Source organism: Somniosus microcephalus, chromosome 7 (assembly GCF_052327205.1).
Source record: "Somniosus microcephalus isolate GS21.2 chromosome 7, FLI_Smic_1.0, whole genome shotgun sequence".
Taxonomy (NCBI): domain Eukaryota; kingdom Metazoa; phylum Chordata; class Chondrichthyes; order Squaliformes; family Somniosidae; genus Somniosus; species Somniosus microcephalus.
Window position 1 is genome coordinate 67,625,892 of NC_140993.1, and position 144,179 is coordinate 67,770,070.

General features: G+C 47.6%; 2 protein-coding genes across 4 annotated transcripts; one reads left to right on the top strand and one right to left on the bottom strand.

The window, feature by feature from the left end:
• The first annotated feature begins 23,340 nt into the window (after nt 1–23,340).
• On the top strand, nt 23,341–44,972 carry arf1 (ADP-ribosylation factor 1). Of its 3 annotated transcripts, none has more exons than XM_085992527.1 (5): nt 23,341–23,453; nt 39,218–39,408; nt 40,084–40,194; nt 42,577–42,701; nt 43,180–44,972. In XM_085992527.1, the coding sequence occupies exons 2-5, from the start codon at nt 39,261–39,263 to the stop codon at nt 43,339–43,341; spliced, it is 546 nt and encodes a 181-aa protein (XP_085848653.1). In that variant the 5' UTR covers nt 23,341–23,453; nt 39,218–39,260; the 3' UTR covers nt 43,342–44,972. The 3 variants fall into 3 exon arrangements, with proteins under 3 accessions (XP_085848653.1, XP_085848654.1, XP_085848655.1); XM_085992528.1 differs by having other exon boundaries at nt 23,342–23,415; XM_085992529.1 differs by lacking the exon at nt 23,341–23,453 and adding an exon at nt 23,622–23,642.
• Nucleotides 44,973–45,438: 466 nt separating this feature from the next.
• c7h1orf35 (chromosome 7 C1orf35 homolog) lies at nt 45,439–87,040 on the bottom strand. Its single transcript, XM_085992526.1, has 8 exons — nt 86,831–87,040; nt 85,117–85,267; nt 82,195–82,240; nt 81,801–81,883; nt 63,056–63,128; nt 61,343–61,425; nt 55,522–55,653; nt 45,439–46,108 (listed from the first exon to the last, which is right to left on the bottom strand). The coding sequence occupies exons 1-8, from the start codon at nt 86,922–86,924 to the stop codon at nt 45,883–45,885; spliced, it is 888 nt and encodes a 295-aa protein (XP_085848652.1). The 5' UTR covers nt 86,925–87,040; the 3' UTR covers nt 45,439–45,882.
• Nucleotides 87,041–144,179: the final 57,139 nt, after the last annotated feature.

Below are 144,179 nucleotides of genomic sequence, written 5' to 3' on the forward strand. Positions count from 1 at the left end.
AAGATGCGTACAGCATTGTAATGGTCATGGTACTGGAATGGTCCAGCAAGCAGAGGTTGTGAGTTGAAATCCCATCGCAGCAAATTGTGAAATTGAATAAAATAAATTTGGTCACCTGAAAAAAATAATGATGAAAGCCGCTGGATGGTGGGAGCACCTTCACCGGAAGGACTGGAGCGATACCAGGAGAAGGCCCACCACCAACTCCTCAGAGCAACGCGGTACATGCAATAAATGACGGTCTTGCCAGTATCACCCACATCCTGAGAAATTAAATTGACATCCACTAAGGTGATCGTTCTCTCAGCTCTGGACTCCAAACTTTCTATCACTACCTTTCCTGTCTCTATTTTGTCAATATTACTATGGCATTGCTTCTCTTTGGTTTTTTTTAATTTCTGCTAAGCAGCTATTCTTCCATCACCTTCACTCTGTTGAAATCATATCCTATTGCATTGGCTTCTCATTCTTTCTCAAGATCGCAATCCTAATCTCTCTCAATTCTCTCAATCCCATATAATCTATATGCTTTTAGAAACCCAAGCTTGGCTGATTCCAGCCAATACTTATTGATTTACCTCATCTTCTCTCCCTTCAACCTCAGTGCGGTCCGGATCTTGATCCTTTCTCAGTAAAATGTTCTCAATAAAAAGATTATTTCATTCATTATGATTCTTGTACACTCACACCTCTGTGCCTGTCTCTGTTACCCTGTTTCAGAACTTCTGGGGGAAAAATGTGGTTGCTTTGCGCCTCCCTAAGAAGGCGCTAATGGGGCACAAAGCAATTAGCGCCCGGGCACAACGATGTTTGTGCTGCTTGCGAAATTGACCAGACATTTTGCGGCTGTGTTAATCACTACCGCCACGATCTCCTGCGCCCACAGATCGTGACATCAGTCGAGCGTGCAACGCCCCGGTAGCGCCCCGGACCAGATATTGAGTGGCGTCCCCTGCCTTTCCGCCTGCCACTAGCAACGACAGGTTGAGGGGAGCGTTTTGCAGTTGGGAAGGGACTAGGGGAGCGCTATTTAAAGGCGACCGCTTCCTGCCTTTTTTTGTCAGTGACATTTTTGCACCACGTATTCTGAGAGAGAGAGAGCGAGACTTCTGGAGAGATTCAATGCTGTGTGAAGGAGTTTTGGGTACTGAGCAGCACTTTGCAGGTTCATTTTGATTTAACCTTCCTTGCATCGATTTAGAAGAGAATGTGGGGGCTGCACTCTGAGCTCTTTCCCTGGACCTCTCCATTGTTCTTTCCAGCAGATTTGATGTACAGGTCACTCCAGGCCGAGATTCAAGGCTGCAATAAGCAGGGTGTGGATGGAGAGCAAGGTCGACCCTCCCCTTTAAGAACTGGCCGGCGCCATTGTGTCTGTGTTCCATTGCTGACTGACATCACATGAGCTTTGCATTAGCGTCTTAAGAGTAGAGCCTGATTTAGCGCTCCAATCACCTTCAGGGGTGATAGAAGCCAAGTTGGCAGACGGAGATGATAATTAGCACCAGGCACTAAACTTTGCGCCCGGCCGATAAGTGCGCCCCAAACGGGGCAATACCGAATTTCTCCCCCTCTGATTATAGACAGCCTTGAAGTAGACATCATGGGGACATAGTAACAGATTTGGGGTCATTTTAACCTTGTGAGCCATGGGGAAACCGGGCTGGCAGGCAGTTAGAACAGGCGGGAGACTTACCTGCTGTGTCCCGCTCCATTTCTGCTATTTTCTATTTAACCTTCTCTTCTGAGCAGATGGCAAGGACGCCCACCTGAAGCCGGCAGGGTCCTTCTTTAAATATGTAGATACGATCATGTCATTGGGCCCAGACTGCAATTTTAACTGGTGGCCTGAGATGGGGAAGCCACTGTGGCTTTCCTGCTAGGTGAAGATAGCGGGAAGAGGATCCAAGGCCAGAAGAGGCCCAAACAAGTAAGTATTTTTAAACTTTTTTTAATTTTCCTTCTGAAACTAGGAGTAAAAAGAAAGACTTGCATTTATATAGCGCCTTTCACAACCACTGGACGTCTCAAAGCGCTTTACAGGCAATGAAGTACTTTTGAAGTGGAGTCACTGCTGCAATGTGGGAAACGCGGCAGCCAATTTGCGCACAGCAAGGTCCCACAAACAGCAATGTGATAATGACCAGATAATCTGTTTTTTTTTGTTATGTTGGTTGAGGGAAAATATTGGCCAGGACACTGGGGATAACTCCCCTACTCTTCTTCGAAATAGTGCCATGGGATCTTTTACATCCACCTGAGAGGGCAGACGGGGCCTCAGTTTAACATCTCATCTGAAAGACGGCACCTCCAACAGTGCAGCACTCCCTCAGCACTGAACTGGAGGAGAGGGTTTCAGGTGGGCAACTGACCGGGTGCGGGGGGGCATGTAGATGAAAATCTTACAGCTCTCATGTTGCCAAGGTCAATGGGGTGGTTGGGGGGTGGTGGTGATGGGCGGTTGGCACTCGCCTCAGCCCCCCGCCCATCCGATTCCCTCTCCAAGTTAAAATCGAGGCTATCATAACATTTTCAGGCAGGAAATCTTTGGTCTATCTAGCCCATCAAATAACCCTGAAATGCACCAACTGTGGATAGGTGGGTTAGATGGACTGTGGATTCTGGGTAGCAACCTCATTCATGATGTAATTGGTGATGTCACACAAGGAGGAACTCAGCACAAACCATTAGGTCACAAGATATGATCAGGTGATGAAGACCCTTCAGCCCATTTGATCTCACTCTACCAGAAATACCAATTCCACTGTCTTCTCATTGCAGCTTCAACTGCTTTGTAAATTAAGCTGGTGTCTGGGCCTCAATCTCTGTTCCAGCTGGTGAAGACCCTCTGTTTGAAGAAGTACTTTCTGATGTCTGTTCTGCTGCCTTGGTGTACCTGACGGTATTGTTCCCTGTTTATCTTCTCTATATACTGTTAAGTGTCTTCTGAGCGTCTGTTAGGTAACAAGGAATGACTGGGAGACATCAGTGAATATACAAATATCTACCATTACGTCTTTAAGATTGGGGAAGAATTCAATAGACTGCACTTCCCGTTTTAAGGAAGGATCACAGGGATCCGCAGTTTCACCCCTTAAATGTTTGACTTTTTTACTTACTTCTTTAAGAACTTGCATTTATATAGTGCTTTTCACGTCTTTTCTGATCAATATTTATCCCTCAATCAACATCGCTAAAAAAGATTTATCTGGTCATTATCACATTGCTCTTTGTGGGAGCTTGCTGTGCGCAAATTTGCTGCCACGTTTCCTACATTACAACTGTGACTACACTCCAAAAGTACCTCATTGGCTGTAAAACGCTTTGAAATTGTTTCTTTTTCTTTTCCGCAGGACAACCCAAAGCATTTTACAGCGAATGAATTACTTTTGAAGTATAATTAGTGTTATGTAGCAGTGTTATGTTGCAGTTAGCAAGGTCGCACAAACAGCAAATAAATGAATGACATGTTAATCTAATTTTGGTGGTGTTGATTGAGGGATGGATGTTGGCCAGGATATGGGCGAACTCCCCTAACTTTCTTTGAAGAAGTGTGATAGGACTTTTTACATTCACCTGAGAAGGCAGACAGGGTCTCAGTTTAACATCTCATCCAAAAGACGGAACCTCCAACAGTGCAGCACTGAAATATAAGGTTAGATTATATGCTTAAATCCTGAAGTGGGGTTTGAAGTGACAACCTTCTGAAACAAAAGTAAAATACAGTGAATGCTGAAAATCTGAAATAAAAACAGAAAACAGACAAAAGGGATGATGGTGTAAGGCAAATCCCAACACCACCTCCTTTTGCTATGCACCATTTGCTATCACCCCTTTTGTCTCTTAATCTCTCCTGCCTTCCAGCCTATCACAGACCTTCCCTTTGTTCTTTCCTCCCCTCCCCCTTTCCCTGCCCCTACACTTGCTTAAAACCTGTTACATCTCCAACTTTTTCCAGTTCTGACGAAAGGTCTGATGACCTGAAGCGTTAACTCTGTTTCTCTCTCCACAGATGCTGCCTGACCCGCTGGGTGTTTCCAGCATTTTCTGTTTTTATTTCAACCTTCTGAAAGAAGCTGACAATGAATCATAAATGTTATGGAGTAAACGTGGTGCAGCCATGTTAGCTATGGGGAGGTAAATCAAAACAAGAACATCAGAATGTAGAAGCAAGCTCTTCAAATGGCCCAGTTCGTAACTGCACTCTCATTGTGGAACTGAGACACACAGTCCCAGAGGTCCTAAGTTCAATCCCAGGTCTCTGCCTGGTTAGTTGGTCTCAACCAAAGTGGCATGAGAGCCTCAGTGTCACTCCAAATCATTCTGTGATGATTTCTGCTGGGAAATGCATGTGCATGGACGCAGGATCAGATTTGGTCCAGAGTCGAACAGCTTGCAAACAATCATGGTTGAGGCTCACATTTGAAGAATAACTAGTTGAGTGAGGTACTGGGTCAATGGCTTCCAGAATACAGCCTCGCATGTGACGAATGTGGAGCTAGGCCTCTGTTTCAACCAGTTACTGGCCCAGACGGTAGTGTAGTAGTTATGTTATTGGACTTGTAATCCGGAGAACAGGAGTTTAAATCTCATCATGGAAGTTTGATTGTTTCCATTCAGTTAAAAAATCTGGTTCACAATTGTCCTTTAAGGAAAGAAACCTCTCGTCCTTACCCGATCTGGCCTATATGACTCCAGTCCCGATGTGGCTGATTCTTTGAAATGGCCTAGCAAACCACTCCCTGCATCAAACAGGGCAACTAGGGATGGGCAATAAATCCTAACCTTGCCAGTGATGGCCATATCTCAGGAATTAATTTTTTTAAAAGGCAGGGCTCCCATGGGTGCGGATGCTATGAAGAACATAAAATGCCCTCCCGTCTCAATCAATGGAAATTTCCATAAGCATGTCCCTCATTTAGGAGTATTGTAGAGTGCAACAATGACAATGGAACCAACTTGTATTTATACAGTGCCTCTCAAATAAAATGCCTCAGAGCACTTTGTGGGGTGGGGATGTGGAAGAGGAGATGGGAAGCAATTAAGAGTGAGAAGGACTGATAGGATGGTCAAAATAGATAAGTTCAAATGAGGCTTTTCAAGAAAGAAGATCTATTAATGGAAAGCAGTTTTGGAAGAGAATTCCAAAGAGCAGGGACTTGGTGACTGAAAGAAAAAACTTTCATTTATATACATCCTCAGGACGTTCCCAAGTGCCTCACTGTTACTGAAATACCTTTTGAAGTCTAGTCACTATTATAACCTAGGCAAGCACAACAGGTAGTTTCACACATAGCAAAGTCCCACAAGCAGCAGTGAGATGAATGATCAGATAATAACTGAAATAAAAACAGAAAATGCTGGAAATACTCAGCAGGTCAGGCAGCATCTGTGAAGAGAGAAACAGAGTTAACGTTTCAGGTCGATGACCTTTCGTCAGAACCGTTACGAAAGGTCATTGACCTGAAACGTTAACTCTGTTTCTCTCTTCACAGATGCTGCCTGACCGGCTGAGTTTCTCCAGCATTTTCTGTTTTTATTTCAGATTTCCAGCATCTGCAGTATTTTCTTTTTCTATTGAGATAATAACTGATGTTGTTTGAGGGATAAATATTGGCTAAGACACCGGGGGGAAAATTCCCCTACTCTTCGTCAAATAGTGCCAGGGGATCTTTCACACCACTTGACAGGGCAGATGGGGCCTCGGTTTAACGTCTCATACAAAATGCAGCACCTCCGACTCTCCCTCAGCCCTGTACTGAAGCGTCAGCCTAGATTAGATGCTCAAATCACTGGATTGGGGCGTGAATCCACAACCTTCTGACTCAGAGGTAAGAGTGATACCAATGAGTCCAGGCTGACACTACACCAATTTGATGGAGGAATCCTAGGTTTCTATGGAAGGATGAGCTCGATGGGCCGAACGGCTTCCCTCGTCTCGATGTGTTTTGGTGAAGAGAGTGTGGAGGAGCAGAGGGTATGGACTATAGCATAGAGTTGGACAAGTTTGCTGGCATTGGCTGAAGAGAGACTATTGCAGGACTTGAAAACATGGTCCGGTCCAGGGCCTTGAAATCAATACCCTGGTGGGAACCAGTGGCACTAGGCAAGGACATGGGTGATGGGCAAGTGGCACATTGTGTGTGAGAGGACTCGGTGATGGAGTTCTGGGTGGTTCGAGAACCCCAGCTACCTTTGATGCTGTTTGGGATGTCCAGGCATAGGGTAAGCAGGGAATACACTTGGACACATGTGTCAACTTCCTGCTGATTGGATGTGGGTGCAGGTGATCTACAAATTCATTCCTTCACCTTGGTCATTCCTTTGTGGTGGTCTACGCTATTCTCCTCCATTTTATTTCAGTGTCTCCAAATCATTCATAAAAATTCCTCGTCGGTTATGACCAGTTGCCATGTTGAATCATTGCTGTTGGCTTCCTTCCTAACCTCCAATTTTTCTCTCTATGTTTCCCAAAAGCCCTGCATCATTCTGAGGTGCGGATCCCTGGGCATCATCCAGTACCAGTAGGCTATTCAACTGTGTCGGGCATCGTTGAAGAGGTTAATGCTGTCCACACGTGCACACTTGCAAGTCCTACTGGATAGATAGCAGTGAGAAGCCGAAGGAATCAAAGGTACACTGGGCCCGAGGCCTGAGCAGGGCCGAAGACAGGCGATAAATAATTGGGCCACATATCTGGGTCACAGGCACAGCCAGGTGAGGAGTGAGTAAAAGAGCAGCGCAACCACAGAGGTGAATGGGAGTTGGGCACATCCATCGAAATACGGTTTTATTTTATTAAATTAAATGATTTATTTAAAACTAACATGCACTTTGAATGCTCCCAGCCTGAAGCACAGGATTAGAAGCCTTCAGGTAGCTGTGCTTGGGAAGGGGAAGGTTCCACAGCTCCCCTTGGTGGTAGGGCTCTGCTTGATGGTGATGGTGGAGGGCAAGGTCCAACAGCGCCACCTGGTGGTTCAATGTGACTTAATGGTGTTGGTGGTGCTGAGGGATGAGGAGGCCCTACAGCGCCACCTGGTGGTTCAATGTGACTTAATGGTGTTGGTGGTGCTGAGGGATGAGGAGGCCCTACAGCTCCACCTGGTGGTGCATCTCTACCTCATGGCTGCGAAATATTCAAATGTAATCAAGTTCCTCCAAATGTAGTCTAAAACTAAAGGGTAAGGTTTACGATTTCATACACCCAGTGAGGAGCTTTTCCACAGGAAAATCATGTATTCCCCACTGACCTCTGGGCGGACTTCCCAATATGTGCTCCTGATGGAGAAACTCTCGTCAGTAGTGTGAGTTTTTTTAATTTACCCTCAGGTGCCAGCTTGGCTCAGTTGATAGCATCTGAGTCAAAAGGTTGTGGGTTCAAAAAGAAGTATGGAAATAAAAAGCTAGAATCAGTAAAAGTGACCATGAAGCTGTCGGATTGTTTTAAAAACCCAACTGGTTCACAAATGTCCTTTAGGGAAGGAAACATGACGTCCTTACCCTATAAGTGCCATACTGATGTGGTTGACTCTTAGCTGCCCTATAAAGTGGCCTACTCAGTTCCATCAGTAACAATGGGCAATAAATGCCAGCCTTGCCAACGATGCCCACATCCTGAGAATGAAGTTTTAAAAAGTCCCGCTCCAGCTGTTAAGCCTGGACTGACATTCCAGTGCAGTACTGAGGGAGTGCTGTATTGTCAGAGGTGCCTTCTTTCAAATGAGACATTAAACTGACATGCCATCTGCCTGCTCAGGTGGATGTCAAAGACCCCATGGCAAAATGATCAATAGATATTTGTTGGGTAAGGTTATCAAGGGACATGGAGCAAAGGCACTGCATCAACTCGCCAAGGCTTCTTCGACAGCACCTCCCAAATCTGTGACCTCTACCACCTAGAAGGACGAGGGCAGCAGACGCATGGGAACACCAGTGGGGTGACTAGTGGGGTGGATGAGGGAAATGCTGTGGATGTGGTTTACATGGACTTCAGTAAAGCTTTTGACAAAGTCCCGCATAGGAGACTGGTCAAGAAGGTAAGAGCCCATGGGATCCAGGGTGCCTTGGCGGGTTGGATCCTAAACTGGCTGAGTGGCAGGAGGCAGAGGGTGATGGTCGAAGGTTGCTTTTGTGACTGGAAGCCTGTGTCCAGTGGGGTACCTCAGGGATCGGTGCTGGGTCCCTTATTGTTTGTGATCTACATAAATGATTTGGATGAGAATGTAAAAGGTATGATCAGTAAGTTCGCAGATGACACGAAAATTGGTGGGGTGGTAAATTGCGAGGAGGAAAGCCTCCGGCTACAGGACGATATAAATGGGTTGGTCAGATGGGCGGAAAAGTGGCAAATGGAATTTAACCCTGAAAAGTGCGAGGTGATGCATTTTGGACGGACAAATAAGGCAAGGGAATACACAATGAGTGGTAGGACCCTAGGAAGTACAGAGGGTCAGAGGGACCTTGGTGTACATGTACATAGATCCCTGAAGGCAGCGGAGCAGGTAGATAAGGTGGTTAAAAAGGCATATGGGATACTTGCCTTCATTAGCCGAGGCATAGAATATAAGAGCAGGGAGGTTATGATGGAGCTGTACAAAACGCTGGTGAGGCCACAGCTGGAGTACTGTGTGCAGTTCTGGTCGCCTCACTATAGGAAGGATGTGATTGCTTTGGAGAGGGTGCAGAGAAGATTCACCAGGATGTTACCTGGGATGGAGCGCCTCAGCTATGAAGAGAGGCTGGACAGGCTGGAGTTGTTTTCCTTGGAGCAGAGAAGGCTGAGGGGGGACCTGATTGAGGTGTACAAAATAATGAGGGGCATAGATAGGGTAGATAAAGAGGAACTTTTCCCCTTAGTGGGGGGGTCAATAACAAGGGGGCATAGATTCAGGGTAAGGGGCAGGAGATTTAGAGGGGATTTGAGGAGGAACTTTTTCACCCAGAGGGTGGTTGGAATGTGGAACTCAATGCCTGAAAGGGTGGTGGAGGCAGGAACCCTCACAACATTCAAGAAGCATTTGGATGAGCACTTGAAATGCCATTGCATACAAGGCTATGGACCAAATGCTGGAAAATGGGATTAGACTGGACAGGGATGGATGGGCGGCGAAGACACGATGGGCCGAAGGGCCTCTTTCTGTGCTGTAAAACTCTATGACTCTATGACCACCACCTCCAAGTGCCCCCCCAAGTCCCTTGGAAGTATATCGCCGTTCCTTCATCGTCGCTGGGTCAAAATCTTGGAACTCCCTCCTGTAATGATCAGTAACATGCCATTCTAGAATGGTACACTAGGTGGAGCTGTATGTTTAGTAAGGGGCTACCCACAAGGCAGTAGATGCCTGTACACTAGTCCACATGGCTGAATAAATGACTAGCTCAAGCTAGCTGTTCATAATGAAAATGTCTATTTATTTATGAACATAACATGGTACCAGGATTGGTAATATCTGCTGAATATTGTGAAACGCGACATGGAGAATTTGAAGCCACCGGAGGGTTTGAAACTCACGGGGAATGTCAACTGCAATTGGCGGACTTTCAAACAACAATTCGAACTCTACATTGCCACCATCGGGTTCGGTACGATGCCAGACGCAAGGAAAATAGCGTTACTGCTCACGGTTGCAGGCCCACAGGCAATAGAGGTATTTAATACGTTTGTATTTGATCAAGAGGAGGACAGAGAAAGATGGACGATGTGCTAAAGAAGTTTGATACACATTGTTCTCCCAAAAAGAACGAGACCTATGAGAGATACGTGTTCCGTTCATGGACACAACAGCAAAATGAGACTTTTGATAGCTTTGTGACTGATCTGAAACTGAAAGCACAGACATGTAATTTCTCTGAGCTAAAATCATCCATGATTCGTGACCAGATTGTGTTTGGTATTCATGATAAAAAAGTCAGGGAACGTTTGTTGAGAGAAACCAAACTAACATTGGAGGATACTGTGAAAATATGCCATGCCAGTGGGCTAGCTCGGCAGCACGCAAAGACTTTCAGTGAAATTAATAATGATGCGACTGTAATGAGTGACTGTGCTGCTGTTGGTGCTGTGTCCTACAAGGGGAAGAAACAGGGGCAGAACAGAAATGCAAAGCAATCGGAGGATGGAATTTTTAATTGTAAACGCTACGGTTACCAGCACCAGTCAAGACAATGCCCTGCGTTTGGGAAAATGTGCACAAAATGTAATGGAAAGAATCACTTTGCCAAACAATGCTTTTCAAAAGTAAAAACAAAGAAAGGGCAACAAGCCAATGTGATTGAGGACACTGATTTAAGTGAGACATTTTTTGTAGGAATGGTGTCATGTGACAATATCGAAAAGGATACAGAAAATGTGCAGCCCTCAGGAATGGACAATGCTGAACATAAAGTTAATGCAGTAAAAGAGGACAAATGGATAATGCCACTGCAGGTAAATGGAGCATTAGTTACATTGAAACTAGACACTGGGGCAAAAGCAAACTTAATCAGTATGAGTGACATTAAAAATATGAAAGAAAAGCTCAAAATACAGAAAAAGGTAGTACTACTGAAGAACTATAATGGACAGAAAATAGATAACTTAGGTGTATGCACACTCAAAGTGACAGTCAAAGACAAAGTGCATCATCTCATGTTTTCTGTTGTGGCTGAAGGACTTGATTCACTACTAGGTGCAAAGCTTGTGAGGACTTAGAACTGGTCAAGAGAGTCCACCATATAAATTGTGCCATAAGCAAACCAGATGACTCAGTGGATTCTGTAGTGAGTAATTTCCAGGGTGTGTTCAAAGGATTTGGAGTTCTACCATTCACTTACAAGATCCAGCTGAAGCAGGATGCTCAGCCAGTGGTACATGCTCCACGGAGATTTCCAGCACCCCTGCGTGACTGGCTCAAGAAAGAACTGGACAGAATGACCACACTAGGAGTCATCAGGAAAGTCGAAGAGCCAACAGACTGGGTTAACTCCATGGTATGTGTAAAGAAAAAGAACAATGATCTAAGAATATGCATGGATCCAAAGGACTTAAATGCAAACATAAAACGTGAACACTACCAGATTCCCAAGCGAGAAGAAATCACCAGTGAAATGTCAGGTGCCAGATACTTCACAAAGCTCGATGCCTCACAAGGATTTTGGCAACTAAAACTGGATGAAGAGAGCACCAAATACTGTACCTTCAACACACCAGTTGGCAGGTATTGTTTCCTCAGAATGCCTTTCGGGATAATATCTGCATCTGAAATCTTTCATACAGCGATGGAACACATAATTGAAGGCCTGGAAGGAGTTCGGGTCTATGTTGATGACATCATCATCTGGGGCTCCACACTGAAAGAACACAATGAGAGACTGACTAAAGTGCTACAGAGCATACGCCGGAATGGACTGAAGCTCAACAAAGCCAAGTGTCAGTTTGGCATCCAGGAAGTCACTTTCCCAGGAGATAATCTATCTGGTAAAGGAATAGAGCCAGATATGGAAAAAATAAACGTCATACTCAAAATGCCCCGACCCACTGACAAAAAAGGAGTGCTACGCAACGTGGGGATGATAAACTTCATTGGAAAGTTCATTCCTAACTTGTCAGCCAAGACAGCCTGTCTGCGAGACCTGCTACATAAAACAAATGAGTTCGCATGGACAGAAAGACATGAACAAGAGTGGATAAACCTCAAAACAGTGCTGACAACCACACCTGTACTCACCTTCTTTGACTCAACAAAGAGAATCAAAGTGTCAACGGATGCATCAAAAGATGGCCTAGGCGCGGTCTTGCTACAAGCAGAGGGTGAAGATTGGAAGCCTGTTGCCTATGCTTCCAGGTCTATGACTGACTCTGAGTGTCAATACGCCCAGATTGAAAAGGAATGTCTAGGCTTGGTAGTTGGTCTAGAAAAGTTCCATGGCTACATATATGGACTTCCCACCTTCACAGTTGAGACAGACCACTGCCCACTAGTTGCCATCATAAAAAAAAATCTGAATGAGATGCCTCCAAGGATTCAACAACTCATGATGAAGCTGCAAAGATATGACTTTGAACTGATATACACACCAGGCAAACACATAGTGTTAGCAGATGCACTATCCCGAGCACCCACAATGAGTCATGTGAGCTCTACTGAAGAAGACGTGGATGTTCATGTGAGTATGGTCACTGCTGCGCTGCCCATGTCAGACACAAAATCAAAGCAAATAGCAGAAGAAACAGTAAAAGATACAGTGTTACAAACAGTAATAGAGAACATTCATCATGGTTGGCCAAAAGGTTCCTGTCCAAAGTACTATCACATCAGGTCAGAGTTAAGTGTCGCAAGTGGACTATTACTAAAACAGAACAGAATAGTCATTCCACAGGCTCTACATCAAGACATGCTCAAAAGGATTCATGAGGGACACCTCGGAATTGAAAAATGCAAAAGGAGAGCAAGAGACACTGTTTATTGACCTGGCATAAATAAGGACATTGAGAACATAATAGGCATATGTGAGATATGTCAGAAACACCAAAACAAACAAGCAAAGGAACCAATGATAGTAGCTGACTTACCAACAGCACCATGGCAAAAGGTTGGTATGGACCTCTTCCATTTGAATGGTAAAGACTATCTAATAGTGATTGACTACTATTCTAACTATCCTGAGATGGCGCTGCTCTCAAGCACATCAGCAAGCAGTGTCATAATGCATGTGAAATCCATCTTCGCCAGACATAGAAACATAGAAACATAGAAGATAGGAGCAGGAGTAGGTCATTCGGCCCTTCGAGCCTGCTCTGCCATTCAATGAGATCATGCCTGATCATCCAAATTCAGTACCCGGTCCCTGCCTTCTCCCCATATCCCTTGATCCCTTTAGCCTCAAGAAATATATCCAACTCTTTCTTGAATATATTTAATGAACTTGCCTCCACCACCCTCTGTGGCAGAGAATTCCACAGGTTCACCACTCTCTGGGTGAAGAAATTCCTCCTCATTTCAGTCCTAAATGGCTTACCCCTTATCCTTAGACTGTGACCCCTGGTTCTGGACTCCCCGGCCATCAGAAACATCCTTCCTGCATCTAGTCTGTCCAGACCTGACAGAATTTTATAGGTTTCGATGAGATCCCCTCTCAGTCTTCTAAACTCCAGTGAGTATAAGCCCAATCGACACAATCTCTCCTCATACGTCATTCCTGCCATCCCAGGTATCAGCCTGGTGAATCTTCGCTGCACTCCCTCCATGGCAAGAACGTCCTTCCTCAGGTAAGGTGACCAAAACTGCACACAATACTCAAGGTGTGGTCTCACCAAGGCCCTGTACAACTGTAGCAAGACATCCTTGTTTCTGTACTCGAACCCTCTTGCTACGAAGGCCAACATACCATTTGCCTTCTTAACCGCCTGCTGCACCTGCATGCTTACCTTCAGCGACTGGTGCACAAGGACACCCAGGTCTCTTTGCACTTCCCCTTCTCCCAATCTATTGCCATTCAAATAATAATCTGCCTTCCTGTTTTTGCCACCAAAGTGGATAACCTCACATTTATCCACATTATAGTGCATTTGCCATGTTTCTGCCCAATCACCCAACCTGTCCAAATCGTACTGGAGTTTCACGACATCCTCCTCACAGCTTACCCTCCCACCCAGCTTTGTGTCGTCTGCAAATTTGGAGATATTACATCCAATTCCCTCGTCCAGATCATGAATATATATTGTGAACAGCTGGGGTCCTAGGACCGATCCTTGCAGTACCCCACTAGTCACTGCCTGCCACTCGGAAAATGACCCATTTATTCCAACTCTTTGCTTTCTGTCCGCCAACCAGTTCTCTATCCAAGTCAATACCTTGCCCCCAATCCCATGTGCCTTAATTTTGCACGCTAATCTCTTATGTGGGACCTTATCGAAAGCCTTCTGAAAGTCCAAATACACCACATCCACTGGTTCTCCCTTATCTATTTTACCAGTTACATCCTCAAAAAATTCCAGTAGATTAGTCAAGCATGATTTACCTTTTGTAAATCCATGTTGACTTTGTCCAATCCTGTCACTGCTTTCCAAGTGCTCTGCTATTACATCTTTTACAATAGACTCTAGCATTTTCCCCACTACCGATGTCAGGCTTACCGGTCTATAATTCCCCGCTTTTTCTCTACCACCTTTTCTGAATAGTGGGGTAACATTAGCTACCCTCCAATCCATGGGTACCGTTCCAGAGTCTATCGAGTTCTGGAAGATGACCAGGATTGCCGTTAGCGACAATGGTCCGTGCTTCAACTGTAAGGAGTGGCAACAGTTTGCAGCACATTATGACATTGAACACATCACATCCAGTCCTCTGTATGCTCAGTCGAATGGTAAGGCAGAGAAAGGTGTTCAAGTTCTCAAACAGCTACTGAAGAAAGCAACAGAAAGCAAGTCTGATCCTTATCTCGCCCTGCTGAGCTACCGAGCCTCCCCTTTAGACTGTGGTTCTTCACCTGCTGAACTCCTAATGGGTCGCAAGTTGCGCACCACGCTACCCTCCTGTGCAAAAGTAAAGCAGAGTAAGGAACTGAGACAGAGACTTCAACTGTTAAAGCTGAAACAGAAATCACACTATGACAAGTCATCCAAAACTCTGAAACCATTGACAAGGGATGATGTTGTCAGGATTGAGGATCCAGATGCATGGAACAGGAAAGCTACAGTTCTTGAGGAAGTAGGACCAAGGTCATACACCGTTAGAACCGAGGAAGGACAGATTCTCAGGAGGAACCGCCGTTCCCTCCTGAAAACACAAGAAACTATCCAAGAGCAAATCAATGAAAATGCCGCAACTGAATCTTGTCACTCACCACCAGAACAATCTAACACAAACACACATACAGGCTCTCATGAAAACAAATCAGACTTACCTGTGCTGAGAAGATCCACACGTGAAGTAAAAAAGCCTGATAGACTTAATCTTTGAGCACAAAGAAAACTATAATAAAAGAGTGAAAAGCTTAGAGTTCATAAAGTAAAGCTTTGAAAATGTGTTGACTGTTGTGAAGATGTTTATGTCGTTATGATTGATTGATATTGATTTTGTTTAACCTCTAAGGAAGGGGGATGTAATGATCAGTAACATGTCATTCTAGAATGGTACACTAGGTGGAGCTGTATGTTTAGTAAGGGGCTACCCACAAGGCAGTAGTCAAGATGGATGCCTGTACACTAGTCCACATGGCTGAATAAATGACTAGCTCAAGCTAGCTGTTCATAATGAAAACGTCTATTTATTTATGAACATAACACCTCCCTAACAGCTCTGTGGGAGTACCTTCACCACACGGACTGCAGCGGTTCAAGAAGATGGCTCACCACCACTTTCTCAAAGGCAATTAGGGATGGGCAATAAATGCTGGCCTTGTCAGTGACGCCCACATCCTATGAATGAATAATAAAAGGCAGGTAAATGGTGTTGAAGTTCAGATAAGCCATGATGTAATAGAATGGTGGAACAGGCTCGAGTGGCTGAATTGCACAAGATTGATTCCCAGTTTAAAACACCTTTGTTACCCAGATAGATTCAAAGAGCTGAGTCTGTATACTTTAGAAAAGTGCTGACTCATGATATGATTGAGTTTTATAAAATAATGAAGGTGTTGATTGTGTCTATGTGTACCAATTATTTCAATTGGATAGGTTAGGGAGGCCTTTATATTTATTTTATGGTCTTGGAGAGCGGGGGCAGGGGATGGCCTCACTAATTGCTGTTTATCTTGGCATGGCCACAATGCTTGCCCATTTCCCCCAAACCTCGTTACAACAACTTGCATTTATATAGCACCCTTAACATAGTATAACGTCCCAAGGCGCTTCACAGGAGCGATTATCAAACAAAATTGGACACATAAGGGGAGATATTAGGACAGATGGCCAAAAGCTTGGTTAAAGAGGAATGTCTTAAAGGAGGAGAGGTAGCGAGGCGGAGAGGTTTAGGGAGGGAATTCCAGAGCTTAGGGCCAAGGCAGCTGAAAGCACGGCCACCAAGAACGGAGTGATTAAAATCAGGGTGTGCAAGAGGCCAGAAGTAGAGGAGCGCAGAGATCTCGAATATTTGAAGGGCTGGAGGAGGCTACAGAGATAAAGAGGTGCGAGGCCATGGAGGGATTTGGAAACTTTAAAATTGAGGTATTGCCAGACTGGGAGCCAATCTAGGTCACCAAACACAGGAGTGATGGGTGAATGGGACTTGGTGCGAATTAGGATACGGGCAGCAGCGTTTTGGAGGAGCTTAAGTTTATGGAGGGTGGAAGACGGGAGGCCAGTCAGGAGTGCATTGGAATAGTCAAGTCTAGAGGTAACAAAGGCATGGATGAGGGTTTCAGCAATAGATGAGCTGAGGCAGGGGTGGAGTCAGGCGATGTTACGGAGGTGGAAGTTGCCAGTCTTGGTGATGGCACAGATATGTGGTTGGAAGCTCACCTTGGGGTCAAATACGAGACCAAGATTGCACGCGGTCTGGTTCGGCCTCAGGCAGTTGCCAGGGAGAGGGATGGAGTCGGTAGCCAGGGAACGGAGTTTGTGGCGGGGACCGAAGACAATGGCTTCAGTCTTTCTACTCTTTATAGTTGGAGGAAATTGCTGCTCATCCAATACTGGATGTCGGACAAGCAGTCTGACAAGTCAGAGGCAGCGGACGGGTGGAGAGAGGTGGTGGTGAGGTAGAGCTGGGTGTCATCAGCATACAAGTGGAACCTGATGCTGTGTTAGTGACGTCAGGCTGCAAGGCCCTCCTCATAACCCACCAATCTTCCTCTCCTCTTTGTAATAGACAGTGCCATCAATTGCCCATCAATTTAACAAAAGTGTCCCCTCATTTTAAAAAGGGACAACAACAATAATCCAAATTATGATTCAATCAAACGAAAAACTTATCAAATGAAATCAGGATGTTGTTCTCTGTGTCGGCTGCACACTGGTGGCGGAAGGCCTCGAGCAGACCTGAGCAGCAGCAAGAGGAGGAGCGGTGGTGTTAATACAGCGGGAGAGAAGACTCGGGGAGAGTGGACCTGAGCAGCAGCAAGAGGAGGAGCGGCAGCGTTAATACAGTGGGAGAGAAGACTCGGGGAGAGTGGACTGAGCAGCAGCAAGAGGAGGAGCGGTGGTGTTAATACAGCGGGAGAGAAGACTTGGGGAGAGTGGACCTGAGCAGCAGCAAGAGGAGGAGCGGCAGCGTTAATACAGTGGGAGAGAAGACTCGGGGAGAGTGGACTGAGCGGCAGCAAGAGGAGGAGCGGCGGCGTTAATACAGCAGGAGAGAAGGACTCGGGGAGAGTGGACTGAGCGGCAGCAAGAGGAGGAGCGGCGGTGTTAATACAGTGGGAGAGAAGACTCGGGGAGAGTGGACTGAGCAGCAGCAAGAGGAGGAGCGGCGGCGTTAATACAGCGGGAGTGAAGGACTCGGGCAGAGTGGACTGAGCAGCAAGAGGAGGAGCGGCGGTGTTGACACAGTGGGAGAGAAGGCCTCGGGCAGAGCGGACTGAGCAGCAGCAAGAGGAGGAGCGGCGGTGTTAATACAGTGGGAGAGAAGACTCGGGGAGAGTGGACTGAGCGGCAGCAAGAGGAGGAGCGGCGGTGTTAATACAGTGGGAGAGAAGACTCGGGGAGAGTGGACTGAGCAGCAGCAAGAGGAGGAGCGGCGGCGTTAATACAGCGGGAGTGAAGGACTCGGGCAGAGTGGACTGAGCAGCAAGAGGAGGAGCGGCGGTGTTGACACAGTGGGAGAGAAGGCCTCGGGCAGAGCGGACTGAGCAGCAGCAAGAGGAGGAGCGGCGGTGTTAATACAGTGGGAGAGAAGACTCGGGGAGAGTGGACTGAGCGGCAGCAAGAGGAGGAGCAGCAGCGTTAATACAGCGGGAGTGAAGGACTCGGGCAGAGTGGACTGAGCAGCAGCAAGAGGAGGAGCGGCGGTGTTGACACAGTGGGAGAGAAGACTCGGGGAGAGTGGACTGAGCAGCAGCAAGAGGAGGAGCAGCAGCGTTAATACAGCGGGAGAGAAGGCCTCGGGCAGAGCGGACTGAGCAGCAGCAAGAGGAGGAGCGGCGGTGTTAATACAGTGGGAGAGAAGACTCGGGGAGAGTGGACTGAGCAGCAGCAAGAGGAGGAGCAGCAGCGTTAATACAGCGGGAGTGAAGGACTCGGGCAGAGTGGACTGAGCAGCAAGAGGAGGAGCGGCGGTGTTGACACAGTGGGAGAGAAGGCCTCGGGCAGAGTGGACTGAGCAGCAAGAGGAGGAGCGGCGGTGTTGACACAGTGGGAGAGAAGGCCTCGGGCAGAGCGGACTGAGCAGCAAGAGGAGGAGCGGCGGCAGATTTGAATTCAAAAACAACAACAAAAATCAAGGAGTGATGTCACAGGACAGCAGGTAGGTGATTGGTTAGTGAGTATTACCATTGTCTTTTTCTCTCTATGTTAGGTCAGTGGGTTAGCTAAGAAGTTTAGTTAGTAGTATTGTAAATAAAGGCATGGCAGGGCATCTCAGTCCCGTGGAATGCACATACAGTGCCATGTGGGAACTCCAGGACGCTACTTGTGCCCTGGACAACCACATGTGCAGGAAGTGTCGTCAGCTGGAGCAGCTCAAATTCCAAAACCCAGAGCTTGAGCAGCAGCTAGCATCACTGCGGTGCATCCACGAGGCTGACAGCTACGTGAATAGCTTTGTGGATAGCACGCTTCAGGAGGTGGCCACCCCGTAGCTTAAGAGTATGCGGGCAGAGAGGGAATAGGCAACCACCAGACAGAAAAGAAGGACCAGGCAGGTAGTGCAGGAGTCCCCTGAGTGCATCTCGCTCTCTAACTGGTGAGGGCGATAGTTCCTCTGGGGAGTACAGCCAGAGCCAAGTCCACGGCACCATGGGTGGCTCAGCTATACGGGGTGGGTGGGGTGGGGGGGGCAGGAGTAAGATTGGGAAAGCAATAGTGATAGGAGACTCGATAGCTAGGGGAACTGACAAGCGTTTCTGCTGTCACAGACGTGACTCCAGGATGGTATGTTGCCTCCCTGGTGCCAGGGTCAAGGATGTTACTGAGCGGCTGCAGGACATTCTGAGGGGGGAGGGTGAACAGCCAGAGGTCGTGGTCCATATCAGTATCAACGACATACGTAGAAAGAGGAATAAGGTCCTGCAAGTAGATTTTAGGGAGCTAGGAAAGAGATTAAAAAGCAGGACATCAAAGGTCGTTTTTTTTTTATTTGTTCACAGGATGTAGGCGTCACTGACAAGGCCCATCCCTAATTCGCGTTGAGAAGGCGGTGGTGAGCTGCTGCAGTCCATGTTCTGTGCAGTATTCTTTGGTATGACTGAGTGACTTGTTAGACCATTTTGAGGGCAGTTAAGAATCAACCACGATGCTGTGGGTCTGGAGTCTCGTGTAGGCCAGACCAGATAAGGACAGCAGATTTCTTTCCCTGAAGGACATTAGTAAACCAGATGGGTTTTTACAACAATCCAGTAGTTTCCTGGTCACCATTACTGATTTATTTAATTAACTGAATTTAAATTCCCCAGCTGCTGTGGTGGGATTTGAACTCACGTCTCCAGATCATTAGTCCAGGCCTCTGGATTACTAGTCCAGTAACGTTACCACTGTGCGACCGTACCCGGTAATCTCCAGATTACTCCCGGTGCCATGATCTCGTGAGTATAGAAATAGGAGGATAGAGCAGATGAATGCATGGCTGGAGAGATGGTACAGGAGGAAGGGCTTTAGATGCCTGGGACATTGTGACTGGTTCTAGGGGAGGTGGGACCTGTACAGGCCGGACAGGTTGCACCTCAACAGAGCCGGATCAATATCCTCGCGGCAGGTTTGCTAGTGCTGTTTGGGAGGGTTTAAACTAATTTGGCTGGGGGATGGGCACAAGGATGTAGCATTAGAAAGGATTGGGAGAGACAGATAGCACTAGAGTAAGAGAGAATACAAGAAGGTCTAAGATAGGCTTACAGTGCATGTGTGTGAATGTGCGAAGTGTGGTAAATAAGGTTGGTGAGCTGCAGGTGCAAATAGCCACATAGGAATATGATGTTGTAGTGATAATGGAGACCTGGCTCAAAAAAGGGCAGGATTGGGTACTAAATATTCCTGGATATAAGGTGTTCAGGAAAGATAGGGAAGGAAAAAAAGGAGGTGGGGTGGCAGTATTGATTAAGGAGAATATTACTGGAGAGAGAGGATGTCCTGGAGGGGTCAAGGACAGAATAAATTTGGTTAGAGTTAAGAAACAATAGAGGTGCCATTACACCACTAGTGGGAAGGTTATGGAGGAGCAAATTTGCATGGAAATTACAGAGAGGTGCAAGAACTATAGAGTTGTAATAATGGGGGACTTTAACTGTCCTAATATAGACTGGGATAGTAACAGTGTAAAAGGCAGGGAGGGGGAAGAATTTCTGAAGTGTGTGCGGGAGAACTTTCTTGATCAGTACATTTCCGGCCCAAGGAAGGAGGCATTGCTGGATCTGGTTCTGGGGAATGAGGTGGGTCAAGTGGAACAAGCGTCAGTAGGGGAACATTTAGGCAACAGTGATCATAATAGCATAAGGTTTAGATTAGCTATGGAAAAGGACAGGGAGCAATATAGAGTAAAAATACTTAATTGGAGGAAGGTCAATTTCAGTGGGTTGAGAATGGATCTGGCCCTGGTAAATTGGAATGAAAACTGTAATCGAACAATGTGCTGCTTTTAAAGAGGAGATGGTTCAGGTAGAGTCGAGGTACATTCCCACAAGGGGGAAAGGTAGGGCAACCAAAGCCAGAGCTCCCTGGATGACGAAAGGGATAGAGAGTAAGGTGAAGCAGAAAAAGCTTCAGGAGAACTTCAGGGGCGTAAGACAGATGTCAGGTTGAGAATACAAGTGAAAACCAGGCTGAATATAGAAAGTTCAGAGGGAAAGTGAAAAAGGAAATAAGAGGGGCAAAGAGAGAGTATGAGCTAACATAAAAGGAAATCCAAAAGTCTTCTATAGGCATATAAATAATAAATGGGTAGTAAGAGGAGGGGTGGGACCAATTAGGGACCAAAATCGAGACCTACACATGGAGGCAGAGGGAATGGCTGAGGTACTTTGTATCTGCCTTTACCAAGGAAGAAGCTGCCAAGTTCATAGTGAAAGAGGAGGTAGTTGAGATGCTGGATGGGATAAAAATTTATAAAGAGGAGATACTAGAAAGGCTGGCTGTACTTAAAGTAGGTAAGTCACCAGGACTGGATGGGATGCATCCTAGGATACTGAGGGAAGTAAAAATGGAAATTGCGGAGGTACTGGCCATAATATTCCAATCCTCCTTACATACGGGGATGGTGCCAGAGGACTGGAGAATTGCAAATATTACACCCTTGTTCAAAAAAGGGTGTAAGGATAAACCCAGCAACTACAGGCCAGTCAGTTTAACCTCGGCAGTGGGGAAGCTTTTAGAAACGATAATCAGGTACAAAATTAACAGTCACTTGGACAAGTGTGGATTAATTCAGGAAAGCCAGCATGGATTTGTTAAAGGCATATCATGTTTAACTAACTTGATTGAGTTTTTTGATGAGGTAACAGAGGGTTGATGAGGGCAGTGCGGTTGATGTGGTGTACATGGACTTCCAAAAGGCATTTGATAAAGTGCCACATAATAGGCTTGCCAACATAGTTGAAGCCCATGGAATAAAAGGGACAGTGGCAGCATGGATACGAAATTGACTAAGTGACAGGAAACAGAGAGTAGTGGTGAACGGTTGTTTTTAGGACTGGAGGAAGGTATACAGTGGTGTTCCCCAGGGGTTGGTACTAGAACCACTGATTTTCTTGATATATATATTAATGACTTGGACTTGGGTGTACACGGCACAATTTCAAAATTTGCAGATGATACAAAACCTGGATACAAAACAGTGAGGATAGTGATAGACTTCAAGAGGACATAGACAGGCTGGTTGAATGGGCAGACACTTGGCAGATGAAGTTTAACACAGAAAAGTGCAAAATGATACATTTTGGTAGGAAGAACGAGGAGAGGCAATATAAACTAAAGGATACAATTCCAGAGCGGGTGCACGAATAGAGAGACCTGGGGGTATATGTGCACAAATTGTTGAAGATGGCAGGGCAGGTTGAGAAAGCGGTTAAAAAAGCATACGGGATACTGGGCTTCATAAATAGAGGCATTGAGTACAAAAGCAAGGAAGTTATGGTGAACCTTTATAAAACACTGGTTCAGCTTCAACTGGAGTATTGTGTTCAATTCTGGGCACCGCACTTTAGGAAGGTTGTGAAGGCCTTAGAGAGGGTGCAGAAAAGATTTACAAGAATGGTATCTGGCATGCGTGACTTCAGTTACGTGGATAGACTGGAGAAGCTGGGGTTGTTCTCCTCAGAGCAGAGAACGTTGAGAGGAGATTTGATGGAGGTGTTCGAAATCATGAGTAGTCTAGACCGAGTAGCTAGAGAGAAACTGTTCCCATTGGCAGAAGTGTCGAGAACCAGATTTAAGGTGATTGGCAGAACAACCAAAGCGACATGAGGAAGCTTTTTTACATTGAAACTTATAAAATTCTGACAGGACTGGACAGACTAGATGCAGGAAGGATGTTCCCGATGGTCGGGGAGTCCAGAACCAGGGGTCACAGTCTAAGGATAAGGGGTAAGCCATTTAGGAGAGATGAGGAGGAATTTCTTCACCCAGAGAGTGGTGAACCTGTGGAATTCTCTACCACAGAAGGCAGTAGAGGCCAATTCATTAAATATATTCAAGGAGTTGGATATATTTCTTAAGGCTAAAGGGATCAAGGGATATGGGGAGAAAGCAGGGACAGGGTACTGAATTTGGATGATCAGCCATGATCGCATTGAATGGTGGAGCAGGCTCGAGGGGCAGAATGGCCTACTCCTGCTCCTATCTTCTATGTTTACATAGCAAGTGGTTAGGATCTGGAATGCACTGCCTGAAAGGGTGGTGGAGGCAGATTCAATCGTGGCTTTCAAAAGGAAATTGGATAAGTGCCTGAAGGAATCAAATTTGCAGGGCTGCCCTGGAGTGGGACGAGCTGCTCTTGCAGAGAGCCGCACGGGTTGGACGGGCCAAACGGCCTTCTTCTGTGCTGCAACCATTCTATGCTACGTGCCGCGCGCCCCCTCTCCAGCCAATCGGCCTCTCTCTACGGAGACTGTTTGAGTGACATTGGCCGTCCTTGGGTTGCTCTGGTAACGGAGTTCCAGTGCGGATCGGCTGGCATGTGAGACTATGAGGGGAGGGGCGGAGCGAGAGGGGGCGGAGCGAGAGGGGGCGGGTCTGTGCTCACTTATTGGTTGACGTCAGCTCGTCATCCCTCACCCTCCCTCCCCTTGACGTGGCGCAAAGAGAGAAAGAGAGAAAGCTGGAGCGAGCTGTGGCGGCCATTTTGAGCCGAGGTGAGGAAATTAAATGACCGGAGCGGCTTGTGGCTAAGGTAAGGAGCGGGCGGCCCTTCCAAACTCCTGAGTAGCGGTCCTCCTCGTAGTAAAGAAGGAGTAACGGTCTCCCTCGTAATAAAGGAGGAGAGCGGGTGGAACTAACGGGAGCGCAGGCATAGCCCGTTCGGCAAAAAGAGAGCCGCTATTCGTGCTAGCGACTCGGGCGGGGCTGCGGCCTGTGGAAGGTTAGTATGGAGACGGCTGCCATTATCTAATGAGGGGGCCCGGAGTATCGACCGCCGACTCGAAGCTTTCCCAAATATCCAGTCACTACCGCCCCTTCGATTTCTCTTCATGTTCTCGGTAACGGAGTCGATTTTTTGCGATCTCGGCCGAGGCATGGTGGTTTGAGTGCTGCCATCTTGTGTTGGAGAGGGGGGGATGGGCAGTAAAATGTACCGCTAATGCATCAATTCATCATATTTAATTATTTAAAGATTTTTCCCTTTTCTTGTCACGGATATATCTCGATTATAATCGCATTGAGCGGAGGCGGAGAGATGTTTCCTTATGGTTAATTTTAAGTATATATTAGTTTGTATCTTATAACGCTAGGTTATAGTGAAAACGGTGAGGACTGACTAAACGATTCACTTCAAAGAATTATGGAATTTTACAATACAGGCGACAGCCAGTCATATCTATATTAATGACCTAGATGAAGGGACCGAGTGTAATATATCCAAGTTTGCTGACGATACAAAGCTAGGTGGGACAGTAAGCTGTGAGGAGAACACAAAGAGTCTGCAAAGCGATATAGATAGACTGAGTGGGCAGTAAGGTGGCAGTTGGAGTATAATGTAGGGAAAAGTGAGGTTATTCACTTTTTGGTAGGAAGAATAGAGAAATAGAATATGTTTTAAATGGTGAGAAACTTTTAAATTTTGGTGTTGAGAGATTTGGGTGTCCTCATGCAAGAAACACAAAGCTAGCATGCAGGTACAGCAAGCAATAAGGAAGGCAAATGGCATCTTGGCCTTTATTGCAAGGGGGTTGGAGTATAAAAGTAAGGAAGTCTTACTACAATTGTACAGGGCCTTGGTGAGACCACACCTGGAGTACTGTGCACAGTTTTGGTCTCCTTATCTAAGGAAGGATATGCTTGCCTTGGAGGTGGTGCAACAAAGGTTCACTAGATTGATTCCTGGGATGAGAGGGCTGTCCTATGATGAGAGATTGTGTAGAATGGGCCTATACTCTGAAGTTTAGAAGAATGAGAGGTGATCTCATTGAAACATACAAGATTCTGAAGGGGATTGACAGGGTAGATGCTGAGAGGTTGTTTCCTCTGGTTGGAGTGTAGAACTAGGGGGCATAGACTCAGGATAAGGGGTAGGCCATTTAAGTCCGAGATGAGGAGGAATTTCTTCACTGAGGGTTGTGAATCTTTGGAATTCTCTGCCCCAGAGGGCTGTGGATGCTGAGTCTTTGAGTATATTCAAGGCTGAGATCAATAGATTTTTGTACTCCAGGGGAATCAAGGGATATGGAGAGCGGGTGGGAAAGTGGAGTTGAGGTCGATCAGCCATGATCTTGCTGAATGGCGGAGCAGGCTTGCGGGGCCGTATGACCTACTCCTGCTCTTATTTCTTATGTTATTTTTTTTTAAAGCCGTCCACTTACTCCCAATCCCCTGCCCTTTCCCTGACTATCACCATATTCAGAATCTTCTGCCTGTGTGCTCTTCCTGACAACTTCTTTCACTATGAATGTCTGTCTACATTTGCAATGAAAACTGCCTATGTAAACTTGTCATTGCTGTAATTACAACCCCATGTCAGTGGAGGAGCTGCAGCACCCCCCACTGGAGGGAGGGTGTAATTAAAGCCGAAGTTTACTCGGACAGTCTCCATTTATTTATTATTATTAAATTAATTTAAATGTATATAAAAAGAACCAAGCGGGGAGACGAGGCAAAAGAAAATTTGTGCAGCGAGTGATGATCTGGAATACACTGCTTGGCCAGCAAGGATGGTGGAAGCAGATTCAATAATAACTTTCAGAACGGAATTGGATCCATGCTTACAGGAAAAATTTGCAGGGCCATGGGGAAACAATTGGGGGAGTGGGACTAATTGGATAGCCGACACAGGCACGATGGGCTGAATGGTGGCCTTCTGTGCTGTAACCTATGAATAAGGACAGAAGCTATGACTAAAGTGGGGGCTGAATTTTTTTCTGCTACCCCAGTCCAACTATTCCCCAGCCTTCACCTCTAGACTACCTTTGCTCTGCATGTGCATTGTCATGGGAGATCAATTTAAATAAAGAGAGAGCTTAAATTTATATAGTGCCTTTCATTACCTCAGGATGGCCCATAGTGCTACACAGCCAATGAAGTATTTTAAGTGTAGTCACTGTTGTGTGGGGCATTGTAGCAGCCAATTTGCACACAGCAAGGTCCCACAAACAACAATGAGATCGTGACCTAATCTGTTTGTGATATTGGTTGAGGGATAAATAGAAAGAAAGACTTGCATTTATATAGCACCTTTCAGGACCACCGAACGTCCCAAAGTGCTTTATAGCCAATGAAGTACTTTTGAAGTGTAGTCACTGTTGTAATGTAGGAAACATGGCAGCTAAATTGTGCACAGCAAGCTCTCTCAAACAGCGGTGTGATCATGACCAGATAATCTGTTTTGTTCTGTTGATTGAGGGATAAATATTGGCCAGGACACTGGGGATAACCTCCCTGCTGTTCAAATAGTGTCACGGGATCTTTTTAGCATCTCAATTTTTCTTTTTCACATTTACTAATTTCCATTTTAAAAGCTTTTCTAGATTTTGCTTCAATCACTTTCTGTTGAGTATTCCATGTCTTCATCTTCTGCCCAAGAATACAATTTCCCCAAGCTCCCCCTTAATTCTTTTGCTGCTCTTAAATTTACATCCTCTAGTTACAGACTCACCAACCTATGAATTATTAACGTGATATTGAAAGCCTGGTATTAAGATCCGAAGTAACACTGGTAGATATATCAACTGAAGGGTCGAATTGTCTCTGAACTCTGGCTTACCTAATGAATAGGGCAAATGTTTGTCATGGTGCTACAGTCCATTGCCAAAACTTGCAAATATCTGCTTAATATGTTGCACATGATCAGAGATGCGGTGAGAGATTATATGCTTCTACATTGATTTATATATTGAAAGTGTGCATCTTTAATAAGGTAACAGCATTCGGCTGAAATTTGCTGTTTGTGAAGTTGGATGTAGTTCCTTGATTGTAGCGCTGAATTATTTTTTCACTTATCGGTGTTTGTGCAGGGTGTGTTTTCTATATCTGATCATGGGAATTTAAAGACCGCTTGCCAAGATACAGTTCTGTTCTAACATCTCGTTGAGCTTCCAGTGAAACAGCGATGCGCTCTCATTTGCTTTGTTAGCGAACCTGTAACAGTCCCATTCACTTCACTTTGTCTCAAATTTGTGAGCAGAATCTGTGGGCAAGCTGCCATAATAAGCAGTTCCATTGGTTTGTTGGTAATTTTGAGTTTCACAAAACTTTAGTTGGAGTATTCAAAAGAATCGATGGTTTGGCTATCTGCCTATCTTGGGTGTCCCGGTGGATCTGATGTCCTAATTACACAATACAAGTGGATACTTGAACATAGGTTTTCAGAATGACCAAAAATAGATAAAATAGAAAAGATTTTGGTTTTTGAACATGTGTTCTTCCGCTGAAGCGGTAGTTTTCAAACTAAGATTAAATTACAGCTGCCAATCTCTCGCTGCTTCCATTTTAAAAAAATGATTGAGAACTGGTTCTGAATCTTCAGGATAATTGTGATGCACTGGCTATTAAACTAGGTCTCTCCATGAGCCGAGTTCAGAGTTCTGCCATGTTGGCTGCCTTTCTATCCCCTCCTATGTCTGTCCTCCATGTCACAAGTGCTTTTTTTTTTGAAAGAGAAGGTGATGCAATCAGCATGTTGCCTCTTCACCTGGGGGGGGGAGGAGAGAGTGGGTGGGGGGTGGGGATTAGGATCGGGAGGGAGGAGGGGAGAGGAAGAGCAGGGAGTGGGGGTAGAGGATTGAGGGGGGGAGAGAAGGTAAGGAACTCAGAGTGGGTCAGGGATAAACAGCATGGTGGGGGTGGTGGGATGATCAAGAACTTGTGGGGGGAGCTCGGGAAAGTGGGCGGGGAGCTTGGGAACGTTGGGGTGGGGGGAAGAAAGGTCAGGAACCTGGGGCGGGGGGGGGGTGAGGTCGGGAACCTGGGGCGGTGGGGGGGGTGAGGTCGGGAACCTGGGGCCGGGGGGGGTGAGGTCGGGAACCTTGGGGGGGGGGGGGTGAGGTCGGGAACTTGGGGGGGGGGGGGGGGGGGTGAGGTCGGGAACTTGGGGCGGGGGCGGGGGGGGGGGGGTGAGGTCGGGAACTTGGGGCGGGGGCGGGGGGGGGGGGTGAGGTCGGGAACTTGGGGCGGGGGCGGGGGGGGGGGGGTGAGGTCGGGAACCTGGGGCGGGGGGGGGGGGGGTGAGGTCGGGAACCTGGGGCGGGGGGGTGAGGTCGGGAACCTGGGGCGGGGGCGGGGGGGGGCGGTGGTGGTGTGTGAGGTCGGGAACCTGGGGTGGGGGGGGGGTGTGAGGTCGGGAACCTGGGGCGGGGGGGTGAGGTCGGGAACCTGGGGCGGGGGGGGGGTGGTGAGGTCAGGAACCTGGGGCGGGGAGGAGAGGTTTGGGGCGGGGGGGAGGAGAGGTCAGGGACGTTGGGGCGGGGGGGAGGAGAGGTCAGGGACGTTGGGGCGGGGGGGGAGGAGAGGTCAGGGACGTTGGGGCGGGGGGGGAGGAGAGGTCAGGGACGTTGGGGCGGGGGGGAGGAGAGGTCAGGGACGTTGGGGCGGGGGGGGAGGAGAGGTCAGGGACGTTGGGGCGGGGGGAGGAGAGGTCAGGGACGTTGGGGCGGGGGGGGAGGAGAGGTCAGGGACGTTGGGGCGGGGGGGGAGAGGTCAGGGACGTTGGGGCGGGGGGGAGAGGTCAGGGACGTTGGGGCGGGGCGGGGAGAGGGGTCAGGGACGTTGGGGCGGGGGGGGAGAGGGGTCAGGAACATTGGGGCGGGGCGGGGGGGGGGGGGAGAGGGGTCAGGAACATTGGGGCGGGGGAGTAAGGTCAGGAACCTGGGGCGGGGGAGTAAGGTCAGGAACCTGGGGCGGGGGGAGAAAGGTCAGGAACTTGTTGGGAGAAGGTCTTAACCCACGAGGGGAGCCCTGTCTGTTCTATGTGAGCTCTGTTTTGTCTGGAGATTGGCAGTCAGAATAGCTCGAATTACACTTTACAAAGTACTTGATTACTTAGGTTGGCAGGATCTAATTACATATTCCAGATAAACTGCTGGGTGTGTCCTGTCGTCCAAGGTGACTAATCAGAAATCTGGTGTTGGAAATAAACGTGACCTTGAAATTTACAGCACAGAAGCAGGCCATTTGGCTTGGCTTATGTCCATGCTGGCTTTTCGCTAGAGCAATCCAAAACTAATTCCACTGCCCCAATCTCTCCACATAGCCCTGTGTCTTCCTTTGCTTAAAATATTGGCATAACCAATTTTATTCTTGTTCTTGAGTGCTGTTGTTTTATTTATTGCTTTATTTACCTGCATTCACGCTTTCAGGGAATTAATGTATTTAAACCCCTAGGTGTGTTTGTCCAAAAGTTTTAAAAACTTATATTAAATCTTAGCTTGAAACTGTCCCAGTACTTCAAATCTCTCCTTTATATAACTATAGTTTTCCATCCCTGGCGTTAACCTGATGAATATATGCTGTACACACGCTGGCTTTAATGGGCTGCTTAAAACTGTACAGAGTACTCTTACCTGTGGCCAAACCAATATTTTGTACAAACATATAACTTTTTTACTCTTGTACTAATATATCCCTATTCATAAACTCAATCTACTTGCACTTTTAGGGGAATTATGTTTTTGCACCCCCTGGTCATCCACGTCCCTAAGTGTATTTGCATGAATGTATACTCCCATTCCTTTTTTTCCCCTCACAGAATCTTCTACCTTGCACTTAGCCACATTAAAATGCACCTGCCACATGTCTACCCATTCAATTAACCTGTCTTTTTTACCATCCTCTTCACTGTTTGCCAACCCCCCCACTTTTTTGCATTTAGCAAATTTCAAAATTGTGGCCGCTATGCCCAAGTCGTCTACACATACCAAGAATAAAAATGGACCCAGCACTGACCGTTTGGATACACCACTTCCAATACAATACAAATCGCTTTATTGGCATGATAAGGTACATCTTATGTTGCCAAAGCATCAAAATACATTTATGGTTGAACACATAAACGCGGTTCCATTCATAGTGTATAAACAGGTATATCCCTGAGTTTATAAATATATTTTCGCCTTGTTTATATATACTCTTGTCTTAGTTTACTGGTTGTCCCTCTGTTCATGGCAAGCTGTAACATAGTGTGCCGCCAGTGTTACACAGCTTCTCTCCTCCCCCAGTAGGAATGGGAGTTTTTGGTTGTCAGTCAGATTTCTTCCAACCCTTCTCCAATCTGAGCAACACCCATTTACCCCAACTCTGTTTCCTGTCCATCATCCAACATTCTGTCCATGCTGCTACATTCCATCTTGTACCATATTCTACATATCCAATTAATCACCTTTTTAAAAAAAACACACATTGGCCTGAGTTACTGCTAGGAGCACAATTAGCAAAATGCACCTGACGCTCCAAGTTTTGCAGAGGTGAAGGTACGCCCAAGTTTCTGAGGAAACCCATGAGCATAAGCCTGAATGCAGAATCTCCCATGAATCGGCGTAATCAATTTGTGGCTGGAACAGGGCCAATGGGGCCTCGCAGTGGTGGGATAGGGTAGTAGAAAAGGTAAGGCGAAGAACATTTCCCTTAGAGTGAGACTGGAGACCACAAGGTAAGCAGCACTTTTCTCTGTTTAATCTAATTGATGATTTCTGCATCAGCAGGGCAGACCTGTGGCTTCAGTTGACTGCTGGTCAGGTGATTAACACTGGATTAATATGACCATGGATGTCTCTGCACCTGCAAATCTTGGTGCAATGTGATGAACCCACCCCGAACGAGTGCATTCAACAGAAATTTGTCTTTCTGACCTGGGAGCATGGCCAGATTTGTGGATGGGGACTGGTTTGTGTGATGATGTGTGACTGTTGAACTCGCACTTGGGTGCAACTCACTTGCGCTTAAAATTCTGAAATATTTTCCGCTATTTGATTCCACCTCAATTGAGCTGTTATCTAGACTGAAATCATGCGGAGAACCCAGGTTTTTAAGTTTGTTAAATCCGACTTGCTTTTAACAATTCCATGCTGGATGTTCTTGATGAACTCGCGCATTTCTAAATGCCCTCAAATGATGGATTCTAAGACTTTGCCCACAACTGATGTTAAGAGTAGCTGGTCTTTTGTTACCTAGCTTATCCAGCTCGCCCGCTCAACAAAGTTGTTACTGTACACTGACGGCTCTCCAGTCCTATGGCACGATTGACATATTTAGAGAGCGTTTAGTGACAGTCTAATCACTGACAATTGGTCCATATCCTCTGCTAGTACACCTACTTTAAACATTTTTGCATTGGCTTTTACAAATTATGGAAAGTCTCCACAGTTAGACTCCCTCCTTCATCCACGAGCATGCCTGCTCTCCCAACTATGCAATTTATATGTTCATAAAAGCCTGTACCATTTTAGGAACAGGAGTAGGCCATTCAGCCCCTTGAACCTGTTCCACCATTCAGAGATCACGGCTGATCCTGCCTTTGCCTCATATCCCATAATAAATTTGGTTAACAGCTATCAATCTCAGATTTAAAATTTAACAATTGACCCAGCTTCACCTGCCACTTGTGAAGAGTTCCAAACTTCTACCACCCTTTGCGTGTAGAAGTATTACTTCACTTCTGAAAGGCCTGGCTCTAATTTTTAGGCAATGTCCCCATGTCCTAGATTCCCCAACCAGCATAAATAGTTTATCTCTATCTCCCTATCAGTTCCCCTTAATATCTTGAAAACTTCTTAATTCAAGAGAATACAACCCTAGTTTGTGTAATCTTGCCTCGTAGTTTAACCCTTGGAGTCGAGGTATCATTCAAGGCTGCACTCCCTCCAAGGCCAATATATCCTCCCTAAGGTGTGGTGCCCAGAACTGCTCTCAGTACTCCAGGTCTGGTCTAACCAAGGCTTTGTATAGCTGCAGCATTTCTACCCCCTTGTATTCTAGTCCTCTAGATATAAAGGGCAGCATACCAACATACGAATTAGGAGCAGGAATAGGCCACTCGGCCCTTCGAGCCTGCTCCGCCATTTAGTAAGATCATGGCTGATCTAATTGCTCCACATTCCCGCCTACCCCAATAACTTTTCACCCCCTTGCTTACCAAGAATCTATCTACCTCTGCCTTAAAAATATTCAAAGACTCTGCTTCCACTGCCCTCTGAGGAAGAGTTCCGAAGACTCATGACCCTCTGAGGGAAAAAAATTCTCCTCATCTCTGTCTTAAATGGGCGACCCCTTATTCTTAAACAGTGACCCCTAGTTCTAGATTCTCCCACAAGAGGAAACATCTTCTCCACATCCACCCTGTCCAGACCCCTCAGGATCTTATATATTTCAATCAAGTCACCTCTTATTCTTCTAAACTCCAGCGGATACAAGCCTAGCCTGTCCAACCTTTCCTGGTCATAAGACAACCCGCCCATTCCAGGTATTAGTCTAGTAAACCTTCCATTAGCCTTTTGATGATTTTTTGTACCTGTCCATGACATTTTAATGATCCATGTACATGGACCCCCAAGTCTCTTTGGACCTCCACTGCTCCTAGCTTTTCACCATTAGAAAGTACTCTGATCTATCCTTTTTAGGCCCAAAGTGGATGACCTCACGCTTGCCTATATTCACTTAATCTATTAATATCTCTTTGTAATTTTATGCTTTCATCTACACTGCTTACAAAGCCCGCCTGTCTCTGCGTCATTGCCAAACTTGGATTTGTGGCTCTCCAACCCGTCATCTAAGTTAATAAATACTATGAATAGTTGAGGCCCCAACACAGATCCCTGTGGGACACTACTAGTCACATCCTGCCAATTAGAGTACCTGCCCAACAATCTCCTCACCAGGTCAATAATTTGCCCTCTATTCCATGAGCCTCAACTTTAGCTAACAGTCACTTATGAGAAACTTTATCTGGAAGTCCATATAAATAACATCTGTAGACATTCCCCTGTCCACTACTTTAGTCACCTCTTCAAAAAATTCAATCAGCTTCGTCAGGCATGATCTACCCTTTACAAATCCATGCTGGCTCTCTGATCAGCTAAACATTTTCAAGGTGTTCAGTCACTCCATGTTTAATTATAAACGCTAGTAGTTTCCCGACAATAGATGTTAGGCTAACCGTTCTATAAATTTACTGATTGCCCTTGCTCACCTTTCATAAATAGTGGAGTTAATGTTACCACCTAACTTTTTTTGGTGCGCGGTCCCTTTAACAGACTGTGCAGCCCATTCAAAATTTTACGCATGCACGGAATCTCCCAGTGAGAAGCTGGTAAGCAGCCTGCGCTGGACCTCCAGACAGCTGCATGGCTGTGCAGCTTAGCGGGAACATTGAGTGGAGTGACATATGCAATTGTAACTATAATTTTATTTTACATAGTCTCCACACAATCCTGACTCCAGTTTTTGGACCATTCTTTTTCTTGCTTTAATTTTTTAATATTCCTTGCCCCTTCTACAACAGTGTTTTGGTCTCTCAATCTCTTTCCCTTTCTGAAATTTTGGTCAGCTAAGTCTTCTGCTATTCCAACATGTGTATCAAACTTGCTTACCCTTTCTAGTCTCAAGCCTAGACTTTCCCAGCCCCCACTACATTAGTTAAAATCGTCCCACGCTCGATTTACCCTCACCACAAGTTCATTGATGCTGTCTCCACTTAAGTGAAAGCCTTCCCTTTGGTTTAGCTTTTCTATGTTCTATACGCGCTCCAAGAATGTAAATTCTTCCCTCCTGCACCAGCTCCGCAGCCACGTGTTGACCTTCCTAATCTTTCTCTCCTTAACCTCTCCAGTACTGCGACACAAGAAGGAAGTTAACACCCTTGAGGTTTTGTCTTTCAATTCCTGAAACTCCTTCTGCAAGACCTAAAATGTACCTCCTATCTGTGTTGATTCTAACATAGATAGTGACTTTTGGCTACTCTTCCTCCCTTTCCAGAAGAATTTCCACTTGTGTGATGCCTCTTAACCATAAAACTAGGGAGGCAGCATACCATTTGAGATTCCTGGCCACGACTGGCAAATGTAACCCCACTATTTTAAGAAAGGAGGGAGAGAGAAAATGGGGAACTACAGACCAGTTAGCCTGACATCAGTAGTAGGGAAAATACTAGAACCTATTATTAAGGAGGTGGTAACAGGCACTTAGAAAATAATAATAGGATTGGGCAGAGTCAACACGGATTTATGAAAGGGAAAATAGTGTTTGACATCTGAGTTTTTTGAGGTTGTAACTAGCAGAATAGATAAGGGGGAACCAGTGGATGTGATGTATTTGGATTTTCAGAAGGCATTCGATAAGGTGCCACAAAAGGTTATTAAACAAAATTAGGGTTCATGGGATCAGGGGTAATATACTAGCATGGATTGAGGATTGGTTAACGGACAGAAAACAGAGTAGGGATGAACGAGTCATTTTCAGGTTGGCAGGCTGTAACTAGTTGGGTACTGCAAGGATCAGAGCTTGGGCCTCAGCTATTCACAATCTATATCAATGATTTGGATGAAGGGACCAAATGTAATATATCTAAATTTGCTGATGATACAAAGCTGGGTGGGAATGTAAGTTGTGAGGAGGATGCAAGGAGGCTTCAAGGGGCTATAGACAGGCTAAATGAGTGGGCAAGAACATGGCAAATGGAATATAATGTAGAGAAATGTGAAGTTATCCACTTTGATAGGAAAAATAGAAAAGCAGTGTATTTTTTAAATGGTGAGAGATTGGGAAATGTTGGTGTTCACTGAAAGTTAACATGCAGGCACAGCAAGCAATTAGGAAAGCAAATGGTATGTTGGCCTTTATTACAAGAGGATTTGAGTATAAGAGTAAAGACGTCTTACTGCAATTATATAGGGCCCTGGTGAGACCACACCTGGAGTATTGTGTACAGTTTTGGTCACCTTACCTAGGGAAGGATATATTTGCCATAGAGCGAGTGCAACGAAGGTTCACCAGACTGGTTCCTGGGATGGAGGGATTGGCCCATGAGGAGAGATTGAGTAGACTAGGCCTATATTCTCTTCTCGAGCTTAGAAGAATGAGAGGTGATCTCATTGAAACATACAAAATACTTGCAGGGCTCGACGGAGATGCTGGGAGGATGTTTCCCCTGGCTGGGGAGCCTAGAACCAGGGGTCACAGTCTCAGAATAAGGGGTCGGCCCTTTAGGACTGATGAGATTTCTTCACGCAGAGGGTGGTGAATCTTTGGAATTCACTTCCCCAGAGGTCTGTGGAAGCTCAGTCGTTGAGTATATTCAAGATAGAGATCGATAGATTTTTGAATATTAAGGGAATCAAGGGATATGGGGATAGTGCGGGGAAAGTGGAGATGAGGTAGAAGATCAGCCATGATCTTATTGAATGGCGGAGCAGGCTCGAAGGGCCAAATGGCTTATTCCTGCTTCTATTTCTTATGTTAAGACTGCCACAAAAAAAAAAAATGTTGTCTTGGAATTTGCCACTTTTATAATGAATTGGCTCGGTGGCATAGTGGTTAGCACTGTTGCCTCACAGCGCCAGGGACCCAGGTTCGAATCCGGCCTCGGGTGACTGTCTGTGTGGAGTTTGCACATTCTCCCCGTGTTTGCGTGGGTTTCCTCCCACAATCCAAAGATGTGCGGGTTAGGTTGATTGGCTATGATAAATTGACCCTTAGTGTTAGGGGGATTAAATACGTGGGGTTACGGGGATAGGGTGGGATATGTGTAGGGGTTACGGGGATCGGGTGGGATATGTGTCGGTGCAGGCTCGATGGGCCGAAATGGCCTCTATCTGCACTGTGGGGTATCTGTGATCTGAATATTGCACCTAAGTTTGGGTAGAAGGGAAAGAGAAATTTGCATTAAAAACAATTTCCTGCGGAGCTTCCTCGATTGGTAAAGGCACTGTGTAATTGTGGTGTCCTCCACAGTTAAATAGCCTACTTAAAGAAAAAAGTGTTTGTGTACACTTCACTTACATTGTTTTGTTTTTTTACACAGAGGGTTATTACTTTCCAGCACATGAACTGGCTCTACAGTCCTTAAGCACCAGCCTTAAGGCATTGTATTTAGTTTGGCTTCTGCTCCATTGCTCTGTCTGGAATACATTCCAAGTGCTGATCATTCTTTGTGTGAAGAACTTCCTGATATCAGTCCTAAACTTTCATTTTATTGGTTTAAAGCTGTGTCTTGTCCTGATCTCACAATTTACTTCCTCTACTGTTTACTACCTTGTATGCTCCTAAAAGATCAGCTCTTAGACATCTCCTTTCCAAACTAAAGCCCAAGCTTCTGCAATCTTTCATCAGTCAGATCTTTGGCAGTAGGGATCAGCCTTCTGGCTCATCTCTGCACTGCTTTCAGAATCTTACAGCGCAGAAGGAGTCCATTTGGCCCTTCGTGCCTGTACTGGCTCTTCAACTAACTATCCAGTTAGTCTCACTCCCTGCTCTTTCCCTATGTCCCTGCAGATTTTTCACTCTACCTCAGAACTATGATATTCCACATGTGGATTGAGCAGATAACCAAGAATGATTAGAGACATTGGGGAGATTAAAATGTGAAATCTTTTTAATCCAGTTATACTATCTAATTTAGTAGCCTTCCCTGATTACTTGCTACATACGTTCATACCCTATGTATAAAGCCGTCGCAATTCACTATGTACTCGAATTGTTTTTTTAACTGTGTCCTGTAGCTTTGAGTTCCTCATCATTATGAACAATTTGTCTGGTTCAGCTTTACCAATTCCTTCATCAAAATTTTGAAACCACCAGTTAAGTTGCCTCATTCTCCTTCAAGGAGAATAAATCTGTTAGGGGGAGAATGTATGTGCGTTATTGTAAACTCACCAAGCAACAAAGGCCTATTGAGCATTTGCACTGCCTTCAGCTATACTGGAACCAAACCACAAAGGAGTATAAAACCCACCCTTGTACCTCTTCACCAAAATGTTTACCTAATATTTTATGGTATCAATGAATACTTTATGAAGACCCATAGGACTGAATATTTATTCCACCGATGACTTGGTAAATAATATCCCATGGGCTGTTGTATTGAAGCACTGTGTTGTCACTAGAATGTCAGTGAAGCATGCGATATTCAGTGTGTGAACTATAAAAGAACATCCAGCAATGTAACTACTGATTTGCCCTTTTAGAAGTATGCTGTGTCTTGAGAACTTGTAACTCTAGAATGAAATAGTGGTGGCCACACGTCTGTTATTAATGGCACTAATGCTGGGAGCAAATTAAGTTGATGAATTAAAACAAAAATAACTTTCATTTGTCCAACACCTTTAGCATAGATGAATGTCCCAAAGTGCTTCACAGAGGCCTAATGACAAAATGAACACTGAACTAAAGGATATATTAGGAAGGGTGACCGAACGCTTGGTGTGTTTTAAGGAGGTGGAGGAGTTTGTGGTTTAGGGAAGGAGGAAAATCGTGAGCATGGAGCCAAGGCAACTGAAGGCACGACTGCCAGTGGTGGGACAAGGGAAAGGGGGATGTACAAAGGGCATTTGTCCAGAGTTGGGAACAAAGTGTTCTGAGGGGGTGGGGGGTGGTTATAGGGCTGAAGGAGATTAGAGGTTGAGAGTTGAGGCCATGAAGGATATAAAGACGAGGAAGGGAATTTTAAATTTGAGGTGTTGAACTGGGAGCCAGTATAAATCAGTGAGGACAGGGGTTATGAGTGAGCGAGGCATGGTACAGTAGTTTGCAAATAGGGGGGAATCGCTGAATTGTTTCAAGGGAGAGGGACTGTATCTGAGAACACCATTTCCAACATCGGCTAGCATCGGGGCCAGGAAGGGAAGTTGGGTGGTCAGCAGTTTAGTGTGTATGAAATCAAAGGAGCAGTCGGACTTGGACTTGAGTTCAACCCCATTCAGTGTTGGAATAGACATAGTCCAGCAAAGAATGTTGTTTCAGTCGAAAGTGGTGATGACGGTAGAGGTCACAGCAAAGCTCAGAAGCCAGTGAAGAAATGAGAGTTGGCCCAAGAGCAAGCAGCTTTCTACCCAGTTCAATAAGGTCCTGAGTTCGAGCAGGCCACAGCAGCACTGTAGGCTGGAAGAGGTTACCTTAAACTTGAGATTGAGCAGCAGGGCAGAGTCACGGCAGCCGAGTCACAGACTGACAAAGCAGCGTAGTCATGATGGCAGAGAAATCCAGGAAATCAAATGTGAACAGAGTCGCAACCGTTAATAAGAGCACAGGTTAAAAAACGCAAAACAAGGTGATAGCTTTAACTTGTAGATTGAGCTAAAATATACCCACTAGTAGGAGACGGGGGTATTTTAAACCGTGGAGGGGAGGAGACTGGATGGGAGGGACGGTGTTGGATGGAGTTATAAAGGAGAGGAGCGGCCAGCCTGGGAGCCAGCTTCCTTCACTTTCAATCACACAAGAAGCACGTAACCATAACATTGTATTTTTTTCAGCCAAAGGCTGATGTGTTCCCTTCCCTCCGATATGCTCTACCCCTCCCACGTGCTGGCTTCTTCCCATCTCTTTCTCTCGTGTGCTGGCTTGGTCTATTCTCTCTCATCTAATAACTCTTGATCTTCCTGATTACCTGGTTGCATTTCTGCTGGATTTTCCCACTTGAATTTCACCAGCTTGGCAGGTTGGCAAGGCCTGTTTAGTGATGTGTGTTCTTGGGTGGATCCAGGAATTATCGCACTAGTGAGGGAGCGGTAAGGCCTTTCCAAACCACCAGGCCTGTGAAATTCAAGTAAGAGAAACTAGCAGCAAATAGAAAATGTCACCAGGGCTCCTGGCCATGATATGAACACTGCTGCTGTGATATCCTTTCACACTTTTGAAACCGTATTCCTTGACACTGCTCTTATTTCCACTGTTAAGCTGAACTCTGTATCGGAGTTTAAACCTGCCTCCCACCAAGTCCCTAGATAGTATAACCTATTAGTTTATACTAGTTAGGTCTAGTGGTGTCCTCTGTGCATTTATTGGTATTGCTGTGGTGAATTATGTTCAAGCTATTCTCAACCTAGGTGCTTCCATTTTTTAGCTACATTCATTTTACAGCGATTTATAGTTGTGCTGGAGTCCTTACTGAAAAGCAGATCTCCGGAGACCCATGATCTGCAAAATCTACTTTGTTATCTTGGATGTCCCAGACCTACTTTCTGCAGGAGGTATAATGAAAAGCTGTCATTTCTGTTCTTGGCATGCACAGTTGGATAAGATGGCAGATGAGATTATTGATGCCCAAGTGTTAAAAAGAACTAAAACCTGTGATGCATCTGCTCAGTATCGCCCCACAGGGCTCTGTCTGAGAACTCTGTCGCCTGGGGAATTGAACCTGCACCCCGCAGCATGTGATAACTGGTGGGGGTTTACCAGTTTGCAATAGAAGTTGAAAAACGCACAAGTGCTGTTGTAACATACGTTTTGTGATATGCCAATTATTGTGTTCCTCTCCTGTATTTGGTGCCTGACACTTTTTTTTATCTTTTTCCTTTTTAGATTAATATTAAAGCCTTGTTGAGTTTAACCAGACGCTTCAGCCATGGGGGCAACATTCACCTCACTCATGAAATCCTTGTTTGGCAAAAAGGAAATGCGTATTCTCATGGTGGGTCTAGATGCAGCTGGCAAGACCACCATTTTATACAAACTTAAATTGGGTGAAATTGTAACCACTATTCCCACTATAGGTAAGTGAGATGCACAAGTTTTGAATATGCCACTTCGTGACATGTGAACTGTTAACGGACAGTTGTATTAATTGAGGTTGTTATATTGTGTGCGAGCATGTGAGATAGTGACAGAAAAATCTCCCCAAGCTACAACCATAGCAACAGAAGCAACTAGGGATAGAAAACCGCAGAGAATGATTTTTTTAACAGCTGTGTTTACAGTTTTTTTTTAAACTGTTTAAATAATAGCATCTTATCAGAAACTTTACAAAGCCCTTCATGTAATGCATTGCTCTGAAGTGCAGTGCCTCTAACAGCACTTGGATTTTTCATTCATGTTGGCCATAAGTTGCCTATATTTTCCATAACTTCCTTGTACCGCTAGTTGCAATCTTGATTCGATGGCTTCAGAATGGACTGTTCAGGGCATCTTTGTTTTAAAAAAAAAAAAAAAATGGTGCTCCTTTTACCAGCTGATATTCTGCTGTTGGAGGAGTCACTCTGGGGCTAGTGTGCTCTACGCACCATCTTGAACAATAGGCTAACCTGTGGGATACAGTGGGGAGGGGTTGCTCCCAAGGATATTGAGGCTTTGCACGGATCAAGAGTGGATCTTAGAGGCACTGATTGGAAGATACAAGGGCCAGTTGTACATTGCATAGATTTGTTGAGTAATGTTCTCTCTTTTCCTAGGCTTCAATGTAGAAACTGTGGAATATAAGAACATTAGTTTTACAGTGTGGGACGTGGGCGGACAGGACAAAATCCGCCCACTTTGGCGCCACTACTTTCAGAACACACAAGGTGAGTGCAGTTCAACATTACTTCGATTCTATGATGTACTCATCGTCTTTGGAAAATCCTAAATATTGAGCGTTCAGTAATATTTTCACAATTTTGTTGTTGTTAAATCCCCTCAAATGTTGAGAGTTAGCCTATGAGTGGCAGAGCCACACAGTCTTGAGTAGGAGGACGTGGGCTTTGCGCTCGTGGTTACACAGTCCGTGTCACCCACGGAGAGAAGCCAGACCCCCACTATTTGCAACTGCGGTAGGGAAAATTGGCAGGAAGCTAGTCCGTTGTCGAGAATAGAGTGCTTGATGAGTCACAAACAGCTCTGTCAAATGACTGGCGGTGGCCAGGTTTCACCTGCTATTGAAAGCTTCAGGTGGCCTGCAGCACCAGACTAAAGCCCACCATTTTTTTGTTCACAAGAAATAGGAGCAGGAGTAGGCCATTTGGCCCTTCGAGCCTGCTCTGTCATTTAATAAGATCATGGCTGATCTTCCACCTTATCTCTGCTTTCCTGCACCATCCCCATATCCCTTGATTCCCTTAATATTCAAAAATCTGTCAATCTCTATCTTGAATATACTCAACAACTGAGCCTCCACAGCCCTCTGGGGAAGTGAATTCCAAAGATTCACCACCCTCTACGTGAAGAAATTTCTCCTCATCTCAGTCCTAAATGGCCGACCCCTTATTCTGAGACTGTGACCCCTGGTTTTAGACTCCCCAGCCAGAGGAAACATCCTCTCTGCATCTACCCTGTCGAGCCCTGTAAGAATTTTCTATGTTTCAATGAGATCACCCCTCATTCTTTTAAACTCGAGAATATAGGCCTAGTCTACTCAATCTCTCCTCATAGGACAATCTCTTTCCCCCCCCCCCCCCCCCCCCCAAATCCCAGGAACCAGTCTGGTGAACCTTTGTTGCACTCCCTCGATGGCAAGTATATCCTTCCTTAAGTAAGGAGACCAAAACTGTACACAATACTCCAGGTGTGGTCTCACCAGGGCCCTATATAATCACAGTAAGACATCTTTACTCTTATACTCAAATCCTCTTGTAATAAATGCTAACATACCATTTGCTTTCCTAATTGCTTGCTGTACCTGCATGTTAACTTTGTGATTCGTGTACAAGAACTCCCAGGTCCCTCTGAACACCAACATTTCCCAATCTCTCACCATTTTAAAAATACTCTTTTTCCTACCAAAGTGAATAACTTCACATTTCTCTACATTTATATTCCATTTGCCATGTTCTTGTCCATACACTTAGCCTGTCTGTATCCCCTTGAAGCCTCCTTGCATCCTCCTCACAACTTGCATTCCCACCTAGCTTTGTATCGGCAGCAAAGTTGGATACATTACATTTGGCTCCCTCGTCCAAATCATTGATGTAGATTGTGAATAGCTGAGGCCCAAGCACTGATCCTTGCAGTACCCCACTAGTTACAGCCTGCCAATCTGAAAATGACCCGTTTATTCCTACTCTTTTCTGTCCATTAACCAATCCTCAATCCATGCTAGTATATTACCCCCAATCCCATGAGCCCTAATTTTGTTTAATTGTGTGGCACCTTATTGAATGCCTTCTGAAAATCCAAATACAACATATCCACTGAATCCCCTTATCTATTCTACTAGTTACAACTTCAAAAAACTCTAACCGATTTGTCAAAACACAATTTCCCTTTCATAAATCTGTGACTCTGCCCAATCCTATTATTTTTCTAAGTGCCTGTTACCACGTCCTTAATAGATTCTAGCATTTTTGGTTGTGAACTAAAACTGAACAATTGACACCTCCCAGAAAGACATGAGCAGATGGAGGGTTCGCAGCTTACTCCCTCCTGCTTTTTAACAATATATTTTTGGTGAATCTTTCTGCTCGTTTATAATGGGTGCTTTATATAGATGCTCTGGAATGGCGTCTCCTCCACTTCAATAATCCAGGATATTGAGCATTAGACTCGACACACCCAGATCAGTTATAATGTGGGTTGGGTCCAGGGAGTGACTCCCCTCTACACTCTCAACCCAATATGCCTTAACCCCAATCATTAGAGGCCTCTCAATAGAGATGTGCAGCCAAAGGCAGACACAAGCATCTCCATAGCATAACCCACTCACAATTTGGTGATCTGGTATGGTTGACCCATGAAGCGGCCACTGCTTTCAGCAACATGCAGGGATATAGTCCCACTCCTTTTCAGTTAGGATTTCCTCATTACTCAGCAGAGTCCAGGGCACCAACAGTAGCTGTGTCCTGACGTTAAGCAGTCACTCAGGCAAGGGAGAGTCGATGCCATGGGAGAGGAGGAGAGAAAATTGGGAGGAGAGGGATAGGGGTGAGAAACTGCCTTCCCTGTTGTCACGTCTTCTCGTTACTGTGTTCCAGGTTTGATTTTTGTGGTTGACAGTAACGACAGGGAGCGAGTGAATGAAGCTAAAGAAGAGTTGATGAGAATGCTTGCTGAAGATGAGCTCAGAGATGCTGTGTTGTTACTTTTCGCAAATAAACAGGTGAGCGCGTAGACTCTGGGATAGGACAGCACCCTCGAACGGGGACCCGACAGACATGCATCGAGTCGGCTGTAGTTGAAATGCACATCCCCCAGACCTTATGCTGGCACCCTTGGTCGCCTTGTAAATGTACCACTCCTAGCCGCCAGCTGCACAAGAGTGCTCTGGCATTGGGTGGATTTTCGTGGTGTTTCATTCATGTGTGTCGTACTCGGGTCACTGTGCCCGTCATAGGTATCGGTTGATTTTGGTCTGGTTGCTGCTGGCATGAAAGTTGTCTCCATTTTAGCCGCTTAAATGCAGTAAGTGGGTCACTTTCCTCTGAGCTGGTTTAGCTGCGGGTGCACTCCCACTTTTGGTGCCTTTGGTCAAACTGTGTGCTCCCCTCCCTAGGAGCTCGCTGCGCAACTCCAAGGGGCGGGGCTGAATTTTCATCTGTCGCATCTGTTTCCAATTCTGCATTTCTTCTCTTCCCCAGGATCTGCCTAATGCAATGAATGCCGCAGAGATCACAGATAAGCTGGGTCTGCATTCACTCCGCCAGAGGACCTGGTTCATCCAGGCAACCTGTGCAACCAGCGGTGACGGCCTATATGAAGGACTGGACTGGCTGTCCAACCAGCTCAAAAACAACAAATAACTCCTCCTTTCTTCCTCCCTCTTCCCCCTCCTGCCCGTCCCTTCTCCTTCCTGCTTTATTATGTAGTGTGGCAAACTGCTACGTTGTGGTATTGGGTGCCAGGAACCTGCTTCATTACATCCGATCACTAGAACTATAAATAACACCATGATGTATGGGTGAGAAGTACAGACTTGAAAGCAAATATGCGGTTTCTTATTTAAAATGTGTATATATCGTCCCTTTTTGTAACGAGGCAGTTTCCTGCTACTCCTATGCAATATTTACCCCATGGTTGTTCTTTGTTTTCCCTTCTTTTGAAGGTTTAAACTGACTTGTAAGTATTTAGTGTAGGAAAGGGATACACAAACCGAGCTTAGAAATGGGAGCTGTTTATGCACACGCCCAGCAGTATGACGCACTGTGAAGTCTCGTAGCCAATTTGGCTTGCTAGCTCTGGAACGAGGCTTTTCTGTGATGTGGGGCATGGCTTTTTGATGGAGGGAACCTTGCATCTGACCTTTTTTGTTTTTTCAACTTGTTTTTCTCGTTGCCCAAAGCTGGGATTTCAGGAGTGAAGGACTGCTTGTTTTTATTTTAAACTTCTAACACACTCTTCGAAGTGATCTCTGGGTTCAGATTCTCTTGCACTGTCTTGCGAGTCAGTCTCGGTTAAAGCTTGCTCAAGTATCCCTTTCCTAGACCTATGCAGGCTGGATTTGAAGTTCAACAGAATAAAATATATTCTAACCCACTTTTTTTCTGCCTTCTGAATAATTTAAAGTCCAACTCTTAAATGGCTTCTTAATTTAAAATCTGATCTGATGGTGGTTAAATTATTTTAGCGAAGAGCTGGAGGTTTGTGTTTTTGTGAACTAGGGGCCACTGTTGAACTTAGCTTTACAATATCATGAATTGCGTCGGGGAAGAGCAAGGGAGAAAGAAGGGAAGAGAAAGTTAGTGACCATAGCAGCAAATCTTGAACTGTTAACTGAAGCGAAAAGATGCGAGTATCCAGGACTGCCAGCTTTACCTAATTTATACCGCCTGTTCAAATCTAGAGTCTTGTGCTGACTCTTCCTTTCTCCCTCACGGCTCACCCCATACCAACACAGTAAGCTGACCACAGCATGCAGGCACTGTTGGGTCAGATGGAAAAGGAGCTTTTTTTTGGCTTTTGTTAGCTCGTCCCTTGGCTAATGTATGGCAGGTAGCAATGTCCGATAAATGCACCTAACCCCCCCCCCCCCTCTCTTTGTTTTTCCCCCAATGTGTTGAAACTACATGTATGAGTCATTCCATTCTTGGTGTTGCGCAGGACATCATATTTCCATCAATTCCTATTCCCTTTCCCTCCCCCAAACGTGTGGAAATCAAAGCAAGACCCATTCATCTGATACATGAATATTGCAAGGACCTGGTTTGCCAGCCGAAAGCTGTTTTTTTTTTCTTTACCTTGGTTGAGGCTGAGAAACTACTTGGACAGTAAATACCTGGGTCTGATTAGGATGGGTTATTGGTGTGAAGTTAATCCTTTCATTACACACACTACTAATCAAATGTTTTGTATACTTGTTTCAATTTTCATTTTGACAAACAAGCACTGTAATTAAAGCTGTTAGAATAAAATCTCTTAAGATTCCTGAACTCGACTTTTGGTTCCTGCCCTTGCCTCAGCTTGATTTTTTTTAATGGTCAGTTGCTTGATCTTAAATTATTTTCCACTTCAGTTAGGTGCTACACATACATGATCAATAAAGGTGTGACGTGGCAAATCTCAATTTCTCACACTAAAGATTCCCGTACTGCCATTTAAGTAAAGGCTAAAGGAAGCATAGCTATGCTGGTATGAGCAATAATAAATCACCACCCCTCCCCTCCCCCTCCCTATCTGACCAGGATATTAAGTCAACCTGTCTTTAAAGAGGAAACGTGCTTGGAAAATAGGTCCCACAATCTTGTCACTGGGCTGCTGCTTAGAAGCAACAGCCAAGAAATGTGATTTATATAAAGTGAAAATGGTGAACATGGACACCTTGCACCACTACCTCCACTTTTTCTTGGCGATCAGTTCTCCAGTGTGTGTGTTGGGGGGGGGGGGTAGGAAAAAAAACTGGCCATCGAAGAAACTGTTTATTTAAACATTCAGTAAAACAAAAAGTAAAAATTAGATTAGACTCTGCATCTGTACACTCATTGGACTGACTAATGTTGCAGTTAATTGATAGGCTGGCAGCTCAACACTAAAGGAGGAACTGCCAGCATCTCTGGATGCAAACACCTTCTATCCCACCAACAGCTGCAGCCTGTGATGCTGGTCGCCCCCCTGTGGCCTCGAACACTGAGCAGCACCGACTAATCTAGATTTGTGCTGCTGAGGTTGTTAAAACACTGCAAGTGGATATTGTACAAAAAATTCACACCTCACCGGTTAATTTTTTGGGGGGAAATTCAAGCAGATTCTAACTTTTCAATATGCAATGGCTGGGATGGTAAGTCTACTATTCCCTCTACCCTCCTTCCCCTTCCCACCCACACTGGTTAATTACTGTGTGCCAGAGTTTAACCATTCAAGTCACTATCGTGCAACTGCCGTGAGCCACGTGCCGATTTTGAGCTGGTTCTCTGCCAGTTGCCTGCTGAACGTTGCCCCTCGCAGCTGTGTCTCCTAGCCTCTGGCTGCGACGACTGGTGAGGGGAGGTTCTGCTGCCCACTGAAGAATCCGTGTCATGCCGTTGTCTACTGTGCTGCTCAGTCATCTCACGCTCAGCTGATGAATGGTGCCTTCTGGGAGAGGAGGGAGGTAAAGAGAAGTGTTAGAGACACTAAACCATGACCCCATCAAACACTTAGATACAGATTAAAGCTCTTTCTACACTGAACAATGTGCCTCAGACATGAGCTCTGTTCCTCGAACATTTTTCCATTTCCCAAACCAGCCCACTGGCCTCTGACATTGCCAATTTAATGCAGAATTAAGGGTGTTTAAGTGGGGTGGATCCATGTCCTTTGCAGACTCTTAACATTGAACCCTTATGGCTGGGTTGGAATGGAAACTATATCCACTGTCCTACAATGACACTGCAAAACAGTAGGGTAGAGCTTCTGTATCTGGCATTTCCAGTTTAATTCAGGCAAACCAGCGCAAAAGTTATATCCAGTGCAAATCGAGTTTCTGCAATTTTTGCACTGGTTTAAAAAACCTTGCACTTGAGCTGGCCACGCCCCCCAGATCGAATGAATCACCATGGCAAGTTCCCACTAATTGTGCCCGTTTGCAGGCCCTAAACTTTTTTTTGGCACTACTTGTATTTTATATAGTGCTTTTAATTTAGTAAAATATCCCAAGGTGCTTCACAGGAGCGTTATCAAACAAAATTTGACACCAAGCCACATATTAGGGTAGTCAAAGTAGTAAGTTTTAAGGAGTGTCTTAAAAGGAAAGAGGCGGAGAGGTTTAGGGAGGGAATTCTGGAGCTTGGGGCCTCGGCAGCTGAAGACATAGCCACCATTGGTGGCTGCGATCAAAATTGGAGGTGCCCAAGAGGCCAGAATTGAAGTGTAGGGCTGGAGGAGGTGACGGATAGGGGGAGGGTTGAGGCCTTGGAGGGATTTGAACACTAATGAAAATTTTAAAATTTAGGTATTGCTCAAATGGGAGCCAATGTAGATCAGCGATAGATTTTTGGATATTAAGGGAATAGTGGAATTGAGGTAGATCAGCCATGATCTTATTGAATGGCGGAGCAGACTCGAGGGGCCAAATGGCCTACTCCCGCTCCTATTTATGTTATTACGAGTTAGGATACGGGCATTAGAGTTTTAGATGAGCTTAAGTTTAAAGTGCACCCTCTTTTATACAGCTATTTTTCACTTGATAACCAGCCATTTGTCCATATTTTTGCCAGTGACGCTCACATCCCATGAACTAAAGTGTGCTGCTCAACCAATGTCTGTGTCCTGGGCTGGCCAAAACCTGGCTTTACCTTCCACCATGTTCCCTCTGAAAACCATCACAGTGACAGTATGGCACTTATCTCCAGCTCCCATCCCACCCTCCCTTTACTCCTTGCACCCCCCATCTTCAAGATTGTCCTCGTCTACCTGCCTCTGGTACCTCCTCACAAATTTTGCAACCTCAAGCTCCTTGTTCAGTCCCGAGCGGAGCTTTCAAAACCATATGCTCCCCATCACACTGTCCGCTTACTTCCACCGTGTCTCCATGGCTCCTCACCTCCAGATTTGATTATTCCTGGCCGACCTCCCATTCTCCACCCTCCATAAACTCCAACTTGTACAAAACTCGTGCACGAATCCTGTTCCACACCAAGTCCTACTTGCCCATCACCCCAGTCCTTGCAGATTCTGCCAAGGAATCCAACTTAAATCCTTACTGTTGTATACAAATATCCCCCCATGACCTCTTCCTCCACCATTACCTCTACAATGTCCTACATCCTCCCTGACCTTTTGTCTATCTTCCCCCCTTCACCCCACTATTGGCCTTGGCAGTCTCTCTCCAAACCTCCCCTTTTAAAAATGCACACGGTATCCTGGAGCCGTGCATGTGCACCTGATCCCCATCTCCGCATGCACGCTGTTACCGAGGCCGCACATGCACATTACCCAACAGTTGGGGCCTGTGTCGGCCACGCTTTCTTCAACTCCATGGGAAAACTGGATCTGTTGGTGGTGGGGAGCGAGAAGAGGGGGCGGAGAGGGGAATCGGAGGGGAGATGTGTTCAGGAACTTGGTGGTGGGTAAAAGCATAGGGGAAGAATGTGATCCAGGTCTAAAGAGGGGGGCAGATGAGATTGAGAATGTGATCCAGATTGAACAGGCCATAAACTGAGTGCGACCTTTTAGTCAGTGAGCAAATTTTACAACAAGAACCACTTACAACAACTTCTTTTACAAGCTAGAATCATAGAATGGTTACAGCACGGAAGGCAGCCATTCAGCCTGTCGAGCCCATGCTGGCTCTCTACAACTCCCCCGTAGCCCTGCAAATTTCTTTCCTTCAGATACTTATCCAACTCCCTTTTGAAAGCTATGATTGAATCTGCCTCCACCACCCTTTAACACAATGCATTCCAGATCTTAACCACTCGCTGCGTAAAAAAGTTTCTTACGTCGCCTTTGGTTCTTTTACCAATCACCTTAAATCTGTGTCCTCTGGTTTTTGACCCTTCTGCCAATGGAAACAGTTTCTCTGTCTGGACCCTTCATGATTTTGAACATCTCAATCAAATCTCCTCTCAACCTTCTCTGCTCCAAGGAGAACAACCCCAGCTTCTCTAGTCTACCCACGTAACTGAAGTCCCTCATTTCTGGAATCATTCTCGTAAATCTTTTCTGCACCCTCTAAGGCCTTCACATCCTTCCTAAAGTGTGGTGCCCAGAATTGGCCACAGTACTGCAGTTGGGACCGAACCAGTGTTCTATACAGGTTCATCATAATTTCCACACTTGTACTCTATACCTCTATTTATGAAGCCCAGGATCCCGTAAGCCTTTAACTGCTTTCTCAACCTACCCTGCCACCTTCAATGATTTGTGCACACATGCCCCCAGGTCTCTGTTCATGCACCCCCTTCAGGATTGTAGCATTTAGTTTATATGTCCTCACATTTTGGTAGAAAAAATATCACTTCCCACTTTTCTGCGTTAAATTTCATCTGTCTGCCCATTTCACCTGTCTGTCTTCCTGAAGTCTATCACTATCCTTCCAAGTTTTGTGTCATCTGCAAATTTTGAAATTGTGCCCTGTACACCCACATCCAAGTCATTAATATATATCAAGAAAAGCAGTGGCCCTAGAACCGACCCCTGGGGAACACCACTGTATACATTCCTCCCGTCTGAAAAAGAACTGTTCACCACTACTGTTTCCTGTCACTTAGCCAATTCCATATCCATGCTGCCACTGTCTCTTTTGTTCCATGGGCTTTTGCTTTGCTGGCAAGCCTATTATGTGACACTTTGTCAAATGCCTTTTGGAAATCCATGTTCACTATGTCAACTGCATTACCCTCATCAAAGAACTCAATTAAGTTAATCACAATTTGCCTTAACAAATCCGTGCTGGCTTTCCTTAATTAATCCACACTTGACTTAATTTTGTCCCTGATTATGGTTTCTAAAAGCTTCCCCACTACCAAGGTCAAACTGACTGGCCTGTAGTTGCTGGGTTTATCTTTACACCTGTTTTTTGAACAAGGGTGTAACATTTGCAATTCTCCAGTCCTCTGGCACCACCCCTGTATCTAAGGAGGCTTGGAATATTATGGCCAGTACCTCTGCGATTTCCTCCCTCAATTCCCTCAGCATCCTAGGATGCATCCCATCTGCTCCTGGTGATTTATCTACTTTATAAGTACAGCCAGCCTTTCTAATACCTAATTTTTATCCCATCAAGTATCTCCACTACCTCCTCCTTTACTATGTATGGCAGCATCCTCTTCCTTGGTGAAGACAGATGCAAAGTACTTGTTTAATACCTCAGCCATACCCTCTGCCTCCATGCAGATGTCTCCTTTTTGGTCCCTAATTGGCTCCACCCCTCTTACTACCCTTTTACTATTTCTATGCCTATAGAAGACTTTTGGATTACCTTTTATGTTGGCTGCCATTCTATTCTCATACCCTTTCTTTGCCCTTATTTTCTTTTTCACTTTTCTGATATATCCTGATTCTCAGTTGTATTTGCAACCTGACATCTGTCATACGTGCCCTTTTTCTGCTTCTTCATTTTCTCTCTCGCTTGTCATCCAGGGAGCCCTGACTTTCCCCCTAGTGGGAATGTACCCCAACTGTACCTGAACTATTTCCTCTTTAAAGACAGCCCATTGTTCCATTACAGTTTTGCCTGCCAATCTTTAATTCCAATTTACCCGGGCCAGATATGTTCTCATCCCACTAAAATTGGCCTTCCCCCCCAGTTAAACATTTTTACTCTAGATTGCTCCCTGTCCTTTTTCATAGCTAACCTAAACCTTATGATACTATGATCACTGTTCCCTAAATGTTCACCGACTGGCACTTGCTCCACTTGACCTACCTCATTCCCCAGAACCAGATCCAGCAATGTCTCCTCCCTCGTCGGGCTGGAAACATATTGATCAAGAAAGTTCTCCTGAACACACTTCAGAAATTCTTCCCCTTCCCTGCCCTTAAACAGTATTACGATCTCAGTCTAGATTAGGATAGTTGAAGTCCCCCATTATTACTACTCTGCAGTTCTTGCACCTCTCTGTAATTTCTCTGCAAATTTGCTCCTCCATATCTTTCCCACTATTTGGTGGTCTATAGAATACACCTAGTAGTGTAATGGCACCTCTATTATTTCTTAACTCTAGCCATATAGATTCTGTCCTTGACCCCTCCAGGACATCCTCCCTCTCCAGCACTGTAACATTCTCCTTGACCAATATTGCCAAACCACCTCCTATCTTTCCTGAACACTTTATAATCAGGAATATTTAATACTCAATCCTGTCTTTTTTTGAGCCAGGTCTCAGTTATTGCCACATCATCATATTCCCACGTGGCTATTTCTGCCTGCAGCTCACTTGCCTTGTTTACTACGCTTCGTGTGTTCACATACATACACTGTAAGCCCATCTTAGACCATCCTGTATTCTCTCTTAGTTTGACCCTCCTAATACCTTACCATTTCTTACTTTAGTGCTCTCTGCCTCTCCCAATCCTTTGAGCACTTTATTTCCCCTTTCTAATGTTACATCCTGGTGCCTGCCCCTCTGCCAAATTAGTTTAAACCCTCCCCAACAGAACTAGCAAACCTCCCTGCGAGGATATTGGTTCCGGCCCCGTTGAGGTGAAACCCATCCGGCCTGTACAGGTCCCCCCTCCCCCAGAACTGGTGCCAATGCCTCAGGGATCTAAAGCCCACCTCCTCCTGCACCATCTCTCCAGCCACACATTAATGTGTGCTATCTTATTTCTATACTCACTAGCACGTGGCACTGCGTGTAATCCGGAGATTACTACCTTTGTGGTCCTGCTTTTTAATCTCATTCCTAGCTCCCTGAAATCTGCCTACAGGACCTCATCCCTCTTTCTACCTATGTCGTTGGTATCGATATGGAACACGACCTCTGGCTGTTCACCCTCCTGCCTCCAAACCGTCGATGATTTCCCCCCAAAAAAAGAATGACGTCACAGGACAGCAAGTAGGTGATTGTTTGGTGAGTATTAAGGTTTTTTTCCTCTCTAACCTAGGACAGTGGTTTAAACTAGGACCGAGAATCTATAACGTACTGTATTAAATTTATAGCTTAAATAGTTAAACTATTTAATATAACTATAAATAATCATTGAATAAAGACTACCTAATCAAATAAATAAAATAAGGCTAGTCTAAGATATGGCAGGGCAGGTTGTGTGTCTGGCCTGCAATATGTGGGAGTTTGTGGATGGCGAGACTGTCCCGAGCATACACATCTGCAGGAGATGTCTCCATCTCGAATCTCACTGGCTCAGAGTCACTGAGCTGGAGTGCGAGTTGGAGACACTCTGACACTTAAGGGAGGGGGAGGAATTTCTGGACAGTTTTATCCAGAATACAGTCACACCCCAGAGGAAAGCACAGGTTCAGGAATGGGAGGGTGTGACTGTTAGGGAGTCGGGTAGCAGGGATTTACGAGAGGTTGAGAAGGAGGTCCTGCAGACACTGGTCCTGTCCAACAGGTATGATGTACTCGCTATCTGAGGACAAGTAGAAAGACTGCGGGGAGGACAGCCACAATGCAGAGCAAGGCACCGTGGCTCAGAAGGCTGTCCAAGGGAGGGAGGGGGAGGGTGGGGGGAGCAGAATAGAAATGGGGTAGTAATAGGGGACTCTATAATTAAGGGGATAGATAGCGTCCTCTGCAGCCAAGAACAAGAATCTCGCAGGGTGTGTTGCCTTCTCGGTGCCAGGGTAAGGGATATCTCATGGCGGCTGGAGAGGAACTTGCAAAGGGAGGGAGTAAATCAAGTTGTCATGGTCCATGTTGGAACAAACGACATAGGTAGGAACAGGGAAGAGGACCTACTGAAGGAGTTTCAGGAGTTAGGCTCGAAATTAAAAAGCAGGGTAATAATCTCTGAATTATTGCCCAAGCCACGTGCAAATTGGCATAGAGGCAGACAGATCAGGAGAATTAACACGTGGCTAAAGGGCTGGTGTGGGAAAATGGGGTTCCTTTTCATGGGACATTGGCACAAGAAGGAGCTGTACCAATGGGACAGGCTCCACCTGAACCAGGATGGGAACCTAGTGGAAAGGGTAAAGAGGGAGGTGGCAAAGGCTTTAAACTAGTAAGGGGGGAGGGGGAGGGATCTACAAGAAACGTAAGTAGCCTAAATATAAACAAACCAGGAAAAGTGAGCATAGGAAAGAATAAAACGGAGGATATTGATGGCAATTGAGCAAACAGTGTTATAGAACAGGAGTTTAAAAAGATGGTTAAACATAAAGGCCTAGAAATTCAGTGGGCTGCGCCACCAGTTAGCGCCCAAAGAGGGCACTCAGTGGCTTTAGCGCCACTGGCCACGCCTCCCGCGATATTTAGCGGGGCGCTAATGGCGGCGTTAGCTTGTAGCGCTGCGCCGCCACCGATGACGTCATTGGTGTGCGCAGCGCCCCGCTCCCGCCCCAATCGCGATATTTGGTCGCGCCCACCTCTAACGCCGGTCGCAAATCGCGACCGGTTCACAGGGCCTACCTGTGGCGGTAGTGGCGCAAATTAAGGTGGAGGTGCGGGGCGGCCATTTTTTCCGGTGGCCGCCTGCCAGCACCTCCTCGCGCTGCCCTCCCCGGCCTCCTGATCCACCCCCCCGGGCAGTGCCGGCTGTGTCCCAAAAGCCCGGCACTTCTCCTCGCTGTCGGGCTCTTTTGCTGGCACTCGCGATCGGTGATTGCGCTGGTGCAGGCCCCTCCCCCTTAAGGAGGGGAGGAAGGCCTGCAGTACAGCAGCGCGCCGTGCCACAGCATGTGGCGCTGTGGCGATATTCAGTTTGAGTGCCCCAAGCGGGACGCGGGGAGCCTCGAGCAGCGCCCAGAGTCCCTCTTGGGGCGCTCCCACTGAATATCGGGAGGGCGCAAGCGGCTCTGGCCGGAGCGCAAATTCCGGCGAGCTTGGCGCCCCAAACGCGGCGCCACCGAATTTCTAGGCCAAAGTGAGAAGAAATCCTATTAAAAATGAGTTAAACTGTATGTTCAGCAATGCACAGTGTCCGTAATAAAACAGGAGTGCTGGAGGCAATCATACATTGCGAGGAACCAGACGTAGTAGGGATTACTGAGACACGGCTACAGAAAAATCAGGACTGGGAATTAAACACGGCAGGGTATAACATATTTAGAAAAGATAGAGGGAAAAAGGGAAGGTGGAGTAGCTGTACTTATAGATAACATAATAGCTGCATCATTTATTTCTACTGCCATCAGCAAGACAAAAATAGAATCCATATGGATAGAGATAAAAGATATTAAAGGATCAATCACACTAATAGGCATAGTCGACAGACCACCTAATAGTGGAAGGGAGGTGGAGGAAGAAATATACAGACAAATTAGAGAAATTAGTAAAAAAACATAGAATCATCATCATGGGGGATTTCAACTACCCGATATTAATTGAACAAAAGAAGTAGGTAAAGGGGATAAGGGAATGGAGTTCCTACAATATCTACAGGACTCCTTTCTAACCCAATATGTAAAGAGCCCAACAAGGGAGGATTCGCTATTGGATCTAGTAATGGGGAATGAGCCAGAGCAGAAAATAAAAGTAAAAGTAGGGGAACATATTGGCAATAGTGACCATAATAGAATACACTTAATGATAATAGAGAAGAACATAAGTATGACAAAAAACAAGTTAACAGAGTGGAGAAAAGTACATAGACAGCAGAGGAGTGCATAAGAGAGAATACAAAGGGATTAGGAGAAGTCAAAAAAAACAATTCGGAAGGCAAAGAGGAACTATGAAATTAAATTATCAAGGAACATAAATAGTAAAACATTTTACAGGCACATCAATAAAAAAGGTTGGGATGGTAATAGGGCCATTAAGGGATAGACAGGGTACCACACATCTCTCACTCTCTCCCTCCCCCCACACGTCTCTCGCTCTCTGTCTGTCTCATTTCCATCTTCGCTCTCCCTCCCACTCCAACGGATCTTGTTGCAAAGCGTGGCCTGTACTGTTGGCCGCAACGGTGGGGTACTGCGCATGCGTGGCTCCGGCAAAAGGGCGCATGCGCAGAAGGGGATCGGGTGTGCATGCGCGGCTCCGCAATACTGCGCCTACGCAGATGGCCGCAAAGTCGGTGTTTTTAAAATCGGGCCACTCCCCCGCTCCAGCTGCTGTCCGGCTCTGCGTGGCAATTCAATTCAACTGTGCTGCAGCTCAAGGATTAGTGCGCGGGCGCGCAGTCACACACCTTAGAGGGAACAGTGCTTCCAACCCCAGCCCCTTTACACCCACACCACATTCTCCCGCTAGACCTGGTTGATTTCTCTGAAAGCTCGGTGTATGTGGGGCAAGTGACATAATTGGACTGGACAAAATCTGGAAGTCATGACACGGTCACCATTCACTTCATACCCAATAAACCTGTTAACAATCAGTGACCCACACAGCACAATTTGGCAGAAAGAAAGTCAGGAACTTGGGCGGTGAGGGCAGGAACTTGTTTGGGGGATGGGAGAAGGTCTTAACTCACGACGGTGAGCCGTGTCTGTTCCAACTGAGCTCGTCTGTCTAGAGTAGGCAGTCAGAATGGTTTGAATTACATTTTGCAAAGTCATTGATTACATAAGCAGGGAGGATCTGATTACACATTCCAGAGAAACTGCTGAGTGGGTCTTGTCCTTCAAGGGGACCAATCAGAACTATGGTGTTGCAAATAGACATGACTTTTTAAAAGCCCATCTCGTCAACCAAGCTTTCGGTTCCCCTCCTAGCCCCTCTCATCTCGCTTGGCATCCTTGTTCTGTGGTGTTGTAAAGTTGTTTGCATTAAAGGCCATGTTGATGCAATTTATTGTTTCTTTTGAAGCTCCTTTTCCAGTGACCGTTTGTAAAAAGAAAAGCACCTTCGTCAAAGGCAATCACGTTCACTCCCGATTATGACAAGATGCACAGGATCACTCCTTCCCCAACCCCTCATCCAACAGCTTCCCCTGCCATCTACCTGTCTCGATGGCTTGACTTGGACGGTGACGATTTTGTCCGGTTCTTGTGCTGCTTGTTCTTCTTTTCCTTCTTTTTCTTCTTTTCCTTTTTGCTCTTTTTCTCTTTCTTGTGTCGCTTTCGGCCTTCAAGCCTAGAGTGTGGGATCGACAGACTGTACTGAGAAACTGAGACAGTCACAAGCTTTCATCCAAACCCCATCTGTTCATCCGGAATCCAATCAGACACTGGCCCAGAAAACATCGCCACCCAACCACAACCTCCAAGGTAACTGCCCGACCAACCATACTTTCGAATGCCTTCTCAGACGCACCCTATCACAGTGTGTTATGCTTTCAGTGGTGCTGCATGAAAGGAAGAACTTCTATGACCTGGAGACATGGTTGAGGGAAGGGCAAGACTGGCAGCTCAATATTCCGGGGTACAGAATCTTCAGGCGAGACAGAGGGGGAGGTATAAGAGGGGGTGTCGCAATATTAATTAAGGAGTCAATTACTGCAGTAAGGAGGGATGATATATTAGCAGGGTCCTCTAATGAGGCCATATGGGTGGAGCTTAAAAACAAAAAGGGGGCAAGCACTTTGCTGGGAGTGTACTATAGGCCTCCAAACAGTCAGGGGGAGATAGAGGAACAGATATGTAGGCAAATCTCAGAGAAATGTGCAAATAATAGGGTAATAATAATGGGGGATTTCAACTTCCCCAATATTAACTGGGATAGTCAGAGTGTGAAAGGCTCAGAGGGTGTAGAATTCTTAAAGTGCATCCAGGAGAGCTTTTTGAGCCAGCATGTAGAAAGTCCTACAAGAGAGGGGGCGGTACTGGACCTAATTCTAGGGAATGTGGCCGGCCAAGTGGAAAAAGTGCTAGTAGGTGAGCACTTTGGTGATAGTGACCATAATATGGTAAGATTTAAGGTGGTCATGGAAAAGGACAGGGATGGGCCGGAAATAAAGGTTCTAAATTGGGGGAAGGCCGATTTTAATAGGATAAGGCAGGATCTGGCCAAAATGGACTGGGATCAGCTACTTGTAGGAAAATCCGCATCGGAGCAATGGGAGGCTTTCAGAAGGGAGATTGAGATCATACAATGGCAACATGTTCCCGTAAAGGTCAAGGGTGGTTCCAAAAACCACAGGGAACCTTGGATGTCAGGGGATATACGAGAATGGATTAGGAAAAAAAGGAGGGCTTTTGGTAGATACAAAAGGCTAAAGACGGAGGAAGCCCTAGAGGAGTACAAAAAGTGCAGGGGGATACTTAAAAAAGAAATTAGGAGATCAAGGAGGGGCCATGAAATAACACTGGCAAGCAAAATAAAGGAAAATCCTAAGATGTTTTATAAGTATATTAAGGGTAAGAGGATAACTAGGGAAAAAATAGGGCCCATTAGGGACAAAAGTGGCAATCTGTGTGTGGAGCCGGAAGATGTAGGAGGGGTTCTAAATGAATTTTTTGCATCTGTTTTCACTATGGAGAAGGACGATGTAGACATAGAAATAGGGCGGGGGGACTGTGATATGCTCGAACATATTAACATCGAGAGGGAGGAGGTATTGGCGGTTTTAGCTGGCCTAAAAATGGATAAATCCCCAGGCCCGGATGAAATGTATCCCAGGCTGCTGTGTGAGGCAAAGGAGGAGATTGCGGGGGCTCTAACACATATATTCAGGACCTCTCTGGCCACAGGGGATGTGCCAGAGGACTGGAGAACCGCTAATGTAGTACCATTATTCAAGAAGGGTAGTAGGGAAAAACCGGGGAACTACAGGCCAGTGAGCCTAACATCAGTGGTAGGAAAATTATTGGAAAAAATCCTGAGGGACAAAATTTGTCTCCACTTGGAGAGGCAAGGATTAATCAGGGATAGTCAACATGGCTTTGTCAAGGGAAGATCATGTCTGACTAATTTGATTGAATTTTTTGAGGGGGTGACTAGGTGTGTGGATGAGGGTAACGCAGTGGATGTGGTATACATGGATTTCAGTAAGGCCTTCGATAAAGTCCCGCACAGGAGACTGGTCAAGAAGGTAAGAGCCCATGGAATCCAGGGTGCCTTGGCACATTGGATACAAAACTGGCTTAGTGGCAGAAGGCAGAGGGTGATGGTCGAAGGTTGTTTTTGTGACTGGAAGCCTGTGGCCAGTGGGGTACCACAGGGATCGGTGCTGGGTCCCTTGCTGTTTGTGGTCTACATTAATGACTTGGATATGAATGTAAAGGGTATGATCAGTAAGTTCGCGGATGATACAAAAATTGGTAGGGTGGTAAATAGCGAGGAGGGTAGCCTCAGTCTGCAGGACGATATAGATGGGTTGGTCAGATGGGCGGAACAGTGGCAAATGGAATTTAACCCGGAAAAGTGCGAGGTGATGCACTTTGGGGGGACTAACAAGGCAAAGGAATACACAATGAATGGAAAGACCCTAGGCAAGACGGAGGGTCAGAGGGATCTGGGTGTGCAAGTACACAGATCCCTGAAGGCGGCGGAACAGGTGGATAAGGTGGTAAAAAAGGCATATGGGATACTTGCCTTCATTAGCCGAGGCATTGAATATAAGAGCAAGGAGGTTATGATGGAGCTGTATAAAACACTGGTTAGGCCACAGCTGGAATACTGTGTGCAGTTCTGGTCGCCACACTACAGGAAGGATGTGATCGCGTTAGAGAGGGTGCAGAGGAGGTTCACCAGGATGTTACCAGGGCTGGAGCGCTTCAGCTATGAAGAGAGACTGGGCAGATTGGGTTTGTTTTCCTTGGAGCAGAGGAGGCTGAGGGGGGACATGATTGAGGTGTACAAAATTATGAGGGGCATAGATAGGATGGATGCTGAGGAGCTTTTTCCCTTAGTAGAGGGGTCAATAACTAGGGGGCATAGATTCAAGGTAAAGGGCGGGAGGTTTAGAGGGGATTTGAGAAAGAACTTTTTCACCCAGAGGGTGGTTGGAGTCTGGAACTCACTGCCTGAAAGGGTTGTGGAGGCAGAAACCCTCAACATTTAAGAAGCATTTGGATGTGCACTTGAAATGCCATAGCATACAAGGCTACGGGCCAAATGCTGGAATATGGGATTAGATTAGACAGGGCTAGATGGCCGGCGCGGACACGATGGGCCTCTATCCGTGCTGTATTACTCTATGACTCTATGACCACAGGATGCCACAGGTGCTTCTCAGCCAACTAAATACTTCTGAAGTGTACTCACTGTTGTAATGTAGGAAACGCAGCAGACAATTTGCACAAATATTGGCCAGGACACCAGGAGAACTCCCCTGCTCCTCTTCGAATAGTACCACGAGATGTTTTACATCAACCCGAGAGGGCAGACAGGGCTTTGGTTTTAACATGTTATTCGAAAGATCGCACTGCCGACCCTGCAATACTCCCTCACTATTTAAGTGTAGTGGGACTTGAACCCGCAACCTTCCTCCGTGGCAAGAGGCACTGAGCCAAGGCTACCACTTAGCCCTAGGTGACCAGCAGACAATACATTCTGATTGATTACACTCACCAAGATGCCATGAACCACATCTGCACATTGTCACAGCTGTCTGGCAATGACCACAGGGTTCGGGTCAGCAGACGCACAGCTGTCATGTTGCTATGCAGCATGGGGCTGGAACACACAGCAACAGTAATGGTCAGCTACGGCCTGAAGCTTGGTTCCATCTCCTTCCAGGCATATTGCAACATTGACCTATGGGTGCTGGGCTGCTCGGTTATGCGGCTGCAGACTCATAATTTGCACCTTAGATTTTCTTTCCTTGTCTCTTCTCCGTCCCCTGCCCCTTCAGCAGGCTGCTAATAAGTGGAGTAATGAGCCTTTTAAAAAAAAATTTTGTTCCCCCAACAGTCCCCTTTAATTGCCTTGTCCCTTTACATTTCACTTGCACGCTTACCACTGGAGGGCTCCCTGCAACCGTCTCAATGAAGCGATCCAAATGAGATGAAAATTAGGTTTAAACCACGCCAACAGTAGAACATTGGTACAGGAGTAGGCCATTCAGCCCCTCGATCCTGCACCACCTTTCAATTAGATCGTGGCTGATCTGTACCGTAACTCCATTTATCCATATCCCTTATGTAACATAACTATTTATCTCAAGCCCAGCCTTTGGGGGGGGGGGGGGGGGGCGGGAGGTGGTGTTGGGGAGAGAATTCCACATTTCCACTACTGTGTGTATGTGCAAAAGTGCTTCCTCATTTCACTCTTGAATGGCCTGGCTCGGATTTAAAGATTATGCCCCCTTGTTCCGGATTCCCCCAGAAAAAGAAACCTTTTATAATTTTAAACACCTTGATTAGCCTCAACTTTCTAAACTCAAGGGAATACAACCCAAGTTTATGCAACCTGTCCTCACAATTTAACACTTTAAACCCCAGTATCATTCTGGTGAATCTGCACTGCATCCTCTGCAAGGCCAGTATATCCTTCCTGAGCTACGGTGCCCAAAACTGTACGCAGTACTCCAGATGGGGTCTGACCAAGGCTCTGAACAACTGAAGCACCATCTCCTCCCCTTTGCATTCCAGACCCCTCGAGATAAAGGAAAACTTTCCATTAGCCTTTTCCATTACTACAGGTTACTACACAAGATAAGAGCTAACGGGTTGGGGGTTATATATTAGCATGGATAGAGGATTGGCTAACCAACAGAAAACAGAGTCGGGATAAATGGGACATTTTCAGGTTGGCAAACTGTAACTAGTCGGGTGCCGCAGGGATCAGTGCTGGGGCCTCAACTATTTACAATCTATAATAATGACTTGGATGAAGGGACCGAGTGTAATGTAGCCAAATTTGCTGATGATACAAAGATAGGTGGGAAAGCAACTTGTGTGGAGGACGCAAAGCATCTCCAAAGGGATGTAGATAGGCTAAGTGAGTGGGCAGGAATCTGGCAGATGGAGTATAATGTGGGAAAATGCGAGGTTATCCACTTTGGTTGGAAAAATAAAAAAGCAAATTATTTAAATGGGGAGATATTACAAAATGCTGAGGTACAGAGGGATCTGGGGGTCCTTGTACATGAATCACAAAAAGTTAGCATGAAGGTACAGCAAGTAATTAGGAAGGCAAATGGACTGTTGGCCTTTATTGCAAAGGGAATGGAGTATAAAAGTAGGGAAGTCCTGTTACAACTGTACAGGACGTTGGTGAGACCACACCTGGTGTACTGCGTACAGTTTTGGTCTCCATTTTTAAGGAAGGATATACTTGCATTGGAGGCAGTTCAGAGAAGGTTCACGAGGTTGATTCCGGAGATGAAAGGGTTGTCTTATGAAGAAAGGTTGAGACTATACTCATTGAAGTTTAGAAGAATGAGAGGGGATCTTATTGAAACATATAAGATTCTGAAGGGGCTTGACAGGGTAGGTGCAGAGAGAATGTTTCCCCTCGTGGGGGAATCTAGAACTAGGGGACATAATTTCAGAATAAGGGGGCACCCATTTAAAACGGAAGTGAGGAGCAATTTCTTCTCAGAGGGTCGTGAATCTTTGGAATTCTCTTCCCCAGAGAGTTGTGGAGGCTGGGTCATTGAATATATTTAAGGTGGAGATAGACAGATTTTTGAATGATAAGGGAGTCAAGGGTTATGGGGAGCAGGCAGGGAAGTGGAGTTGAGGCCAAGATCAGATCAGCCATGATCTTATTGAATGGCGGAGCAGGCTCGAGGGGCCAAATGACCTACTCCTGCTCCTACGTCTTATGTTTTTATGTATTACAGCAACTTCAAGAAGAGTCGAGGAAAGAAACAGGGCAAATAAAAACACAGCGACCCTGACCACTGGTCAGCTGTTGGCCATCGCTGGCCTCTCACCTCACAGTCTCAGGCTCTCTGCTCTCCCTCTCTGGTTTCCGCTTCTGGCTCGATGACTCGCCAATGTCATCAGCTTTGTGGTGCTGTAACAAGAGAGGAAAGAATGTGGTTACTGGAGAGAAATAGAAACCCGAGAATGCTGGAAATACACAGCAGGTTTGCCGATAATACTGATAATAAGGCAGGTTGAACGTTTGGGGCTGTAGTCCTGTGCTGGAAATCTGCTAATCAAATTCTCTCCCAGGTGCCGTCAGGCCTACCCTCCATTTGGAGCACTTTCCTGCTTTCATTTCGGATTGGTCTTACAGCTATATACATTCCGTCAGAACAGTAACGCTGCTGAAATGCATCCGACAGGTGAACAGTGCAATTTATTTCAGGGCTCCCATCTTGCAGGAATTCCCAGAGTTCCCGGGAAAGTGAGCTTCTGTATGACTGTGATTTTCAAGTGTTCGTTGGGGACCTTCCCCAACTAATACCATCATACCCTGCAGAAACCCCTGAAAATACAGGCACGGCCCCCCTGAAAATACAGGCACTGTCCTCCTGGGGATCCCCTGAAAATACTGGCGGAGTCTGGGAACCCCCTGAAAATACTGGCAGTCCTGGGTACACACACACCTGAGAACAGTGTGTAAATACCGACACACTCCCTAGGAGCACCCGCCAGTGTCAGGACACTCCCAGTAACCTCCTGCCAGTATTGGCATGCTGGCAAGGACTCCCTGCAAGTATCAGCACACTCCCTAGGAGCCCAGGCAGTATCGGCACCCTCTCAAAGACTCCATGTCTTCATTTCTGAAAGGCAGCATCAGCTTCCCAAAGCCGCCATCGCAAAAATTAGTGTGTATCAGAAACGACATACCAGCAAATCAACACACAGAAACCTGCTGGGAGTCGGGCAGACACCTGATGATTACAGGGGTCCTCTCAAAATCCCTGCAGACCCCTTAGGTTCGAGGCCCCAATTTGAAAACCGATGCCCCGTGGAGACAGGGATAATTTAACGTTCCGACTGCGGAATTTTGACTTGCTCCCTTTACATATTCAGCGATTCGATAATCGATGGTCACTAATACACCAATACAAGAGTCATGCATTCCATTGACCTGACACAATAGCAACAGGAGTAGGACATTTGGCCTCTCGAGCCTGTACCTTCATTCAATCAGGTCGTGCTGATCTGTATCTCAACTCCATTTACCCGCCTTTCATCTATATCCCTTGATACCCTTACCTAACAAAAATCTATTGATTTCGGTCTTCAATCTCCAATTATCCCAGCATCCACAGCCTTTTGGGGAAGAGAATTCCAGATTTCCATTAACCTGTGTGTGAAAAGGTGCTTCCTGATTTCACTCTTGAATGGCCTAGCTCCAATTTAAGATTATGTCCCCTTGTTCTGGATTCCCCCACTAGAGGGTATAGTCTCTCTGTATCTACCCTATCGAATCCTTCATCATGTTAAACCACTTGATTAGATCACCCCTCCCTCAAGGGAAAATAAGCCAAGTTTATGCAACCTCTCCTCAATTTAACCCTTTCAAACTTGATATCATTTCGATGAATCTGCACTATAACCCTTCCAAGGCCAATATATCCTTCCTGAGGTCTGACCAAGGGTCTGCACAACTGAAACATAACTTGCTCACTTTTGTAATCCAGCCCCCCAATCCCGACTTTAATTTGAGTGAACGATGCACTGTTTCCTACCGTAAAAATAGCCAGTCCAAGCTTAGCCGCCTCACGGTCCTCTCTGGTCAGCATCATCCTGGGAGTGGTCCCACTGCAAGAAAACAGGTTGGAACAGGCTGGTTAATCAGATGCCGGCTCTCCTTTGCTAGCTCCTTCACTTCACAGATTACACGATTGAATTATAGATCAGTTAGCCGAACATCTGTTGTGGGGAAATTGCTAGAGTCTATAATTAAGGATATGGTGACTGAACACTTCAAAAATTTTCAGTTGATCAGAGAGAGTCAGCATGGATTTGTGAAAGGTAGGTTATGCCTGACAAACCTGATTGAATTTTTTGAAAAGGTGACTAAAGTAGTGGACAGGGGAATGTCTACAGATGTTATTTATATGGACTTCCAGAAGGCATTTGATAAAGTCCCACATAAGAGACTGTAATCCAAGGTAGAAGGCCCATGGAGTGGAGGGCAAATTATTGACCTGGTTAGGAAATTAGCTGAGCGGCAGGAGACAGGCAGTAGGGAAAATGGGCAGGTACTCAAATTGGCAGGATGTGACTAGCGGTGTCCTGCAGGGATCTGTGTTGGGGCCTCAACTATTCACAATATTTATTAACGACTTAGATGATGGCATAGAAAGCCATATATCCAAATTTGCCAATGACACAAAGGTAGGCGGCATTGTAGGCAGTGTAGATGAAAGCATAAAATTACAAAGGGATATTGATAGATTAAGTGAATGGGTAAAACTGTGGCAAATGGATTTCAATGTAGGCAAATGCGAGGTCATCCACTTTGGACTAAAAAGGATAGAACAGGGTACTTTCTAAATGGTGAAAAGCTAAAAACAGTGGATGTCCAAAGAGACTTAGTGGGTCCAGGTACATAGATCATAAAAATGTCAATAGCAGTTGTAGAATGCTAGCCTTTATGTCTAGAGGACAAGAGTGCAAGAGGGCAGAAGTTATGCTGCAGCTATACAAAGCCCTGGTTAGACCACACCTGGAGTACTTGAGCAGTTCTGGGCACCACACCTTTGGAAGGATATATTGGCCTTGGAGAGAGTGCAGCGTAGGTTTACCAGAATGATACTCGGACTTCAAGGGTTAAGTTACGAGGAGAGATTACACAGATTAGGGTTGTATTCCCTAGAATTTAGAAGGTGAACGGGTGATCTGATCAAAGTTTTCAGGATATTATGGGGAACAGATAGGGTAGAGAGAAACTATTTCTGCTGGTTGGGGATTCTAGGACTAGGGGGCATAATCTAAAAATTAGAGCCAGACCTTTTAGGAGTGAAATTAGGAAACACTTCTACACACAGAGTGGTAGAAGTTTGGAACTCTCCTCCGCTAACAGCAATTGATGCTAGATCAATTGTTAAATTTAAATCGGAGATTGATAGCTTTTTGTTAACCAAAGGTATTAAGGGATATGGGCCAAAGACAGGTATATGGAGTTAGATCACAGATCAGCCAAGATCTCATCGAATGGGGAACAGGCTCGAGAGGCTGAATGACCTACTCCCATTCCTGTGTTCCCAAGTCTCCCTACTTTCTCCCTGGGTGTCCATGGACTGGGCACCGCCAGGCAGCTTGCTCTCAGGCCTCTTCCAGGGCCACTCTACATCAGCTGTAAGGAGACGTGTGGCCGAGGCATATGAGCAGAGCGTCCCTCTGTGCTGTAAACTGACACTTGCACAACAATGGGACCAAGATCCGTCGTTGGAAGGGAGAAGAAATTAAACCTCCAGATGCCATCACATTTCAGAACAGCACGCTAGCTGGCACTTGGCAAGTTGTGCCAGCTCACTCTCCTTGCCAACAAGCTTTATAACAGCGGGATGGATCAAAAGGACTCCCTCCTTCCTGCTGTTGTCCTCCTCACTGAGGCGGGATGGAAGGGGAGAGGAGAGGAGTGAGCCAGCAGAATCAGAGTTATATCCTCACAAGAGACTCTGCAATTACTGAGACCAGTCACAGTGCAGAGTTGGTACATCAGGACCCCTTCCCCTACGATTGGAGCTCACCCTCTTCCGAGGAATTAAGCTCATCACCTTAGTAGCACTCTGTACCAGGCGTTTGTGGACACTCCAGGACTTGAATACATAATCTAGGCCGAGACTCTAGTGCAACAGTAAGGATCTTGCTGTGTGCAAAATGGCTGCCATATTTGCCTACACAATAAATATTTTCACATAACAAATTCTAAGACACTGACGTGATAAGGTGCTATATGAACGCAAATGTTTCTCATAATTTCCAGTACAGAATCGCTGATATATTCGGGACAATTATTCACCTTGGCCACAGTCCATTGTTGAACTGAAGACAGTGACTGACAATGCACCGCCCCCATCATTGCCCTGGCTGAGATCAGACAGATCACACTGTGGTAAACCACTGTTATACCTGTCTGTATGTGTATGTGTATTCCACTAGGTACAGGTCTGGACATGCCTCGGCTGACTCCTCCCACTATTCCAGGTATATAAGTGACTACCTCCCAGTCCCTTAGTATTCTGGACGGGTCGACCACTCGAGACTAGACCTTCATTCTTTAGTTAATAAAAGCCTGGTTGTTACTCGCTTAACCTCAGTCTTTTGAGTAATTGATGGCGCATCAATTTTATTAACTAAATTTTTTATAATGGAGAAGATCCTCACACCAGCATGCCTGGACCTGGACAGTCGGGAAGCGGACGCTTCCACCAAGTTTGCTCACTGGCTCATGTGCTTCGAGGCATTCCTGACTGCCTCCACTGCGGTCGTAACGGATGCGAACAAACTGTCTGTCCTGATCTCCAAGGTGAACCACCGAGTGTACTCAGTCATCCGGGATGCGACCTCGTACACAGCCACCCTCCAGCTCCTCAAGACCCAGTACACGCGCCCTGTGAACGAAGTTTACGCCAGGCACCTCCTGGGGAGTCGCAAGCAACAACCTGGGGAATCGACTGAGGAATATCTCCAAGCATTGGCCGGGCCTGTGGGTGTAAGGCGGTAACGTCCACTAAGTACACGGAGGAACTGATCCGGGATGCCTTCGTAGCGGGCCACAGGTCCAACTACACCCGACAGCGACTGCTGGAGCAGAGTGACCTCACCCTCGACAAAGCCTCCGAAATCGCACTAACGCTGGACGCAGCCTACCGGGGCATGGATGCCTACTCCTCTGCACCGCGGGGAACGACAACCTGGGACACGGTAGGACAGCCCCATAGCACCGTGCCACCCCAGCCACAGCCCAACCACCGCAGCAGTGTCCCAAAGCCAGACAGCAGTATCCCAAGGCCAGAAATGCTACTTCTGTGGCCAGGCCAAACACCCCAGAGCGCGCTGCCCGGCGAAGAATGCGACCTGCTCGGGCTGCGGGAAAAAGGGACACTACGCTAGCGTCTGCAAGGCCAAAGCCACCCTGAACGCCAGCAGCGCCGCGTGTGGGCCATGCGAGCCGCCATCTTGGGCCTCCCCAGCCATGTGCGAACCACCGCAGCAGCAGCCATCTTGGACGACTCCAGCCACATGGGAATCATGGACGCCGCCATCTTGGACACCAGCCGGGACGCAGCAGGCCGCCAACCACACCGCCCCCCCCCCCCCAATCTGATACCCGCAGCGACACACCGACCCCTACGCTGGCCTCTGTTACGCTGGGCCAAACAAGACCGCACCAACTAGCTCGGTCCAAAATGGACGTTAAGGTAAACGGCCATGCAATAAACTGCCTTTTTGACTCCGGGAGCACAGAGAGCTTCATCCACCCCGACACGGTGCGGCGTTGCTCTCTCCTAGTCCTGCCTGCGCACCAGCGGATTTCTATGGCCGCCGAGTCCCAGTCAGCGGACATTGGCGGCTACTGCGCGGTGACACTAGTAGTAGACGGGACTGTGTTAAATAATTTTAAACTCCTGGTCCTGCCACAACTTTGCGCTGCCGTTCTACTGGGGTTGGATTTCCAGTGCCACCTCAAAAGCGTTACGGTGGCCCCCTCCCCCCACTCACAGTCCGCAGGCAGCAGCCTCCAAATTGCCCGCCGCGCACCAGATGCAACCTCTCCACACTCAGAGTCCCACCACCCCCCCCCCCCCCCCCCCCCCCCCCCACTGTTTGCTAACCTCACCCCCGACTGTAAGCCCATCGCCACAAAGAGCAGGCGATACAGTGCCGGGGACAGGGTTTTCATCAAAACCGAAGTGGAGCGGCTCCTGAAGGAGGGGATTATTGAGGGCAGCTCCAGCCCCTGGCGAGCCCAGGTTGTGGTCGTTAAGACCGGCGAGAAACAACGCCTGGTCATCGACTACAGCCAAACAATAAACCGCTACACCCCGCTGGACGCCTACCCACTCCCCCGCATAGCTGACATGGTCAACCAGATCGCGCAGTACCACGTCTTTTCGACCATTGACCTGAAATCAGCGTACCACCAGCTCCCCATCCGTCCCGAAGACCGCCAGTATACTGCTTTTGAGGCAAACAGCCGCCTCTATCACTTCCTTAGGGTTCCCTTTGGCGTTACCAACGGGGTCTCCGTCTTCCAAAGGGAGATGGACCGGATGGTCGATCAAAACGTGCTGCAGGCCACTTTCCCTTACCTAGACAATGTGACCATCTGCGGCCATGACTTGCAGGACCATGACGCAAACCTCGAGAAATTCCTCCGCACCGCCCAACTCCTGAACCTGACATATAACAAGGAGAAGTGCATATTCCGCACAGACCGCCTCGCCATCCTTGGCTGTGTTGTGGAACACGGGGTCATCGGTCCCGACCCGGACCGGATGCGTCCCCTTATGGAACTCCCACTGCCCCACTGCTTCAAAGCTCTGAAGAGGTGCCTAGGGTTTTTTTCCTACTACGCCCAGTGGGTCCCCTACTATGCAGACAAAGCCCGTCCGCTGATCAAATCCACCTCTTTTCCCCTGATGGCAGAGGCCCGCTCGGCCTTCCACCGTATCAAGGAGGACATTGCCAAAGCCACCATGCACGCAGTGGACGAATCCATCCCCTTCCAGGTGGAAAGCGATGCGTCCGACTTCGCTCTGGCCGCCACCCTTAATCAGGCGGGGAGACCTGTGGCATTCTTCTCACGAACCCTCCAGGGCCTGGAGACCAGACACTCCGCGGTCGAGAAGGAGGCCCAGGCTATTGTGGAGGCTGTGCGTCATTGGAGGCACTACCTGGCCAGAAAATGATTTACCCTGCTCACTGACCAGCGTTCAGTTGCTTTTATGTTCAACAACAAGCAGAGGGGCAAAATCAAAAATGACAAGATCTTGAGGTGGAGAATCGAACTTTCCACCGACAATTACGAGATCTTGTACCGGCCTGGGAAGCTCAACGAACCCCCGATGCCCTATCGCGTGGCACCTGCGCCAGCGCGCAGATCGATAGGCTGAGGGCCCTCCACAATGACCTCTGCCACCCGGGGGTCACCAGGTTCTTCCACTTCATCAAGGCCCGCAGCCTGCCTTACTCCATTGAGGAGGTCAGGACCATGACCAAGAACTGCCAAGTCTGCGCTGAGTGCAAACCGCACTTTTATAGACCAGACAGAGCCCACCTGATAAAAGCCACTCGCCCTTTCGAACGCCCGAGCGTCGATTTTAAAGGGCCTCTCCCCTCCTCCGACCGCAATGTGTACTTCCTCAACATCATTGACGAGTACTCCCGTTTCCCATTCGCTATCCCCTGCCCGGACATGACCAGTGCCACGGTCATTAAATGTCTGAACAGCCTCTTCACCCTGTTCGGTTTCCCCAGCTATATCCATAGCGACCGGGGCTCATCGTTCATGAGCGACGAACTCCGCCAGTACCTGCTCGCTAGGGGTATAGCCACAAGCAGGACCACCAGTTACAACCCCCGGGGGAACGGACAGGTGGAAAGAGAGAATGCAACAGTTTGGAAGGCCGCCCTACTAGCCTTAAAGTCTAGGGGCCTTCCGACCTCCCGCTGGCAGGAGGTGCTCCCCGATGCGCTCCACTCGATTCGGTCACTGCTCTGCACTGCCACCAATGCCACCCCTCACGAGAAAATGTTTGTCTTCCCAAGGAAGTCCACATCGGGGACAGCGTTACCGCCATGGCTGACGTCCCCAGGGCCGGTACTACTGAGAAGACACGTGAGGACCAATAAAACGGACCCCCTGGTCGAGAGGGTCGACCTCCTCCACGCCAACCCCCAGTACGCTTACATTGCGTACCCGGACGGGCGGGAGGACACAGTCTCCATACGAGACCTCACACCCTCGGGGACCGCTGTAACCCACTACCCATTACCACCCCCCCCCCCCACGACCCGATATCCAACCCCAGCAGCCGGCTCGCCTTGGACCGTCACCCACGAGGACTACACTCCAGTGCCCCAGCCTACACGGGACGCGACGCCGGAAGCTCCACCACCCCTGCCGTCGCCACGTCGATCACAGCGGCAGACAAGACCTCCGGAGAGACTCCAATACACGAACTTTTAACTACACTTCACCCCGCCGGACTCATTTTTAAACAAGGGGTGAATGTGGTAAACCACTGTTATACCTGTCTGTATGTGTATGTGTATTCCACTAGGTACAGGTCTGGACATGCCTCGGCTGACTCCTCCCACTATTCCAGGTATATAAGTGACTACCTCCCAGTCCCTTAGTATTCTGGACGGGTCGACCACTCGAGACTAGACCTTCATTCTTTAGTTAATAAAAGCCTGGTTGTTACTCGCTTAACCTCAGTCTTTTGAGTAATTGATGGCGCATCACACACAACTTGCGTTTATGTAGCACCTTGAACATAGTAAAACTTCCCAAAGTGCTTCACAGGAACAAAATCAGACAAAAATAATTGTCACTGAGCCAAAGGAGAAGACATTAGGACAGGTAACCGAAGAGGTAGGTTTCAAGATGGAAAGAGATCTGGAGAGGCAGGGAAAGGATTTAGGAAGGGAACTCTGGAGCTTAGGGCCCAGGCTGAAGGCACAGCCGCCAATAGTGGGGGGGGGGGGGGGGGGGGGAAGGAAATGGGGGATGCACGAGGCCAGAATTGGAGGAGCGCAGAGTTCTTGGAGGGTTGTAGGAGGTTACAGAGATTGGGAGGGGCGAGGCCATGGAGGGATCTGAACACAAGGATAAGGGCCCAGAAATTCGGGTCGGGGGCTTCCCGCGGGTGTAAGCCCCCGACCTGCACTTACCTTGCGTGCCAGCAATTGAGCTGTAGGGCCCCGTGGAATTCCGCTCCGGGGCCTGGCACAGCTGCCGGCGCGCAGTGCTTACGTGTCCCAGGGGCGTAGTTAGTGCGATACGTCCCCTGGGATCACGTGAGCCATGGGCAGCCAATCGGAGGAGGGAAAAGCCCATTCATAAGATTGACAGGTAGACCTGTCAAAACGTATAAATACTACGGGCCCAAAATAGCAGTAAACCTTCAAATAATGTTTTTATTTTTTTTATAAATCACACTTTTTAAATAAACTATAAATTACATTAAATAACTATTTTAAACAATAATTTAAATTTTTGAAAAAAATAATTTTATATTATAATGGGGCTAAAAATAAACTTACCTTGCTTTAAAGTATTTAAAAATAATAAACCTGTGGAAAAAATGTTTATTTTAATTAATTGACCACTTACCTTGCAAAAAGCAGGCCTTACGCCTGCTTTTTAAATGTGTAAATCCTGCAGGCTTACCCTCCCGGGAAAACCTGTAAAAAAAAACTAAGTTCAAAGCGCACGCGCACGCATTCGACCTCTGAACCTCTTCGTTCAGAGGATCGGAAGTGCCGGTTTCCCGCGCATGCGCAGTGCATGCAGGAAACCGGCAATTCCATTCAGCCTACGGGCGAGTACCCCGTGCGTACTCACCCGTGGAGAGCCGAATTTCTGGGCCTAGAATTTTAAAACTGAGCTATTCGGGGACTAGGATTCAATGTAGGTCAGTGGGCACAGGGCGGTGGGTGAATGGGACTTGGTGCAAGTTAGGTTACAGGCAGCAGAGTTTTAGACAAGCTTAAGTTTATGGGGAAATTGAATCAGCAGGAAATTTTATAATGGGGCTAAAAATAAACTTACCTTGCTTTAAAGTATTTAAAAATAATAAACCTGTGGAAAAAATGTTTATTTTAATTAATTGACCACTTACCTTGCAAAAAGCAGGCCTTACGCCTGCTTTTTAAATGTGTAAATCCTGCAGGCTTACCCTCCCGGGAAAACCTGTAAAAAAAAACTAAGTTCAAAGCGCACGCGCACGCATTCGACCTCTGAACCTCTTCGTTCAGAGGATCGGAAGTGCCGGTTTCCCGCGCATGCGCAGTGCATGCAGGAAACCGGCAATTCCATTCAGCCTACGGGCGAGTACCCCGTGCGTACTCACCCGTGGAGAGCCGAATTTCTGGGCCTAGAATTTTAAAACTGAGCTATTCGGGGACTAGGATTCAATGTAGGTCAGTGGGCACAGGGCGGTGGGTGAATGGGACTTGGTGCAAGTTAGGTTACAGGCAGCAGAGTTTTAGACAAGCTTAAGTTTATGGGGAAATTGAATCAGCAGGAAATTTTAATGAGCATTAAAATCATTCAGAGCAGGCAGATTAGAAGGAAAGAGAGTAAAAGAAGTTACATTTATATAGCACCTTTCAGAGCCTCAGGACGTCCCAAAGCACCTCATGGACAATGAGTCACTGTGGGAGAAGCAAACGCAGCTCCCAATAGGCAGACAGGACACGGAGAGCTCTCTGCTCTTCTTCGAGTGTTGCCACAGGATCTTTAACATCCAGCTGAACAGGCAGAGCGAGCCTCATTTTAACGTCACATCAGAAAGCTGGCACTTCCGAAAGTGCAGCACGCCCTCAGTACTGCACTCTAGTGTCAACCTAGATTATGTGCCAAGTCTCTGGAGGGGGACTTGAACCCCACAACCTCCCGACAGAGAGAGAAAAAAAGTACTACCAACTGCTCTCAGCCACAGTTAGTTAGGGACGAGACAGAATTGGAACATTTGAATCATTTTATAATGTTAGAACGTAGTCTATTCTAGTGACCGGAGAAAGCACAGACATTTCTCCACAACTCAATAAGAGAGGGAAAAAAATTAATCAAATTAAATATGTGACATCATGCCTATGAAGTTACTTCTTTGAGAACTAATTTCAAATCACCTGTCCCAAATCAGCTGGGATGGGGATTGAGCGAGTGAGATCCACAGATCCCAGCTCCTGTTCACCCTCAATTATTAGCTCTATGGTGCCACCTCATGGCTGACTCTCAGCATTACATCAGCTCATTTCAGTACAGAAATCCAGAATAGCCCCACACTGCCAATAGTGGGGCCCACCAGCACCTGCTCAGGAGCATCTAGGGATGGGCAATGTGTTGGCATTGCCAGCGACCCCCACATCCTGATAATGAAAAAAAGACATTACAGCTGGGTTCATGCTAGATCTGTGCAAGGCTCTGGCTGGGACACAGCTGGAGCACTGCATGCAGATCTGGTCTCTGTAACATAAGGGGACTCTCCAGTACAGAGGAGAGCAACGGTGTTCTACCCCAACAAGGTGTTGTAGATTAACCAATGAGGCAAAATTAGACAAGCATTGTCAGTCACTGTCTTCAGTTCAACAACGTACTGTGGCCAAGGTGAATAATTCTCCCTATTATATCAGGGATTCTGTACTGGATCTTAAAAACATAAGAAATAAGAGCAGGAGTAGGCCATATGGTCCCTCGAGCCTGCTCCGCCATTCAATATTATCATGGCTGATCATCGACCTCAACTCCACTTTCCCGCCCGATCTCCATATCCCTCGATTCCCCGAGAGTCCAAAAATCTATCTCAGCCTTGAATATACTCAAAGACTCAGCATTCACAGCCCTCTAGGGCAGAGAATTCAAAAGATTCCCAACCTTGTAAAGAAATTCTTCCTCATCTCAGTCTTAAATGGCCTAGCTCTTATCCTGAGTCTATGCCCCCTAGTTCTAGACACTCCAGCCAGGGGAAACAACCTCTCAGCATTTACCCTGTCAATCCCCTTCAGTATCTTGTATGTTTCAATGAGATCACCTCTCATTCTTCTAAACTCCAGAGAGTATAGGCCCATTCTACACAATCTCTCATCATAGGACAGCCCTCTCATCCCAGGAATTAATCTAGTGAACCTTCGCTGCACCGCCTCCAAGGCAAGTATATCCTCCTTTAGGTCAAGACACCAAAACTGTGCACAGTACTCCAGGTGTGGTCTCACCAAGGCCCTGTACAATTGTAGTAAGACTTCCTTACTCTTATACTCCAACCCCCTTGCAATAAAGGCCAACATGCCATTTGCCTTCCTTATTGCTTGCTGTACCTGCATGCTAACTTTGTGTTTCTTGCACGAGGACACCCAAATCTCTCTGAACAACATTTGATATTTGAAAGTTTCTCACCATTTAAAAAATATTCTGCTTTTCTATTACATAGAAACATAGAAGATAGGAGCAGGAGTAGGCCATTCGGCCCCTCGAGCCTGCTCCGCCATTCAATGAGATCATGGCTGATCATCCAAATTCAGTACCCTGTTCCTGCCTTCTCTCCATATCCCTTGATCCCTTTAGCCTTAAGAAATATATCCAACTCCTTCTTGAATATATTTAATGAATTGGCCTCTACGGCCTTCTGTGGTAGAGAATTCCACAGGTTCACCACTGTGAGTGAAGAAATTCCTCCTCATCTCTGTCCTAAATGGCTTACCCCTTATCCTGTGACCCTTGGTTCTGGACTCCCCGACCATCGGGAACATCCTTCCTGCATCTAGTCTGTCTAATCTTTTTAGAATTTTATAAGTTTCAATGAGATCCCCTCTCATTCTTCTAAACTCCAGCGAGTATAAGCCCAATCGACCCAATCTCTCCTCATACGTCATTCCTGCCATCCCAGGTATCAGCCTGGTGAATCTTCGCTGAACTCCCTCCATGGCAAGAACATCCTTCCTCAGATAAGGTGACCAAAACTGCACACAATACTCAAGGTGTGGTCTCACCAAGGCACTGTACAACTGCAGCAAGACATCCTTGTTCCTATACTCAAACCCTCTCGCTACGAAGGCCAACATACCATTTGCCTTCTTAACCGCCTGCTGCACCTGCATGCTTACCTTCAGCGACTGGTGCACAAGGACACCCAGGTCTCATTGCACTTCCCCTTCTCCCAATCTATTGCCATTCAGATAATAATCTGCCTTCCTGTTTTTGACACCAAAGTAGATAACCTTGCATTTATCCACGTTATATTGCATCTGCCATGCTTCTGCCCAATCACCCAACCTGTCCAAATCATACTGGAGTTTCTCGGCATCCTCTTCACAGCACACACGCCCACCCGGCTTTGTGTCGTCTGCAAACTTGGAGATATTACATCTAGTTCCCTCGTCTAGATCATTAATATATATTGTGAATAGCTGGGGTCCAAGGACCGATCCCTGCGGTACCCCACTAGACACTGCCTGCCACTCGGAAAAAGACCCGTTTATTCCAACTCTTTGCTTTCTGTCTGCCAACCAGTTCTCTATCCAAGTCAATACCTTGCCCCCAATCTCATGTGCCTTAACTTTACACACAATCTCTTATGCGGGACCTTATCGAACGTCTTTTGAAAGTCCAAATACACCACATCCACTGGTTCTCCCTTATCTATTTTACCAGTTAATCCTCAAAAAATTCCAGTAGATTAGTCAAGCACAATTTACCCTTTGTAAATCCATGTTGACTTTGTCCGATCCGGTCACTGTTTTCCAAGTGCTCTGCTATTACATCTTTTATAATGGACTCTAGCATTTTCCCCACTACCGATGTCAGGCTTACCGGTCTGTAATTCCCCATTTTCTCTCTACCACCTTTTTTGAATAGTGGGGTAACATTAGCTACCCTCCAATCCATGGGAACTGTTCCAGAGTCTATAGAATTTTGGAAGATGACCAGCAATGCATCTACTATTTCTAGGGCCATAAGAACATAAGAAGTAGGAGCAGGAGTAGGCCATACGGCCCCTCGGGCCTGCTCCGCCATTCAATAGGATCATGGCTGATCCGAACCTAGACTCAAGTCCACTTCCCTGCCCGCTCCCCGTAACCCCTAATTCGCTTATCAGCTAGGAAACTGTCTATCTCCGTTTTAAATTTATTTAATGTCGCAGCTTCCACAGCTCTGAGGTAGCAAATTCCACAGATTCACCACCCTCTGAGTGAAGAAGTTTCTCCTCATCTCAGTTTTGAAACGGCAGCCCCTTATTCTAAGATTATGCCCCCTAGTTCTAGTCTCAGCCATCAGTGGAAACATCCTCCCCGCATCCACCCGATCAAGCCCCCTCACAATCTTATATGTTTCGATAAGATCGCCTCTCATTCTTCTGAATTCCAATGAGTAGAGGCCCAACCTACTCAACCTTTCCTCATAAGTCAACCCCCTCATCTCCGGAATCAACCAAGTGAACCTTCTCTGAACTGCCTTGAGAGCAAGTATATCTTTTCTTAAATATGGAAGCCAAAACTGTACGCAGTATTCCAGGTGTGGCCTCACCAGTACCCTGTATAACTGAAGCAAGACTTCCCTGCTTTTATACTCCATCCCCCTTGCAATAAAAGCCAAGATTCCATTGGCCTTCCTGATCACCTGCTGTACCTGCATACTAACCTTGTGTGTTTCATGCACCAGGGCCCCCAGATCCCTTTGTACTGTAGCACTTGCAGTTTCTTTCCATTTAGATAATAACTTGCTCTTTGATTTTTTCTGCCAAAGTGCATAACCTCACACTTTCCAACCTTATATTCCATCTGCCAAATTTCTACCCACTCACAGTCTGTCTATGTCCTTTTGCAGGTTTTTTATGTCCTCCTCACTCACTGCTTTCCCTCCCATCTTTGTATCGTCAGCAAACTTGGATACGTTGCACTTGGTCCCCTCCTCCAAATCGTTAATATAGATTGTAAAGAGTTGGGGTCCCAGCACTGACTCCTGCGGAACACCACTAGTTACTGATTGCCAACCCGAGAATGAACCATTTATCCCAACTCTGTTTTCTGTTAGATAGCCAATCTTCCACCCATGCCAGTATATTACCCCCAATCCCATGATTTTTTATCTTGTGCAGTAATCTTTTGTGTGGCACCTTGTCAAATGCCTTTTGGAAGTCCAAATACACCACATCCACTGGTTCCCCTTTATCCACCCTGTTTGTTACATCCTCAAAGAATTCAAGCAAATTTGTCAAACATGACTTCCCCTTCATAAAACCATGCTGACTCTGTCCGATTAAATTATGCTTATCCAAATGTCCCGTTACTGCTTCCTTAATAATGGACTCCAACATTTTACCAACCACAGATGTTAGGCTAACTGGTCTATAGTTTCCAGCCTTTTGTCTACCTCCCTTTTTAAATAAGGGCGTTACATTAGCAGTTTTCCAATCTGCTGGGACCTTTCCTGAATCCAGGGAGTTTTGGAAAATTACCACCAATGCATCCGCAATCCCTACCGCTACTTCTCTCAAGACCCTAGGATGTAAGCCATCAGGTCCAGGAGATTTATCCGCCTTAAGTCCCATTATCTTACCGAGTACCATCTCCTTAGTGATTTTAATCGTAATTAGCTCCTCCCCCCCTGTAGCCCCCTGTTTGTCCAGTGTTGGGATATTTTTAGTGTCCTCTACTGTAAAGACTGATACAAAATATTTGTTCAGCGTATTTGCCATCTCCATGTTCCCCACTACTAATTTCCCGGTCTCGTCCTCTAAGGGACCAACATTCACTTTAGCCACCCTTTTTCTTTTTATATAACTGTTTTTATATAATCGATAGATCCTGTTCGGCTAATTTGGAATTCCTCATGGTAAGGTGCAGACCCTTGTACCTGCCTCGGGAATTCACGGCTGTTATCATCACTGCGGTCTACATCCCACCACACGCTAATGCCAAACTAGCACTGAAGGACCTCTACAGGGCCATCAGCGAACAACAAACTGCACACCCAGACGGAGCTTTTATCGTCGCGGGGGACTTCAATCACATAAACCTAAAATCTGTACTCCCGAAATTCCACCAGAATGTTTCCTGCCCCACAAGAGGGGAGAACACACTGGATCAAGTCTACACGAGCATTGTAGATGCTTATAAGGCCATTCCCTGCCCCCACCTTGGGAAGTCTGACCACCTCTCCCTGTTTCTAGCCCCGGCATACAAACCGCTCATCAAAAGAGTGAAAACATCAGTGAGATCAGTGAAAGTATGGCCAGAGGGGGCAGTCTCGGAGCTTCAGGATTGCTTCGAACGCACTGATTGGAGCATGTTTGCCCATAATGACATCGAGGAATACGCATCCACAGTGCTATTCTACATCAACAGTTGCGTCGAGGTCGTCACGACCCATAACAATATCAGGACATACCCCAACCAGAAACCCTGAATGAACGGGGAGGTCCGCTCGCTGTTGAAAGCACGCGATGTAGCATTTAAATCTGGCGACGCGGCGGCTTACAGTGCAGCTAGGACCGACCTAAAAAAGGGTATCAGGACTGCCAAAAGGAAACAGACACTGCGGACTGAGGATCATTTCCACAACAACTCAGACCCCCGGCGCATGTGGCAAGGCATCCAGTCCATCACTGACTACAAGAGTAAAAACACCAGCCCCCCGGTTAGCGATGCCTCCCTTCCGGAGGAGCTTAACAACTTCTACGCTCGCTTTGACAGGGACAACAGGGAGTCGGCTACCAAAGCCTTGCCACCCCCGGAAGACCAGGTGCTCACTCTGTCGACCTCCGACATAAGGGGTGTTCTACGCGGAGTGAACACACGTAAGGCTGCTGGACCTGATAGCATCCCTGGACGGGTACTCAAGGAATGTGATCAGCTGGCTGATGTCTTCACCGCCATCTTCAATCTGTCATTGGCCCAGGCAGTAGTCCCTACATGCTTCAAGACTGCTACCATTATTCCTGTGCCAAAGCAAACGGCTGTGACGTGTCTGAACGACTATCGACCTGTCGCACTCACACCCATCATAATGAAGTGTTGAGACTGGTCCTGGCTCACATCAAAGCCAGTGTTCCCGCCTCTCTTGACCAACACCAGTTTGCCTATCGTGCAAACAGATCAACGGAGGATGCAATCACAACTGCTCTACACTCTGCACTGAATCACTTAGACGGTAAAGAGACCTACATCAGAATGCTGTTCATAGACTACAGCTCAGCATTCAACACTATCGTCCCCAACAAGCTGGCCACCAAACTCCACACTCTTGGCCTGAACACTTCCCTCTGCAACTGGACCCTGGACTTCCTAACAAACAGACCGCAGTCTGTCAAATTAGGTAACCACACCTCCCCCCACCGACCCGGAACACGGGGGCCCCACAAGGATGTGTGCTGAGCCCCCTCCTCTACTCCCTCTTCACCCACGACTGTGTGGCTGTTCATGGTTCCAACACCATCATCAAGTTTGCGGATGATACCACGGTGGTAGGCCAGATCACCAACAACGATGAGTCAGCCTACAGGGAGGAGGTCCAGCATCTCGTGAAGTGGTGCGCCGATAACAACCTGGCCCTTAACATCAAGAAAACCAAGGAAATCATTGTGGACTTCAGGAAGTCTAAAGGCAGAAGTCACACCCCCATCCACGTCCATGGGGCTGTGGTAGAAAGGGTGGACAGCTTTAAGTTCCTCGGAGTCCACATCACGGAAGACCTCTCCTGGTCCCTCAATACCTCCTCTCTGGTGAAGAAGGCCCAGCAGCGCCTATATTTCCTAAGGAGGCTGAAGGGATGTAACCTGTCATCCCTGATCCCCTCTAACTTTTACCGCTGCACAATAGAGAGCAGCCTGACAAACTGTATCACCGTATGGTATGGTAGCTGTAGCTACTATGACCGGAAAGCCCTGCAGCGGGTAGTCAAAACTGCCCAACGCATTACCGGCACCCGGCTACCGACCATAGAGCACATATACCAGAAACGCTGTTTATGGAGGTCACTGACCATCATCAAAGACCCTACCCACCGCAGCCACAGTCTGTTCGCCCCCCTGCCATCTGGGAGACGCTACAGCTGCATTCGCACCCAAACGACCAGATTTAGGAACAGCTTCTTTCCCAGGGCTGTCATCCTACTGAACTCGACAAATAAACTCTAAAGCCTGCACATCTGCCAATGCACTTTATTATGTTTATGTTAATGTATTACAAGCCAAACGAATGTTGAATGTTTAAATGTCTTAATCTAAATGTACACTCTCGGGAGCCGCAAGCCTACATTTCGTTGTACTGCACTTGTGCACTAACAATGACAATAAAAGTTGATTATGATTAGAAACTCTTGCTATCTGTTTTTATGTTTTTTGCTAGTTTACTTTCATAATCTAGCTTCCCTTTCTTAATTAATCTTTTAGTTATTCTTTGCTGGCTTTTAAATGCTTCCCAATCTTCTATCCTCCCACTAGATTTGGCTACTTTATATGCCCTCGTTTTCAGTCGGATACTGTCCTTTATTACTTTACTTAGCCACGGATGGCTGTCTTTTCTTTTACGCCCTTTTTTCCTCAGTGGAATATATTTTTCTTGAAAGTTGTGAAATATCTCCTTGAAGGCCACTTCCTTAAGTACCCTAGGATGTAGATTATCAGGCCCTGGGGATTTATCGGCCTTCAAACCCGTCAATTTCCCTAACACCATTTCCTTACAAATACTGATTTTTCTTTCAGTTCCTCCCTTTCATTAGACCCTATGTTCCCCGACATCTCTGGGAGGTTATTTGTGTCCTCCTTTGTGAAGACAGAACCAAAGTATGTATTTAATTGGTCTGCCATTTCTTTGTTCCCCATTATAAATTCCCCTGATTCTGACTGCAAGGGACCTACGCTTGACTTCACCAATCTTTTTCTCTTCACATATCTATAGAAGCTTTTAGTCAGTTTTTATGTTCCCTGTAAGCTTACTCTCATATTCTATTTTCCCTTTCTTAATTAATCCCTTTGTCCTCCTTTGTTGAATCCTAAACTGCTCCCAATCCTCAGGTTTACTGCTTTTTCTGGCCAATTTATATGTCTTCTCCTTGGATCTTATGCTATCCCTAATTTCCCTCGTTAGCCACGGTTGACTCACCTTTTTTGTTTTATTTTTATGCCAAACTGGGATGAACAAATTCTGTAGTTCATCCATGCGATCTTTGAATGTTTGCCATTGCCTATCCACCGTCAACCCTTTGAGTGACATTCCCCAATCAATCCTACCCAACTCACGCCTCATACCATTGTAGTTTCCTTTATTTAAATTCAGGACCCTAGTCTCTGAGTCAACTACTTCACTCTCCATCTTAATGAAGAATTCTATCATATTATGATCGCTCCGACCCAAGGGGTCTCGCACAAGATTGCTAATTAATCCTTTCTCATTACATAATACCCAGTCGAAGATGGCCTGGTCTCTAGTTGGTTCCTCGACATATTGGTCCAGGAAACCATCCCGTATACACTCCAGGAATTCCTCCTCCACAGTATTGTTACCAATTTGGTTAGCCCAATCTATATGTAGATTAAAGTTACCCATGATAACTGCTGTGCTGTTATAGCACGCTTCTCTAATTTCCCTTTTAATGCCATCCCCAACCTCAGCATTATTGTTTGGAGGTCTATATACCACTCCCACTAACGTTTTCTGCCCCTTTGTATTTCTCAGTTCTACCCATACAGATTCCACATCATCAGAGCTAATATCCTTCCTTACAATTGTGTTAATCCCCTCTTTAACCAGCAATGCTACCCCATCTCCTTTTCGTCTATCTTTCCTGAATATTGAATACCCTTGGATGTTGAGTTCCCAGCCTTGGCCACCCTGGAGCCATGTTTTCGTAATCCCAATCATATCATATTCGTTTACCTCTATTTGCGCAGCTAATTCATCCACCTTATTACGAATGCTCCTCGCATTAAGACAGAAATCCTTCAGGCTTGTTTTTTTAGCGCTCTTAGACCTTTTAGAATTATTATTTACTGTGGCCATGTTTGATTTAAACCCTTGATTTCTCTGACTGCCACTTTTGTTTTTCTCCTTCCTATCTTTTGCTTTTATCCTTGTTTCCCTTTCCTCTGTCTCCCTGCTCAGGTTCCCAACCCCCTGCCATTTTAGTTTAAACCCTCCCCCAGAGCACTAGCAAACACTCCCCCTAGGACATCGGTTCCGGCCCTGCCCAGGTGCAAACCGTCCGGTTTGTACTGGTCCCACCTCCCCCAGAACCGGTTCCAATGTCCCAGGAATTTGAATCCCTCCCCCTTGCACCATTCCTCTAGCCACGTATTCATCTGAAATATCCTTCTATTTCTACTCTGACTAGCACATGGCACTGGTAGCAATCCTGAGATTACTACCTTTGAGGTCCTATTTTTTTTAATTTACCTCGTAACTCCCTATATTCAGCCTTTAGGACCTCATCCCATTTTTTACCTATCTCGTTGGTACCTATATGCACCACAACAACTGGCTGTTCACCCTCCCCTTCCAATATAGAGATATAGAAGCAACCGACTGTGATAAGTAAACCAAATATGCCAGATTAGCAGGGTAAAAGGTAGGGTGTTCAGGGTTGTGAATATATACAGGAGGATCATATAATATATACAGGAATGTCATACCCAGCAACACACGATGTGTTATTATATAATATATTACAGGAATATTATACCCAGTAACACACAGTATAGTACATAATAATGGATAGATGTAGGAGTGCTATAACTGGTGAGACACAGATCTCCCTACCTGGAACTGCCAAGCCCAAGGACGCGGTCAACATCTTTGCTGTCTGGATCCACAGCCTCACGCTTACAGACTTCTGCCAGTTCCTGAAATTAGACGAGGACAAATTTTTTAAAGGCAGCATTCAACAACATACACTGTACAACTCTAAGTAAACAGAGAACAATGTCTTGACTGGGATACTTCACACCAAGAACAGTGCAGAGGGAATGGTGAGAAGCACTAGATAATAGCACAGTTATTGCACAGAGTAACGTACAGACTGTATTATATAAGCATATACAGGGTGCGGTGTATATAGAGGATCATGCCTAGGGTACAGTATATTATTTAGAGGATCACACTCCTGCTGTGGTGAAGTTTCTGTTCATTATAGCATGCTTCACTCATTCCTTACCTCTTTGGTTACTCCAGTAGGTTTCCTTTTGGGATTCTTGTACCCTCTAAGGACAATAGAAGAAAATATCATATCAATTTTATGTTAAGATCCTGTTTGAGGAATTTATTACTTTTCTGGCGCTCAATACGCGCCATTAGTGTGAGTATTGTGAAATAGAACACTTTTTCAAACTTCCAACTCAAATACTCCCAAGGCAGGTTTAGCACAGGTTCAATACAGAGTAAAGCTCCTTCTACATGTCACATCAAACACTCCCAACTCGGATACAGCATAGGTTAGATAGAGTAAGGTCCCTCTACACGATCCCATCAAATACTCCCAGGGCTGGTACAGCACAGGTTCGATGCTGAGCAAAGCTCCCTTAATACTGCCCCAACATGTCTTAATCCCATATTAATAGTGCCCTGATTTCCATACCTACCATTATTTGAACAAGATTATCAGGGAGACACATTTATCATTCTGAATTATGGTCAGCTCTGTGTTGTGTATCTGGGTCAAACATGAACGAGAGTGAGACTACCTTCAAGTTGAAAGAACAGCACTGTAGAAACACCCCATCATGCAGTCCCCGTGGAATGGCTTTTGAATGCTCCCAACTCGAAGGGTAAGCACCCGATTGACAATGTATATATGGCAGTACATTCAAACAGCCATGTTTTCTAAACCAGTGTTGTGGCTATTGGCTAATGTATTGGACAAGTGGCTAATTGGGAATCTAGATGTGGCTAAATATTCATTTCTGATTAGTAAATAAATGAGTAATAGACACCGCCGTTGGGCATGTGATCTCAATACACATATTCGCATGGCATGTGCATGTGAACTTTAACCTTTTAGTGCATTTGTTGGTAAAATGGTAAGATGAACAGCAGTGTGCAAGTGTTTTACTTCCTTACTTACTGAAGGGTGGGAGATGTTTAAGTAACTATACACATGAAGTGCATTTACTTGTATTGTGCGTAAAGCATTTTCTATTAAAATTAGCGCATATGGCTAAAACGGTGTTGCCGTAGTCACATCTGTCAGTGGGTTGTTTTATAAGATATAGTCAGTGAGTTCTATTGGACAACACTGGCCTAAACTCTGAACAGCTCCCCTGAGCCTCATTAGGCATGAAAGTAATACAGGGGGAGCTCAAGAGTTTTTTCAAAAGACATACTGGACACATCGAGAGGTAAATACTAGCCATTCATAATGCAGTTACCTTCCCTTTAAGAAATCATCTACGCTTTGTAAATGTTATTTATTTGTACTTTATAATAGTCAAAAGGTTAATTATGCTGAGGTCTAGGGTTTGGATGGTTTATACACAGAATAATGGATACCCAGGAGTGAGTTACAGGCTGAAACCTAATTGAGGCGTTCGGGTGGTTTATATACAGAATAAATGGAAACCTAGTGAGTAATTCACCAGCTGTAATTTAATGGAGTGGTTTGGATCTTCTGTGCAAAGTAATGAATACCAGGTGCAATAAACAAGTCACTTGCTTGGGTCAAGGAAGTAGCATATCAACGTTTGAAAAATCAGATCTTAACACTAAACCTTACTACACGGGACACATTCTTTGTATGCAGTACAGCACCCATGGGACCATGTCCATGGATTCACATTTATATACACACAGGGAAGCTGTGCACAGCAACTGCAGCCTGCCACCTGGAAGTCTGGGATCAAACCCAGTGTAGCAAGAGTGGAGGGAAGTCAGTGAGGGCTGCTGAGAAATGGCAGGGCACCATCTTATTTATACAAAATATTGAACCCAAAGAGGTTGTTTTATAAAATATAAATTTTTAAATTCTTATCCTCGTGTTCGAATCTCCCCATCTCTGTGCATCCTCCAGCCCAACAACCCTCGGAGATCTCTGCTCCTCCAACTCTGGCCTCTTGCGCACCCCCACTTCCTTTGACCCACCGTTAACGACCATGCCTTCAGCCGCCTAGGCCCTAAGCTCTGGAATTCCCTCGCCATACCTCTTTGCCTCTCCACCTCTCTCTCTCGCTTCCTTTAAGGCGCTGCTTAGAACCTACCTTTTTGACCAAGCTTTTGGGCACCTGTATAAATGCAAGTTGTTGTAAGGGCTCTCCCTGCTCACCACCACCCCCAACCCCTGGGGGGGGCGCCGATGGCTCAATAGGTAAATACACTGCCCGGTGTCAAGCTGTACATACAGACTAGGAACATATTGCATCCAGTGCTGGGCACCACACTTTAGGAAGGATGTGAAGGCCCTCGAGAGGGTGCAGAGGAGATTTACCAGAATGGTTCCGGGGATGGGAGATCTTAGCTACAAGGACAGGTTGGAGAAGCTGGATTTGTTTTCATTAGAGCAAAGGAGGTTGAGGGGTGATTTGATAGAGGTGTACAAGATTATGATGGGTTTGGATAGGCTAGACAGGGAAAAGCTGTTCCCACTAGTTGATGGTACAAGGACTTGGGAACACAGATTTAAGGTTTTGGGCAAGAGATACTGGGCGGGGATGTGAGGAAAATCTTTTTTTACACAGCGAGTGGTGAAGACCTGGAACTCGCTGCCGATGGAAGTGGTGACACTTAATGTTTTCAAGGGGAGACTGGATCGGCACCTGAGGGAAATAAACTTGTAGGGCTACGGGGATAGAGCAGGGGAATGGGACTGACTGGATTGCTCTACAGAGAGCCAGCACAGACTGGATGGGCCAAATGGCCTCCTTCTGTACCATTATGACTCTATGACTTTCCTGATCTATGACTGTCTTTAGTTTTCAGGTGTGTCAACGTGGGGTACAGCCCTCACGGTTGAATGGCTTCTCAGCGTTCCATATGGAAGCTTGGGCGAGGGTTGCAGGGCTGCTTCTGCCTGCAGAATTGTAGGCCAGAGCCTTCAGGAGAGGAGGGGAGACAATGGGGGATGGCACAGCCAATTCTCAGGACTCACAGTGCTGCCATCAGGGCCTCTTGTTCAGCTCTTCGAACAGCCATCAACTCCTCATTGCGAGACTGCGCCCCCTCTGTTTTCTTCCCCTTCGCGTACCAGGTGAGGTCCTTCCCTTTCTGCCATCGTCCAACTGGTGCCATCAGTGAGTTTCCTGCATGTGATTATGAACGAGACACAAATAAATATCTATATATTTTTAAAAACAAAAAATTCTAGGGCGAGACCATTTCAGACCCAATACGATAGCAAAATACTGCGGATGCTAGAAATCCAAAAAAGCAACAGAAAATGCTGGAAAAACCTCAGCAGGCCAGGCAACATCCGTGGAGATGTTGCCTAGCCTGCTGAGTTTTTCCAGCATTTTCCATTTCAGACCCAGTTGCCCAGGGTCCCTCCTTTGGCCAAATGTCCAAAGATGTGCAGGTTAGGTTGATTTGGCTATGATAAATTGACCCTTAGTGTTACGGGATTAAATACATGGGGTTACAGGGATAGGGTGGGATATGTGTCGGTGCAGGCTCGATGGGCCAAAATGGCCTCTATCTGCACTGTAGATTCTGTGATTCTGTGAAAACAAAATCACTTCATTGCAAATCCAATCGCCTGCCAATCATACAGGTTTCCTGCCAATTTTCTCTTAAGGTCTGTGCAACTGGCCATTAATAAAGGGTCCACAGCCTCTAATGTTTCATATTTGAAAAGTAGTTTCTGGACAATGATGTGATAGCAAAATACTGCGGATGCTGGAAATCCAAAATAACGCGGATGCTGGAAATCCAAAATAACAGCAGAAAATGCTGGAAAAACTCAGCAGGCCAGGCAACATCCGTGGAGAGAAAAATAGAGTCAACGTTTCGAGTCAAACTCTTTGTCAAGACTGGAAAGGCACAGGAAATTAAATAGATTGAAAGGCCAGGCTGGGAGAGAACAAAAGAGAAGGGAAGAGACATTAAGAGGTATTCAAAATGAGACGAGATGGTGATAGGACTAGTGGAGACAAAAGACAGCTCTATAGATTAGGTGTGAAATGTGCTGGCAGAATGGGAGACAGCTGCCATGTGAGAGAGGGGGAAAAAAAAAAAGGGGGGGGGAAAAGGGCCAAAACAAAGGTGGGGATAAAAAAAAGTAAAAATGTAATGGGGGCCGAGGTTATGATCTGAAATTGTTGAACTCGATATCGAATCCGGAAGGCTGTAAAGTGCCTAATCGGAAGATGAGGTGCTGTTCCTCGAGTTTACTCTGAGCTTCCGAGGAACAATGCAAGAGGTTAAGGACGGTGAGGTCCAAGTGGGAATGGGGAGGTGAATTAAAATGACAGGCGACCGGCCTCTCAATCTATTTCATTTCCTGTGCCTTTCCAGTCTTGACAAAGAGTTTGACGAAACGTTGACTCTATTTTCTCTCCATGGAAGTTGCCTGGCCTGCTGAGTTTTTCCAGCATTTTCTGTTGTTATTTCTGGACAATGATGTTGCTTACATTAGTGACTGTGCCTCTGCTTCTCAAGGTAGCCTGTCTGTGTGAGGGAACTTGATTAACATCAGCAGAAATACAGTCAGTAACACAGGGCGCTGGAGGAACAAGTTAGTGAATGATCCTGTCTCAGGGATTACACCACTTCCCTCACCTCATTCTCCACTCACTGTCTCAGGGATAACACTCCTCCCCCACCCCTTCTCCCTCTCCAACCCACTCTTTCTCGCGGCCCCTCCTTACCCAGGTAATTCTCCCGATGTTTATCCGCTTTCACCTCCTCCCATGTGAACTGATCCTGTCCGCCGCGGACCCCGCCCCGGGCCGATCCCATCATCTTGCTGCCGGACACAGACAACAAAAGCCAAACCAACAGCTGCTAAAACCGCAAGCAACCCGCGGCCTAGCAACAAACGCCACTCCCAGGCCCTGTGCTATTCAGACTGGTGGCGCAGATGGATGACGATTTAATGCTGCCATCTTACTGAGGGGCATCTTACTATTGGTTGGAAACCGTGCGTCGCCATTTTTGTGTGGGGCTAAATCTCTGCCGCCCTCTAGCGTACCTCAGAAAATGCTGGAACTTTTATTGGTTTAAACTGTAAATTAACAAAAATACATTAAATGAAACTTAACAAATTAAATTAAAATTTGATTGTCCGGGTGATGATGCACTCCAGTCCCAGCGGTGACCACCGGTCGCGGAAGGCCTCGAGTGTGCCGGCAGACACCACGTGCTCCATCTCCAGGGCCACCCGGGCGCGAACGTGGCCGCGCGGAAGAGAGGCAGGCAGTCGGGCCGAACAACCCCCTCGACCGCCCGCTGCCTGGACCAGTTGATGGCCACTTTGGCCAGGCCCAGGAGCAGTTCCACGAGGAGGTCCCCCGATCTGCCCGCTCCCCTCTGCACCAGGTGACCAAAGATCAGGAGCGTGGAACTGAAGTGCAGCCAGAAATCGAGGAGCATGCCCTTCAAATAGTGGAAAAAGGGCTACAACCTCTCACACTCCATGTATACGTGGAACACGGACTCCTCCAGGCCGCAGAAAAGGCAGGCTAAACTGGGGAGGGATGGACAGACAAACGGAAACTGGGAGTTGACCAAAAACTTTAGTTAGAAGTTATTTATATTGATTATGTTTTTGCTGAATCAGTTGTATTTATTTGGTGTTTCTCATTGCAGTCTATACTGTAGAACCATCACAGAAGTTTTTATTTAAACATTTATTTAAATCAAATATTTTATTCAGAGCTTGGTGATAGTAAGACACTCAACTAAGGTAAATGTAGTAACAGTGGGAAAATGTCATGTGGTCAAATGTCATGTGATTAGCATAACGTGATTAGTATCATGTGATTGAATGTCATGTGATCAAATATCACATGATTAAATCTCCAGGAATACATCAAACCAGAATTGGCAAATCTGGTACTGTACTGCACTGAAGTGTTAGCCTAGATTCTGTGTTCAGGGCTGTGGAGTGGGTTGAATTCACAACCATCTGACTCAGAGGCATTGAAGTAAAGGCTGGCTTTAGTGAAGACATTAAACAAGTCAATGAATAAATATAATCATATTATTGTGAAATATGTATTTTTATTTTTTTAATTTTGTTTAAACACTATTTTGGACATTAGACTTTTCAGTAAATGAATAAAAATGCCAAATATAAAAATTTTCAGAATGCAGATTGCACATTCATAGTGAGAGCTTACATGGTGAAAATCCATTACAAATGCTGACACAGGAATTTATAATGCACAAATTGACAAAAATGTATGACAAGAATGTGACAACAGGAAGTCAAGTTCTGCAGACAGGTCTAATATTTTAAATAATTATAGATTAGAAATATAAGCACCTGCTGAAACCCCATCTACTCGCCCTGCACACTTGGCTATAAGGCGGCAATTCTACCTGAGAAAGATCTGGGGGAGGTGGGGGAGCGGGGGAGGTGGGGGTGAGGGGAGCGGGGGAGGAGGTGGTGAGGGGAGTGGGGGGGTGAGGGGAGCCGGGGAGGTGTGGGTGAGGGGAGCCGGGGAGGTGGGGGTGAGGGGGGAGGTGGGGGTGAGGGGAGCAGTGGAGGTGGGGGTGAGGGGAACGGGGAGGTGAGGGGAGCGGGGGAGGGGGTGGTGCGTGTTGAATCCGTGATTCTTAAAGTATGATGTTTTCCAATAATTACACGGAGGCTGTAACTTAACAATCAACAGGTGTTTACTGGAGGAGGGTAGTCTAAAGACTGACAGTACAGAGGCATGCTCAAGGCTTATATACAGGTGTGGTCACTGCCGGTACTACAGTATACAGGAGCTGTAAAAGTAGTTCTCTCTTAAAGGTACATACACTACAATTCCTCCCCTTTTAAATTAGCAGTACCCATAATATTCAAATAACAATTAACACTTTAACATGCACATTAAACTGAAATAGTCCATTTATAGATTCAGTCTTTGGGGCGGCCTCCTGATCCTTTCTGGATAGCGCCTTTCCTGAGGTTCTTGTTCTTGGTGCGGAGGCGATTCTGGCCCCTTTTCGTCGGTTATTTCATCAGTTTCCACTGCTACTGTTTCTGAGGTAGATGCTACCGGTATGTCGGGTTCATCCCCAGGGACGCGAGACATGGGGTTGACTCGTTCCTGTGACGCTAAGATCTGGTCGACGTGGCGTCTCACAATGTTCTCCCCGACATCCACTGTGTACATTAATGGCCCCTGCCGTGTGCATATCGTTCTGGGTTGCCATTTCTCTGTTCGGTAGTCACAGGCCAAGACTGGTTGTCCTACATTGAAGCTCCTAGTCGGCTTCTCATTGATGTGCTGGAATTGTTTATCCTCAACATTTCTTTGCACATTTGGTCTGAGCAAATCCAGACGAGATCTCAACCGTCGGTTAAAGAACATCATGGCCGGAGTCTGGTTGGTAACTGCATGTGTCGCATTTCTGTAGGCTAACATGAAATTGTCCACCTTATGCTGTAGTGGAATTTCATCATCGCACATGGCCTTTATCGCCTTTTTAAAGGTTTGTACGAACCTCTCAGCCAATCCATTTGTGGCTGGATGATACGGGGTGGATGTGTAATGCATTACCCCATTCCTTCTCATAAATTTCCGAAACTCTTCAGACACAAACTGTGGTCCATTACCAGAGCAAATCTGCTCTGGCAAGCCGTTCCTGGCAAATATGGTCCGTAGGACTGCAATCGTTTTCTCTGTAGTGGTTGAGGACATTTTTATCACCTCAGGCCATTTCGAGTGTGCATCCACTGCTATTAAGAACATTGAGTCCATGAATGGACCAGCAAAATCAATTTGCACCCGTTGCCATGGAGAGGAGGGCCACTCCCATGGGTGTAGAGGGGCATGTGGTGGTGCATTTTGGACCTTCTGGCATCCTGAGCAGCTCTTGGTTATGTCCTCGATTTGTTGATCGATCCCCGGCCACCACACATAAGCCCTAGCAAGGCTTTTCATTTTCACCCCTCCCAGATGACCTTCGTGAAGCTCATTGAGCACTCTCTCCCTTAACTTGGGTGGAATTACCACTCGGGATCCACACATCACTGTCCCCTGGCATACTGACAGCTGTTCTCTTCTGGATGAGAATGCTGGCAACAGTGAGTCGCCATGTGTTGGCCATCCCCTCACCATCAAATCATATACCCGAGACAGTGTCGGATCATTGCGGGTCTCCTTCTCTATATCCGCGTTAGTTGCTGGCAATCGTTCAATTATTGACGAATAAAATATCTCGATAGGGTCCACTGCTGGTGCTTCCTCCACAGTAGGCAGTGGCAGGCGTGATAGCCCGTCAGCGTTTCCATGCTGTTTCGTGCCTTTATATTCTATTTCATATTGGTTCGCCCCTAGAAAAAGGGACCATCTTTGTAACCGTTGTGCAGTCATCACCGGAACGCCCTTCTTTGGATTGAAAATGGAGACAAGTGGTTGGTGGTCAGTCAGCAAGGTGAACTTCTGCCCATGCAGATAGTGGTTGAATTTTTTTACTCCCCACACTAGTCTGAGGGCCTCCCTGTCAATCTGGGCGTAGTTGCACTTGGCTGAGGTTAGTGACCGAGACGCAAAGGCTACTGGCCTCTCCAACCTGTCTGGGAATTTGTGCGACAGCACCGCTCCAATACCATAGGGTGATGCATCACATGCCAACCGAATTGGTAGTGCTGGGTTGAAATGGGCCAACACCTCTTTTGATGTGATCAATTCTTTGCACTTCTGGAAAGCTCGTTTACATTTGTCATTCTACTTCCATGGTACCCCCGTTTGCAGTAGGGTGTTCAGTGGGTGTAATACTGTAGACAAATTTGGTAAGAACTTATGGTAGTAGTTTACCAGCCCGAGGAACGACCTCAGTTGTGACACATTTTCCGGTGCTGGACCCTTGACTACTGCCTCAATCTTTTCAGGGGACTTATGTAACCCCTCTTCATCAATAACATGGCCACAATACGAGATCTGCTTCTGGAAAAACTCGCACTTGTGGCGATTAGCTCGTAGCCCATATTCCTTTAATCTAGTGAGCACCTTCTCCAGGTTGGCGAGGTGATCACTGTCATTTTCGCCCGTGACCAGGATGTCGTCCAAAAACACTGGGTCCCTGGAATCCCTTGCAGGACTTGATCCATTGCCCTTTGCCAAATAGCCGGAGCCGATGCTACCCCGAACACCAGCTGGTTGTACTGGTAGAGACCTTTATGAGTGTTGATCGTGAGGTATTGTTTCGAGGCTTCTTCTACCTCCATTTGCAAGTACACCTGGGCCAGATCAATTTTGGTGAAGCGTTTACCTCCAGATAGCGAGGCGAAAATATCCTCAATCCATGGAAGCGGATATTGTACCGTGTGAAGGACTGGGCTCACGGTCACCTTAAAATCCCCACAGATGCGGACCTTCTTTGATTCCCCAGGCATATTACTCAACGACCTCTTCATTACAGGAATGATGGGTGTAGCCCACTCACTCCAGTCTACTTTGGACAGTACTCCTGAACGTTCCAACCCTTCCAGCTCTACTTCGACGGCTGGTCGGATCGCATAAGGCACCGGTCTGGCCTTAAAAAACATTGGGCTTGCATTTTCCTCTATTTTAATCGTTGCTGTTATGCCTTTTAGTGTTCCGAGTCCCTCCTGGAACATTTCTTGTGCGTCAGTTAGCATTTTTGACAGTCGTCCAGGTGTGACGTCGTCATCCTTTTTCGCCTCAACCTTCAGTGCCTGTATGGAATGCCAATCTAATTGTATCTTCCGGATCCATTCACGTCCTAGTAGTGGTGGTCCTCCATCTGGCAATACATATAGGTCCATTTTAGGTATTTCCTGGCCTTTGTATATCACTTTCACCCTTATTTTTCCTTTGGGGTAGACCTTTTGCCCCGTGTACGTCTTCAAGACAATCTCTGTAGCTTTCAAGGGTATATGTGAAAATAGCCGCTTGTAGTCCCTTTGGTTTATGACTGTTAGGGCTGATCCTGTGTCCATTTCCATTTTCACTTGGACTCCGCCTACCTTGAGTGTGACCCAGATAGTCTGGTGATCCTCCATTTTGATTACCTTATGTAGTTTCAGACAACCCAGCTCCTTGCTTCCGGAGCCTGTATCACTTTTCTGTTCGTCTGAACTACTGTCCATCACCTTAGGTACCTTTTTGTACTTCTCCTGTGGAGATTTCTTGCTGTTGGTTTTCTTCCCTGACCTGCAGACTCTTGCTATGTGTCCTGCTTTTCCACACTGTCTGCACACTTTGTCCTTGAACCAACAATCCTTCTGGTCGTGTGTTGTTCTGCCGCAGCGATAACACTTCCCTGCTCCATACGACATTTCATTGGTGCCATATTCTTGCGGTCTCCGTTGTATCTCTGCAGCGCCCCGTGCGGCTGCTTCGTGTGATACTGCCATGCTGAAAGCCTTGTCCAGCGTAAGATCCTTTTCTGATAGAAGCCGTTTCTGGGTTCCTTCACTTTGAAGCCCACACACAAACTTGTCCCTTAACGTATCTGCTAGTCCCACTCCAAACTGGCAGTGTTTCGATAGCTTGCGCAGTTCCGTTAAGTACTCAGCATTACTTTTGTCTTTATGCTGGTTCCTTTTGTGGAACTTAAATCTTTCTGCTATCAGCAGCGGTGTGGGGTTTAAGTGGTCCTGTAGGATTTCTACTATGCTTTCGAAATTCTTATCCACGGGCTTCTCTGGGGTTATTAGGTTTCGCAGTAAGCCATAAGTTTTTGCACCCATGGAATTTAACAAAACCAGTGTTTTCCTAGCATCTGGCACTTCATTCGCCCTGCAGTACACCTCAATACGTTCCACATATGTCGCCCAATCTTCGACTTCATTGTCGAACGCAGTGATACTGCCACTCTTCAGCATCCCTGGGTGTGATTTAACTGTCTAAAATGGCTTCTCCCACGCTCTCCCTTCTTCTCCGCTGGCGCAGAATGGCGTCTCCCGTGCTTTCCTTTCTTCCCGCGCTTTCCTTTCTTCCCGCGCTCGCCCTTCTTCTCCGCTGCGGCTTCTAAAATGGGGCTGGGCTGCCTTGAGGATGAGTTCATTGAGTGTATTAGGGATGGGTTTCTTGAGCAGTATGTAACTGAACCGACCAGGGGGCAAGCAACCTTAGATCTGGTCCTGTGTAACGAGACGGGATTAATTAAAAATGTCCTAGTAAAGGATCCCCTTGGAATGAGTGACCATAACATGGTTGAATTCCATATTCAATTAGAGGGTGAGAAGGTTGGATCTCAAACAAGCGTGCTAAGCTTGAATAAAGGAGACTATGAAGGTATGAGAGCGGAATTGAGTAGAGTGGATTGGGAAAATAGATTAAAGGGTAAGACGATACATGATCAGTGGTGTACATTTAAGGAGTTATTTTACAACTTCCAAAAAATATATATTCCACTGAGAAGAAAAGGGTGTAAAAGAAAAGACAGCCATCCGTGGCTAAGTAAAGAAATTAAGGATAGTATTCGACTAAAAACAAGGGCATATAAGGTAGCCAAATCTACTGGGAGGATGGAGGATTGGGAAAACTTTAAAAGACAGCAAAAAATAACAAAAAGATTGATTAAGAAAGGGAAGATAGATTATGAAAGTAAATTAGCAAAAAATATAAAAACAGATATTAAGAGTTTTTATAGTTATATAAAAAGAAAAAGGGTGGCTAAAGTAAATGTTGGTCCCTTAGAGGATGAGACCGGGAAATTAATGGTGGGAAATATGGAGATGGCAAAAACACTGAATGAATATTTTACATCAGTCTTTACAGTAGAAGACACTAAGAATATCCCAACACTGGACAAACAGGGGGCTAAAGGGGGGGAGAAGCTAAACACGATCAAAATCACTAAGGAAGTGGTACTTGGTAAAATAATGGGACTCAAGGCGGATAAATCACCTGGACCTGATGGCTTACATCCTAGGGTCTTGAGGGAAGTGGCGGTAGGGATTGTGGATGCATTGGTAATAATTTTCCAAAACTCCCTGGACTCGGCAAAGGTCCCGGCAGACTGGAAAACTGCAAATGTAACACCCTTATTTAAAAAGGGCAGTAGACAGAAGGCTGGAAACTATAGACCGGTTAGCCTAACATCTGTGGTAGGTCAAAATTTTGGAGTCCATTATTAAGGAGACAGTAACAGGACATTTGGATAATCATAATTTAATAGGACAAAGTCAGCATGGTTTTATGAAGGGGAAGTCATGTTTGACAAATTTGCTGGAGTTCTTTGAGGAAGTAACGTATAGGGTGGATAAAGGGGAACCAGTGGACGTAGTGTATTTAGACTTCCAAAAGGCATTTGACAAGGTGCCACACAAAAGATTATTGCTTAAGATAAAAAATCACGGGATTGGGGGTAATATTCTGGCATGGATAGAGGATTGGCTATCTAACAGAAGGCAGAGAGTTGGGATAAATGGTTCATTCTCAGACTGGCAATCAGTAACTAGTGGTGTTCCGCAGGGGTCAGTGCTGGGTCCCCAACTCTTTACAATCTATATTAACGATTTGGAGGAGGGGACCAAGTGTAACATATCAAAGTTTGCAGATGATACTAAGATGGGAGGGAAAGTAGTGTGTGAGGAGGACATAAAAAACCTGCAAGGGGACATAGACAGGCTAAGTAAGTGGGCAGCGATTTGGCAGATGGAATACAATACTGGAAAGTGTGAGGTTATGCACTTTGGCAGGAAAAATCGTAGAGCAAATTATTATCTTAATGGCAAGAAACTGGAAAGTACTGAAGTACAAAGGGATCTGGGGGTCCTGGTGCACGAAACTCAAAAGGTTAGTATGCAGGTGCAGCAAGTGATTAAGAAGGCCAATGGAATGTTGGCTTTCATTGCTAGGGGGATAGTATATAAAAATAGGGAGGTATTGCTTCAGTTGTACAAGGTATTGGTGAGACCGCACCTGGAATACTGCATACAGTTTTGGTGTCCATACTTAAGAAAAGACATACTTACTCTCGAGTCAGTACAAAGAAGGTTCACTCGGTTAATCACGTTTTTCCCGCATTTGGGTGATCACGTGATTAGCAGTATGACGTCATCGCGTTCGCCCGCGCTCTTAAAGGGACCGCATGCTGTACATGCAAACAGTATATACGATGGTACAGGTTTAGTCTGTAGCTAACACATCGTTAAAGGGAATTATGTATAGTTGTTCAGAATCCCTCAGTGGCTCTGCCACATGCGCCCCCCCAGAATTGTCTTTAACGGAAAAAGTCAAACGGTGAGGGGGTCTGACAAGCCTGTCAGAACGACTCCTGTATTCCCGAAGCGGAAGCTGTTGGATGGCGGGCGGTCTGGCGGGTGGTTGCTCTTGTTCTGGCGTGACGACGGTGGGCGGCCGGCCTCGTCTCGGTGGCTGTGCGTCTCGACGGGACGGTCAAGGTCCAGGTGTGCCGGCTTCAAACAGTCGACCGAAATGTGGTCCGGTTTACCACCGACATCCACCTTGAAGGTTTTGTCTCCTGCCTCTAACACGTGGAAAGGACCAGTGTATGGGGCCTTGAGCGGATCGCGGTGAGCATCGTGGCGGATGAACACGCAGTCGGCTTGTTTCAGCTCCGCTGGAACGTGAGAGCCCTGAACCCCATGATGCGATGTGGGAACATCTGGCTGCTTCCTGGTGGCTGATAAGCTGGCGTGAGGCAGACCATGGCTCCGTTGGTGTTGGCAGGAAATCTCCTGGCACTCGCAGCGGTTGACCATAAACGAGCTCTGCCGCGGAAGAGTGAAGATCTTCCTTGGGGGCCATGCGAAGGCCCAACATGACCCATGGCAGCTTGTCTGCCCATCCAGCGTCTTGGAGGCTGGCCCTCAGTGTGGCCTTAAGCGATCTGTGAAAACGTTCGCACAGACCGTTCGCTTGTTGGTGGCAGGCTGTGGTGTGGTGTAATTTGACACCGAGTCCTTGAGCCACCACATTCCAGAGTGCAGAGGAAAACTGTGGTCCCCGGTCTGAAGAGATGTCAGCAGGCACGCCAAAACGGGCGACCCATGAAGAGATGAACGCCCTGGCCACGTCCGCTGAAGTAGTAGATGACAGGGGAACCGCCTCTGGCCATCTGGTGGTGCAATCTACTATGGTCAGGATGTACGTGAAACCCTGTGAAGGTGGAAGTGGTCCTACCAGGTCCACATTAACATGGTCAAACTGCCGCTCAGGAACTGCAAAGGTGGCCAACGGAGCCTTGATGTGGCGCTGTACCTTGACCTTTTGGCAGACCACGCAGGTGTTGGCCCAGTCGCGGACATCTTTATGCATGCCCCACCAAACGAACTTAGATGACATTAGCTTCTGAGAAGCCTTCATTCCCGGGTGTGACAACCCATGTATGGCGTCAAACACCTTGCGGCGCCAGGCGACCGGCACAATAGGGCGAGGGTCCCGAACAGAGACGTCACAAAGCAACGTGGTACCAGCCGAATGGAACCTGACGTCGGCCAACTGGAGGCTAGAGGTGTTGGTGCGGTAAGCCTGCACTTCTGGGTCTGAGACTTGGTCTGCTGCCATGAGGGCGTAGTCGATGCCCAGCTGGACCGCATGCACGGTCGCGCGAGAGAGGCAATCTGCCACCAGGTTGTCTTTACCGGCCACGTGCTGAATATCTGTGGTAAATTCAGAGATGTATGTCAGCTGACGTTGTTGACGAGATGACCACGGTTCAGTGGTCTTGGCCATGGCAAAAGTCAGTGGCTTATGGTCGACGAAGGCTGTGAAAGGACGTCCTTCCAACAAGAAATGGAAATGGCGGATGGCCAGAAAAAGGGCTAGTAACTCCCTGTCGAAAGTACTGTATGCCCGCTCGTTATGCCGCAGTTGATGGCTGAAGAATGCCAATGGCTGCCACGTCCCGTTCACCCACTGCTCCTGAACGGTGCCGATTGCGTAATCTGATGCGTCGGTGGTGAGGGCGATGGTGGCTCCTGGTAGCGAGTGCGCCAGCATGGTCGCGTTAGCCAAGGCACTCTTGGTGTCGGTGAATGCCCGGTCCATGTCAACCGTCCAGCTCACTGGATCCTTGCCAGACTTGCCCTTGAGGGCCTCGTACAGGGGCTGCATGAGCAGTGCTGCCTTAGGCATGAAACGGTGGTAAAAATTTACCATCCCGAGGAACTCCTGCAGGGCCTTTATGTTCTGCGGGCGAGGAAAGGATGTCACCGCCTCTACCTTCGCTTGCAAAGGAACCGCCCCCTCTGAGGTAATGCGATGTCCCAGGAAATCGATTTGGTGCAGACCAAACTGGCACTTGGCTGGGTTGATAATCAGGCCGTGTTGGCTGAGGCATCGAATCCTCTCTAAGTTTTACCGCTGCACAATAGAGAGCATCCTGACGAACTGTATCACAGTGTGGTATAGCAGCTGTACCTCCTATGACCAGAAAGCCCTGCAGCGGGTAGTCAAAACTGCCCAACGCATTACCGGCACCCGGCTACCGACTATTGAGAACATCTACCAGAAACGCTGTCTACGGAGGTCACTGACCATCATCAAAGACCCTACGCACCCCAGCCACAGCTTGTTCGCCCCCCTGCCATCTGGGAGACGCTACAGATGCATTTGCACCCGCACGACCAGATTTAGGAACAGCTTCTTTCCCAGGGCTGTCATCCTACTGAACTCTGCTAATAAACTCTAAAGCCTGCACATCTGTCAATGCACTTTATTATGTTTATGTTTATGTTACAAGCCAAATGTATGTTAAATGTTTTAATCAAAATGTACACTCTCGGGAGCCGCAAGCTTACATTTCGTTGTACTGCACTTGTGCACTAACAAGTTGATTATTATTATTATTAGAGGGTGCAGAGGTGAGAGATGTGTTCCTCCTTATTATGACTGGCGATGAGGATATCGTCTAAGTAGACGAAAAGGAACTTGAGGTCCCGCAGCATGGAGTCCATGAGGCACTGGAAAGCCTGAGCGGCGTTCTTCAACCCAAACGGCATCCTTAAAAATTCGAAGAGACCGAAAGGGGTGATGACTGCGGTCTTTTGGACGTCTTGCGGGTGCACCGGGACCTGGTGGTAGCCTCGGACAAGGTCAACCTTGGAAAAAACGGTGTTTCCTGCCAAATGGGCAGAGAAATCCTGAATGTGGGGGATCGGGTATCGATCAGGAGTGGTGGCGTCGTTTAGTCGCCGATAGTCGCCGCAGGGCCACCATCCGCCGCCAGGTTTCGGTACGATGTGAAGAGGCGAAGATCAGGGACTATTCGACCTGCGAATAATCCCTAAGCGTTCCATTGTTGCGAATTCCGCCTTCACGACCGCTGGCTTGCCAGGTTCGAGGTGCCGGGCCCGCGCGTGGACCGGGGGGCCAGTGGTGGTGATGTGGTGTTCCACACCATGCTTCGTGGCCGTGGAGGAGAACGTGGGCCTGGTCAGGTCTGGAAATTTGCCTAGCAGGCGAGCGAATTAATTCGGACTCAGGAAAGCGCAGGAGACTGTGCGCGACATGGTGTTACTACGGTGGCAAGGGATAGAGTGAAACGTGGCCGCGTTGATCAGCCGCCGGTTCCTTACATCGACCAGGAGGCCGTTGGCGCACAGGAAATCGGCACCGAGAATGGCTTGCGAAACCTTGGCCGTAACGAATTCCCAGAAAAACCGCTGGCCGCCGAAGCACACCTGGACCCGCCGTCTGCCAAAGGTCCGAATAGCTCCGCCATTAGCTGCTTCGAGGGGAAGGCCGTGCCTGCCAGCCTGTACATCAAGTGCTGACGCGGGTAGAATGCTGCACTGCGCTCCGGTGTCGCAGAGGAACCGACGACCGGAGAGAGCATCTGTGATGAAGAGCAGCTTGTCTGCATTGCCGATTGCCATCGCGGCCGCGGGGCACCCGTTAGACTCATGCTTCATTGGACGGAGTTGTTGTTTTTTTTTGAGAGAAGCTGCATGGAGGACGGCAACATCTCGCCTTTGCGCCAAACCGCGCGTGATAGAAGCACAGCCCCGCGGGATGAGGAGCTGGGGCGGCATCTGTGGGGGATGGGTGCCTCGTGGCAGCGCAGTACCGTTGCGTAACTGCGAATATTTTTTCCGCTTCGGCAGCGAGCGCTGCGCAGTCTTTGACCTCGGATCTCGCCAAGGCCGCTTGCACTTGCTCCGGTCATTGGCTGAGGAACAACTCTCTGAAGAGAAAGCATTGCGGTTCGGAGCCAAGGAGTGTGAGCATGTGGCTCATCAGCTCAGAAGGTTTGGAGTCCCCGATCCCGGGCATAGCGAGCAGCCGACGGGCGCGCTCTGATTTCGTGAGCCCGAAAACCTGTAGCAAGCGCGCCTTGAGAGTCTCATACTTGCAGTCATCTGGGGGGTTCCCGAGAAGACTGACGATCCGCGAGGCGGTAGATCCATCGAGTGCGGAGACCACATATAAGTAACGGGTCTGATCCTCAACAATGCCTCTCAGGGTGAACTGGGCTTCAACTTGGATGAACCACGAGGTCGCTTGTTGCTCCCAAAACTGCGGCAGCTTCAACGAAACGGCATTCGTCTCCATGCTGTGTGCCTTTTGCGAAATCCATTCACAAAAGTCGAGGTCACCAATGTAGGAATGGTCAAATTCCTATCTAGAGATTGAGTTTGATGCAGGCAATCAATCAAAAAGGTTTTTAATGTCAAACTAACGTGTTTAAACAGATTGATGCAAGAGAACTATGAATACAGGTCTTAACAGGTCAGAAGCTCCATGAGGACTGCCTAGGCGGTCCCGTGGATGGCGTCATGACGTCATCACATTTTTCCCGTGTTTGGGTGATCACGTGATTAGCGGCATGATGTCATCGCGTTCGCCCGCGCTCTTAAAGGGACCGCGCGCTGTACATGCAAACAATATATACAATGGTACAGATTTAGTCTGTAGCTAACACATCGTTAAAGGGAATCATGTACAGTTGTTCAGAGTTCCTCAGTGGCTCTGCCACAACATCAAGTAAAGAAACCTGCTGGTCAAATAGTTTTATGTTAAACTTGGATGACAGGAAACACGATTAAATATGCAACCAATTGAGATAGATAGAAAACAAGTAAACACACAGTTAAAGTGGTTTTGATTTACATATAGTAAAAACCATACCAACAAGACTTTGAAGATATAACTTCAATAGATGACACCAAGCAATTGCATTGTGTTTGTATTAAACTTGAAGCAGAACGATGTCAAAATGTCTGCTAAAAAGCAGCTAAGCCAATATTAAGAAATGAATGAAGAATCTTCGGTAAGAATGACATCAAACAAAAACCATAGCTGTCATTGTTTTTATGATAGTTTTTGGAACACCTAAAAATAGAGAAATAATTATGCATGCAATAGTTGAATTGATAGTAACATAGAAAGCATTCAAACAGAGGGATCAATAAAGACAATTAGCTGACATCAGCAGAGAACGAACATCAAAGAAGAAACCAAAGCCAAAAGGGTATAAAAATAAGACCTTTTTAACAGAAAGTCAGAATTCGCTGAATGGGCAGGGCGTTTCTCAACTTTCCAGAGGCATCTTTGAAAGTTTTTAACTATGAGTCTCAGGTATATCAAAGTGATTGATTTTTGGTGGAGGTTCTGGATTTAGAAATAAGAAATAAGAAATGTTCTGGATTTAGAAATAAGTAAGAAATAAGAAATATAACAAAGTAAAGATTTGAGAATAAGGATCTCTGAGAAATAAGAAATGTAAGCTAATTGTACTTTGAATTGTTAATGTTGCGACTGATTCAACAGATGTTAACTGAATGCCAGCTCTTAAATAAAGCTATAGGCCTAGAAATTCAGTTGCGTTCGCCAGCCGTTAGCGCCATAAGAGGAGTAGATTTCGAGCGCTAGGCACTTAGCGCCCGGGCGCAGGCCGATCTGCGCCTACGCCCAACTTCAGTTGACATTTAGCGCCGGCGCAAAGTGTTTGCGCCCGCTCAGCTGCGCGCGCAGCTTATGACGTCATTTCGTCATGCAACACTGTTTGTGCGCCCCAAACCGGAACTTCAGTGGCGCCCGCCCAATGTGGGCGTGGCGCTGTTAAGAACTGTGAAGTGGAACGCAGCAGAGGCCCTGCGGGCCTCGGGGAGCGCTAATTAAAGGGCACTCAGACTGGACTATAAAGGCCAGCCATTTTGCTGCAATGACTTTAGTGCTTTGGATTTCTGGACAGAGACCAAGGAACAGACCTTACTGATTTGGGACAACATAGGAGAGGTATTTTTGGCTTCTGGCCAGAGCTTGGAAATTTGACTCATTGTGATTTCACTGTTTGCAAGTATATTATGGGGGCTGCATGGGGTTCCAACCCTCAGTTCCAGCATTATGTGCGAAGGGCTCGCAGACGCTGTGTGAGAGGGGCAGCCATGCCTAGACGCAGAGGGGCCATCAGGCGTCGGCAACGTAGGCCTTACCCACTCAGGGAATACCGGCAGCAGGTGTCCTATCTCACCATGACTGCCGCGCATTGTGTGAAGAGGCTGCGCTTCAGAAGGGAGGTGGTTGCAGAGATCTGCCAGCTGCTTCACAGAGATCTGCGTCCACAGCTGATGTGCAGGACGTCTCTGTCGGTGGAAGTGAAGGTTACGGTGGCTCTGAACTTTTATGGAAGCGGCTCCTTCCAAGCCGCTGCTGGGGACATAGCGAACATCTCCCAGTTCGCCGTGCATCGCTGCATCCGGCAGGTCACCGATGCCCTTTTCGCAAGGAGACACCAATTCATCTCCTTCCCCATGACCCTAGAGAGGCAGGAGCAGCGTGCAGTCGGATTTGCCAGGATCACCGACTTCCCCATGGTGCAGGGCGCCATTGACTGCACGCATGTGGCTATGCGGGCACCTATCGACAATGCCGAGGATTACCGCAACCGGAAGGGCTACCATTCCCTCAATGTACAGCTGGTGTGTGACCACAGGCAGCGCATCCTAGCTGTCAATGCCCGCTTTCCAGGAAGCAGCCACGATGCATTTATCCTGCGCCAGACTACTGTGGCTGACATGTTCCAGGCACAGCCTCCCCCAAGGGGATGGCTTATCGGGGACAAGGGCTACCCTTTGTGTACATGGCTCATGACCCCGCTCCGCGCGCCCAGGATCCCTGCTGAGGAGGCATACAATGAAAGCCATCAAGCCACAAGGAACATCATAGAGCAAACGATTGGCGTCCTCAAGCAACGGTTCCGCTGCCTGGATCGTTCCGGCGGATCTCTACAGTATTCGCCAGATAGAGTCTCCCAGTTCGTCGTCGTTTGCTGCATGCTGCACAACCTGGCTATCCGCAGGACTCAGGCACTGCCACCTCACGTTGGACCACCACCTCAGGAGGACGAGCAGGAGGACCATGAGGAGGAGGAGGAGGAGGAGGAGGAGTACCAGCCCAGGAGGGAGCCACAAGGTCCAAGGGCCGTCCGCCGGCGGCTTATTGAACGACACTTCTAGGCCCCCTCTCAGGGAATGGCTTGTGGCAATGAACGCACCTGAATGCAGCCGCTCCGCAAGCCCTCAGCCGGTTAACGCAACAACCACTTGAAACATGACACATGGACAAGCTGAATAAATAAAAAGCTTTATTTAACAAACTCAGGGCCCTTCCCACATGAAACACAAAAACAGACAACACCCCCAAAAAACAGTCACAAACATATCTCACTCCCACAACCTGGGGAGGAATAAGAAAACTTGTCCATCCAATTGGCCTTCATCCTCGGCCTTACCAAGACAAACCCCCCCCATACAGAACACAAACACCCCCATCTAAAAAAACATTTGCCATCATCTTCGGCCTTACCAAAATAAACCCCCCCCATACAGAACACAAACACCCCCATATAAAAAAACATTTGGCAACACACTCTACTTGGTGTGCCGAGAGGGCGAGTCCTTGTGCAGGCTTCTCCGGCCCCTGCCCGACCTGCTGCTCCGCCTCAACCTGGGCCCTGTGGGTGTTGCAAGGCTGGGGGAAGGCTCCTGAGGGGCACAAAGCGTGACGGCAGATGCCCTTGGGGGTCGGCCTAGACGAGGTCCGGCCCTGGAGGGGCCGGCTGCTGACTGCTGCAGCTGTGTCTGGGCAGCATCAGTCTCTCCAGCAGCTCGTCGCAGCTTTGCTGGGGGAGTGGCAGTGGCGGCTGCAGCAATGGGGGCAAGCTGGCTGATGCCAGGCGCTCGCTGGTCGCCAGAGACACTGGCACTCGGCCAGGCTGGCACTGCAGCAAGCGCAGCAATCTGGTGAAGGCCAGACCGCTGTGCTGCAGCAGCGCGGCGGGTGCCCTGGCGATGCGTCCGTGACACAGCGAGTGTGGCAGAAGTGAGTGCCCGTACTGCCCTGGTCTGTGCCCGCATCAGACCAGCCAGTGTCTGCACGGCACCACTCATGAACTCTCGACTCGCGTCCTGTGCTGCCGCGAGTTGTTCGACACCCCTGGCCTGTGAGTCCCCGAAATCGGCCACACTATGAGCCAGGGACTCAATGGCCTGAGGCAACTGTCCCACAACCCCCATGAACTCGGTGTGGCGCCGCTCTGAATCCGCGGACATTTGATCAAGGAGGCGCACCTCCTGGGTGAGGACCGTCTCCGGACTGGAGGCCGGACTCTCCCTCTGGGGAGAAGGCCGCCGAGCTGGCCGACCCTTCCCGCGTGGCTGGACGCCACTGGGCCCAGCAACTGCCCTCCCCTGCAACACTTCCCCCCTCTGGGGAGAAGGCAGCCGTGCTGCCCGACCCTTCCCGCGTGGCTGCACGCCACTGGGCCCAGCAACTGCCCTCCCCTGCAACACTTCCCCCCTCTGGGGAGAAGGCAGCCATGCTGCCCGACCCTTCCCGCGTGGCTGCACGCCACTGGGCCCAGCAACTGCCCTCCCCTGCAACACTTCCCCCCTCTGGGGAGAAGGCAGCCGTGCTGCCCGACCCTTCCCGCGTGGCTGCACGCCACTGGGCACAGGAGCTACACCCCCCTGCAACACTTCCCCCTGGCTCTCCTCCAGGCAAGATGTGTCCCCTCCATTGCCATCCCCTGGCGCGGATGAGGGTTCCCCCGATGTGCCGCCTTCCTCTTGGTCCTCGTCGTCCTCCTCTTCCGAGGGACTGACACTCGCGGCTTCAGGGACCTCCTCCTCACCAGCTGAAAGCAGGAAGGCGCAAGAGTAGCTTTAGAGTGAGGACAGGGCGTCAGCGAGAGAGGCATGAGTGGTGGCATTATGCGCATTGGTGGGACAGTGGCGAAGGATGTAGATCTGAAGCGCAAGGGGAACGAGAGAGGTCCAAACGGTCATGTCCTTACCATTGGGGCCCAGCACAGGGTCGGCATCTCCAATAGCAACGGGGCCAATCACCCGGGCACGCATGGGTCGAGCCATGCGCTCCTCCAGGTCACTGAGCTCCTGGAACTGGACACGGCCTCCCCCGGTGACAGTCCGGCTCTTCAGATTCTGCGCCAGCTTGGCCTGCAAGAGAAAGGACGGCCTCTAAGTACAGTGTGGTGCCCTGTTGTTGTGTGCACTGCCTCCCATGGTCGAATAGCTTGGCCAGTGTGTCAAGTGCAGAAAGTGCTACTGATGATCATGCCAGTGCCATAGCTGCTGGAGGAGGGCTGGCCATTAGGCCTTTGAGGTCCCTTTGCCCATAATGTGAGGTGCACATGCAAGGATGAGGAGGACACTGGAAAGGGTACTCACCCTGACCAACCGAGTGAGGTCGTTGAACTTCTTGCGGCATTGGTCACCAGTCCTGGGGACATCGCTGTTGGCTGTGACCCTCTGGGCGATTTCCCTCCAGGCTCTCCTGTACAGCCTCTTGGGAGCCTTCTTGCCACTGTCCGGGCACAAGATATCTCTTCTCTTCTCCAAACCCCTAAGCAGCACCCTCAAAGCATGCTCTGAGAAGCGCTGCGCTCGTTCACGGGCCTTCTGCATGGCTTCAGGCGCTATTTGGGTCCAGCAGCAGTGTTCAGGCCTAGCTGGAGGGCTGCAGTATCCAGGGCGTGGCAGCAAACCAAGTCGACCCTTCCCCCTTTAAGAGCTGGCCGGCGTCAGGGTGTCTGCTGTCAATCAAAACATGACCGCACCTGCGCTGCGCCCGGCCTCGGCGTTATCACTCTGCACCGCCGGCTTAGCGCCTAAAGATAGGGGTGCAACGCCAGTTTCAGCGCTCGCCCAAACTCCTTGGCCAAAGCTACTGAATATCGGCGAAGTGGCCTCCACTTTCCGGCGGGCGCTAACTTTAGCGCCCGCCCGAATTTACCGCCCCAAAAGTGGCTATACTGAATTTCTAGGCCATATATTTTTAGAATTGTCTCAGAGTGAATCTGTATAGACTCGCGAACCCACAAATTCTGTACTGTAGGAGTCTACGTACTCCTAGCAAAAAATACTGAACTCGGAGAGGTTCAACAGAAAAGGTTTAATTGTTGAGGCTGCATGCTGAACACAAAATGGACTCAGAGACTACACAAAGTACAACTGTCTTTCCTCAGTGCACAGCTTCGACTACCCCTCCCCCGTTCTGGGCTTAACTATGTTGCAGATCGAGTTTCTTAAAGGTGTGATCCTTCTTAAAGGCATGACGCCTGATTTATAGTCTACGGACCGGAAAGCGGATTGTGTCCATTCTGTGATCGGTACGCCACACAGCTCCCCCCAGAATCTGCTAGCAGGGAGTGTACGAACCGGCGTGGTGGCTTGATGGCATGGCCGGAACGGCTCTTGGCGGTTGGTGTCGGGAGTGGGGCGGTCGGACGCGTCGGGCTCTTAGGCGGTCTGCCCCGCGGTGGGGGTTGGCCCACTTGAACGGGTTCGTCGGGCTCTAGGTGCACCAGCTTGAGCCGGTCGACCGACACCTTGTCAGTTCTGCTGCCCACTTCGAGGAGGAAGAACTTGTTCCCCGTCTGGAGTACCTTGTAGGGTCCGTCGTATGGGGGCTGTAGAGGTCCTCGGTGGGCGTCATGGCGCATGAAAACAAATTTGGCCATGTGCAGGCTAGGTGGTACGCGGGTTGCTGGTTCGCCGTGCCGGCCGGTGGGTACCGGAGCGAACTGTTGTGCTCGGATGGCGAAAGCGCGGCGTTGCTGGTCAGCCGACCAGGGGGTCGTGGCAGTGGGCAGGAACTCTCCAGGTACGCGCAGCGGCTGGCCGTACACGTGTTCCGCCGCCGAGGCTTGCAGGCCTTTCTTGACCGCGGAGCGTAGGCCGAGTAGCACCCACGGGAGGCGGTCGATCCAAGCCTCGTCCTCGAGGCTGGCGCGGAGGGACGCCTTCATGGACCTGTGGAAACGCTCGCACAGTCCGTTGGCTTGGGGGTGGTAAGCCATGGTGCGGTGAACGGCCACCTCGAGGTTTCGGGCGATGGCGGCCCACAGATCAGAGGTGAACTGCGGGCCTCTATCCGACGTCATGTCGGAGGGGACGCTGAACCGAGCGACCCAGGTACTGATGAACGCCCTCGCGATGTCGGCGGTGGTGGTGGACGTCAGTGGAATGGCCTCGGGCCAGCGGGTGGTACGGTCCACGATTGTCAGCAGGTGCGTGTGACCTTGTGATGGCGGCAGGGGGCCGACGAGGTCGATGTGGACGTGGTCGAACCTTCTTTCTGGCACGGTGAACTCCTCGAGTGGGGCTTTGACGTTCTGGTGGATTTTGGCACGCTGGCAAGCTATGCAGGATCTGGACCAGACGCGCACATCTTTGCGCAGGCCGCGCCAGACAAATCGGTTGACCACCAGTCTAATGGACGCGCGGGTGCCGGGTGTGAGAGGCCGTGGACGATGTCGAACACCCGTTTTCGCCAGGACACCGGGACTACGGGGCGGGGTTGCGCCAAGGAGGTGTCGCATTTGACTGTGGCGGCGGATGGGCCGCAGGCGACGTCGGTCAGTCGCAGTCCTGGGAGGGTAGTGGGCGCGGAGAGCAGATCGGGGTCGGTGCGTTGCTCCGCTGCCAGTTGAGCATAGTCCACTGCCAGGTGGGCGCCGTGGACGGCGGGGCAGGATAGGCAGTCGGCCACCACGTTGTCTCGACCGGAGACGTGCCGGATGTCCGTGGTGAATTCAGACACCGCGGCGAGCTGGCGTTGTTGCCTGGCTGACCACGGGTCCGCAGATTTCGCCATCGCGAATGTCAGGGGTTTGTGGTCGACAAACGCGGTGAAGGGGCAGCCCTCCAGAAGAAATCTAAAATGGCGGACTGCCAGGTACAGTGCAAGGAGCTCGCGGTCAAAGGCGCTGTATTTGGCCTCCAGGGGGCGCAGTTGGCGGCTGAAAAAGGCCAGCGGTTGCCAGGCCCCGTCGACCCACTGTTCATACACGGTGCCGACCGTGTGGTCGGAGGCGTCTGTGGTGAGGGCCACCCTGGCGTTGGGCTGTGGGTGAGCGAGCATGGTGGCGTCGGCGAGCGCCTTTTTGGTCGCGTCGAAAGCGGTCAACATGTCCGCCGACCACTCGATCGCCATTCTGTCTTTCTTACCCCGGAGGGCTTCGTATAGGGGCCGCATGAGGGAGGCCGCTCCGGGAATGAAGCGGTTGTAAAAGTTGATCATCCCCAAGAACTCCTGGAGGCCTTTGATGGTGCTAGGCCGGGGGAACTGCTGGACGGCTTGCACCTTGGCGGGCAGGGGAATGGCTCCGTCCTGCGTGATGTGGTGGCTGAGGAATTCGATCCTGCTGAGGCCGAATTGGCACTTGGCTGGGCTGATGATGAGCCCGTGCTCACTGAGCCGCTGGAACAGGGTGCGGAGGTGCTCGATGTGTTCCTGCTTGGAGGAACTAGCTACCAGGATGTCATCCAGGTAGACAAAGAGGAACTTCAGGTCCCAGAGGACCGAGTCCATGAGCCGCTGGAAGGCCTGGGCCGCGTTTTTGAGGCCGAAGGGCATTCGGAGGAACTCGAATAGCCCAAAAGGGGTGATTATGGCCGTCTTGGGAACGTCCGTGGGGTGGACTGGCACCTGATGGTAACCGCGCACCAGGTCGACTTTGGAGAAGACTGAGCGGCCGGCCAGTCTAGCCGAGAAGTCTTGAATGTGCGGTATGGGGTACCGATCCGGCGTGGTGGCGTCGTTTAGGCGCCGGTAGTCCCCGCAGGGGCGCCATCCCCCGTCGGGTTTGGTGACGATGTGGAGTGGGGAGGCCCAGGGGCTGTTGGAGTGGCGGATGATGCCGAGCTGTTCCATTGTGGCGAACTCGGCCCGCGCGATCTCCAGCTTGGCCGGGTCCGGCCTGCGGGCATGGGTATACACCGGTGGGCCTATGGTAGGGATGAAGTGTTCTACCCCGTGCTTAGCAACCTTCGTGGAGAAGGTTGGGTTGGTGAGGGCTGGGAACTCAGCCAGGAGTGCTGAGTAGTCGTCCGTTGAGCGGGCGCGGCACTGCCACGCCATTTCGGCGGGTTCGGGGGGTTCCATGGCACCCGGGACAGGTGACATGGTGTTCATGTCCACGAGGCGGCGCCAAGGCATGTCGACCAACAGGCCGTGGGCGCACAGGAAATCCGCACCGAGGAGCGGGGAGAGCACCTTGGTGGTGATAAACTCCCAGTGGGATTCGTCGGCCAGGGCCTCGAGGTCCGTGAGGCTGTACGCCACGATCGCCGGGCGGATGCTGGGAGGTAGTTGACGGATAAAGAGCGTGCGGAAGAGGGAGCCGGGCGGTTTCTCGTCGGTCAGAGCAAGCATGTATGAGAGCAAGTCTGATTGCGTGGAGTCACCGAGGCCCGGGAGGTCGAGGAGGTGGCAGTTGCGCACGAATTGGGAGGCTGTGAATTTTTTAATGAGTGCGGCCTTGAGATGTGCGTACTTGCCTTCCTCCGAAGGGTTTTGTAGTGTTGTCCAGACTTTCGTGATTGTGGAGCTGCCCAGGGAGGCGAGGAGGTAGTCGTACATCGTTGCGTCGGCGGTGATGCCGCGGAGTCGAAATTGCGATTCGGCTTGAAGGAACCAGGCGGTGGCCAGGTTCTCCCAGAACTCCAACAGCTTCACAGAAACTGCGTTTGTGTCAGCCATGGTTATGCTTAGGAGTCGTCCTGAGCGTCGGGGTCACCAATGTAGGAGTCTACGTACTCCTGGCAAAAAATACTGAACTCGGAGAGGTTCAACAGAAAAGGTTTAATTGTTGAGGCTGCTTGCTGAACACAAAATGGAGTCAGAGACTACACAAAGTACAACTGTCTTTCCTCAGTGCACAGCTTCGACTGCCCCTCCCCCGCTCTGGGCTTAACTATGTTGCAGATCGAGTTTATTAAAGGCATGGCGCCTGATTTATAGTCTACGGACCGGAAAGCGGATTGTGTCCGTTCTGTGATCGGTACGCCACAGTACACTCTTTTGTAAGGAGTTGCAGAATTCTGGGGGGTATTCCAGACCCTTATAATACCCGGAAGGTTACAGTCTAGTTCAACTTATTAAAAGTACTATCCGGAGGACGATAACATCTTCAGTCATTCCGTTCCTTTAGGGAGATATAGCCTGAACCTTTAGTCCCATTTAAGCATCTTATGGAATTCGGCTATCTCTAACTTAAGTTGAAGGTGAACGTCTGGGGAATACGCCTGATCTGGGGTAGCCCAAAAGGGCTAGGACTATAATTAACCCTTCAGTTGGTGCCCAATGTGGGGCTCAAGTTGATACAGAACCTATACTTATATTAATATCTATATCCATGCTGTAGATTGTTAAGTATAGAAGGAGTGTTTACTGACAGTGGTTCTAAGACCCAGATTTAAGTCTCTAGAGACGACAAAGACCCTGATCAGGCTTTGTAGAGCTTAAATCTGAACTTCCTCAAAATACTATTTGAGGTTTAGAAGCTTCTTATAAAGTTCATTTTAAATCCTAACCGAGGTTAGGTCCTGACGAAATATTAAATCCTAACCGAGGTTAGGTCTTGAAGAAATGGCAAATCCTGTCGGAATTGGCCAAGTTTTTTTATTAGAAAATTTAAACGATTGCTTTATTAGGGGAAATAATCCTATCCCTGTACCTCCACAAAACCAAGTGATAATTTTTGAAATAGAAGGCTTTGATGCCGAAGGAGCTGTTAGAACTCATGGCACGATTAATGTTGATCCCCAGAACCAGGCGATACAGAATATCCTGTGGGATAATCAAACAAATACTTTAAATCCAATAAATTCCTTAATGATAAGGTGCACACCTGCACAATTGGGAGGCCTAATGAACGGTGCCCAACAAGGTGGTGGCAACCATGGCCGAATAGCAGGACCCGGAGCAGCCTATGCTCCTGGGGGCCATGGATTCTGCTTAAGGTGGCAAAGTCATGATGAAATAAATGACAACAATCTTCGAGAAAACTATAGACAGCTTAGAATCCATTATAATCAATGCCGACAGGCACTAGCTCACTCTTATCTAAATACTGGAGGTGAAATGATTAATGGTCTAGGAAACCAACCCCAGCAACCACAAATTGCGCCCCTAGGTCAAGTAAACCTGAGCTCTATCTACACAGTGGCCTAGAAATTTGGTGGGCTGCGCCACCAGTTAGTGCCCAAAGAGTGCACTTAGTGGGTTTAGCGCCACTGGCCACGCCTCCCGCAAAATGTAGAGGGGCGCTAATGGCAGCGTTAGCCTGTAGCGCTGCGCCGCCGCCGATAACATCATCGGTGTGCGCAGCACCCCGCTACCGCCCCGATCGCGATATTTGGTCGCGCCCCCCGCTGTAACGCCAGTCGCAATTTGCGACCGGTTCAGGGGGGCCTACCTGCGGCGGTAGTGGCGCTAATTAAAGGGGAGGTGCGGGGTGGCCATTTTTTTTTGCTGGCCACCTGCCAGCAGCTCCTCGCACCGCCGTCCCCGGCCTCCTGAGCCCCTCCCCCGGGCAGTGCCGGCTGTGTCCCAAGAGCCCGGCACTTCTCCTCGGTGCCGGGCTCTTTTGCCGGCACTCGCGATCTCTGATCGCGCTGGTGCAGGCCCCTCCCCTTTAAGAAGGGGAGGAAGGCCTGCAGTACCGCAGCGCACCGTGCCACCGTGTGTGGCGTTGCGGCATGTTGCACTGCGATATTCAGTTGCAGCGCCCCAAGAGGGATGCGGGGCGCCTCGAGCAGCGCCCCGCTTCCGTTTGGGGCGCTGAAACTGAATATTGGGCTGGTGCGAGCGGCTCTGTCCAGAGCGGTAATTCCGGTGCCCAGGCAAGCTTGGGGCGCCAACGAATTTCTAGGCCAATGTGTGGTAAACCAGGAAACACCAGCCAGGAAAAAATCTGCTGGATTCTAAATAACCTTGATAAATTGGAAACCTGTTGCCAAAATTGGAATGCTCAACACCTGAGGCAACTACTACAAATGATATTAAGTTCAGACTTAATTCCCCCATTAAACCAGTGCAACAACTGGGTTCAAATATACGCTTATATTCTTACGGCAACTCAGGGCGGGCATGTAATAGAAACATAGAAACATAGAAGATAGGAGCAGGAGTAGGCCATTCGGCCTTTCGAGCCTGCTCCGCCATTCAATGAGATCATGGCTGATCATCCAAATTCAGTACCCTGTCCCTGCCTTCTCCCCATACCCCTTGATCCCTTTAGCCTTAAGAAATATATCCAACTCTTTCTTGAATATATTTAATGAACTGGCCTCCACCGCCCTCTGTGGCAGAGAATCCCACAGGTTCACCACTCTCTGGGTGAAGAAATTCCTCCTCATTTCAGTCCTAAATGGCTTACCCCTTATCCTTAGACTATGACCCCTGGTTCTGGACTCCCCGGCCATCATAAACATCCTTCCTGCATCTAGTCTGTCCAGGCCTGACAGAATTTTATAGGTTTCGATGAGATCCCCTCTCAATCTTCTAAACTCCAGTGAGTGTAAGCCCAATCGACACAATCTCTCCTCATACGTCATTCCTGCCATCCCAGGTATCAGCCTGGTGAATCTTCGCTGCACTCCTTCCATGGCAAGAACGTCCTTCCTCAGGTAAGGCGACCAAAACTGCACACAATACTCAAGGTGCGGTCTCACCAAGGCCCTATACAACTGTAGCAAGACATCCTTGTTCCTGTACTCGAACTCTCTTGCTACGAAGGCCAACATACCATTTGCCTTCTTAACCGCCTGCTGCACCTGCATGCTTACCTTCAGCGACTGGTGCACAAGAACACCCAGGTCTCTTTGCACTTCCCCTTCTCCCAATCTATTGCCATTCAAATAATAATCTGCCTTCCTGTTTTTGCCACCAAAGTGGATAACCTCACATTTATCCACATTATAGTGCATTTGCCATGTTTCTGCCCAATCACCCAATCTGTCCAAATCGTACTGGATTTTCACGACATCCTCCTCACAGCTTACCCTCCCACCCAGCTTTGTGTCGTCTGCAAATTTGGAGATATTACATTCAATTCCCTCGTCCAGATCATTAATATATATTGTGAACAGCTGGGGTCCTAGGACCGATCCTTGCGGTACCCCACTAGTCACTGCCTGCCACTCGGAAAACGACCCGTTTATTCCAACTCTTTGCTTTCTGTCCGCCAACCAGTTCTCTATCCAAGTCAATACCTTGCCCCCAATCCCATGTGCCTTAATTTTGCACGCTAATCTCTTATGTGGGACCTTATCGAAAGCCTTCTGAAAGTCCAAATACACCACATCCACTGGTTCTCCCTTATCTATTTTACCAGTTACATACTCAAAAAATTCCAGTAGATTAGTCAAGCATGATTTACCTTTTGTAAATCCATGTTGACTTTGTCTGATCCTGTCACTGCTTACCAAGTGCTCTGCTATTACATCTTTTATAATAGATTCTAGCATTTTCCCCACTACCGATGTCAGGCTTACCGGTCTATAATTCCCCGCTTTTTCTCTACCACCTTTTTTGAATAGTGGGGTAACATTAGCTACCCTCCAATCCATGGGTACTGTTCCAGAGTCTATCGAATTCTGGAAGATGACCAGCAATCAAGGAAATACTCACAAATACAGCCACAACTAAAGGGCTGGTAGCTGCCTACAGATTAGGCAAAGTACTTTCACAGGATAATTGGGACATTGTTCATGGTTGCCTGGCCAATCAATATCAAAATACAGCCCTCAAACTTGCCTGTGAGGGTGCTCTCAATGATTATCGAGATAACCAACAAAGATGGGATAATGTCAATCGCATTATCCAATTAAATCATGACCTCTTAGGTCTACCCAAAACTAAACCTATAATGAGATCAGAAACTAGGGATAAAAAAATGGAGAAGGTACTCAGAAAGAAGGACTGTATAGACCCAAGTCTCAAGTCCAGACACAAACTCATGGCTCAGGACCCCCAAGAGGGTATTCCAAAAGGTTTACACCCCCAACCCACCCACAAAATGAGACAGATCTCTCCCCAGAAAGATGGGAAGGACGAGGGGCTAGACCTCGAAAGGAAAGCGAAGGACAGTGGACTCCCTATGGGGACAGCTTTTACACTGGCCAAAGTTATCAAAGAGCCATGGGAGGGTACCGAGAAAACCGAAATTGGGATCAAAAAGATTCCCGGCAGAACCAACATCAACCTCAACAGGAGGAACGTCAAGAAAGTAAACGGTCCGATAAACCCCATCAGAAATCTGGAAAACATGAAATCCCCAAGAGGGAGGAAAAAAATCAGTTAGAATAATTAAAGATAAAACAGCAAATGAACCTCAGCATCTTGAAGATGATCAATCCCAGCATTGAAGGCCTGGCACTTAGCCAGGACCTTTTGAATTCCCCTATACCTTGGCAACCTTGCCCACAAACGAACACAGCTTTCTGATTTCTGATGGGGTTTATCGGACCATTTACTTTCTTGACGTTCCTCCTGTTGAGGTTGATGTTGGTTCTGCCGGGAATCTTTTTGATCCCAATTTCGGTTTTCTCGGTACCCTCCCATGGCTCTTTGATAACTTTGGCCAGTGTAAAAGCTGTCCCCATAGGGAGTCCACTGTCCTTCGCTTTCCTTTCGAGGTCTAGCCCCTCGTCTTTCCCATCTTTCTGGGGAGAAATCTGTCTCATTTTGTGGGTGGGTTGGGGGTGTAAACCTTTTGGAATACCTTTTATTGGGGCAGTAATTCCTCCCCAAACGCGTGAGTACGGAAGGGGTACTCACGCGTCTGGCCGGAGGAAATGCCGGTTTTCAGCATGCACAGCGCATGCGCTGAAAACCAGCATTTCCTCTCCTCTAACCCAAGAGTTGAAGAGGCTAGCGCGTGTGCTGTAGGGGGCAGCGCGTGCGTCTTGGATTTCCTCTGTTTTGGGGGATTTGCACATGTGTAAAGGCCTCCGGTCTTTACGCTTGTAAAAAGCACATGTAAGTATTTATTTTTACAGGTAAGTGATGTTTTAGTGCAATTTAGAAAAAAAATTTCCACAGGTTTATTATTTTAAAGAATCTACAATAAGGTAAGTTTAGTTTTCGACCCTTTTTATTAAAAATTTATTTTTTTCAAAAAAAAAAATTATTGTTTACATTTTTTTTAACTTATTTATACTTAATTTAATGATTGGGATGTTTTTTTAAATTTTATTTAAAGTTTAAGTAGTGTTTTGGGGTGCAGTACTTCTTATGAGTTTGACAGTTCTTACTCTCAAACTTATGAATGAAGTTTCCCCTCCCCTGTTTGGCTGAACTGTGCTCACCTGATCCCAGCCGGCACATCGCACTAACTACACCGCCGGGTCAGGTTAGCACAGCGCACCGACATCAGAACCGGGCCACTGACAGGAAATCCACTGCGAGCCAGGTTTCAGATGTCGGCGCGCCGGGTAAGTGCACATCGGGGGCTTGCACACGCGGCAAGCCCCCGACACCAAGTTCTGGGCCATTGTCTCTTTCTCTGCTTTTGTTTCTTTTACTTCTTTTGTCAGATCGCAGATTTTCTTTCCAGTTTTGAAGAAGGGTTCGACCCGAAACGTCAACTCAAATTTCTCTCCATGGATGTTGCCTGACCTGCTGAGTTTTTCCAGCATTTTCTGTTGTTATTTCGGATTTCCAACATCTGCAGTATTTTGCTATCGTACTAGTGTTTGGTTCACTGCCACACCTCTTCTAGGAATGCCTACCTTGAAGAAGTTCTGCTCTTCTCTTCGACGGGATCTCCATTTGGCTCTTCAACCTTGTTCATCTTCATTACTTTCAGTTTCCCTTCTCGTGTTTGATCAGGTATCTGCCAAGACTCGGTTTCACAGCCACATCATTTTCCTCAGCAACTGTCTCCGGTTCCGACTTATTCCACGTGGATTCCAACTAAACTTCCACCCTTCATGCTTCGGATCCACCCAGGATTACAAATATCTCCAAGATATTCATCGTTCCTCGAACTACTGCTCTCGCCGCATCCTGAGATCCACGCTCAACGCTATGCGGCGCCACATGAACACTCTCGACCTCTCTCTTCAGCAACACCGGCGCACTCTATCTCAAAGCTGTCCGGATCCACAGTTCCATTTCATCCTTCGACTCATCCGATGCTTCACAAAAAAACTTTTTTTCTTCCTTTCCGATGTCAAGGATCGCAAGCTTCATCAGCTCTTGGACACCAACGCCCCTCCGGAACCTTCTTCCCCTTCACTTTCCTCTGACCCCCCTTCTCCCAATCTCACCCCCTGCCGTGTTTTCACTATCCCCTCTGACCTTCCACTCTCTGACCCCGAACGATCAGTCCTCAGCAAAGGCCTGAGCTTCATCCCCTTATGCCCCCACCTCAATGAATTTCGAGCTCGGCATGATGTTGAGCTCTTTTTCCGCTGCCTTCGTCTCCGTGCCCACTTCTCTGGCCAGGAGTCTTCCCCCCGCACAACTGACCCTTTCTCCTGCTTGCAGAATTCCCGTTCTACCTGGACCCCTCCCCCTGGCCTCTTACCCTCTCTAGATCTTTTCATCGCTAACTGCCGCCGTGACATCGGCCGTCTCCATTTCTCTGCTCCCCTCACTCACTCCAACCTACCTCCCTCTGAACTTGCAGCACTCCATTCTCTTAGATCCAACCCTGACATTGTCATTAAACCCGCTGACAAGGGTGGTGCTGTTGTTTGGCGCACTGACCTCTACCTAGCGGAAGCTGAACGCCAACTCTCCGACACCTCCTCCTACCTCCACCTGGGCCATGATCCCACTACCGAACATCAAACCACCGTTTCCAAGACTGTCACTGACCTCATCTCCTCTGGAGATCTTCCCCCCGCTGCCACCAACCTCATCGTTCCCCAACCCCGCACAGCCCGCTTCTACCTCCTTCCCAAGATCCACAAACAGGACTGCCCTGGTAGACCCATCGTTTCAGCCTGTTCTTGCCCCACGGAACTTATCTCTTCCTATCTTGACTCTATCTTTTCTCCTCTTGTCCAGTCTCTTCCCACCTACATCCGCGACTCTTCGGACGCCCTCCGCCACTTTAAGTTTCCAGTTTCCTGGCCCCAACCGCTTCCTTTTCACCATGGACGTACAATCCCTCTACACCGCCATCCCCCACCGGGATGGCCTGAGGGCGCTCCGCTTCTTCCTTGAACAGAGGCCCGACCAGTCCCCATCCACCACCACCCTCCTCCGCCTGGCTGAACTTGTTCTCACATTGAACAACTTCTCCTTTAACTCCACTCATTTCCTCCAAATCAAAGGTGTTGCCATGGGTACCCGCATGGGTCCTAGCTATGCCTGCCTTTTTGTAGGCTATGTGAAACAATCTTTGTTCCAGTCCTACTTGGGTCCCCTCCCTCATCTCTTTTTCCGATACATTGATGACTCGGTGCCATTTCCTGCTCTCGCCCCGAACTTGACAATTTCATTCACTTTGCCTCCAATTTCCACCCTTCCCTCACCTTCACATGGTCCATCTCTGACTCTTCCCTTCCCTTCCTCGACTTCTCCATCTCCATCTCTGGGGATAGGTTATCGACCAATATTCACTACAAGTCCACTGACTCCCACAGCTACCTGGACTACACTTCCTCTCACCCCGCCTCCTATAAGGACTCTATTCCATTCTCCCAGTTTCTCCGTCTCCGCCGTATCTGCTCCGACGATGCCACCTTCCACACCAGTGCTTCAGACATGTCTTCCTTTTTCCGCAACCGAGGATTCCCCTCTACCGTGGTTGACACTGCCCTCGACCGTGTCAGTTCTATCTCCCGCAATTCTGCCCTCACCCCTGCCCCTCCCTCCCGGAACCACGATAGGGTTCCCCTTGTCCTCACCTTTCACCCCACCAGCCTCCACATTCAACGGATCATCCTCCGGCATTTCCGTTACCTCCAAAGTGATCCCACCACCAAACGTATCTTCCCCTCCCCTCCCCTTTCAGCATTCCATAGGGACCGCTCCCTCCGAGACACCCTAGTCCACTCCTCTATCACCCCAAACAGCCCTTCCCCTTCGCCTGGCACCTTCCCGTGCAAGCGGAGGAGATGTAACACATGCCCCTATACCTCCCCCCTTCCCACTGTCCAGGGCCCCAAACACCCCTTCCAGGTGAAACAGCGATTTACTTGTACTTCTTGCAATCTAGTATCCTGTATTCGCTGCTCACGATGCGGTCTCCTCTACATTGGGGAGACCAAACGCAGATTGGGTGACCGCTTTGCGGAACACCTCCGTTCAGTCCGTAAGGGTGACCCTGAGCTTCCGGTCGCCTGTCATTTTAATTCACCGCTCCATTCCCACTCGGACCTCACCGTCCATGGCCTCTTGTATTGTTCCACCGAAGCTCAACGTAAACTCGAGGAACAGCACCTCGTCTTCCGATTAGGCACTCTGCAGCCTTCCAGACTCAATATCGAGTTCAACAATTTCAGATCATAACCTCGGCCCCTATTACATTTTTCTTGTAATTTTTCCACTCCTTTTCCCCCCCCCTTTCCTTTTGTTTCTCTCTCACACCTGGCAGCTATCTCTTGCCCTGCCAGTACACTTCACACCTAATCTCAGCCTATTACCATCTTGTCTAGCTTCGAACACCTTTTATTGTCTCTTTCTCTGCTTTTGTTTCTTTTACTTCTTTTGTCAGATCGCAGATTTTCTTTCCAGTTTTGAAGAAGGGTTCGACCCGAAACGTCAACTCAAATTTCTCTCCACGGATGTTGCCTGACCTGCTGAGTTTTTCCAGCATTTTCTGTTGTTATTACAGCTTGATTAAACTTGTCCAGAAGGGGGAGGCAAAGACCTCCTCGAGAAATTAATAAATAAATACTATTTTTAACTACAAAGCCATCCAAAATTAATGTGGAAAGATAGAATATCTCTCCATCATGGAGGATGATAATACGGAAGAGAGAATCAGACAAATACTTATGAGACCGCTTACAGAATACTATCAAGTTATTTACTGTGATGGAACGTCAATGATGATTAAAAAAGAGACATACCAACAATCCTCAGTTAGGATGGGGATAGTAATAGGGACATTGAGATTCCTATTCTTTATATCCAAAAGAATTACTGTTTAAACCCTTTGGCCATAAGACAGCGCGATATGCTAAGCCGCCGCATTACGGTATGTTTTAAAAGAAAGCAGATTTTATTAAACCCACACTGTGGGAAGAAATTCTCCATTTGAGAATGGAGAAAAAGAAGAAGTGTCAGGTGATTCATATAAACGGGCATACCACTGAAACAGTACACTCAAAAGGAAACAGCCTTGCAGACGAACAAGTGAAACGTTCGGTCTGCATGATACCCCCTTGAGAAGGGCCTGCCAATGTTAGTGTAATCACTAGGGCAGAATGGGCAGCTAATCAGGATGAGGAACTGATTCAGCTATTAGACCCAATAACAGAGAATCCACCAGAATGTCCACCAAGGTACTTTTACTCGGAAACCCCTACGGGAATTGTACGAGTTAAGTTGCCCAAAGGAAACCGAGAAGTACCCCCGAGCCACAAACGAGAACAACATGTAAAAAAAGTTCACAAGGGCATAAGTCAATCATATTGTAGTGCCAGAATAATATTCTGCAAATTGACCCTCTTATATTGGTGGCCAGGCATGCTTAAAGCCTGTAAAACATAGGTGGCAAATTGTGAGCCCTGCTATTCGACTAATAAGTCATCACTAAATTAAGCCACCACCATTGGCTCCTGTGAAAGCTGATGAGCAAATGAGAAAATTCTTTATTGACTTTATTTGACCACTTCCCCCATTTTTGGGATATGGACAAGTTCTCGTTTGTGTGGATGGATGCACTTCCTTCTGCTGGCTGGTCCCCACAAACTGTTTCGGAAAACGCACTCGCCAGGGCTATTTCTGATATAATTACTGTAGCTGGTGCACCCAAAATCTTACACTCTGACTAAGGTGGAGCCTTTGTCTCTAAGGTCTTCAAAGACTACTGTAAACAAAGGGGGATTTAGTTAGAGCACAGCATGCCACATCATCCGCAATCAGCGGGGCTGGTGGAATGTAAAAAAATCAGGAAGTAATAAAGTTATTGGTCACACTGTTGAGAATCAGGGAAATAAGTGGACCACCAGCATTCCGGAAGTACAGCTATCACTCAATCATGTGCCCACATCTGCATCAAGGACTGTGTCCCCTAAGAAACTCCATATTATCTGATGTATGGGGTTGAGATGCATACACTGCTTACCCATAGTTCTTTTATTGCCTCTACACTCTGAGTCCTTGACCCGACAGCAACAGTTAGATAAAAAAAAAAGTAACTGAGGAGATTCATCAAATTGATCAGAGGATAAGGGAAGCAAATAGGCAGAAAAAATTGACAAATAAAGTATGGCAACCCATAGTAAGAGAATGGGTACAGGAAAAGAAGTTCGAGCAAAAACCTGGTTTAAGACTGAAGTGGAAAAATCCTGTTCAAATACAGTCTGTTATTAATGAAAGGACAGCTCAAATACATATTAACCAGCCAAATGACAAGTCTATTTTTTAAAATGTCTCCATAGACAATATCAAAAGATGTCCTGAAGGAAACCGAAAAGGAGGAACAATACAAGATGTAGTCGTACACTTGTCTTTAAAGACCCAGCTTGGAGTACGACACAGGAAATGGATACGATCGAAATACTGACGAAGGGAAGTCAGAAGGAAGTCAGAAAGTGTCGCCGACACTTCTACACATTGCTTGGCAACGCAACAGGAGTTGGATTTGCGAAAAGCAACAACCGAAACAAGGAAAGATCAACGAATTACTTCAGCGAAGGAGGAAGAAACCGCGGATAAGGAAGGAATCAACTGAGTGCATGGCAAGGCCTTTACCACAATATGCATCGGTACACACGCTGGATCGAAGGAACAGCGTGTAAAGCTTCAACTAGTTTCAACTGACATCTCCATAACTCGTATGAATAACTCATCTCTACGTACATCTACCGATTGGACATTTTAAGGATATTGTTGTTTCGCTCATAGCATGACTATGTACTTATCATCCTTTTAAATTGTGTACAATTTAAAATAAGACAAAACATTGTCCTAGGATGACTTCAAAGGAATTTTCATGTAGCACATGATTGTACATCTTGTAAAATTAATATGCTATTGTAACCTCATGAGCAATATTGACCAAACTCTGCCCTGAGGTTATTAGCTCATCTTTTGGTCAAGGTGGGGGTGTGAAGGAATAGCCATGATTCAGAGAAATACACGATACTATGAACAGATTTCTAATATTATTGATAAATGACATACTGGGTTTAAAAGACACAAGTCTCAGCAGAAAGGCTGTAAACAGAAATACAGGCTTCTGAGAAAAGATCAGTTGATAACAAAGTTGCAAACAAGCTTTGAAATGGGAATTAGTTAAATATTCTAAAACAATGAAAGATTGAAGCAAACCACTGGTGGTTCCGAAAGGTCTACGGCTTGCAACGAACACAATGGGAAGACCCAATTTAGATGTTACAAGCTGACACGATAAAACAGAAATACAAACATTAAAAGAGGCATGTGCCTTTGAAAACATGACATCAAGTAAAGAAACCTGCTGGTCAAATAGTTTTATGTTAAACTTGGATGTGTAAGGTTCGCAAAATTCTACAGATTCCTCCAAACCAAGAGAAGAGATTTTGGACTGTTTTACATAGAAGAAACATAGAAGATAGGAGTAGGCCATTCGGCCCTTCGAGCCTGCTCCGCCATTCAACGAGATCATGGCTGATCATCCAAACCCTAGCACCCGGTCCCTACACCGACAGCCATCCCACCCAAGCCCTATCCCCGTAACCCTGTAACCCCACGTATTTAATCCCCCCTAACACTAAGGGTCAATTTTTATCATGGCCAATCAACCTAACCCGCACATCTTTGGACTGTGGGAGGAAACTGGAGCACCCGGAGGAAACCCACGCAAACACGGGGAGAATGTGCAAACTCCACACAGACAGTCACCCGAGGCTGGATTTGAACCCGGGTCCCTGGCGCTGTGAGGCAACAGTGCTAACCACTATGCCACCGTGCTGCATTTTAAAGAATATTGGGCCAAAAGGGGCTTAAAGTAAAAACCCCAGGTTTTTGACTATTTTAAAAGGACATGTCCAGGCCTGTGGAAGGCTGCGACAAAGGAGTTGGGATGGGCCCCTGTAAAACAAACAGTTTGAGTATTGGCATAAGCCAGATTGTCTGGGAATGTTCTGGACCGTCTCAGTCATTCCACATAAATGACAATAGGCCTATGGAAGGACAGTTACAGAGCCATCAAGAATATGAATAATACAGTACATGCCACTGATCAACAAAAGAGACCCTGACCCTAGCAGGAAAAGACAATCGAACAACAGTTTAAACCACTCAGACAAACATCCAAAACCACTTCAGACACTTAACCAATTTCGAAGCAATCCTGAAACTAGTTAAAAATCAATTAAAGATAGATGGGACCAGCCAGGAACCCATTAAAGAATTTAAAACTATTAAAGTTAACGAGCCCACCAAAATTAACAATGGGCCAGAGAAGATTTGGCGGACAGATAAGCAAAGCCTCAAACGGTATAATTGAAGCTTGCTTTTACACAGAAACAGTCAGAGAGTCATACAGACAGTCAGTGAAGGTTATTCGGAGGGTGTGTGAACTTGAAGGTACAGGTCCTACAGAAAGAGGCACAGCTCATTCGAAAGACATCAGCCTTGGGACAATCAATCGACGGAAGGACAACAGAAGGAGAATGGAAAGGAATCGCGGCAACCAAGGGCCCCAAGAAACAAACAACCAACAATATTACCAACAAATAGGTAGTATTGGGCCACCGCGACCAACAAGAAACCAACCTGGAAGAAACCGAAGATTCGCAAGTTTGTTTCCACTCTACAAGCTACCCTGACTTACTCCTGGGTAAGATTTGATGAAAAAGACTCTAAACCCTATACCTAACCAAAGGAAATTGGGTACTTACCCGATAGATCCAAATACGCACCCGACCGCATCAGCGGACACGCGAAGACTGAAAAACCAACGCAGGTGAAGTCTTCCACCACGTCCGGGGTACGGCAGGCCCCAATTGCCACACCTAAAGAGAACCCTGAAATCACGAACCTCTACAACTGTCAAGGAAGTCGTTTTGTGAGCATTTCCCTGGTCCTCTGTAATCCAATCTAGTTAGTGTAGTGGGATTGGGAGGGGTGAAGTATTTTGTCTATTGTTATTCTCCCTCATATATTCTGAAGTGTTCCCCCTTTTAGAGTGATAAGATTATTGTGTTGTGTATATTTTCTTCTCTAAAATAAAAACCAAAGTTCTTGTATCAAATTCAGTTGTTTGCTGCAATTTCATTACAACCCCCAAATAAGTCCAGGTCTAGAACCAAGGGAGTGGGAGCGATTCGAACTGCTCAGGAGTCAGAGGCAAAGCTGACCACACACACCACCCCCTACAGATGACAGGAAACACGATTAAATATGCAACCAATTGAGATAGATAGAAAACAAGTAAACACACAGTTAAAGTGGTTTTGATTTACATATAGTAAAAACCATACCAACAAGACTTTGAAGATATAACTTCAATAGATGACACTAAGCAATTGCATTGTGTTTGTATTAAACTTGAAGCAGAACGATGTCAAAATGTCTGCTAAAAAGCAGTTAAGCCAATATTAAGAAATGAATGAAGAATCTTCGGTAAGAATGACATCAAACAAAAACCATAGCTGTCATTGTTTTTACGATAGTTTTTGGAACACCTAAAAATAGAGAAATAATTATGCATGCAATAGTTGAATTGATAGTAACATAGAAAGCATTCAAACAGAGGGATCAATAAAGACAATTAGCTGACATCAGCAGAGAACGAACATCAAAGAAGAAACCAAAGCCAAAAGGGTATAAAAATAAGACCTTTTTAACAGAAAGTCAGAATTCGCTGAATGGGCAGGGCGTTTCTCAACTTTCCAGAGGCATCTCTGTAAGTTTTTAACTATGAGTCTCAGGTATATCAAAGTGATTGATTTTTGGTGGAGGTTCTGGATATTGAAATAAGAAATAAGACATGTTCTGGATTTAGAAATAAGTGAGAAATAAGAAATATAACAAAGTAAAGATTTGAGAATAATGATCTCTGAGAAATAAGAAATGTAAGCTAATTGTACTTTGAATTGTTAATGTTGCGACTGATTCAACAGATGTTAACTGAATGCCGGCTCTTAAAAAAAGCAATATATTTTTAGAATTGTCTCAGAGTGAATCTGTATAGACTCGCGAACCCACAAATTCTGTACTGTAGGAGTTTACGTACTCCTAGCAAAAAATACTGAACTCGGAGAGGTTCAACAGAAAAGGTTTAATGGTTGAGGCTGCATGCTGAACACAAAATGGACTCAGAGACTACACAAAGTACAACTGTCTTTCCTCAGTGCACAGCTTCGACTGCCCCTCCCCCGCTCTGGGCTTAACTATGTTGCAGATCGACTTTCTTAAAGGTGTGATCCTTCTTAAAGGCATGACGCCTGATTTATAGTCTACGGACCGGAAAGCGGATTGTGTCCGTTCTGTGATCGGTACGCCACACAGCTCCCCCCAGAATCCACTAGCAGGGAGTGTACGAACTGGCGTGGCGGCTTGATGGCATGGCTGGAACGGCTCTTGGCTGTTGGTGTCGGGAGCGGGGCGGTCGGACGCATCGGGCTCTTAGGCAGTCTGCCCCGTGGTGGGGGTTGGCCCACTTGAACGGGTTCGTCAGGCTCTAGGTGCACCAGCTTGAGCCGGTCGACCGACACCTTGTCAGTTCTGCCGCCCACTTCGAGGAGGAAGAACTTGTTCCCTGTCTGGAGTACCTTGTAGGATCCGTCGTATGGGGGCTGTAGAGGTCCTCGATGGTCGTCATGGCGCACGAAAACAAATTTGGCCATGTGCAGGCTAGGTGGTATGCGGGTTGCTGGTTCGCCGTGCCGGCCGGAGGGTACCGGAGCGAACTGTTGTGCTCGGATGGCGAAAGCGCGGCGTTGCTGGTCAGCCGACCAGGGGGTCATGGCGGTGGGCAGGAACTCTCCAGGTACGTGCAGCGGCTGGCCATACACGAGTTCCGCCACCGAGGCTTGCAGTTCTTCCTTGACCGCGGAGCGTAGGCCGAGTAGCACCCACGGGAGGCGGTCGATCCAAGCCTCGTCCTCGAGGCTGGCGCGGAGGGACGCCTTCATGGACCTGTGGAAACGCTCGCACAGTTCGTTGGCTTGGGGGGTGGTAATATAACGAAGTAAAGATTTTGAGAATAAGGATCTCTGAGAAATAAGAAATGTAAGCTAATTGTACTTTGAATTGTAAATGTTGCGACTGATTCAACAGATGTTAACTGAATGCCGGCTCTTAAATAAAACTATATGGCCTAGAAATTCGGTATAGCCGCGTTTGGGGCGCTAGTCCTGGCGATGCGCAAAGTTTAGCGCCAGGCGCAATTTAGCGCCACCTAGCGCGATATTGGGTTGCAGCGCCCCTAAAGGTGATTGCGGCACTAAATCAGGCGCTGCATGCTACTCATAAGGCACTAACCCGGCGGCGCAACCCAATTTCGCGGCGGCGGGGCGCAGCGAGGGTGCTGTCAATAATCACTTTCCCTGAGACACACTGGCGCCGGCCAGCTCTTAAAGGGGCAGGTCAATTGGCATCACCAGACACACTCATTGCCTTGTAGGCCTTCAAAGCGGTGGGAGCCTACCTGTGGCGCACCAGCCTAGCAAGACATGGAAAGGGTGAGGCAGGGGGTGGAATGCCTCACTGATGGGGCATTGGATGCTTTGGTTGGCGAGGTGGAATCAAGGCCAAGGAAGATGGTCGGAATGTGATTTATGTTTTGGACAGTCTCCCGGGTGTGAGCGGCAGTTATGTGTCAGTGTATTAGTTTTGCTTTCTGTTGCCATAGCTTTCTTATGTTTGAAGGAACCACATTTTGTGTAATGAAACACTTTCTTCATTTACAATGGCCATGCCTGCTATTTACATGCATTTTGCCCTTCACAGGCTTGGGGGTATCAGACCGGTTCCATTCCTGTTCTTGGAATGGCAGCAAGCATTCCGTGAGAGGGGCCTAGAAGCTACTTCTGATCAGCCTCTGACGCGCAGCCTGAGAAGAGCCGCTCGCATAGAAGTTCAGGCCAGCAGGCATCTTCTCAGCCACCGACAGAGATGTCCTGCACCTTATCTGAGGCTGCAGATCTGGCTGAAGCAGCTGGCACAGCTCAGTCACCACCTCCTTTCTAAATCGCAGCCTTCTGACACACTGCTCATGTTCATGTAGGAAAACTGCTGTCGGAAAACCCTGCCAGCGTAAGGTCTGCTGTGGCGACGTCTGTTGGCCCTCCTCCGTCTGGCCATGCCCGCCCCCCTCTCCCAGCGTCTCAGTGCCTTTTCCAGATGATTCAGCAGCAGGACATTCCCCTCCAATGCAGCCCCCATAATAAGTGCCCACAGGAAGGTTCCCCATTGTCAAGGCTCACCAACAGCAAGGTGATGGTCAGAAGGCTGACGATCATCTGCCTGTGCTGGCTTGTAAGGGGTTTTCCTCGAGAGGTTTCCCTGAGGTTTCTCTCTCTAGGGGCCTCTCTCTCTTGCACAGTAAAACCTTGAGTGGTTCAACCCACTCACCCCTTAGATTCTATACTCTGGACTTAGGCGCAGGAACTACAGTGTAGAGAAGACTCTTGTAGACCAAGTTTGATGAATCAAAATGAAATTTTATTGCAAATGGAAAAATATCAAATCAAATGCAACACAGATAAGAGTACAGTACATGGGAGGGAAAAATAAACACAAACAAATCATAACGACATTATACTAACCAAGGCAAATACAGGCATCTTATACTCTACAAAGATCATCATGAAATAAGGAAACACACGGAACATCGAGGGACAACAACTCATGTTAATTGTACCCTTAAATCCACCCCCTTATTAAACCTATCTAGATCTGATTGTGAAGGGCCAGAAACATGCTCACCAATCCCACGAGGAAGTGCAAGGTTTTGAAAACGAGTCTGTGTTTGGTCCTTTCAGGCGTCTCGTCTCCACGTGGATCGTGGAGCTCCTGCGAACTGCGCCACACCTCTCTCCTGAGGTGGGGGTCGGGGGCGGCTGGACACCGGCGGGCCTGGATGTCGGCGGGGTCGAGGATCGTCGGCTCGATCCTGGTTAGAGGAGCTTTGGGCTGGTGTGGCCCCTTCTACCTTCAGCTACGGCCCGGGGATGGTCGATGATCTCCCGATAGTTTTCCCCGGGGCGGGACGCTGGTTTCGAGCGACTTTCTTTATATAGTCATAATTATCTTTTTCCTCCGACGGTGGAGAGGAGTCCGCTGATCTTTCCCCAAGCCAGCTCCTCTTCACCCAGCTCAAAACCTGGACCGGCTGCTGGGGCTGCAACGACTGTCCGACTGTAAACTGTCTTTTAGCTCGACTCTCCTTGTGACTGTTCAAGCTTGTTGATTCAAGCTTCCTCCAGCGTCTTCTCCCAAGCTGTGTGTCTGCCCAATCTACTGCCGTGTCGAGTCGTGTCCCACTGCCGTGTCAACTGCCGAAAAGTCTCTCCAGATATACCTTTCTTCCCGAGGCTTCACTTCCCGCCCAAAATCATGTTAGTCTTTGTTTTAACTTTGGCGGGCTTTGAGCACAGCGGGGCAGTTATTATATTTAAAATAATTTTAAGCGGCTGGTAACAGGCCCATCTCTGGTTGGAAATGGCTTTAATTGTTTTGAATGTCCTGCTGATCTCGTTATCTAGTCCTGGGCGCTGTTCTCATGAATATGAAATTGCCCCCTTTTGTCTGGGGCAGCATCTTGATGGCCTCTGTCTCCAGGCCGATCTTGAGTGGATCTGCATCTAATCCATATGCATGCCTGTGGGTCTGGTTTCGTTCTCTCAGGAACGGCTTCCAGAACTTACTGTGGATTGAATCCACAAAACTGTCTGAGGTTGCGCAGGAACCATTTTAAAGTGTCCCAATAAGTTGGTCACATGGTATGGTGGCCATTTTGTATGCCCCTTTTTCTGGGCTTCTTTTAAAACAGTCTTAGAATCACGGCCTCTTCTGCCATTTAACCCTTATTAATATGAAATCCAATTTTGCGAATCCTACAGGCTCAGTGGTCAAATGGCTCTCAGTGTGCAGCTCAGCAACTCTTTGTAGCTCTCGAGGAAGTTGTGCTCCAAAAATGGCTGCCGCTTTTAAACCACACCAGGCCCCTTTAAATAACGCTCCTCCAGCCCGAGAGCGACTTGGTAAGGTCCAGGTAAGCTGTCACTATTAGCGCCAGGCGCTATGGAGGGGGGCGCCACTGAATTTCCGGTCCGGGGCGCCCAAAAGGCGTTGCACACTCAACTGAGGTCATAATCAGCCTGCGCCCATGAGCGGGCGCTAAGATTTAGCGCTGGCGCTAAATGCATGCTCAATATGGGGCGAGGCGCTAGGCGCCTTGCGCCCGCCCGGAAATTGGCTCGTGCCCCACTTCTCGGCTTCTTTAGGCATTAATCGGTGGCTCTAACAACCGAATTTCTCCTATTTTTGAATTGTCTCAAAGAGTGAATCTGCATAGACTCGCGAACCCACAAATTCTGCACACTCTTTTGTAAGGAGTTGCAGAAATCGGGGGGATATTCCGGACCCTTATAATATCCGGAAGGTTACAGTCTAGTTCAACTTATTAAAAGTACTATCCGGAGGACGGTAACATCTTTAGTGATTCCTTTCCTTTAGCGAGAGATAGCCTGAACCTTTAGACCCATTTAAGCATCTTATGGAATTCAGCTATCTCTAACTTAAGTTGAGAGTGAACGTCTGGGGAATACGCCTGATCTGGGATGGCCCAAAAAGGCTAGGGGCTAGATTTTCAGTATAGACAGTTTTGGGGCGCTAACCTTAGCGCCCGCCCAAAGTTAGCGCCCGCCCCAAAGTAGCGCCCCGTTGCCGGAAATTCAGTGGCTTCGCCCTAAGAGGTTGGTGGAGCGCTAAAAGAGGCGTTCCACTACTATCTTTAGGTGCTAAGCCGGCGGTGCAGAGCGCAACACCCGAGCTCGGGCGCAGCGCGCACGGCAGACACTCTGGTGCCAGTGAGCTCTTACAGGGGAAGGGTGCATGTGTTTTTTTCAAAGGCAGAGTCTGGGGGGGAAAACAGGAGGAGGAGGAGGAGGAGGGGGAGGGGGAGGAGGAGGAGGAGGAGGAGGAGGAGGAGGAGGAGGAGGAGGAGGTGGTGGTGGTGGTGGCCGGAATACACCGTTCACAACAACACACTGGATCCTTCCACACAACACATGCAGGCTGCCTTTTATAGTGCAGGAGGAGTGCCCTTTCATTTGCGCTCCCCAGGGTGTGTTGCGTTCCATTTTACAAACGCTCTGGACGGTCCGACTGAAGTTTGGATTCGGGGCGGCCAAAGGGCGTTGCACGAGGATGTGACGTCATTTTCTGTGCGCGCATCCGGGCAGCCGCTAAACTTTGCGCCGGCGCTAACGGGCAACTTAATTTGGGGCGGGGCGCAAACTGCGCTGCGCCCGGGCGCTACACGCATAGCACCCAAAAATCACTTCTCTTAAGGCGCTAACTAGTGGCGCAAGCAACTGAAAATCTAGCCCTAGGACTGTAATTAACCCTTCAAGGGAAGTCCCGCCAGCGCCAGAAGCACCACCGAGATCAATGTATCCTCTGTGGCAGCAAAAGTACGGTCCACCCACACCAAACGGTGACCAGGGCCCGCTGCAGAGCGATTACGTGGTCCCATTCACCACCCCGCAGTTGCAAACCATGGTAACAGCGTTGCCCAAACTAAAACAGGATGGGTTCCCCTCAGTTCAGTTTATGGAGGTCAAGCAGGTACGGGGGATCAACGGGTGTAGCGAGGGCGAGATCCACAGGTTGATGCTGCTCTCCCTTGACGGGAAACTGTATCAGAGCCTGTCCGCAGCCACAAAAACGGGGCGAGGCACCACAGAGGGGTTGAAAGAAGAGATCCTGAAAGCCATGGAGCACACCCAGGGTAGTCCGTTCTCACAAGTGGAACGGACTCTACAGTTGGCCGGCAAGGCACCAGCTGCATTTGAGGACAGGCTATGGCCGGTGTACGCAAAGGCAACTGGAGGTGCGCCAGACCGCGCGCAACTGATAGGGGCCCCCTGAAATCACTGGCTCAGGACCCTGGTAGCAACCAGCCTGCTACGGATTAAAGCCAAGGCAGAAGCATGGTTTGACTCCGAGGACCTCGCGAACATGGAGGCAGGCGTGCTCCACAAATTGGGCTTAGCTTTTAGGGCCAGTTCCAGGGAGGAGGTCAAACACAAGGGGAGGGTACATGAGATGAAGGCCAGTAAGAGGATAGGAAGGAATGGCGTCAGGAAGGGGGTAACACCGACGAGTCTAAGACTTGTTTTAAGTGTGGGAAGACGGGACACTGGAGGCGGGATTGCCCGGCCCAAAAGGGGGGTCAGGCAAAGGGGATCCTCCTGTGTGAAAACCCCATGTCACCGAGGCGAATGAGGCGACCAATGAACCGTTTGATGTCCTGGTGGCCGCCCTTCACACGGTGCTGGGGAAGGACAAAGGAAGGCTAGACGCTGCCGTGAGCAACATAACGCCGACCGCACCCGCATGTCCACCTTCCTCCTGACTAGAACGCGCCCAGCCTGAGTACCTGTGTCCGCTCACTTATGATGAGTGGGACAGGCCCTGTGTTAAGATGGGGGTGGAGACGGTGCAGGGGAGATATTTGGTGGACACCGGAGCTTCCAGCACAGTGGTCCATTCGCAAGACCCAACCAATTCACCAAGGTCTAACAAGGTCCTATTTAGCCTAACGGGATTCACAGGGAACGAGCAGGTGGGGGCGATGTCCAAATCCCTGAGAATAGAGCTAGGGTCCCTCCGCACCACGTGGAAGTGCGTGCTAATGAAATGGGAGCAACCAGGGTGGGGAGTCCTCGGGGCTGATTTCATGTTAGCCAACCGGGTCATTGTGGACCTGAGGAATCACTGCCTGTGGGGGGCAGTGGTCTCGGACAAGACAGAGGAGGTGATAGTGATCCCCAGAGGTAAGGGAGGAACGGGTAGTGTATGCACCATGAAACCAAAAGGGAGTTACGACCTGCAACAGTTGGTTAGTAGCGCCTCAGCCCAGTACCAGGCGAATGTACGGGACAACCTCGTCGCATTCGCCACCCATAAACACGATTGTGGCAGGGTGGCCGGGGTAGAGGTCCAGGTGCAAGTGGACCCCATGTCACGGCCGCAAAAGCAGTATAGTTTCCCCCAGGAGGCAGAAGCCGACTTGGAGACGGCACTGGGATCCCTGGTAAAACAGGGGGTGTTGAGACTAATAGCCACCCACGTGAACTCACCATCCTGGCCGGTGAAGAAACCCGACCAGTCGTGGAGAGCCACCGTGGACTATTGGGTCCTCAATAAGAACATCCCAGCTTGTGCGCCCACAGTCACAGCTGTCGCCGATCTGATAGGGAGCATTCCAGCAACCGCAACCACATTCACAGTGCTGGATATCTCCAACGGGTTTTGGTCGATTCCCCTCAGATGGGAAGACCAATACAAGTTTGCATTCACTTTTAAAGGGCAGCTGTATACATGGACATGCCTTCCCCAGGGGTTCCACAACAGCCCCTCCATATTCCACCAATGCATGGCAGACACATTAAAAGGCTTCAGCCGACCCCACCAGTTAATCCAGTACATGGACGACCTGCTTTTGTTCTCCGCAGGGGGGTAGAACCATGGGCCACTACTGGAAGAGCTGCTAAAGCTGTTGCAGGAGGCGGGGTTCAAGGTCAACCCCAAGAAAGTCCAGATCGGCCAGGAGGAATTCAAATTCCTCGGGCTGGCCGTAAGGGCTGGTGAAAGGGCCATAGATGAGGCTAGGAGGAAGGCAGTACAGGAGCTACCAGCCCCCAAGAATGTGACCGGGGTAAGATCTTTTCTGGGGCTCACAGGGTACTGCCGTGACTTCATAAAGGGTTACGCAGCCACGGCAGCCCCTCTGCTTCGGCTTCTCCGCAAGGGAGTCAAGTGGGAGTGGGATCAGAACTGCCAGGAAGCATTCACTCGCCTCAAAGGGGATTTGCAGATGGCACCTGCATTGGGAGCCATCAACGGTGGGGAAGAATTCTTCTTAGAGGTAGTAGCCAGCGGGGATAGCTTGAGCGCGGTGTTGCTCCAGGAGTGACACGGCAAGCTACGGCTCGTGGTCTACTCATCTAGGGTTCTCACCGAGGTAGAACGGGGATATTGCAACTGCGAGAGGCATCTCCTGGCCACGCATTGGGCCATAAAGCGCTCACAGCTCTTTGCGGGATCATCCCTGATAGTTCTACTCACCCACCATACCCCCACTCAGATGTTGTTGGACGGGAGAATAAAGGACGGGACAGTGAGCAGTGCTCGCATTGCCCGCTGGACTTTATTGCTCTCGCAGATGAACTTGAGAGTGCAGGGGTTGACCGAGCCAAAGCCAGCAACCAACATGATTTACCCAGGGATGGCCCACACGTGTATGGTAGAAGGGGTGTGGGATGTAGATGAAGAATTCCAGGCCGGGATACACCCGACAGGCCGCGACATCTATATAGACGGGTCCAGTTCGGTCGTGAAGTGGGAGCGTCTCACCGGGTGCAGAATCTATGATCCTACGGCTAAAATAGCGAAGGCCATTCAACTCCCCAACACCCTGAGTGCTTAGCACGCCGAACTGGCGGCGGTGGCATATGTGGCCACCCAGCCCGACGAGTTCCCCACCCTTTACACCATTTGCTCAGACTCTAAGTTCAGGTGCAACTCATGCACGGAATACTTGGCAATCTGGGCCAGGCGCGGATTCAAGTCCGCAGATGGGAAGCCCCTAGCAACAGCACTACTGCAAGGTAACATTTTGGAGGTCACAGGCACCCGGGGAGATCACTATATTCACAAAGTCATAAGAACATAAGAACATAAGAAATAGGAGCAGGAGTAGGCCAATCGGCCCCTCGAGCCTGCTCCGCCATTCAATAAGATCATGGCTGATCTGATCCTAACCGCCAATCTACTATCACAGAACCATCTCCTGAATCTAACAGAATTAGACACACGAAATAGGAGCAGGATCAGGCTACACGGCCCCTGGGCCCGCTCCGCTACCCACAGGGCCATGTCCGATCCGAACCTAGACTCATGTCCAAATTCCTGCCCATTCCCCGTAACCCTTAATTCCCTTTACTTCTAGGAAACTGTCTATTTCTGTTTTAAATTTATGTAATGATGTAGCTTCTACAGCTTTTTGGGGCAGCATATTCCATGGACCTACCACCCTCTGAGTGAAGTAGTTCCTCCTCATCTCAGTTTTGAAAGAGCAGCCCCTTATTCTAAGGCTATGCCCCCTAGTTCTAGTTTCACCCATCATCGGGAACATCCTCCCCGCATCCACCCGATCCAACCCCTTCACAATCTTATATGTTTCAATAAGATCGCCTCTCATTCTTCTGAACTCCAATGAGTAGAGTCCCAATCTACTCAACCTCTCCTCATATGTCCATCCCCTCATCCCCGGGATTAACTGAGTGAACCTTCTTTGTACTGACTCGAGAGCAAGTATGTCTTTTCTTAAGTATGGATACCAAAACTGTATGCAGTATTCCAGGTGCGGTCTCACCAATACCTTGTACAACTGAAGCAATACCTCCCTATTTTTATATTCTATCCCCCTAGCAATGAAAGCCAACATTCCATTGGCCTTCTTAATCACTTGCTGCACCTGCATACTAACCTTTTGAGTTTCGTGCACCAGGACCCCCAGATCCCTTTGTACTTCAGTACTTTCCAGTTCCTTGCCATTAAGATAATAACTTGCTCTACAATTTTTCCTGCCAAAGTGCATAACCTCACACTTTCCAGTATTGTATTCCATCTGCCAAATCTCTGCCCACTTACTTAGCCTGTCTATGTCCCCTTGCAGGTTTTTTATGTCCTCCTCACTCACTACTTTCCCTCCCATCTTAGTATCATCTGCAAACTTTGATATGTTACACTCGGTCCCCTCCTCCAAGTCGTTAATATAGATTGTAAAGAGTTGGGGACCCAGCACTGACCCCTGCGGAACACCACTAGTTACTGATTGCCAGTCTGAGAATGAACCATTTATCCCAACTCTCTGCCTTCTGTTAGATAGCCAATCCTCTATCCATGCCAGAATATTACCCCCAATCCTGTGATTTTTTATCTTAAGCAATAATCTTTTGTGTGGCACCTTGTCAAATGCCTTTTGGAAGTCTAAATACACTACGTACACTGGTTCCCCTTTATCCACCCTATATGTTACTTCCTCAAAGAGCTCCAGCAAACTTGTCAAACATGACTTCCCCTTCATAAAACCATGCTGACTTTGTCCTATTAAATTATGATTATCCAAATGTCCTGTTACTGTCTCCTTAATAATGGACTCCAAAATTTTACCTACCACAGATGTTAGGCTAACCAGTCTATAGTTTCCAGCCTTCTGTCTACTGCCCTTTTTAAATAAGGGTGTTACATTAGCAGTTTTCCAGTCTGCCGGGACCTTTGCTGAGTCCAGGGAGTTTTGGAAAATTATTACTAATGCATCCACAATCCCTACCGCCACTTCCCTCAAGACCCTAGGATGTAAGCCATCAGGTCCAGGTGATTTATCCGCCTTGAGTCCCATTATTTTACCGAGTACCACTTCCTTAGTGATTTTGATCGTGTTTAGCTCCTCCCCAGTGTTGGGATATTCTTAGTGTCCTCTACTGTAAAGACTGATACAAAATATTCATTCAGTGTTTTTGCCATCTCCATATTTCCCACCATTAATTTCCCGGTCTCATCCTCTAAGGGACCAACATTTACTTTAGCCACCCTTTTTCTTTTTATATAACTATAAAAACTCTTACTATCTGTTTTTATATTTTTTGCTAACTTACTTTCATAATCTATCTTCCCTTTCTTAATCAATCTTTTTGTTATTTTTTGCTGTCTTTTAATGTTTTCCCAATCCTCTATCCTCCCACTAGATTTGGCTACCTTATATGCCCTTGTTTTTAGTCGAATACTATCCTTAATTTCTTTACTTAGCCACGGATGGCTGTCTTTTCCTTTACACCCTTTTCTTCTCAGTGGAATATATATTTTTTGGAAGTTGTAAAATAACTCCTTAAATGTACACCACTGATCATGTATCGTCTTACCCTTTAACCTATTTTCCCAATCCACTCTACTCAATTCCGCTCTCATACCTTCATAGTCTCCTTTGTTCAAGCTTAGCACGCTTGTTTGAGATCCAACCTTCTCACCCTCTAATTGAATATGGAATTCAACCATGTTATGGTCACTCATTCCAAGGGGATCCTTTACTAGGACATTTTTAATTAATCCTGTCTCGTTACACAGGACCAGATCTAAGGTTGCTTGCCCCCTGGTCGGTTCAGTTACATACTGCTCAAGAAACCCATCCCTAATACACTCAATGAACTCATCCTCAAGGCAGCCCTGCCCAATTTGATTTGTCCAATTAATATGATAGTTAAAATCCCCCATAATTATAGATGTTCCCTTATTACAAGCCTCAACTATTTCCTGATTGATACTCCGTCCAACAGAGTTGCAACTGTTCGGAGGCCTATAGACTATGCCCACTAGCGTTTTTTTCCCCTTATTATTCCTTACCTCCACCCAAACTGTTTCATTATCCTGATCTTTTGACCCAATATCATTTCTCTGTATTACAGTGATTCCTTCCTTTATTAACATAGCCACCCCACCTCCCCTTCCTTCCTGCCTGTCCTTCCTGATCGTTAAATAACCTGGTATGTTTAATTCCCAGGCATTGTCACCCTGCAGCCATGTTTCTGTAATGGCCACAAGCTCATACCCATATGTAGTTATTTGTGCCATTAACTCGTCTATTTTGTTACGAATGCTACGTGCATTCAGATAGAGAACTTTCAAATACGTTTTGTGACACTTAGTTCCTGCTTTTTCCCTTTTTATTACTTTACCTTTGACTCCATACCTTCTGCCCCTTCCTGACACGCTCTGGTTTTTAATTTCCCCACTGCTACCTAAGTCTATGACCTTCTCTGTTGTCATTTTTATTATTTGCTCTCTAGGAACCTCCCCCCCACTAGTTAGTTTAAAGCCCTCTCTACAGCCCTAGTTATATGATCTGCCAGGACTCTAGTCCCAGCACTGGCCAAGTGAAGCCCGTCCCAACGGAACAGCTCCCTCCTGCCCCAGTAGTGGTGCCAGTGTCCCAGGAAGCAAAACCCATTTCTCCCACACCAGTCTTTGAGCCACGCATTTAACTCTCTAATTTTATTTGTCCTAGCCAAATTCGCTCGTGGCTCAGGTAATAATCCAGAGATTATTACCCTTGAGGTTCTGTTTTTTAATTTGACCCCTAGCTGCTCATACTCCTTTAACAGAACCGGCTTCCTAGTTCTGTCTATGTCGTTTGTACCAACATGGACCACAACAACTGGATCCACCCCCTCCCACTGCAAGTTTCTTTCCAGCCCAGAGGAGATGTCCTTAACCCTGGCACTGGGTAGGCAACACAGCCTTCGGGACTCTCGCTCTCGGCTGCAGAGAACTCTATCTATCCCCCTAATAATACTATCCCCTATCACTACAACATTTCTATTTATTCCCCCCTCTTGAATGGCCCCCCATTCCACGGTGCTGTGGCCAGGTTGCTCATCCTCCTGCAGTCCCTGCTCCTGTCCCCACAGGGAGTAAGAACCTCGAACCTGTTGGACAAGAGCAAGGGCTGCGGCTCCTCCAGCTCTACCTCCTGGATCCCCGTACCTGCCTCACTCGTAGTCACACCGTCCTGTCCCTGACCATGGGCTACATCTGAATTAATTAACTTCATAGGTGTGGCCACCTCCTGATACACAGATTCCAGGTACTTCTCCCCCTCCCTGATGTGTTGCAGTGTCTGAAGCTCAGACTCCAGCTCATCAACACGGAGCTGGAGTTCCTGTAGCAGCGGACACTTGGCACAGATGTAATCACCGTGAGCCTCAATGGGGTCCACCGGCTCCCACATCTCGCAACAGTAACACATCACCTGCTCCATTCTATGTAATTAATTAAAATTTTTATTGTTAGTTATGGACACCCTCTGCCTGATTTTAGATGCTAGTATCCCCTTTAATTAATTGGATTTAAATTAAATCAATCCCTCTAATTACACCAGTTAAATGGTTTACCAACAGTCACTCTGCACCAGAAAGGCCTTATTAACTACAACCCACAGATTTAAAGTTTGAAAAGAGCACCTAACACCCCACTTCCCCTAACTCACACTTACCCAAACTCACAGCACTCTCTGATGACTCACACTCAGTGTTTGCTCACACTAGGACTGGTCTTTTTATACTGTTTGTTTGTTTACAGCCAAATGAGTCACCCCTGCTGATTGGTTAGAAAACTGGTTTCCACTGCCTGCTGTGCCAATTTACTCCTACTGCAGTGTAACCTTGTTTTACTCTTCTTAAACCAACAGAATCCCAAATATTTAACTTTTCCCCTTTACTTAAACTGCTTAAGTAATCTTATCAAGAATGATTTAAAGAGAAATAACAATTAAAGAACTCTCACACTTACCCAAACTCACAGCACTCTCTGATGACTCGCACTCAGTGCTTGCTCGCACTAGGACTGGTCTTTTTATACTGTTTGTTTGTTTACAGCCAACTGAGTCACCCCTGCTGATTGGTTAGAAAACTGGTTTCCACTGCCTGCTGTGCCAATTTACTCCTACTGCAGTGTAACCTTGCTTTACTCTTCTTAAACCAACAGAATCCCAAATATTTAACTTTTCCCCTTTACTTAAACTGCTTAAGTAATCTTATCAAGAATGATTTAAAGAGAAATAACAATTAAAGAACTCTCACACTTACCCAAACTCACAGCACTCTCTGATGACTCGCACTCAGTGTTTGCTCGCACTAGGACTGGTCTTTTTATACTGTTTGTTTGTTTACAGCCAAATGAGTCACCCCTGCTGATTGGTTAGAAAACTGGTTTCCACTGCCTGCTGTGCCAATTTACTCCTACTGCAGTGTAACCTTGTTTTACTCTTCTTAAACCAACAGAATCCCAAATATTTAACTTTTCCCCTTTACTTAAACTGCTTAAGTAATCTTATCAAGAATGATTTAAAGAGAAATAACAATTAAAGAACTCTCACACTTACCCAAACTCACAGCACTCTCTGATGACTCGCACTCAAAGTCAAAGCCCATTCAAAGACAGAGCCCAAGTAGGAGGGCAACCAAAAGGCAGACGAGCTGGCCAAACAGGGGGCCAGGAGAGGAGTATTCTGGGATCTGTACAAAGCAGGTCCAGTAGCTGCAATCCAGGACAAGGGAGGCACACAGGGGGTAGCTTTGACCCCGGACATAAAGCAGGTCCAAGCCCAGGATCCCATCCTTAAGGCCGTCCTGGTAAAGAGAGAGAATGGGGAGTCCATAGAAGTTCTGTTCGGGGCAGTGGACATTAGTATCAAAGTGGGGATGCTTTTCAAAGGGGATCGGCGAGTAGTCCCAGCGCAGCACCGAGAGGAGTTCCTCCAGTTGGCCCATGGGGCCCGGGAGCGGGACACCCAGGGCCGGAAACTACCTGGCAAAGGGAAGAGGAGGCAGGGTGGTGGCCCGAGCTCAGGGAGGATGTCCGAGTTTTCTGTGCGCACTGTTTGGTGTGTGCAGCCAATAACCCCGATCCGCAGCGCAGGAAAGCCCCCATAGGACCCACCAGGAGGGTAGAGGGGCTGTGGCGGTCCCTGCAGGTTGATTTCATCGGACCACTTCCCACCACTAAAGCAGGCAACAAGTACTGTTTAGTTCTGGTGGACGTATTTTCCAAGTGGGTGGAAGCCTTCCCCTGTCGAGCAACCACGGCACTAGCAACAGCTAGAATCCTGGTGAGGGAAGTGTTCTCCTGGTGGGGGCTGCCACAGGTCGTGGAGTCCGACCAAGGGGGCCATTTCATGAGGCAGGTGATGCAGGCCACCTTAAAACTCTTGGGAATACAAGGGAAGTGGCATGTGGCTCACAACCCCCAGTCATCAGGGATTGTGGAGTGCATGAACCGGACACTGAAAGAAAGACTGAGGAAGGAGATAAGCCCGTTCCCGCAGAGATGGGACAAGGTCTTGCCTCTACTCTGAATGGGTGTCCGGGCCAGCCCCTCCAGAAGCACAGGGTACTCCCCACATGCGCTTATGACCGGGAGGATTATGCGCACCCCAACCCATGTGTTGGCGCCGGTCCTCACCGAAGCGCAGGTCAGGGAGGTAAATCGAGACAGGTTTGTCCAGAATCTGTACAAGACTTTAAAACAGATTCACTGGCAAGCAGCCAGTAACCTGTGGAGCCAGCACCAGAAAAATCGGCTGCTGTTAGAACCCCAGAGAACCCACGAGTGGGAGGTGGGAGACCAGGTAATGGTCCGTAATTTCGCCCGAGTAGGGGCGTTCGAGCCGCTGTATATAGGGCCGTATAATATCGTGGATAAAGCAAGCCCCATGGTATATGCAGTAAAACTCCCGAAACACACGAAATGGTTTCATGTAAACCAGTGCAAGTTGTTTAACCCCGAGGAGGGGAAAACAAAGGTCAAGAGGCACCAGGGCACAGTCATGAGCCTGGTGGACGCGGGTCTTTCTCCCATGGTGCGGGACGATGATGACCCGGAGGACGGGGAGGTAAGGAGGAGCAGTCGGATCCCACGGCCTAGGGTGCCGTGGACGCCTCCCTACTCGCCGACCGCGAGCCGCAAGAGGCCCCGATGGGAGAGCTCTTAAATGTGGTGCTCGTTAATGCGGCAGGGAACACTGTAAATATTTTGTAAATAACCAAAACCAGATCCATGGAGGAAAACCCTCTCACAGGGCAGAACTGTTTTGCTTTTGTTTTGGCAGGGAACAAAAGGAGATTGGAGGATTAAAGGGCTTTGGCCAACAAATTTATCGTACTTCTATTCCTAATGATGATCGGGACTGACAGCATGGAAAGAGGAGACACCGAGGTGTCCTTCCTCTATGGCTGCACAGGAGGGAACGGGCCTACCGTGACACAGGGGGGTAGGACAGGGGACACGGACGGAATGGCCACTTACTTCCACGAGGGAAGGTGGCCAGGGTGGCTGGGATCGAACTCGACTCGGTACTCCGGCAACGAGGGTTTCACATATGGAGAAGCTTCACAAACTGCAGGTCACAGCCACACGGGTTAGGGTGACCAAGGGGAAACGCGTCTGTCTAAGATGTGAGGGACACATTCCCTTGGGACGGTGGTGGTGGTTAAGGAAGTTGGGCCAGGCCAAGGGTAACAGATCCACGGACTGGGAGAAACTGGGGGACGATACGTACCGACAGATTACGGGGGCGAGAGGGGGAGTAGAAATGTGCTGGAACAAATGGTGGAAAGAGGAACAGGGAATTTACATGTGTATGTGGGGGTTGGAACGGGTCTGCCTGGCAGGTGTGTCGATCGCCTTCTTGTGGCAGTGGCAGGATTCCGGGGCCGGGATCGGATGGGATCAGAGTGGGGACTCCAGCGTGATCCCAGACCCACCCAACACAGTAAATTCCACAGAACTGGTAGTACATGAGAGGAACATAAGAACATAAGAAATAGGAGCAGGAGTAGGCCAATCGGCCCCTCGAGCCTGCTCCACCATTCAATAAGATCATGGCTGATCTGATCCTAACCGCCAGTCCACTATCACAGAACCATCTCCTGAATCTAACAGAATTAGACACACGAAATAGGAGCAGGATCAGGCTACACGGCCCCTGGGCCCGCTCCGCTACCCACAGGGCCATGACCGATCCGAACCTAGACTCATGTCCAAATTCCTGCCCGCTCCCCGTAACCCTTAATTCCCTTTACTTCTAGGAAACTGTCTATTTCTGTTTTAAATTTATGTAATGATGTAGCTTCTACAGCTTTTTGGGGCAGCATATTCCATGGACCTACCACCCTCTGAGTGAAGTAGTTCCTCCTCATCTCAGTTTTGAAAGAGCAGCCCCTTATTCTAAGACTATGCCCCCTAGTTCTAGTTTCACCCATCATCGGGAACATCCTCCCCGCATCCACCTGATCCAACCCCTTCACAATCTTATATGTTTCAATAAGATCGCCTCTCATTCTTCTGAACTCCAATGAGTAGAGTCCCAATCTACTCAACCTCTCCTCATATGTCCATCCCCTCATCCCCAGGATTAACTGAATGAACCTTCTTTGTACTGACTCGAGAGCAAGTATGTCTTTTCTTAAGTATGGACACCAAAACTGGGTGCAGTATTCCAGGTGCGGTCTCACCAATACCTTGTACAACTGAAGCAATACCTCCCTATTTTTATATTCTATCCCCCTAGCAATGAAAGCCAACATTCCATTGGCCTTCTTAATCACTTGCTGCACCTGCATACTAACCTTTTGAGTTTTGTGCACCAGGACCCCCAGATCCCTTTGTACTTCAGTACTTTCCAGTTTCTTGCCATTAAGATAACAACTTGCTCTACGGTTTTTCCTGCCAAAGTGCATAACCTCACACTTTCCAGTATTGTATCCCATCTGCCAAATCTCTGCCCACTTACTTAGCCTGTCGATGTCCCCTTGCAGGTTTTTTATGTCCTCCTCACTCACTACTTTCCCTCCCATCTTAGTATCATCTGCAAACTTTGATATGTTACACTCGGTCCCCTCCTCCAAATCGTTAATATAGATTGTAAAGAGTTGGGGACCCAGCACTGACCCCTGTGGAACACCACTAGTTACTGATTGCCAGTCCGAGAATGAACCATTTATCCCAACTCTCTGCCTTCTGTTAGATAGCCAATCCTCTATCCATGTCAGAATATTACCCCCAATCCTGTGATTTTTTATCTTAAGCAATAATCTTTTGTGTGGCACCTTGTCAAATGCCTTTTGGAAGTCTAAATACACTACGTACACTGGTTCCCCTTTATCCACCCTATATGTTACTTCCTCAAAGAACTCCAGCAAATTTGTCAAACATGACTTCCCCTTCATAAAACCATGCTGACTTTGTCCTATTAAATTATGATTATCCAAATGTCCTGTTACTGTCTCCTTAATAATGGACTCCAATATTTTACCTACCACAGATGTTAGGCTAACCGGTCTATAGTTTCCAGCCTTCTGTCTACTGCCCTTTTTAAATAAGTGTGTTACATTAGCAGTTTTCCAGTCTGCCGGGACCTTTGCTGAGTCCAGGGAGTTTTGGAAAATTATTACCAATTCATCCACAATCCCTACCGCCACTTCCCTCAAGACCCTAGGATGTAAGCCATCAGGTCCAGGTGATTTATCCACCTTGAGTCCCATTATTTTACCGAGTACCACTTCCTTAGTGATTTTGATCGTGTTTAGCTCCTCCCCCCCTATAGCCCCCTGTTTGTCCAGTGTTGGGATATTCTTAGTGTCTTCTACTGTAAAGACTGATACAAAATATTCATTCAGTGTTTTTGCCATCTCCATATTTCCCACCATTAATTTCCCGGTCTCATCCTCTAAGGGACCAACATTTACTTTAGCCACCCTTTTTCTTTTTATATAACTATAAAAACTCTTACTATCTGTTTTTATATTTTTTGCTAACTTACTTTCATAATCTATCTTCCCTTTCTTAATCAATCTTTTTGTTATTTTTTGCTATCTTTTAAAGTTTTCCCAATCCTCTATCCTCCCACTAGATTTGGCTACCTTATATGCCCTTGTTTTTAGTCGAATACTATCCTTAATTTCTTTACTTAGCCACGGATGGCTGTCTTTTCTTTTACACCCTTTTCTTCTCAGTGGAATATATATTTTTTGGAAGTTGTAAAATAACTCCTTAAATGTACACCACTGATCATGTATCGTCTTACCCTTTAATCTATTTTCCCAATCCACTCTACTCAATTCCGCTCTCATACTTTCATAGTCTCCTTTATTCAAGCTTAGCACGCTTGTTTGAGATCCAACCTTCTCACCCTCTAATTGAATATGGAATTCAACCATGTTATGGTCACTCATTCCAAGGGGATCCTTTACTAGGACATTTTTAATTAATCTTGTCTCGTTACACAGGACCAGATCTAAGGTTGCTTGCCCCCTGGTCGGTTCAGTTACATACTGCTCAAGAAACCCATCCCTAATACACTCAATGAACTCATCCTCAAGGCAGCCCTGCCCAATTTGATTTGTCCAATTAATATGACAGTTAAAATCCCCCATAATTATAGATGCTCCCTTATTACAAGCCTCAACTATTTCCTGATTGATACTCCGTCCAACAGAGTTGCAACTGTTCGGAGGCCTATAGACTACGCCCACTAGTGTTTTTTTCCCCTTATTATTCCTTACCTCCACCCAAACTGTTTCATTATCCTGATCTTTTGACCCAATATCATTTCTCTGTATTACAGTGATTCCTTCCTTTATTAACATAGCCACCCCACCTCCCCTTCCTTCCTGCCTGTCCTTCCTGATCGTTAAATAACCTGGTATGTTTAATTCCCAGGCATTGTCACCCTGCAGCCATGTTTCTGTAATGGCCACAAGATCATACCCATATGTAGTTATTTGTGCCATTAACTCGTCTATTTTGTTACGAATGTTACGTGCATTCAGATAGACAACTTTCAAATATGTTTTGTGACACTTAGTTCCTGCTTTTTCCCTTTTTATTACTTTACCTTTGACTCCATACCTTCTGCCCCTTCCTGACACGCTCTGGTTTTTAATTTCCCCACTGCTACCTAAGTCTATTATTTGCTCTCTAGGAAGCTCCCCCCCACTACTTAGTTTAAAGCCCTCTCTACAGCCCTAGTTATATGATCCACCAGGACTCTAGTCCCAGCACTGGCTCAGTGAAGCCCGTCCCAGTGGAACAGCTCCCTCCTGCCCCAGTAGTGGTGCCAGTGTCCCAGGAAGCAAAACCCATTTCTCCCACACCAGTCTTTGAGCCACGCATTTAACTCTCTAATTTTATTTGTCCTAGCCAAATTCGCTCGTGGCTCAGGTAATAATCCAGAGATTATTACCCTTGAGGTTCTGTTTTTTAATTTGACCCCTAGCTGCTCATACTCCTTTAACAGAACCGGCTTCCTAGTCCTATCTATGTCGTTTGTACCAACATGGACCACGACAACTGGATCCACCCCCTCCCACTGCAAGTTTCTTTCCAGCCCAGAGGAGATGTCCTTAACCCTGGCACCGGGTAGGCAACACAGCCTTCGGGACTCTCGCTCTCGGCTGCAGAGAACTCTATCTATCCCCCTAATAATACTATCCCCTACCACTACAACATTTCTATTTACTCCCCCTCTTGAATGGCCCCCCGTTCCACGGTGCTGTGGCCAGGTTGCTCATCCTCCCTGCAGTCCCTGCTCCTGTCCCCACGGGGAGTAAGAACCTCGCCCCTGCCCACAACCCCACCGGTACAGGAAACACAGATTAGTTGCCCCGTCACCACACCGGGACCGAGGAATGGGTTAGTGTTAGTCCTGACTGACAAGATCTTGTATCAAGACGTTCACACATCGGTCATTCTAAATTTAACCTGGGTACAGCTGCCCCGGTGGTGTCCGGTGGAAACGGAAAAATTATGAGGCCCTGTTGAAGGAAATGTTCTGACAATTTTACATGAATCTGGAAAGTCTGTACGATTTAACGGTAAACCATCGCGTTGGTTCGGGGAGATATAGACGGGG

Excerpts from the sequence above, each read along its gene's own strand:
- arf1 (XM_085992527.1), top strand. The coding sequence starts at position 39,261 with ATGGGGGCAACATTCACCTCACTCATGAAATCCTTGTTTGGCAAAAAG. Across the intron at positions 40,195-42,576 it reads CTACTTTCAGAACACACAAG|GTTTGATTTTTGTGGTTGAC; the intron begins GTGAGTGCAGTT and ends ACTGTGTTCCAG. Across the intron at positions 42,702-43,179 it reads TACTTTTCGCAAATAAACAG|GATCTGCCTAATGCAATGAA; the intron begins GTGAGCGCGTAG and ends TCTCTTCCCCAG.
- c7h1orf35 (XM_085992526.1), bottom strand. The coding sequence starts at position 86,924 with ATGATGGGATCGGCCCGGGGCGGGGTCCGCGGCGGACAGGATCAGTTC. Across the intron at positions 61,426-63,055 it reads TTGGACTGGCTATTTTTACG|CACCACAAAGCTGATGACAT; the intron begins GTAGGAAACAGT and ends CTCTTGTTACAG. Across the intron at positions 46,109-55,521 it reads AAGTCAAGCCATCGAGACAG|AAGGCACCATTCATCAGCTG; the intron begins GTAGATGGCAGG and ends CTCCTCTCCCAG.